The sequence below is a fragment of the Nyctibius grandis genome, chromosome 27 (assembly GCF_013368605.1).
Source record: "Nyctibius grandis isolate bNycGra1 chromosome 27, bNycGra1.pri, whole genome shotgun sequence".
Classification (NCBI taxonomy): Eukaryota; Metazoa; Chordata; class Aves; order Nyctibiiformes; family Nyctibiidae; genus Nyctibius; species Nyctibius grandis.
Window position 1 is genome coordinate 2,413,704 of NC_090684.1, and position 131,295 is coordinate 2,544,998.

Here is a 131,295-nt window from a genome sequence, read left to right on the forward strand (position 1 = left end):
GCTGGGGGGCTTCCTGAGCAGCTGTGAGCTCTTGCCGTGACCCCCAGCACGCTCTGCAGCCACCTACCACTCTGACTGCTGTCTTCTCCCCAAAATCTGCTGGGAAAGGCACCTGCCGAGGCTTTAGACACTTCCAGCACGCCTCTGCTGCACCATGCTCCCACATAACACCTACTCGGAGACCTCTGCACCTGAAGAATTGAAGCACTTTCCCTAGTAATAATGTCATTTGCTTTTTTCCAGCAGATCACAAATGGCTTTAGCAAACAGGGAGCAGGAAGGTGAGAAGAGTTGTACCCATAGTTACACGGCCAGTGGCAAAAGCTAGGATTAGAGGGTAGCTCTGATCTGTCCCAGTGGGAGCCCACCACCTCGGTACGGCCCCTCTCATTTGGCTTTTGGTGGCTGGAGTTCAGCCTGGTCCCTGCTGTGTTTGGGCTGAGCGGTGCTGGACGGGCTCCCGTTCTCCTCCCGGTGCTCTGAACAGCAGATGGCATCCCTGGGCTGGGCCCAGGCTGGCCCAGCACCGCCAGCAGGCATCCTGCTGCAGCCAGGGGCCTGCCCTGCCCAGGACCATACTGGTGGGATGGCAGGCTGGCTCCAAAATGCCACTGTGGGTCGTGCAGGGATCCTGCACAGAAATAAAGCAGATATAAAATAACTGGGTTTCAACCCAGCTTTCTTTCCAAAATAGGTAGTAAATTTGACCTGCCTTGGAGAATTGCTGTCAGTGATCTTGAGAATGGGTTGGCAATTGCCTGCAGTATTTTTATGGGTTTTTTTAACGTATGTATTAGCTCTCACAGAGACTTGCATTGAAACGGAACCACGTTTCAGTACACCGAGTGCTCTGAGCGCTGCATTGTGGCGTTCTTTCTTACTGATCTTCAGTAGATCTGTCAGCTGGTTCCTCCTGCCTCTGGGGAGCTGCAAAAAGCTCCGGGCTGCTCCTCCTGACCCAGCCAGCCCCGGGTTTCACAGGAGCCCTGTGCTCACCAGCCTCCTCGGCAGTCGCCGTCTGTTTTCTGTGCGCCTTTATCTGAAATCCCAGCTGAGCTCTTGTCGTGTTCCAGCTACCTAATGGGGCTCAACAAATCCTGGAGCTGGCTGCTGCCGTGTCCTCGCCTGAACTCCCCGTACTGGAAGTTGTGTTTATGGAAGCCAGGCTTTCCAGTACCAGCACTGGTGGCTGCTCTGACAAGGCAGCGCCGAGCGGTCCTGCTGCAGATGCCTCCTGCCAAAAAGCATCACTTCCCACTGTCCCCGCGCAGGCTTTGTCTGCGTAAACAGAAAACTTCCTCAGAACAGCCTCTGACAGACCTGGCTGCGGAGCAGAAATGACTCCTCTACCTTGCCATGGGCCTGTAACACACACAGCAATGCCCCGCTCTGCTCTGCTGGTCCTGGCCCTCGGGGGAAGATGCTCTTTGAGGTCAGTGCTCCCCGTTGGCCAGCCCAAATGGGGACCCAGCGTAGTTTTCGCTGTTGTACAGCTTCAGTGATGAATTTCTCTTCATCTACACGGCTGGGAATAGAGCTCCTGTGTGCTGCCAGAGCTGCAGCGGCACTGGGACGCACCGGAGCCCCTCTGCCACTGCCGTACCCGCTGCCCTGGCCCCGTTAGGTCCCCAGCCCTGCAGGGACACCAGCTGCCAAGTGGCAGCTAAACCATCCCCAGTCCCTCTCACTGCCAGCAGACAAACCCACGCCATCGGCATCCGCCGGCGCAGTTAACGGATATCGAGTCACTACCCTGAAATACAGACGCTTCCTGCTCTGAAAATAAAAGCTCCGGCTTTTTTTGGAGAGTTTGCTTATTTTTTTTACAAATGCCTCGGCATTTCTGCAGCCCCACGTGCTGCTGCAGGCTGGAGCCTTCCCCGCCGTGACCTTCCAGCGCCTGGGAGCGTATCGCAGGGCGTCCTGGGCCATTTGATTTGGACAATCTGTTTGATCTGTGGTAGGGGAACCCGGGATTAGATGATATAAGAATAATATAGATAAAATAATGTATTTTATTTATTATATAGATAATATTTTCTCTCCTTGGTGTGGGTAACTCGTGGTTGCTGGTGTGTGCACCAAACTCCCATTAACTGTGTGTTAGAGTGAGCCAAGGGCGTGTACGCAAGAGGGGAGCAAAGCCTGGAGAATTGCTCCAGATTCACCAGGATAGGAGAAGATTGTGTTTGGGTGCTCAGCCCTTGCCCCCGCTTGTCTGGGGTTTGCTAAGTGGGGGCTTCAGCCACAGGGGTTAACGTACATTGCAGTGGTTGAAGTACAGGGTTTAAGTTGGATGGGCGTTGCCGTTTTGGCTTTTATTCAACAGACTTTTAGATTAAAGTATAATTCAGACCGCTGCACATCTCTCTTATCTATCTGTACCGATTTCTACGGTAAATACTGCACAATAACAAAGATCACATTATCACCTGATAACATGATGATTAAAAATCCAGAGAAGTTCATAGTTTGAAGCGGCTGGTTCCTGGGTTCATCGCAGTTGGGACTAATAAGCGATTAAAGGAGGTGTGTGTCACTGCCCCGGCGGGGCTCGCTCCGTACCAGCGGCCAGGGACGAGGTCCTGAGACCTTCTGTGGCTGGTTCAGCTGCAGAGTGAACAGGATCCCAACCCGGGAGCCTGTCCTGAACCCCTGAGTGGATGGATGGATGGATGGATGGACGGACGGATGGATGGTGGCTGCAGGCTGGTGTAATCCACAGCTGCAGTGGAAGTGGGGTGCAGGGGTGGCCTCTGCTGTAATCATTAGATGTGATAGGCCATAAATTACTTTTCAGAAGGCTCCTATTGGTGCTAATGTGTTTCCCTTCTTCTGCTGATGGATGGGGCACCCAATTGGGAGGATCAGAACAAAACCAGTTCCCTTAGTGTTTACGGGAGGAATGGGTTTCACAGCAGCCTGAGTGCTACCCAGCAGCAGGTGAGGAATGCTGCCAGCTTGGAAGACCACTAACGAGAGGGGATCATTAAACTTTGTGTTGTCTTTGGCATTTTTAATGCCTAGCAGAGCTCTTCCTTTCCCTCCCGGAGGGCTCACTGCTGTAAGGATGTCTTCTGGGGAAAGTTTATTCCTTTACCAATCCACAAGCAGAGGTGAGCAGAGCCCCTGGGCACCGAGTCTGATGGCAGAGCTGTAAGTTTTGACCAGGACATGGATGTTTTTAGCACTGAGGTAATGCTGTAGCATTTATTTAAAAATAAGAAACAAATAAATATAAAGTTAGGAGGCTGCAAGTAAATAGAGCTTCCGTTATGACAAAGCAGCAAGTTGATTAGAATAGCTTTGAGCAGGTTTACCTGACATGGAGCCAAATTCCTTGTTGACTTTCATGTTGGTTTTAGCGGACATGCACCAGGGCCTGCGGTACAAAGGGCTGCCGCAGGAGAAACCCTGTTTAGGATTTCTAAGGCTGCAGCTGGGGGAGGCAGGGGGAATTTTAGTGGATTTCCCCACCAGGGAGAAAGCAGTAGCAATACTGTTGCAATAGAGGATCCTTATCAGTGGATTCCAGTGGACTTAGATCTGTGTCCCTTGACATTTCCATTAAAATAGGCTTCCTGAGCCAGTCTGGAACAAAAGCATACCTAAGCCTACGTATCAGCGACAACAGAGAAAATTGCAGAAAAGAATTTATCTGGTAGAAACAGAAAGAGAAGCTGCCCAAGGCTCCCCTTCCTTTCATCACGGGGAAAGCCTCTGGAAAGCATCCTTATAAATCAACAGGAGTATTAAACATGTGCTTAATGTTAAATGCGTGCTCAAGTGCTTTCTTGGAGCGGTGGGATAAGCCATGAGCGATCCCACGGCGGTCGATAGCGTTACTCTGTGGGCTTGCAGTGTCCAGGAGACACAGACACTTTCATCTTAGTCAAGTGAAATCGCTTTGTTTATTGCAATAAGGTAGGTTTGTACCTTCCCCCTTCAGCTCTTCTGCAATCTCTGGGCTGTGCCTGAACAGGATCCTATCTGTTTACTTTGACATTGAAATTACAGCAGTTTAGTTAATCTCATCTACGCCTTGTTTATCTTCCCGATGGGCCCTGCTGGCCGCTTGCAGATTGAAACGCAGCTCCTGTTACTGCCCGGTAAATAATTCATTATTGCAGCTCTGCTTCAGCGCAGTATCTTCTTCGGGCAATCCCCCCCGCGCTGGTGGGAGGAGATGAATTTTAAAATGAGGAGAGAGATTTGCCCATGGGTTACCGTGTGTTCAGCTCGGGGGGAGGTTTGAGGGTGGAAAGGATGCAGGACCAGTCTGAAGCTGCAAGAAGCTGTTCATCCCTGATAGCTTGTGGGGAACAGGTGCCAAGCGACCACTGGCAATAAAAATCAGGGACACTGGCAGTGCAAGATACCTGTGTGCTAACTGTGTTAAAAGGGTATCTGAGATACAGTCCTTCGTGCACCGAGGCAGGTCACAGCCGTGGATGAGCAGAAGTTTGGGGCACGGCTGTCTCCATGGCCTGGACTCTGGGGTGCCTGCTGTTACAGCCAGCCTGCAGCGTGAACATCCTCAGCAGGTCATTCTACAGTCTCAGCCCTCCCATATGCAGATCGCAAGCCCAGCCAGGGGACTGCAACACCTCCCTGGGTCTCATCCTGGCATAGAAACATGGCATGGCTGTGATACCCTGACAGCGGGTGCTGGGCCATGCACAGCCCCATCCGATGCCACCTCTGTGCTCAGGGACACAAAGCCTGCAGAGAGGGGCCGGTGCTGGATTAGATCAACCCTTGCAGACGCTCCTGAGCCCCTGCTCTGCCTCACCCTGCCCTGAGCTGCTGGAAGCGGTGGGAAAATCCAGGTCTGAGTGCGGGGATGAGTAATGCCGTAGCTATCTCTTTCTTCAATCAATATGGTGTGTCCTCACACATGCCAGAGCTGGGCAAGAGCCTTTGTTTTGGCTGCTTTGGGAAATAATTGCATTCTTTTAATATCTCAAAACAAAGATGTACCACAGGGGCAAAAAGACCACACGGGAAGGTGATGCAAATTTAACCAGAAATGTCCGTAAAAAGCCTTTCCATGGGACCGCCTGAGCAGCCTGCAGACGTTTCCCCCGTCGCTCTGGTCGTGGAGCACGCTGCTCCCTCCCAGGCTGTGGCCAGGAGGGCAAAGCATTGCCCCGTGGCCAGCGTGGACAGGCTGCGCTTGCCCAGGCCTCTCCTCTCTCTGATTTTGCCCTCAATATGTATTCTTTTTCTGAGAGTCCTGGGTGCATTGTGGCTCCTTGCAGCAAACCACGTCTGTGTGTGTGTGTCTTGCCCAGCTGTACATCTGTCTCCCCCTGTCCCTGCATCTCTCCTGGTGTGAGATGTCCAGGCGCTTTCCTCCTCATCCTCCCGGTCGCTCTGGTCCTGCGGCTCTTCTCAGCCTTCGGGTGCCAATCTCTCCCTGCATCACCTTTGGACAGCCCTTAAGTCCCCCCAGCCTGTGGGACACCCCTTTACCCCCCCTTTGTACCCTACCTCTCTGTCACAGAATCACAGAATCACAGAATCAACCAGGTTGGAAGAGACCTCAGGGATCATCGAGTCCAACCGCTGCCCCTACACCACCGTGTCAACTAGACCAGGGCACTAAGTGCCATGTCCAGTCTTTTCTTAAACCCCTCCAGAGATGGTGACTCCACCACCTCCCTGGGCAGCCCCTTCCAATGTCTAATAACCCTTACTGTAAAGAAATTCTTCCTGATGTCCAACCTGAACCTCCCCTGGCGAAGCTTGAGGCTGTGTCCTCTTGTCCTATCGCTGGTTGCCCGGGAGAAGAGGCCGACTTGTCCCTGGGTTGCCCCTGACCCTCCCTTTGCACCCACACTGTGGGTGCCCCCCTGCTCCGCGGCTCCCCCTTCGCACCCACCCGGGGGTCCCCCCCTTGCACCCCTGTCCGTGGGGTCTCCCCGCAGCCCGGCCCCCCCCGTTCCTCGCACCGGTCCCGGGCGGGGCGGCCGCTGCCGGGCGGCCAATGGGCGCGGGGGGGCGCGGCCGGCGGGGCCGCCGCATTTAGCACCCGGGCCGGGCCGGGCCGTGCTGTGCTGGGAGGTGGCGGAGCCGGGGCCGGGGCATGGAGCCGGGGGCAGCGCTGGCCGCCTCGCTGGCCGAGGGGCTCATCAAGTCGCCGCGGCCGCTGATGAAGAAGCAGGCGGTGAAGCGGCACCACCACAAGCACAACCTCAAGCACCGCTACGAGTTCCTGGAGACGCTGGGGAAGGGCACCTACGGGAAGGTGAAGAAAGCTCGGGAGCGCTCCGGCAAGCTGGTAAGGATCCCCCCGTCCCCGGTGCATCCTCACCGTCCGCCGGTGCGGGCGCTCTGAGCATCCCCCCGCTCCGAGCAGCGTGGCACCGGGGCATCCCCCGGCTCTGGGGCATCCCCCCCTCGCCCCGGTGCATCCCCGCCGGCCCCGGCTCTCCGCAGCGGGTAACCGGGAAGGTGCAGCCCGGCCCCGGCTCTCTCCCTCCCGGGGCCCGTGCCGCAGCCGAGGGCAGCCCGGAGGGTCCTCGCCCCCCCGCCCCGGGGGGTTGCAGCCCCCCTCGCCCACTTGACCGCGTCGGGCTTCCTGGGTGAAGGACCCTGCAGGTATCCGGCAGCGGAGAGCAAACATTGCACTTGAGGCTGAAGGGTTTTCCCTTCCTCTCGCCCTGGTTGGTGGCTGGTTTTGCCCGTCGGCTCTCGGCAGCGGTAGGCAAAGCCAAGCTCCCCCCTCTGAGCCCTGAGTGTCTGGTTGAAATCGTGACTCAATCGACACCTCAGCAAGTGGCTCAACCCAGAGCACAGCCACCCAGCCTGCAGGGAGAGGGGGGGGGACCCTCACCCCAGCAGCGCGGGGTGCTGCTGTCCTGGCAGCCCTCTCCTTTAGGAATCTGCAAGGGTTCAAAGGGCAAACTTGAACATGAGTTCCCTGCCCCTGCTCAGTCCTGAGCACCCTGTGGTGGTGGGACCCTGGAAAGGCACTTGCACACCGACCCGTCTTGAGACCACGGGTGAGCAATGAGGGTCCACCTGCGCGCGGTGAGACTGGCCCAGCAAGGCTCTGAGGGCTGAGCAGGGTGTGAGATCGGATCGCTAACGTGCCACTGAGGCATGTCAAGGAAAACAACTGTAAATCTGGGAGGTTTTCTTGTGTAACGTGACAGCTCTTAATTAAGTCAGATCTGCTATTTCCATTAGCCTATCTGATTCTGAACAAGCTTCTGTTTTGCTGCATGATCAGGGCCTTGAAATGCAGCTTCCACCCACAGACCTAGAAGGATCCCTCCCCTCGGGATGGGTGAGAAGACTTGGCTTTCCCTGTCTGCACCTAACAAAGCTTGTGCAGAGAATCTCTGAACTGCCAGAAAACTTACCTGTCTGCAGAAGCCTCTTAGGACAGGGACTCGTTTGTCTAGCAGCATTGGTCTATTATAATGCAAATTAAATACACAGGCCAATGACTCCTCAATAAATGCTGGAGATAGTCAAAGGCTCGACTAACTAGTACCTTGACTAACTAGTACCTCAGCGAGCTGGCCATGTAGGAACAGGAGGCTTAACCACAAATCTCTCCTCTTCCCACAAATTCTTTCTTGTAGCACTCAGCATTTCCGGACCTGTTTAATCTTCAGGCTTATCCTGAGCTGGGTTGTTATTTGCTCCTTCTCTAAGTGGCTTTCACTTCCTAAACACCGAGGTGTGAGAGCAGGTACTGCTGCTCCGCCGCTTACCCCTCGTGGGCTGCGCAGATCCCACGTTACCGGCTGAGGCTGTAAGGCTGGAGAGGGTTTTGCCTCTGGCTAATCAGAAACTGCCTCTGTCAGATGCACTGAATATTGAACATCTCGTTTTACTGCCTGGCTTTCTTTTTGCCTCTGAATTTTAACCAGCCTACCTGGGCTTAGCTCAGAGCGAGGTGTGTCTCATCAGTTGGTAGACTGCAGGGAAGAGCAGAGTCCCGCAGCTGAAGGGTTATGGGGGACTTCCATGAACATTCTTTTTAAAAAAAAAAAAACCAAAAAACCCAAAAAACCCCACAAAACTTGTTTTCTGGTTAGAAATCCTTTAGGTGAGATGATGCTCACACGTTTTGGTGAGTACTTCTGCTGAGCGCCCTTCCTAGTCCTTGGAAAATTGTTTTGTCCCTGAAATATCAGGCAGGTGGGGAGAGAGTTGCTGGTTCTTTTTTCATTTCCCCTTTTTCTTTTCTTTTCCCCTGCGTCTTTTGCTTTGAAGATTCGGTAATGTGCACTATGGTGGTGCAAACTGCCTCCTGCACCTGTTTGTATGGCAGCATCTGGCCTTTTTTTTTTCTCCCAGCCTGGTTCCCAAGCCCTGGCCTGCAGCCAAGTCAAAGAGAAGGAGGGACCTCCTCTGGGACTCACTTCCAGTGTCAGAAATGTATTTGTGGGCTTGTGTGGTGTCAAGGCAGCACCTGGAATGTTCCAAAGCAGCAAAGCCTCTTTTGATCTCCAGTAAGGGGCGAACCCTGGTCTCTTCCGTAGTGAGTTGTAATCCATATTTCATGAAATGCTGCACTTGCAATCTGGAACACCTTCTGAAGTGCTGCCTGGGGTTGTAGCTTAATGCATCTTTCAGCAGCTGCTGAAAATACCTGTTCTGCCCCCAAAAAACTTTTAATTAAAAGCCTTTTTGACTTGGAAAGTACTCTTAAGTTCTCTAGGCTCCTGCAGCGGGACTTCTTGGGGCTGTTTGCTGCAGGAGATTCTTCTCATAGCATTGGTGGAGGAGGCAGTGTGTAGGCTGTGGCAGTGTCTGTCCCTGGAGCTGCTGGTCCCCATCTCCAGGGTGGCTGGGCACGGCCCTTATGTGTCTCACAGGGAGATCCTCTGCTGTCAGCCCTCTTAGGCAGGGGATGTTTTGAAACAAAGCTGCTTCTCAGCACCCCTGGGGAAGGATGGGGTGGCCAAGGGCTTAGCCTCCCTGGCAGGGCTTGGCAGGCAGATAAATCATCCCACCCTGAGTGGCTGGTTCAGTCTCTGTGGTGTGAGATGCGGACCCTAACAGTGCCCTGCCGTGCCTGACCGTTACCCAGGCGGCTGGCCTGCCTGCGGCAGCGCTCAGCAGTGAGAGCCCCGGGGCTCTAACAGTGCCCTGAACCTGCTCCCTGCTGCAGCCCTGACTCCCGCTGCCTTGGAGGTCACTAACTGCCGGGCTCAGAGGTGAGGATGTTCTCCAGCACGCTGCTGAATGCAGCCAGTGGCATCTCCTAAGGCTTTCCCGTGCTGGCAGCCTGGAGCTGCTTTGTCTTTTCATGGACAGCGGATCTTGCCCTGAGCCCCAGCGCAGCAGTGTGTGTGCCTGAGCATCTTGGTCAGCAAGTGAATGTGCTGCATGCACCCCAAAATTGGATGTTGAGCTTTAGGGGGGAGATGGATGGAGTGAGTCAACAGGAATTTGGGAGGGCAGGAGCAGGCTGACTTGCTGCTTAAACGCTTTGCCTGCGTTCTGGCGGGGGTCAGGTAATCAGGGGCTGGAGCAAAACATTGTTAAACTTTAACCTGTTAACCTAGCACAAAGGTCAGGGAAAAGAATACCTGGCTTTCAAGAAGCTATTAAGCGCCTTCAGTATTGCTTTGTACGGGAACCTGGGCCTGGGTTATTGAACTTTCCTTGGCCAGAGTCCATTCTGCTCGATTGCTTCAACCCGTGGGGCTGGTGCAGGCACAACGCTTCTCCAGGCACAGGGGCAACCCCTGCCCTGGCCAGCGCTGGCCTGAGGTGGCCCAGGGCAGCAGAGATGTGCTCTGGGGCCAAAGGGACTGTCGGGCACCTCTTACATGCCAGTTTTAAGGGCTCAGATGGGCACGTCCTTCTCCCATGAAGACACTGATGCGGCAGCTGAGCTCTCGCCGCTTTAGCGTCTGGTGACTCGCTGGGGGTGCGCTGGGCCTTGCTTAGCAAAGGGCTGCAAACTCGCTCTGAGCCTTCTGCTGCTTGGTGGGCTGGGTCGTGAGGAGGGAGGTTTCCAACTCCCCTAAATCAGAGGGAGACGTGGCTGAGCATCCATCCCGCACCGCCAAAGGTGGAGGAGGGTCCCTGCGCAGAGTAGCCATGAGCATCTCTCCTGTGCTGGCAGCTGGGGCTGGTGGGTGTCCGTGGCCCCTCTCCCCGTTGCTGGGAGACTGGTGCAGGGGACCCTTTATGGGATTAATGCTGTTCCGCATTCTTGTCTGATACAAAAAAAGAGGTTCTGCTGGATTCAGTTGTAAATTCAGCCCTAGGAGCGCATTGTCTCTCCCCAGCCCCTTTGAAAGAGGATTAGAAGGCATCTATTCTCCAGCACTTACTCTTCTTTCTCCTCCCCTTTCAATTTCCTTGTAGAGGATAACTTGAAAACCCAAGTGAAAGCCTGGAAAGCAGCTCACGTCATCGGCGCTGGGTCTCCTCGCTGGCTGGAGCACAGTCCTGTGCCTGGGAGGGATCTGTTCTTTAATGCCAAACTTTCTCTTACCTCTACATAATCAGCTCCTTGAAACAAGTATTTGTGAGGAAAACAAAACCTGTTTTTTAAATTTTCATGACCCCAAGAAGACGTTGTTGTTGTTGTTATCTTCCAAGTCATGTGTGCAGGTCACATTCCTTTGGCTGGCCGCGGTCCAGCGGCGGCTGTAGCCTGGGACACGATTCCTGTAAGCCACGGCCCATGAATGAGGAGTGGGGCTGTGCTGCCTGCGGGAGGAGGCTTGGGGAGCTCCTCTGGTAGGAGCTGGCAGCAGGTTTCCTTTGGGGAGAGCTGGAGGGGGGGCAGCTTCTTCCTTTTGCACAGCAACAGGACTTGGAAAGAATAAAAACCTCATTGATAAAGTTCACTTTTATTGGAGTTGCTTCAGTGGAGCCGTGCAGCGTGGCTCTTGGATACAGCCTGCGTGGGTGGAGAAGCTGGGCCATTGATCTGTTGCTTGTGAGCCCCTTCCCAAAGCGGGGGGGTGGGTTTCTTGCTCCGCAGACGGCTTTGGGCAGCCACGATGCTCCTGGCCCCGACAGCGGGTGACCCTCTGTGCGTGTCCATCCGCAGGTGGCTATCAAGTCAATCCGGAAAGACAAAATCAAGGATGAGCAGGACCTTGTCCACATCCGGAGAGAGATCGAGATCATGTCCTCCCTCAACCACCCCCACATCATCGCTGTCCACGAAGGTGAGCCCTCCTCTCCCCTCCCCTTGCCAGCAGCATCCCCAAGCGGGGCAGGGTACCGGGGCAGGCTCTGCAGAAGCCGTTTGCCGTCACCTGCGCCGTGCTGGTGACTCGGTGCCAGCAGGCAGAGCAGCAGCTGCCGGGCTGTGGGTTCCCTGCGTGCGGAGCAGCGGCGAGGGGAAATACCTGCTCCAGAAATAGCCGCTTCCCTTCCCGTCCCCTCCCGCCCGGAGAGGGAAGCCAGGTCCGAAAGTTTATGTGGCTTTTTGAGGCTGGAAGCCTCGGCGCTGCTGCCGGCGAGAGGCTGTGCCATGGTGGGGAGATGGTGGCCGTGGTCCCCCACAAAGCCCAGTGCTGTGCGTGGCTTGGGTTGTGCTGGACGCTCGCCCTGGCCATGGCAAGTGCTGGAGTGGTGGGAATTTCTGTGGCTCTGCTCTCAGCCCGAGGCAGGAGCTAATCTCGGCACTGGAGTCCTTCCTATTCCCTCCCCCAGGGCATGGGAAAACCAAACCGCGGGGTGCTGGGAGACCTCCTGGTGCTGCTGGGCTTGGCTTTACAGCCAGGGCTGGGCTTTGCTCCCAGGGTGTCAGGGCAACACGGACCAAAGGGAAATTTCTTAACGACCAGACTTAGAGCAAATCTCCAGCTGGATCAGTCTCTGCTTAAACGCTGAGTCCTTTGGCTGCAAACCCGGCGTGCCCCGTGCTCTTCCTCGGGGCTGGCTCTGCCGGGGCTCGTTGCGCGGTGCCAGCACGTGGCCGGTGCCTGGGTTATCGCCGCCTCGCTGGCCTACGTGAGGTATCCAGAGTCCTTTTGTCCTCTAAACAAAAGCGAGTGGGTTGGCAGTTCGTGCGCGGTGTTTGCAAGGACTGAGTCACGCTGGGATTCAAAAATAGTGAGGGAGCTTTCTGCAAACAGGAAGAAAACGCTCCGTCTCTTGGCATGAGCTGGAGCCTTGTTGGGAGCAATGGGAATGCATGGAAAGAGCCTTGCCAAGGGCTAGCGGTGGAGCTACCAGCTGGCACGGCCGGGTGGCCTATCTAACAAAGAACCACACGTCTCGGTCACCTTCTGGCAGAGCAGAGCCCTTCCTCCTGTGCTCTGTGGCTGCAGGGCTGCCTGGCCAGCAGCCCCGGTGGCTCTGTGGGATGTGGGTGGCAGTGCTGGCTGTCCCCCCCGACCTGCAGGTACCTGCAGAAACCCCGACACCTTCGTTTTGTAAAACAGGCGACGGGGTGGGCAGCGCGTTAGGGTCAGCCAGCGCTCCACCTGCTCATTAAAAGGCACGTGCTAACGAGAAGTCCCTTAGCTCTGAGCATCCCTCCTAACGCCCTGCGGCTTCCCATCCCCGCGCAGTGTTTGAGAACAGCAGCAAGATCGTCATCGTGATGGAGTACGCCAGCAAGGGGGACCTGTACGACTACATCAGCGAGCGGCAGCGGCTGCCGGAGCAGGAGGCACGCCACTTCTTCCGGCAGGTCGTGTCGGCCGTCTACTACTGCCACAAGGTGGGTCGGCACCACGCTTCCCACCGCCTGCCCAGGGCTTGTGGCTCTGGGCCTTTCCCAGGAGAGGGGTTAATCCTGCACCTTATCTGAAGGGTGCGGCAGCCCTCAGGCTCATGCTGAGTGGCTTTTGGCAAGGCCTTGCCTTGGCTTTCTGCTGCTGCGGGGTGGGGTGACAAACCCCGCCGGGGAGTTATCGACTCCCGTCCCACCTGGCTGTGGGAGGTGCCCAGGGCTGTCTGCTGGGGCTGAAAGCCAAGCCCTGGGTCACCCGTCTTGTCACCTGAAAGGGATGTAGAGCTGTAGGGCTCTGCCTAGGGCTGTGGGATGAGCCATGCCCGCCCTTGAAGGACCCTCAAGCCCGTGGGTCTCCCTGGAGGACCGAGGCATGGTACCCGCGTGCCCTTGGCAGGAAGGGGGTTACAGGGCACCTCCTGAACCCAAAGCAAATCGGGATCTCACTTAGCTGGGCAGCAGCAGGTCCCGGCAGAGCACGGAGCTGGTCCCACCATGCCCCGGAGGGAGCTGGCACCAGCCACTCATGGGTGTGGGAGCCCAGCGTGGCGCCTGGTGCACGGTGCCACCCTGCTCGTGCTCCCAAGCAGCACGGGGAGCTGGCAGCGCCCATGCCAGGACGTGGTTTACAGCTCGCCCTTATCCAGGCACCCGGGGTTATTTACTGCTCCTCTGATTGCCGTCACCATGCCCTGTTTGCGTGCCGCAGTGCCCGTGAACGGCAGTGACCTCCCGGCGCTGACTTTCCCTTCCTCAAACACGCTGTAAACTAACCCCAGCTCTCCCTTCCCTCGTGCAGAACGGGATCGTTCACAGGGACCTCAAGCTGGAGAACATCCTTCTCGATGCAAACGGGAACATCAAGGTGAGCGGCCGGCAGAGCCTGGCCACGCTTTGGGTGTCACCCAGCAAAGGGGTCTAGGGGATGCTGCCCCGCGGGGGTGCACTGGGGGTGGCCATGACACCCCTGTCCCCCCAGGGCACGTGGTTCTCCGCAGCTCTGGGAAGCGTCTGTGGGCTCCGGGGCCACTGGCATTGCCCAGGAGATGGGGAGCCAGGAGGGTGCCCGTACCTGCCCCCCTGCCAGTACCTGCCCCCCGCTCTCTGTGCCAGGCAGCTGAGTGGGAGAGGGTGCAGGGGCAGAGCCTCGGCGCTGCCTGTGAGAGCCATAAAGTGTATCTGGCTGCTGATAAGAGGGCGAAGTCTGAACGCTGAGGTCAAGGCACGACCGGCTGGATGGGAAAGGGCTCTCCCAGTGAAAGTCCTGGTTGTGCCGGCCAGGCTGGCGGAGGGAGGTGCAGGGCAGCTCCCGGCTCCGCTGGCCCCGAGCGATGCTTTTTGCCTTGGCTGGGGCCGCAGCCGGGATCGGTGCGGTCGGTGACAAACAGGCTGCGGGGCTTTATCTCTGCAAGGGGTAATTTAGCAATTGGGAGCTGGCGGACAGGGGCTGTACCTTCTGCTGGCTGAGAGGTGATGGGTGTAATGAGGATAATGAATGGCTGTGCACGAGGTGGAGCAGATAGGGACTGGAGCAGCCGCGTGTGGCTGTGGATGAGCTGGAGGAGAGCCCGGCAGCGCTCCCTCTAACCACACCTTTGCCGCAGCCCCTGCTTCCAGCACGCGGGGATGGGGCTGGAGGGGCAGAGCTGCGGGGCAGCTGCTGTGGTGGCTGGGACGAGCTTTCTGGGAGGGGGAGAGGGGCCAGAGCAGCCTTGGGGGTGGAAAGCTGGGTGCTGCTGCTCCCCAAGGAGCCTGAGGGCACCCAGGACCAGGGTGCCAAGGGCAAGCCTGGGTTCAACCAAGCCTGCAGCTTGAGAGCGTTGGGTGGCAACGTTGCTCCACCTGCAAAGGGGGACTTTGCTGCTTGGTAACAGCTATAAATGTCCTCCAGATTGCAGACTTTGGCCTGTCCAACGTTTACCAGCAGGACAAACTCCTGCAGACTTACTGCGGCAGCCCTCTCTACGCATCCCCCGAAATCATCAACGGGAGGCCCTACAAGGGCCCCGAGGTAGGTTGTGCCTCACCCCCTGCGGTGGGGTGTCTTGCTGCCTCGTCGCTTGGACATGGGAAAGCACTGGGTGTTTTCCCAGTGGGGCATCCTGGGCAGAGCCCTGCCTGCGTGGTTTGGGGTAACAGGTCCCCTAGGACCGAGCGCTGCATGGTTGGGGTGGACATGGGGGGATGCAGGTGGCTGGAGCTGCCCCAAGCTCTGTCCCCACTGCGGCTACTGCCATCCCGGGACCTGCTGCTGTGGGGGCCCTGCCCAGGTGGGGTGGGGGTCAGGGCAGCCCCCAAGACCCCTCCAGGCTCATCTCACCCTCTCACAGGTGGACAGCTGGTCCCTGGGTGTTCTCCTCTACATCCTGGTCCACGGCACGATGCCATTTGATGGCCACGACTACAAGACTCTGGTCAAGCAGATCACGAGCGGGGACTACCGGGAGCCCACGAAGCTGTCGGGTAGGCAGACCCCCACCACCCTGCACATCCCCCTTCCCCATGTTCCCTTCGGTGCCTGACCTGCCTCTTCCCCAGATGCCTGTGGGCTAATCCGCTGGATGCTGATGGTGAACCCAGAGCGCCGTGCCACCATCGAGGACATCGCCACGCACTGGTGGGTGAACTGGGGCTACAAAGTGCCCATCGGGGAGCAAGAGCTGCTGCGGGAGAGCGAGTCCCCCCTGGCCACGGTGGCAGAGTGGCTTCGCCGCTCCTCCCGGCCCCTCCTGGAGAACGGCTCCAAGGTGCGATGCTTCTTGAAGCAGCACATCCCTGGCGTGACCCTGGAGCGGCAGCGCTCCCTCAAGAAGTCCAAGAAGGAGAACGACGTCTCCCATGCGCTGCAGGAGGTGGCTCTGGCCCCGGAGAACCCCTCCAAGTCCATCCTCAAGCGGCCCAAGGGCATCCTGAAGAAGAGAAACTCCTGTGAGCAGAAGGTGCCGGGCCCCGGCCCCCCGCCAGCGGGAGAGGCGAGGGGTGAGGATGGTGAGGTGGCCGCTGCGGGTCTCACCCGGATCCTGTCCTCCGGGACGCTGGCTTGCAGCGCGGGCGTTGGAGCGGTGCCCACGGCCGTGCCCAAGAAGGGAATACTGAAAAAGCCCTCGGCGAGGGAGTCGGGGTATTACTCGTCCCTGGAGTGCTGCGAGTCCGGGGATGTCCTGGACGCGGGGAGCTTGGACATTGATGGGAACGTGTTTGCTGACACCCCCTCCCCAGAGCAGGGCCCCCAGGGTCTCCCCACCCGTCGGAAAGGCATCCTCAAGCACAACGGCAAGTACTCCTCCAGCAGCACAGAGCCAGACAGCCCCCCCGGGCAGGGCTTCGGGGGCTTCAGCGAGGTGCCCCTGCCCCAGGTGCCCCGCGCCCGCCCGTCCAGCGCTGTGAGCGAGGACAGCATCCTCTCCACAGAGTCCTTCGATCAGCTCGACCTGCCCACCCGTGTCCCCCACGGCGGCCGGGGCATGCGGGGCTGCGTCTCTGCCGACAGCCTCCTCCGGCTGGAAGAGGAGGAGGAGGTGGAGGAAGGGCGCAGGCTGCGCCGCTGGACTGTGACCCATTGCCGGAGCCCCCTGGGAGAGAGCAGCTTGTCCCTGGCCAGCTGTGACAACGTCACCGAGCTCTACCGGCGTGCCGTGGCCATCAGCATGAAGCTGAGCTGAGGGCACCTCCCGGCAGGGCTCCCCGGGGGGTGCGTGTTGGGGAGGGGGCCGAGCCCTACCTGCCCTGGGGCTAACGGTGCTGCTGAGCCACATCCCATGTATTTATTTTGCAGCCTTGGGGAGGAGCGCGGGTGCTGGGGGGTGTTGGTGGGGGGACGTCCTGGGACCAGGACATTAAATGGACCGAAGCCCCTGGTGATCCAGCCACGGCCCCTGTGGAGGGGCTGGGGAGTCCTGCAGGCTCCTCGCTGCTGTCCTCCCCTTGCAAACAGGCTCATCTCATGGTGGGGGGGTGGGAACCAAGGGGGTGGGGGGATTTTTCTTTTCCTTTGCACTGTTTTTTTGGCTGCACAAGATAACGCATGGGGCAGGTGATATACCTCAAACAAGATGGAGATGTAGCAGGGTGCTGGTGAGGGGCTGAAAGGTGCTGCCCTGGCTGCTGCCTGTGGGCTGGGCTCTTGGGACGTGCTGGCAACGGGGTTCAAACCGCTCAGGCCCTGGCTCTTCCCTCTCCTGTGCTGAGAAACCCAACTGGATCTGGCCGAAACCCCTGTCTGAGAACATGCTCTGATGCCAACATCTATTTTTTTTTTTTTTTTGATATTGAAAGGAGGAAAAAAAAAAAGTGCCTTGTTTGAGGCACCACTTCTTTATTTATTGCCTTTGTCCGACTTGATGTGGGACTGCAGCAGCCCGGGCTGTGTCTGGCTCCACAATGGCCACCCAGATGTTTTTCAGCGGGGGGTGGAGGTGTCTGTGCCCTTGTCTCATGTGCCGCGCGTCGAAGCTCCATTGCACTATTGCCACGTGTTTGCTGGCCCTTTCCCTTCTCCAGGGTATGTGTGTTTTCTCCTCCTTCCTACAACGTGGTCTTGAGAAAACCATTAAATTAAAAGCAAACGGTGACCCTGAGTTGTTCTCTTGATTGCCTCCTCTCGCAGGTGCCTCAGCCGGAGGAAGGATGGAGCGAGGCTGAGCCTGGGCAGACGGAGCTTGGCCATGGCACGTACCACGGGGCTGTCTCCTCTCTGCCTCTTTCCCCCAGTGTCCTTTATCCTCTCCTCCTGCTGCGGCATTGAAACCAGTTTTATTGCTCTATAAAGCACTGTAACGATTTCCCGTTTCCAGTTGGGTTAAGAGGAGACGTTTCAGGTCTCCTCCGCCCCACCACGGAAAGGCTGAGCCGTAGGGCTGCGAGCCAGGAATGCCACCCCTCCAGGAATGCCACCCCTCCAGGAATGCCACCCCTTGTCCCGCTGAAGCCGTGGGGGGCCCCGCACGCTCTGCCCCCCGCTGCGCATTCCCCGCGTGCTTCCCGTGCCATTAGGAAAGGCTGGAGCGCTTAAAGCCACTCCGAGGGCATCCAGCTCAGCCAGGGCAAAGTCCTGGTGCCCTGTGGGCTGCTGAGGTGGGATGGGGCGAGTCAGGGGCTGCAGCACCCACGGGTCCAGGGCATGGAGCATCCCAAGGTGGAGGTTGGGTCGGGCTGAGGTTTGTAACAGCCACTGAGCCTCCTTTTTGGAAGGTGCCTGTGGGTTTGGTTCCTGGAGCATCCCAGGGTGCTGCGGTCCACTTTCATTAATGATTTACAAGAAAATGTTCTTTGTGGTGGTTTCAGAGCTGGGCGGAGCTGCAGCAGCTCTGGGCGGGCACAGGGCGGGTGCGAGGCACCCACTGACCACCCCATCACGCCTGTCCTGGCCGGCTGGTTTAGGAGCAGCGTCTTGGCTGGCTCAGCCCAGCCCCGGCTTGGCGCAGCCCCCGGGGGCTGTTGGGGTGAGCAGAGCCCCTGCCCACCCTGTCCTGGGCCGCAGTGATGTACAAGGATGCCATCAGAGACTGGCAGGGCTGGATGAGTGGGTGAAGAGGGGAGGCTCAGCCCGAAGGCACCTCGGAGGTGGTGGGAGGGGGCCGCAGTGACTGTCCCCCGTCCCTCCTGGTGCCCCCTCCCCGCGCTGTGCCTGTGCTCCCCGGATTCCCCCACCAGCCCTTGGAAACGGTCCTTTCATCCCAGCCCCGATTCCCGCTGCCTCTGCCCCCTATGCAGCAAATGCCCCCCGCAGCAGGGGGCTCAGTCCCCCTTTCAGGCCACGACCGTTATTAACGGCTCTCTTTCATCCAGCCCTTTCATCCCGTGGATTCACAAACCCTCTGCTTCCCTCCAGCCTCCCGAGCTCCTGGGAGCCGCTTAGTGCAGCCCCCACCCCTGTCCCCCCCCCAGTGGGTGTTTGAAGCGGGTGAGAATGACCTCAGCAGCATTTTGCTGAGAAAATGCCATTTTTTGGGGGTGACTTCAGCCGACCTGCTGCGTTTGTTGCCAGTGCAGGCAGTGCTGCCTCGACACGTGGGAGCGGAGCTGTGCTCCTGCCAGGCTGGCTGAGGGGAGAGGGAAATGGGGAGAAACACACAAAGATAAGTTGTCCCTGCTGATGTGCTTGGGGAACAGCATGTTGCCCTGTGGATTTACACTATGCCGGTGCAAATTTCCCTTGTCACTGTCCCGAGGGGTTACTGTGGCTGCTGGGGGACAGCCTGGACCCCCTCCTGCCGGCTTCCTATCTGGGCACCGGTGTGTCCCCGCAGGCTGCACCCCAGGGACCCGAGCTGCTAGAGGGCAGGTGTGGGGATTTTCAGGCATGAAAATTGGGCATTTCCAGGGAATTTTCAGGTGTGAGGGGGGTTGGGGTGGATGGCACGGCTGTGGCTTGGTGGCTCACTTGCACCCCAGGTGTGCTGCACTGTGCACCAGCCCGGACCTCCAACCCTGCTCATCTGCGGCTGTTTCAGGAGCCACGTCCCCGTGCGACGTTCACGAGCAGCCCCAGGGCCCGTGTGCCCTGAAAAAGGGGAGAAAAGGGTGTTTTGGGGCCGAGGTGGCTGGAGGAGGGGAAGCAAGAAGCTCCTGCCCCCACTCCCAGCAGGTCTGGGTTTCCCGGCAGCGGGGAGCCGTCAGCGCTCCCCTGCCCCGGGGAGCTGCCGGGGCCCTGAGTCACCCCGCGGCGCCGCGCTCCTGCCCGGGCTTGTGCCGGGGAGCCCGGATGAGCCGAGCCCATATTTGGGTCTTGGAGCAGAGCAGGCTTGGGGGGATGCGGCGTGGGAAGGGAGACATGTGCCTTCCCTTGGGGGGGTGGTTGTGACCCCCAGGGAAAGCCACCAGCACATGGTGTTGAGACCCCACCGAGCGGTGCAGGGGGCAGCTGGCAGCTCCGCTGGCGCTTGCAAGGACCATTCTTATGTTGTTGGAAAGGAGCCAGCAGCAGGGCCACAGCCTGCTCTTGTTAGCCACTGGCTCCTAACGATGCCCAGGGCACTGAGCGGCTCAGGGAAACGCGGGTAGGTGCCCCAGGTGCTTTGGGGGTTTCCTACCAGCTGCCCACCCGCTGCCATCTCCCCGACGGCCGGGACCGAGCCACGCCGCCGTTCCTTCCTGTAGAAATCTCCTGTTGGGTTTCTTTTTCCCCTCAGGTTTTCTGCTTGAGCGTTTTTGTGTCTGTCTGACGCATCGTGGGCCCAGAGCCAACGATATTTCTAAGGCATTTTGTCGTAACTTTGAGTGCCAGAACAATTAACACAACAAAGTTGGGATGTTTCTTTTGCGTGTGATGCTTTCAAAGTAGAGCTTTTCTTTTTAAGGTACCTCCACTACTACCTGTTTGATTGCTGGATTTCTTTGAAGATCTGAAGACGAGAAATCCCCACATGAAAGTCCTCCCGTCTTCAATGGCACTTTGCTGCAGCCTGGAGCGGCCGGAAAAGGGGAGAAAGCGGCACCCGGAAACTTTGATCCTGTTTCCCTGGAGCACGAGGAATGGCTGCGTCACGTCTGAGCCCCAGACTTAAAAATGTAACCCCGTACCCAGCTGGGGACCCAGATAACCGAGCGCTGCTGACCCCCCTGAAGCCCCAGTGCCCTCCTGAAGCCGCGGCCGTGCCGCTCGGGCTGCCGGGTCTCTGCCGGAGGAGGCGGCCCGCGGGATTTCTCCGAGCAGGGTGACTCTGCCCGTCTACCCAGACCCACAGCTCCGCACTCCTGGGGTGTGCAGCGCTGGGGCTGGGGTCCACCCTGCAGCAGGGGAGCGGGGAGAGGGTGCTGTGCTCTGTTATTGCACGGTTTGCAGCTCAGGGACAGTCCGGCCACCTCCTGTCCTGCCCGTCATTTCCAGGGCCACCAGCCCCATCGTGCCTGCCGTGAGCTGATGGGATGCGCAAGCCGCACTCGCATCGTGGGACCCTCAAATCACAGAATCACAGAATCAATGAGGTGGGAAAAGCCCTCTGGGATCATCGAGTCCAACCATTGCCCTGACACCACCATGGCAACTAGACCAGGGCACTAAGTGCCATGTCCAGGCTTTTCTTAAACCCCTCCAGAGATGGTGACTCCACCACCTCCCTGGGCAGCCCCTTCCAGTGTCTAATGACCCTTGCTGAGAAGAAATGCTTCCTAATGTCCAACCTGAACCTCCACAGCGAAGCTTGAGGCTGTGTCCTCTTGTCCTAGCGCTGGTTGCCTGGGAGAAGAGGCCGACTCCCACTGCGCTACAACCTCCCTTCAGGTAGTTGTAGACTGCACTAAGGTCTACACAAGGTCTAACAAATGCCCTCACTGGGTAGCCGTTCACCTGAGCATCCTGCCCAGCACAGCCCATCCCTCACCGAGCCCCCGGGGCGGCCAGGCACGGCTGCACCGACAGCTGCCCCACGGCGATAAAACCCTGTGCGCTTCTCAAGGCCTTTATATATGTGCAGAGCGGGCACGGGAGGCACAGAGCTGGCTGGGCTGGGCACACCGTCACCGGCTGCTATCGCCCGGTGGGAGCGGGGCTGCGACGGGGCTCTGCAGGGCCGTGGCACACCCAGATGCTGTCTCCTTGCCAGGCTGCCAGCTCAGCCCTCCCCGCCGGAGCCGGCTGAACCGCTTTCTCCGGGTGCAGGTTCGGCTTCTTGCAAAAGCGGGTGAGGCAAGAAAGGAGCCCATTTTTCCGGAGGCAGTGGCTGGGGGGGGTCGGGGCTCGGTGCTGCTCACACACAGGGCAGTTCCCAGCCGGGATGCAAACCCGGTCCTGCCACGGCAATGATGTCCCAACCTATGCAAACACCACGAGCGAGAAGCAGGCTCCTGGCAACTCCGCGGGAGGTCCTGTGGGTAGATGGGTATTGGCATTCCCATTTTACACCTGAAGAAGCTGGAGTCACGCAGTTACTTGGGTGTCTGAAGATGCAAAGCGTTGCCTCACTGGATCGTCAGGACTGCCTTGGTTGGCTGGGTACCAACCTCCTGAATTCGGGACCCACCAGGTCCAGCCCTTTCAAGAAACCCGTCTGGGTGCTTCTTTGCATTCAGAGGCAACCAGATATGTTGTGAAAATCACCCTCCCCTGCAGCTCCCAGCTGTCCCACACTCCTTTCCCGTGTGAGCCACAGGACAAGCTCCCTCGCAGTGCCGGGCTGGGGGATGGAGGTTCCCGGCTGATGCAGAAATGGCTCTTGGCAGAGGTGTTTGGGAGCCTCCTGCTCCCCAGTGCTGGCTAACGGCAGCCCTGCGCCAGCTGCCGTGCAGACCCAGCCGGGAGGGTCACGGTGTTGGGGTGCAGCCTTGCTTGGGGTCTGGCTTTTCCCCAGTGCACTGGCCTCAGTGGAGCCATGCCCGGCTGGAGAGGTGCTGGCCTGGGCACTACGGAGATGCCGTTGCAGTGATGTGACAGTGAGAGAAGGTGTTGCAAACCTTGGTGTCCCACGGGGTCACCTGAGTCACTGCACTGTCAGCCTCGCCCCAGACGGGCCACCCCAGGGACCCACACTGCCTCAGAGGTGACTCCAGTGGCTTGTGCAAACCCAAGGTGCTCCACAGGCAGATAAAGGGCTGGGATGAGGGTCTCTGTAGCCGGGGAGCTGCCCACAGTGCAGCCCTGCATCTCTGCGCCCTGCCTGCATCTGCCCATGACACCCTGCCCTGGGCAGCGGGGAGGGCACCAGCCCACAGGCACAGGGCATGGGGATGGCAGAGCCATCATGGACCCCCCAGGAGGCCTGGGAGGGCAGCAGGACCCCGAGCCTTTGGCCTATCCCTTTGGCCATTTGGTGCCTGGCATGGGGCACCGAATGTTTAATTTGATTTACGTCGGGACCTGCGCATCGCTCAGCCCCGCGAGGGTGGCGGGGGATCCATGGTCTCAGCTCAGGGGTGCCCAGCTGGTGCTCGGCTGGGTCGGCACCTTGAGATAAGGCAGTTCGAAAGGGAGGGATGGGACGGTGCTGCCCCGACCCTCTGTCCCTCCCCAGTGGCTCTTGTTGGGCAGGAGGCAGCTGGGGCAGCGGGGAGAGAACGCGGACCCCCCCAGCCTCCGCCGCGCTATGACTGACCTGCGAGTCCGGGCAGACGCGATCAATTATTTTTCTAATCTTATCTAGCTGTCTTTCTCCTGTGTGCCTTTCTCTCCCTCCTTCCCCTCCCTCTCCTGCACTTTGTAGCCACCCGACAGCCCCGCTTCCCCCCTCCAGCCCTTCGCTTTGATCCTAGGAAGAAGCAATTGATCCTCCTTATCTTTATTGTGGTAAAGACATTCCCAGCACTGCCCTTAATTAAATTCCTCTTCATTTTCCTCCATAAGCCTTTCATTCCCCCAACCCCAGACGAGTATTTATTTTCCAATGTACGATTAAATTATTAGATGGGCCATGAGTGTAACAGCAGCCAGATCCACGGGGGCCAGCCCCGATGGCGATGAGGGAAGCAGGACGGGCTCACGGGTGGCAGCAGCCTTCTGCGCCCTGCCGTGCTCTGGGGAGGGCCATGGTGGCATTGACACTGGTCAAGGTGGCATTGGCACTGGTCACGGTGGTATTGGCACTGGTCACGGCGGCATGGGCACTGCCCACAGTAGCACAGGCACTGGCCACGGTGGCATTGGCACCAGTGATGGTGGCACGGGCACCGGCCACCGGCCACCGCTGCTCGCATCAGGTGAGACCCGAGCGCCCCGGATCCGGCCACCAGCTGTGGCTCTGCCCCACTTCAAGCTTTTCCGCTCGGAAATTTTTCCTCCAGACACTTTGACCTCGGGGGCAGTGAGTATTTTTCATGTAGATCAGTCGAAATTCCCCGGGAGCCGGCGCAGGAATGCGAAGCATGTTATCCTCGGTACCAGCGCTTTCTTTTTACAGCCTAAGCTTGGCCACGCCGGCGGGGGGGAGGGGATGTCTGGGGTCCCGCCGTCTTTCCCATTGATGATTGCCAACATCCCTCTCCCCAAACCCCTTTCCTCCTTCTCCTCTTCCTCCTCCTCCTTGGGAAAACTCCCCCTCTGCGTTGCACCCCTGCGCTGCAGCACGCCTGGGGTGGGCGCCCCGGTGGGTGCCCGGGTGAGGGTCCCCACTCTGGGGTTTGCAGCGGGGTGAGGGGGGGTGAGGCAATGCCAGCAGCACCCCAAAAAGGAGCCCATCTCCAGCTCCCCATGTCTGTCCTCCTCAGCGGGCACCACCCTCTGCGTGCCCCCACGCCAGCCCCACGCGATGCGGCTCACAGTGGATACGAGCTGCTGCTCCCCAAGCCGGGGAAGCGGTGGCTGAGCCCCGGGGCCATGAGGGTCCCTGTGCCCGGTGACACCGGCTCAGCGTGTGCCTCGCAGCCACCGGCGCTGCCCGGGCCCCCGCCGCCCCCGTCGCTCTGTCTGATCCCGCTCTCAATAGCGGACCCGGAGCCCAGCTGCAGCTATTACATAAAATGCAATTAGCGACGCGGGTGATGGAGGCCTGAATGGCATTAAGGAATTCCTCGCAGGCTGACGTCAAAGCTTCACCTCTCCTCCTGTCACCCACACAAAGGGGGCCCTTATGAGTCCCCCCGGCCCCGTTGTGCCGGTGCTGGCTGGGAGAATGCGAGTCCTCAGGGAGCCCCGGGCTGCACATGCCACGCGGGAATTGTCCCTGCGACCAGCACAAATGTCACCAGCAGCTCCCTGGCTCCCTGCGCGGGGTTTTCTGGCTCCTGCCTCCCCCTTCCCTGGCATGGGAAGATGCCGGCAGGCCCCGTCTGCCAGCTGCTCGCCCACGGGAGCGGGGCTCGGCCGTGTGCCCAGGCCTGGGGAGCGGGAGGATGCTGGGTGCTGAGGGGCAGCGGGGATGTCACTCCTGGCTGGCATGACCCAGCCCACGGGCTCTGCTGCTCTGCGGGGCAGGATGGAAGTGGGGACCAGCCCCCGGCAGCTGGGCAGGGGGGTCAGGCAGGTCTGGGAACAGGGGGTACCAGAGGTCCCGAAATTCCCACGGGGATGGCAGCTGCCCAGAGCTCCCTGCCCCAGCACCGGGGCCTCCTCCGGTGGCCGCCAAGGAGGTGGCAGGGGCTGGCCTGTGCCAGGACATGAGCGTTTTGATGCGAATGCCCCAAAGTGTCACCGGCTGCTCCGCTGCCCTCAGCCAGCTGCAGCCCTGCCCGCTGCCGGGGGCTGCCCAGCCTGGCAGGGGTCTCCTCCGTGCTTGTACACCCCATTGCACCCACCTCCCGCTGTCACGGGAGCCCGCAGCCCTCCCGAGACAAGGTGCCTGCTGTCTCCAGCAGCACCCCCCCCCTCTCCCCAAGCTCGGGGACACCAGCCCCCCGCTCCGCGCCCCGGCCGTCCCCCCGAGCCCCTCCTCGCTGCTCCAGCCCCCCAGCGCAGGGGAGATGGGGCAGTGCCGCTCCGCAGGCAGGAAGGGGTTAAAGCGCTAATTAGGGTGGGGGACCCCACCCTGCCCCTCCCCGCCATTTAGGGAGGGTGCCCCGGGGCAGCTCCGCGGCCGCCCGTCCCCGTCGCGTTGTGGCGGAGGCCGGGGGCCCCCCTGCGGCCGCGGGTCCGCAGCGCCCCGGCACCCTCCTACCCCGGGTCCCGGACCCTCCTGCCCGGTGAGACGCCGAGACCGGCAAGAAAAGAGGCTTTTCCCGGTCCTGCCCCCGGGTCCGGGCTCTCCGGGTCCGGGCTCGGGCAGAGCCAAGCAGCGCAGGGAGCGGGGCTGGGGAGCTCAGAGTGTGACATTTAATTACTCGCTGTTTTGTTCTTGCAGCTATTTAACGGTGTCAGAGCCGAGCCGGTGCAGCCCCGTGCCGGGAGGCGGCAGGTCCCCCGGCCCCGTCCCCGACAATCAGCGCAGCTCTGGGCAAGCCCGAGTTGCTCAGATGAAGTTCATGGAGATGCGACCGTTCACCCCAGAGAGGATGTGCCCTGGGTGTCACCTGCAGCAAGGAGCCAGCCTTCGGGGAGCCTCCACACAGGTCCAGACTGTCCCTCCCTGCGTGTCCCACCCGGCTGCCGTGTCTCTGACATTAAACCCGTGTCACCTCCTAGATGCCCTTTCCAGTAAGTACAGGGGATGCCTGGGAGCAGGGTCCATCTGCGTGCCCCCGATCCATCCCCAGCCAGAGGTACTATGAGCCCCCCTCAAAGCTCCTCTGCCGTGCTTCTCCCCACCAGTGTCTGCTCCGCAGCCAGTTCAGATCCATCTCCCATCTTTCCGGGTCAAACCAGCTGACACCCATCACGCTGCTGCACTTCACGAACGGTGCAGGCTTATCTCCCCGAGCTGAGCTCGCTCCCCGCGCCGTGTTGTTTAACTTTGGTGCAAACCGACGGGCTGGGATGTATCTGGTACCTGCTGCCAGGGCTCTGCAAGGACAGCGGGACCACCTCTTGCTCTGGTCACCCTCCACAAGCCATGGCTCTTCACCAATTCTCTCCTTGCTGGTGCATCAGACCCAGCACCCTGGGATTGGGGGTCCTGCTCAGAGCTCTCGGCTGTGGCCCCAGTGCACAAGCTGGGCTCTCCAGCCCAGTGCCCCCCAGCCCTCCTCCTTGCAGCCCCCCACCCTTGTGTTCCCGGTGCCTTTGGCAGAGCGCTGGGCTCCTGCAGGCGCCCACTGCCCCGTGCAGAGCTCCTGCACCAAGCCCTGGCTGCTGGGACATGCTGGGAGATGTGCCAGCATGGGAGGTGATGCTCAAGGGCCGAGGGGATGCAGGGAGCTCAGCATGGGGCCGCAGGTGGGTTTGGCTTGGCCCGAGGAGTGTGGAGGAGGTGGGTGAGGACGCTCACCATCCCCTCTGCATGCTGGAACTGCCTCTGCCCCTTCTGCTGGACCCCTGAGCACCCCTGGCCTGCGCCAGCCCTGCGTGTCAGGCTGGGAAAGAGGGATGCTGCCACAGAAACATTAAGAGCCAAATTCCCAGCTGAGGCAAACTGATTCAGGGCCTCCAAAGTCAGTGGAGTAGCACCCATTTGCACCAGAGGAGGATCTGGCTGTGCATATACTTTTATATATATATATTTATATATATGTGTGTGTATATATTACATAAATATATATGTATGAAATAATTTAAGAAACATCTGAGACAGCATGCTGTGCTCTTGTGTAGGGCTGGGGAGGCTGGAAGGCAGCCGCTCGCCTCCCCCCGCTCTACCAGCTTTGATTCACAAATGGAAACAGAGTCTTGAATTAAATTAAAAACCGCACACACACACGCGCACACACACACACGACACGGAGCAGAGGCTGTAAAACTCAGGCGTGATGCTGGCGAGTCCAGGTGTCCCTGAAGAGATCAGATCAACTAAAGCCGAAGGAGGGGGAAATAAATAAATGAAGGGAAACCAGCGGAGGGGATCTCGCATGTGCTGGTGCTGTCCCAGCATCGGGTCCCCTGTGTCTGCCCAGGCCCCCGTGGGGACCAGGGGACAATGTCACAGCACCGCTCTGTCCTGGCTGGGCTGTGGTGGGGCTTGGGGAGGCTGGTGGGATGTGCGTGTCCTGCTGTATTTGCCTTGGACCCGCTTTCTCCTTCACCACGTGCTTTGCTTTCACTCCAACCCTGAGCTTTTTGCTGTCTTGGTCTTCGAGGATGAAAGGGAAAACCCAGCCCCAAATAAACCCTCTGCTCTCTCCACAGAAAGTTCTCCCAGAGCCAGGTTTGGTCCAGCTCAATCCTTCCCACCTACAGCAGACCTCTGCAGAAGATCTACTTCCCACGGACTTTCAGAACAGAATTACATTTAAAAAACAACCTCAAAAACCCTAGAAAAACCCAGTGCCCCATAAACTACCAATTTCTTCCAAAACTCCTCCTCATTCCCCATCCTGCCCTCCCCAAACATCCCAGAGGACCAACAGATCCTGGCTCTGACACGCCACGCTCCGAGCGATCGCCGCCGGCTGCAGCGAGGATGGAGGGCTGGGAAAGCAACCGGACCGAGCGCGTGAAGAACCAACCCAAAGGCTCTGGACCACTGTCCCCCCCGCCCTCTCTGCGGGAAATGGAAAGCCACCAGGGCTCAGATCAGCTGGGGAGCAGGACGTGCTCCAGAAAGTAGGTGATGGAGTCCCAGTGCTTCCAGAGGAAGAAGAGGAAGAGGACGAGCAGGGCGGTGCTGAGGATGCGCATGCGGGTCTTCATGAGCGGGGTGATGAAGTTGGCGATGGTGGAGACGAAGACGAGCAGCACGGCCATCAGGGCCAGGATGACGTTGATGAACTTGCCCAGCAGCGCCCGGGCGTTGGCGTTCTCCACCCCTTCCAGCTGCACGACCTGCTGCTGCTGCTGCTGAAGCTCCAGCTTGGTCACCCGTGTCAGGCAGGACTCCACCGCCTCCTGCGAGGGACAGCACATCAGGGCTTAGTGGGGACATGGCTTAGTTACCTGCTTCTTTCTGTGACAGCATCACAGCAAGGACCTCATCTGGAGGGTGCTAGAAAAAGGGATCGCCGTGCCCGCCCTCCCTCCCAGCCCAGGGTCCCTCCCGTGCCCCGTGGATGGAGGGTGCAGCAGGAGGCTGAGCCCTCACGCTTCCCTACCTGGATGTCCCGTGCCCTCTCGTAGGACTGGTAGGCCACCTTCTCCTCCATGCTGGCCAGCTCCTGCTTCAGGTTGGTCATTTCGTTCTGGTGCAGCTCAGTGAGGTCGTTCAGCTGCTCCTCCAGGCGCTCGTACCTGCGCACGGGGGGGTGGAGGGGCGCTGGGATGGGCAGGTCCCCCCAAAGACCCCCCTGCCTTCCTTCCCCTGACACTGGGGACACCGCCCAGCACCTCCGACCCACCCCGCTCCTGGCTGCCGAAGGGGAAGCCTTGTGTGATCCTCCACGGGAGCGGTGCTGCTGGGGGGGCTGGCAGTGAGGACTGCAGCTCCCCATGTCCCTGGCATGCAGGGCTTAGCCGGACAAGCCCAGGATGGTGGCCTTGTGCTCCCCAAAGAGCCACCCTGGGTGACGTGTGCCCCTCTGGCACCCGCCCGTCCCTACCTGTACCGCTCCTCTTGCAAGCACTGTGTCATGTAGGTGTAATCCCGCTGCAGCTGGGCCTTGAGGTCCTCCATGGAGTCCTCCAGGTGCGACTGGCTGTCCTTGATCTCCCGGAGCTCCTCCAGGATGGTGTCAAAGTTATTGTGGTGGCTGTCCAGCGTGTTGGACTTGGGGCTCCCCAAGCCACCGGGTCCTGCCCCTGAGTTGCTGCCACCAGCTGAGCCGGAGGTGGCACTGGAGCACTCGTCATCGCTGCCGTACTTGGGGCTGGAGACCAGGGTGGCACTGCCGCTGAGCGCCCGCGAAGCCTCTTCCGGGTGCCCGTCGTCCAGCGTGTCCTTCAGGTGAGCAATGTTGTCCGCGCTGCCGAACTTGTTCCGGATGAGGCTGGCGAACTCCCGGGGCTTGGAGACCACGGCGGTGTGGGTGGCCTGGGACAGACCCGAGAGCCCTCCCTTGACGCCCTCCACCACGCCGCCGCTGAAGCCGCTGATGCTGGAGCGAACGTTGGCACCCACGTCCTTAAGACCCTGGTGCATGTCCCGGAAGACATCCTTGGGCTGCCGGGAAGGGCCGTTCTGCTCGATCTCCTTCAGCTTCTTGTGGTAGTGCTCCAGCTTCTTGTGCAGCTGCGCGATGGTCTGCGCCGACTTCTGGTTCTTCTTCTCGAAAACCTGCTTGATGCGGGAGGCTTGCTGCTTGTCCGCGTTGTTGGCCAGCTTCAGATACTCGGCCACGTTGTCATCCCGAGCCTCCTGCTCGATCTTGATCTGCTCGGTGATCTTGAGGATCTTCTGGTGCAGGTGCTCGATGGCGGCTTTTGTCCTGTGAGGGTCAGGGGTGCCGTCGGGGACGTCCAGGCAGATGGTGCCGTCGGCATCGCCGTGCCCGGCGGTGGAGGGCAGGCTGAGCGCGGTCACGTCCCCCTTGTCCAGCTGTGAGTAAAGAGAGAGGAGGGTGATGCTCAACGGAGGGAGCGAATGCCCAGGGAGCCCCCAGGGAGGGGCAGGAGGGGAATGGGGTTGGGGGGGAAAGGAGGGAGAGGGAGGTAAGAGCTGGGCAGGAGAACAGTTAAGCAGAGCAATAGTGAGAAGTTGGGGGTTTTCTGGCTGGTTAAGCATTTCCCAGCCATACCACTACTGCTGCCATCCCAGGAATAAGCCAGTTAGAAGGTGCAGCAACAAAATAATTAGGGTTTTGGGCCTGGTTTTGGCCAATCTCTTTCAGCAAGGAGCGTCCACCGCCAGGACCTCAACTCTGACTTCCCACCTTTGCTCTGCGCAGAGACGGGCACCCAGCGCCAGCCAGGGAAAAAGGAGCGAGGAGCTAAAACTGGAACCCCTCATCAAATCTCCCATCCATTGAGCAACCTGGAGGTATTTCAGTCTCATTTTCAGTCTTTGGCTTTTAGCCTAGATGAGCTGAAAAGAAACTCTGCTGTAACCCCAGTTTGTGGGTGGCTTGGGAGCAGCTCCTGGTCCCCAGGGAGCTGCAGGTGCGGGGACCCCTCCGCTTGCTCTGCTGAGGTTTCTCACCTGGCAGTGCCAGACCCCTCTGCAAGCACAGGCTGCCACTAGAAAGTTCAGGCACGTGCTAATTTCCATTTTACAGATGGAAAAATCGGAGCTTTGGGAGAGGAAATCACTTGCCCGAGGCCACCCTTAAAATCACTGGCAGAGCCCAGGCTGCAGCGCAGGGTCCTGCCTCGCTCTCCAACACGCTGCTTCACCACTTATAAAAAAATCACTAAATCTTTCCAGTTGCTGGGTTTTATATGCAGATTCTCATGCAAATCTCAGCGGTTGTATAAATGGCTCCTGGCTTCTAATTAAGAACTGCTTGAAAGTTAAATACTGTTGGCAGACCTGAATAATTTCTAATTTCCATCACGCTTTCCCCGAATGACCCTTTAATAGGGATAATGCAGCGAGATCATTACTTAGGAGTGTGTTATCACCAGGAAATGCCTTGTGCAGGAGGGAGGAATGTTCTCAAGATGCTGCTTACGAACACTCCCATCTGCAGCAGGTCCTGCGCGGGGCTCGGAAAAGCAGGGGCAAAGGCTGCCCTCCCGTTATTTCCTCACAGCTTCTCCCTCCCCGGCGCTGCCGGCAGCCTGGGGGTGTTGGTGCTTCATGGGGGGGCTCCTTGCAGGGGTCTCAGCCTCCTTGGGAGGCAAAAGCAGACAACCACGCGCTCGATGGGAGCATCCTCCAGCCCCCTCTCCAAGGCTTTTCTTCTCTCTCCATCGCAGCAGCGCTGCTGTAATATGGGGCAGGGGCTGGAGGATGGGAGCCAAGGGGACACCCAGCAGCCCCCAGCCCGCAGGTGGACACGGGGCAGAGCTGGGAGCTGGCTTCAGCTTTTTTTTTTTTTTATTAAAAAAATAATGCCCAACAAAGCTGACGAGTTTTCAGACCCTGCTGCCAGGCTACTCTTAGTTACTCTGCCAGGCTGGGCCCTCCAGCCGCCCTGCGAAGGGTGTCACTTGGGTTTCTTATCAGGGGGCAGAAATTAGAAGCAGCAGGAAACAGACTTTTTGCCCAGATGTGCAATTCTCTGTACAGCAAGGGACAAACCGGCCGTGGCAAAGGAAAAGGCAGCCCCGGAGATGCCGAAACGGGAAATCCCAGCTGGGGCAGTGAAGGGGAGAAGTTGCTCAGACTTTGTTTCCAAAGAGGGGAAGGTTTAGGAATCAGCCAGACCTTTGGGAATCACCCAAACCTTTCCCCCTGCAAAGCCAATCTTTTGGGTTTATTCATGGGAGTGTATTTGGGAGCGCAGGGGGAAGGGAGGGCAGGATGGGGGTGAGCAGCATGGATCCGATGCTGCTGACGTGGCTGGGGTGAAATCCTTTCCCCAAGCCCCACCGAAAGCTCTGCTCTCGCTCAGACACAGGGCACATGGCAGGAAAGCCACATCAGGGTATTGCTTTGGAAACAACAACCGAAAAAAGACAATACCGATCTCTGCAGCATTAACAGACGCTGCCTGCTAAATCCCAGCCAGCCTGAATGACTGTGCAGCGGATTTAACTGGGGGATTAGTAAAAGCCACACTTTCCCTACATTCAGAAAACCTTCTGGTAGGCACATTGAAATGAAAGCACCGATTTCCAGTGCTTGTTTTCCAGGTGGGCTTGGAGGGGAGAGCAGGGACTGATGTGGGAGGAATGCAGGACGCAGGGAGAAATATTATTCTTCTCAACAGAGTTCAGCGCAGGAGAGCTGAGATATGCAAAAGGCTCAAGCTAATAAGCTGAGCAAACAGTACTTAGAGGGCCACGGCCGGGCACAATTATGCAATGCTGGTTTATTTGCTGCTGAAGCTTTGATGGAAGAAAGCCCAGGTGGTGGGTGAGGAGCCGGGGGCCCAGCAGCTCGCTCGTGGCCGTGTCCCCGGCGTGGGGCTGTGGGTCTCCCGGCACACCCTCGACTGGGAGGGGTTTAAAGCCATTCTTAAGAAATTGCCCAGTTATTGCAAAGTTCAGGACATAACTCTCAAGCACTTACTTGTGCCCTCAATACTCTCTTTTCCATACCCTATAGCCTACTAGGGAGTGCAGTGGATGAGCTACTGGCGCATCGACCCCGAGCAAGTGTGACCGTGGCTCCCAGCTGAAATACAACACAGGGACGGAACGGCTCTGGGAAGGACCACGTGCACCTTCAAGCATGGAAAAAATAAGTACCAGCGAGCTGTCGAGGGATGCTGTCAGGCAGGGCAGACCCGAGGACCTGCTGCACTGATCCGGCAGCTCTGCAGCGTGGGTGTCACCGTGCCCCGGGCCCTTGGTGGCCGTGGAAAGCCACGAGGGAGAGGCCACGGCCGGCAGAGAAGTGCAGGTGGGCAGTGGATGTGGGGAGGTTGATTTTGGGGCAGTCATTAAATGTGGGTGCTTCCACGGCCCCTCTTCCTCAGAGCACTTTATCAGTGTAATAATTTGGGACAGCATCCACCCTGTGAGCTGGTGATTGCAGTCAGCCCAGCGTTACAGGGGACGCTCTGGGTTTGTCCCCCATCCCCACGTGCGTTCACAGCCCTGTGCCTCCCCGAGCGGAGCCGCTGTTCCCACCGGACCCCGTTACCCACCCCAGGCATTGAAAATAGCAGCAGGAGCCCTGGCTCACGCTTCCCACCCCCCTTCCAAGCCTGCAGCAGAGACCGGAGCAGGCAGCCCCGTGTCCCCCTCCGTGCCCTGCCCGCTCCTGCACGGACACAACGGGCTGGCAGCTGCTGTCTCCGCTAATTTACCAGCCTGAGTATGATTTTTCTTACATAATGTAGGGAGGCACGTTCAGGGTTTCAGCTCGCAGCGGAGCTTGCGTGGATAACACCGGCGGGATTCATTCACCGAGCGCCAGAAACAGGTACGGAAAGCCCCTGCGGGTCTCTGCCCATCGCCATCCTCCCCGCAGTATAATTCTAACCCAACAGCCGCTGGCACCTACCTCCATCGCGGGCAGGGCTGGGGTCCCCCAGGGCTACTCGGCGTGGGCTGCTCGGCCGCGTCCCTGCCGCGGCGCGGAGCCCGGCAGCGATGTGCCAGCAGTGCTGGCTGCCATGGCGGGGTGCCCGGACGGGGGAAACAGCAGCTGACGGCAGCAAAGTTTCGGGGGAGCAGCAGGGAGGGAGGGAGGAGGAGGAGAGCCCTCCCGCAGACCCGTCAGGGCTGGCCCCACGTCCCCAGGCGCTCCCCGAACGCGGTGGGTGCAGCCGGATTGCCGGCTCAGGAGATCTGCCGGAGCTGTTTACAGCTCTCCGTGGACTGGAGCTTTCAGGGCTGTAACGCAAACCCCTCCTCGTCCCCGTGGCGGGATATTCATACGCCTCCAGCCCCGTACGCTGCCCTGACGCGGGGGGTCGGACGGGCTGTTGTCATCTGCTGTGTCACGTAGTCGGTCACAGAGCCCAGGCGAGGCAGGCGGAGGCATGAACAAAGCAAAACCCCGGGTGGGACCGACACACGGGGAAAAATACAGTCGCTGAGGAAGGAGCTGGGCAGCCCGGGGGAGAGAAAAGCCAGGGACCAGCCACTCGTGTCAGGACCAGGTAGCGTCTTGGCCGTGCACTGGGATGGACCCGGGTCCAGCCGGCTGGCGGGATGCTGCCGCCATGGAGAGTGATGGGGAAGGTTGGACCGACCCAATTCTGCCACAGGAGAACATGCAATGCACGGGAAACACGTCCAGCTGACTGACCAGATACAAGCGTTTGAGACTTCACGTGCAATTAAGAAGATATTAAATGGGACGTCCGGAAAGCAAGCGGGGACAAGGGCGGGTGCTGCAAGCGGGGACAAGGGCGGGTGCTGCATTTATGGTGGGGCCAGAGGAGCTGGTGAGGGGCCAAAGGGAAAGTCCTGGGTGAGGAAGGAGACCTGGAGCTTGTGCGTTTGATTCAGCCCAAACCCACGGGGTTGCACAGAGCAGGGTTGATGCAGCCAGCGCTGCAGGATCAGGCCCAGTTAAGAGCAATTGAGGGAAGCAGAATTGAAGCCCAGAGCCTTACTCCATGCCAGACCAAAGCCCTGAGTGTGCCCTGCTGGTGCCGGGGCTGTGTGAAACCTCAAACCAACTGTGGCCGTGGAGCAGAGCGTCTGTGCAGCCGCAGACAACAGGCTAAAGGAGAAAGGTTCATTTGCAGCCCTCTGGTTTAGGAAGTATTTTCAGCCACACATTGAATTGTACAGGCCGGACCGATGAGCTGATCGTGACCTAGATGCATGTTTAATGGGGAAGACCATGCTGCTCCCACAGCCGAGACAAGCCGAGCACTGCTCAGCCTCATGCTTCCCATCGTCTCTCGGGCTGTCCCTACGTCCATCCGTGCCCTGGAAGTGTAACCTGCCACGTCGGAGAGGCTCTGGGTGCACCTCTGAGCTACCCCGCAGTGCCCAGCCAGCACTGCCATGGACGCCTCCGGGCATGACACGGGGCAGATTACCGAGGGACGTTCATCTTTGGTTTAACATCTCTCATAGCATCACTTCTCGATTTAGCCCAGAGGTCACTTCCCATCACTCTTCCACTGCCTCAGCAGGGCAGGAAAAATCCCCAGCTGCACGAGACGCTCTGGAAAACACCATCCCTGCCCTGAGCTCTGCTTTCCAGCTCCCTCCTTCTGGGGCTGGCCCCGGAGCCCATCTGCTCACCGCGGGCCCCTCGCAGCCGCACTCCAGGCAGCGGAGGGAAGCACTTTTTGGGGCTGTCAGCCACAGCCCTGCTTCCGTTGGCTAATGCCCCCTCTGAGCCCCCCACACCTCCTGCCAAGCTCACAGCCCCCCGGCAAACCCTGCCTGACCTGCCAGGCTGTCCCAAGCCTTAGGGAAGGACGGAGGAGCACAGATTTCCCCAGGGGAGGCTCAAGAAGTGAGGACTTGATAAGCACCAGGATGCTCAGGATGAGACTTTGCAGGCAGCCTGCTGCAACGAGACCCGGAGAGCAATGTTTTTTATTTATTGGGGACCTCAGGCAGCTTGATTCATAGGAAACCACCCGCTCTCAGCTCCCCAGTGTGGGGGGAAGGTTAGAGTTAGTGAATAATTGCAGAAGCAGTGGTGCCTATTAATGCCCCAGCAAAGTGAGGTGGGGCAGTGGTGCAGCTCCCGAGGGCACAGCCGCCCTTCCACACGATGCAAAACCCCCCCCAGCATGGGAAAAGGGGGGAGTTTGCAAGGAAATTACCCGAGAGGTCGGTGGTGGGCTGCCCTTCATCCTTAGCACCAGCTCTGCTTTAGGACATTTAGTCTGTTTTTCAGACTAAATGTAGAGATATATAAACCCCAGCTCCCAGGCAAAGAAAGTCCCTGGATGGCCACGAAATCGCAGCATGTTCGATGTGTGACGGAGCAGAATCTGGCCCTGAAAGCCTACAACGTCCCGGTCCGAGCATCTAAACCAAGAGACAGGTCACCCAGCAATGCAACATAAACACACGGCAAATTTTGGACCTGGGCTCTGCCTTCGCTGGCCAGCACAGGCAGCAGCTGGGGCTGAGCTTAGCACAGAGAAGCCGGTCCTAAAAAAAGGAGGAAGAGCAGCCGAGCTGCACGAGAGTGTCCTCGATCGGGCTGGGAAAGCTCCTACGGATTATCGAGAGCCGGGATGCTGATACAGGTGAGGATATGCAAAGTCCCCTGCTCCTCAGCCTCACGTCCCCCAGCGCATTTGGTGTCCAAAGCAAGTGGCGTCTTGGCTAAGACCTCAACCCTGGCAAGCAGTGGCCACACAGAGCCCAGCAGCAGCCTGACCTTTGCCTGCAGGTACCGCCTTGCTCCTCACCCCTATTCCTGGCCATCCCGAGTCCTTGCCTTGCCTAGGAGCAGAAGGGAGAGCGGAGGGGGGTACTTACAAAGACACCCAGCAGAGAATTTAAGAGCAATATCCTTTTCCCAGGACAGGAGTCGGGAGGATGGGGGTCTGGCATGAGGATGCCCTGGTCGCTCCTGCCAAGCACCGGGCCGGTGCTCCGCGAGGCGGCCGGATCCTCTCCCTCCGTCATGGCTGCGGTTCAGGAGTCGAAGGGGCAGAGGATTGTAGGAGGCACCGCAAGGCTCTGAGGCAGCCAAGAACGAGCGGCACAGGCTGGCGAGCAGGGAGGGAGCCCAGGAGAACAGGCTGGGTGCCGCAGGGGCCGGTCCCGCTCCTCCAACTGTGCTGGGAGAACAAACAGCTCTGCCAAGCGCCGCCTGGTCCGGCTGCCTTCCGAGCCACCCGTCCCCAGTCTGGGCTGGGATGGTGCCACCATCCCACGGGGCTCTCGGTGGCAGCAGTGTGCTCCTGCACGGCACCTGGCGAAGAGCCCTGTGGGGAAGGCGGCTGCGTGGGTACAGACGGGCAGATCCCCGGGGTGGAGGGGATCTGTCCCCGCTGCCTGCCCTGGGCTCGGGGAGTCCCTGTGCCTCTCTGCCCGCACGTACCATTTCCTAATTCAATGCCATGTCCTCTGGGTTGGGGACTGTCCCTTGTGCCATGGGTTGCAGGTCATTGGGAGGGACACCTCCGCGGAGATGATTCAATGACCATCCCTCACGGGTGAAGCTATTCAGGGCCCTTCCTACGCTCGGAGAATCGTTGGAAAAATTCCTGCCGTTGTTTTTACTGGAGGGAATAACCCCGGGAGCTCCAGCAATGGTGCTGCTATTTCGCTTGCTGGGTGACACGGCATTAAAACCACGAGCAGCACCCCCAGCCCATGCTGCAGCTGGGTTTCCACATCTCTGACATCTCAGCCGAGGGGGATTTTTGGCAGCTTATGCAGGAAGGGTTTTAGGGTGAAGGCAGGGAGAGGCAGAGCCGCAGCGGGGCGAGGAGTCACAAGGCAGGACCCTGCTTTGCTCATCCTGACTCAGGAGCCAAATCCTGCTCTCAGCTGCACCCCGGCTGCCTGCCCGCAGTGGCAGGGGACGGGCAGGACAGACTGTGGGATGGGCATGAACCCTTGCTCCTCCAGTCCTGCCCTGGGCATCCACCCTGCACACCAGTCGCCCGCTTGCCCCAAATCCCCCGGGGAGGGGGGCAAGACGGCGTTCGCAGCGCCTGCCTGTCGGGGAGCGGGGGCTGCTGGTGGGCTGGAAACAACAGCCATATGTCAGCGAAGGCTGAGGAACACGATGTCTTTTGCTAGGGGGTGAATCAGTGCGAGAGTCTGATATTCTTCTTCTCCTGAATTAATTAAGCAGCAATCTCGGGTATCTTTGTCTTCACAGCTATTACCTGCTTTTCCCGGAGTGCTCCTTGAAGCACCACCCCGATGGGAGCGAGGGGACCAGTTCCCACCACGACCCTTCGCTCACAGACCCTCATTCCCCCGTGACACGCAAGGAAACGGAGCCAACCTGGACACGAGCACTCTCGCACCTCCAGGGTCGTGATGCCCGGTTTGCAGCGGAGGTCAGTTCCCCCCCAAAACCCTTGGCCCTTGTAGGGTCTCCGCACACCGGTGCTCCCCAGCTCACCCCCTCGGGCCCCTGCCCAGATGCCAGGGGGATGGCCGGCTGTGGGGCTGCAGGGAGGGCAGCGTTATGCCACCGTTCCATCTATTCACTTTCGCTGGCCTATTTTAGCTCCTTCCTCTGGGATTTTAACACCAGAACTCACACAGAGTTTGGGATGTGCTTTGCCTCAGTCAGCAAATCCTCCTAAAGAGATGCAAGAGGCTTTATCCAATGCATGGAAATGTTCGCCCTGGTTCCCAGCTGGGGAAACTGAGGCAGGGAGCGACGGGAAACCCCTGCCTGGGTTAGACGAGTGGGGACAGCAACCAAAGCAGTGAGACTCGAAGGTCCTTCATCCCTTTAGCTCCTTTAGTACCCTTAGGCGCTCAGTACCTCCAGAAAGCAGGCTACCTGCTCAGGAGCTCAGCTTCAAGCTCCTGGTTTTAGGATCGCTGGCCCCAGCGCCACAAAATTCCCATTAAAAGTGAGTTTTAGGGGCAACAAAGCACTCACTGAGAGTCCACCTTTGCGTGGACAAGGTGGGCAGAGCACGACAGGCAGCGGTGCCGGGGCACGGGGCGGCTGCAGGCGCAGGCAGCGCGGGGGCACACGAGGCATCTCTCTGGTTACACCGTGAGCCCCAGACTGTGCCATAGTCCCACTCGCCTCCTCCAGCCGCCCCATCTGCTCCCTGCGGCCGCAGTGCCCCAGCACCTGCCACCCGGGGGGGCTTAGGGGTGCAGGGGGGAGGCACCGTGTGTGCCCGGCCTCAGCGGGGCTCAGGGTGGTTCAGCACCGGTGGGGACAGCAGGGCAAGGAACCGGTGCAGGTAAAGGTAGGGAAGGGAAAACTGCAGGAACCTAAATAAGAAAAAAAAAAAGGGGAAAAAAAAAATCAATAGCTGTTCAGAAAGCGCTTGCTGAGGCTGAGCGATCCCACGAGGGATTAATCCAGCGTGCGCTCAGGCCCTTACGCAACAGATAGAAAATTCAGCGTGAGATTTCTAAGGGAAAAACGGCTCTTTCACAGGGGCCCTTTGCAACCCTGGGGCAGCGGCTTCCAAAGGGAGGGTGAAACTGGGCAGGAGGCAGAGGCACGGACCCGACGGGACAGGGCAGAGGCGATGTGAAGCGGTTGCTGGCCCAAGGCCCCGGTGCAAACCCGCGTGCCGGGGTCCGGCGGAGCCGTGTCGGGTGTGCTGGAGCCCAGGGCACGGCAGCACCAGCCGACCCTGCGGCAGAGGAGCCGGTGTGCTGCGGGCAGGAGGCTGGGTTTCCCGAGGGCTACGGAAAAATAATACGGCACGAGAATATCACATAGCTCTTGTTTCTCTAAATAGGTTATTTTTCCACTGCCCCACAAAGGCCCCAGTATCATCTCTCTTCTTATTGCTCTTTGTGTCATATGCAGTTAATTATTCATCCCCTTTTCATGCTCTTTGTGCTCTTCTCTCACCTCCCTCCCGGTGCTTCTGTCCCGGTGCAAACCACTTCGGCTCAAGGCTTCGGCCGTAACCCTGGAGGGCTCAGTGGGACCAGGCTCCTTGCGAGGCCAATGCCACGGGCCAGATGCAAGAGATTTTGGCTGCAGATGCTCAAACTAACAACGTGAATGGCCCGCTGGCCCTGCTCGAGCACTTGGTCCGGGAGCGGCGCGGGGACTGCCAGGGAAGGGTCGGGGTGCCCTGGTTTGCACACTGTAAAGGGGGGAGAGGAGGACCTGGGCAGCTGTTTCTTGCGAATACAACGATGTGTCTCTCCTCTGGGATCAGATCCCCACGTCCCGGCGGTGGCCCTGTCCCCGCACGGCTGTGGCAGGGGAGCAGCGCTGGCACCCGCTGCAAGCTGTGAGTGTCAGCTGCAGCTCGGCGCTGAAACTGCCAGGCGAAAACAGAAAGAAAAAGGATCTGGGTGATCCTCTTTCCATGAGCTCAGAGGGCAACAGAAGTCTCCAGGTCAGATTTCCCTCTCGGAGCCTCGGTGCCAAGGAGAGAGGAGTGGTTGGGTGGAGGGGGCAGCGTGGGAAGCATCGCCCCAGCCCCTGTGCCCGCCAGGTCCCACCGCTCTGGGAGAGTGCATGGACTTGACACCCCTGCCCCTATTGCACCCCACGTTCTGTCCAGCCACTGCCACCCTGTCACACAGCTACTCCTGCAAAAGCCACCCACCCACCCACGAGCCCCCACGGGGTGCCGGAGCCTGCCTGGCCATCTCCCCAGCCCAAGCCCTACTGCTTTGCCAATTCACTGCTGGCATTTTCAGGTAAATTAAAAAAAAAAACAAAGAGAATGCATCTAGCCCTCTGGGCTGCCGAGAATGGTTTTAGAGCATGACACCCCCTGGGCCCCAAAGGAGAGAAGCCGCCACAGAGAATCCCACCAGCACCCGGCGCACCTCCCACCACTCACACCATGCCCCCAGTGTGCCGTGCCGCCGCGCTAATCTCAGCTGTTTCATAATTAACGGCGCTAAACACTAGATGGAAATACCATCCTCTCTGTTAGCTCTGCACGGAGCAATTTAAAACTCACTTTAGATGGGATCAATTTGCAGCCGCCCGGCTGAACCCTTGTAGACGCCCGGCGCTGGGCTGCCTGGGAACCCCTCCAACCCCGCGCCGGGGGTCCCACCCCACTGGCACAGAGCTCTTGCCGAGTCCCTTTCTCTCTCCCTCAAATCCTGCTCTGGGAATCGGACCGGGGCATGTCCCTGCGAGAGGAACATCAACCCCAGCAGCCTCCAGACCCGACTCGCTCCCGGGAAGGGGCTGCCTTTCACCACCCTGCACACCCGGTGCCACCAGCGCTGGTCTCCTCCCGACAGCGTGTTGGGGTGCTCCACACCCAGTCCTGCCCTGGCCCCCCGGCGTGGGCTCGTGCCCCCCCAACCACCCAGGGATGTCCCCGTGCCGCAGCCCTACCTTATCGGCCAGGCACTCGGTGTCCTCGGTAAGCAGGTAGACGGCCCCGCTCTCGGCCAGGAGGATGGCAGTGTCGGTGGTGGAGGAGGACCTGGGGCGGCCCTGGTGCTGATGCAGGATGGCGGTGAGGCTGCTGTCCTGGGGGGCCTTGCGGACGAGGTGGGGGCTCCCTTTCTGGGGCTCCAGCGAGCCGCTCTTGGCTCGCCGGCTGCCGCTGTGCAGGCTGGTGCCGCGCTTGATGGAGGGCCGGGAGCGGATCTGCTGCAGCACCCGGTTGAAGGCGGTGGGACGCGCCGGGAGGTCATGCAGGGACATGGCGTAGGAGACGCGGTGCATCTCGGGGGACCGCTCCTTCTCGTCGGGGGAGTCGTGGTCGGATGCGCCGTAGTGCGGCGGCAGCGAGTCCTGGGAGTTCTGGTGCTCCCGCTCCCGCGACCGCCGGCGGCTGTGGAAAAGGTGCTTCAGGCCGTGGCCAAACATGGACCCTTCGGACAGCTGCTGGATTTTCTGCAGGAGAGGAGAGAAAACAACCTCTGTTACTGTCAGGAAGGGACGGCATCACCCCACTTCGGCGCACGCAGCTCTGACGGACGGTGCCCACGCTAGCACTGAACCGAAACGGGAAGCTGGAGGGCTTGGAGAGCTTCTGGAGGGCTCTGGGGACCCCACACCAGCCCAAAGGGATCTGCAAAAGGGAACAAGCCTGGTTGCCAGCACTGCACTTTATACCCGTGGAAAAGTACTAAACATTAGTGGCCATTTGACAGCACACAGGGCTCAGGTGTGCAGCTCCAACAGCACTACCCACGCCGGGGGAAGGTCTCCGATGAGCGCTGGCTACTCCTAAAAGTAGCAAGAGGAGGAGAAAGACCCTTCAGAGCAATGGAGGGAGGAGGGTGCCTGCTGCAGCCACCACCGCATGCTGTGCAGAGACCCTGACCCTGCCGGCAGCAGGGATGGAGCAGCGCTTTCCTTGGCAAGAAAAGCCATGGCTACTGCCAGCCACAGAGCCTTGGCCACCGACGTGCCGCCAGGAGCCACCAAAAGTGGAGCTCACTCCGAAACGTGCTCCAGGAAGGATCGGGGAGGGCTTTTACCCAGGGGATTTTCCACGACCTCCAAGCACAGCCCAGACCAGGCTGGCCTCGCTTACGGGGGTGAAACCGCAGCTCGTGGCCCTGTGCCACCAAATCCAGTCCCCACCGGGCAGCAGCTGGCTTCCAGCAGGAGATGGGGGCACACCAGTCCCCTGAGTACGCCTGGGTCTTCCTCTCCCAGGGGGCTGGGACTCACGTTCCCACAGAGCACACGGCTTTTCTCGTGCCCGCTCCTGGGAATCGGGGCGGACGCTGCCCGCGGCCGCAGGGAAGTCATGCGATATGGATGGTGGAACAGATCGTGCTCTTGATTACGGCCGGGTCAGCCCGGAGCGGTTTCCCCGCAGTCACTGTAATGCCCAGATTTGCATCCACGGGAGATTTTGGCTGGGTGCCCTCCGCCATCCCCTGCGCGGGGTTGACCGGAGGGCAGCGGCGTGGGCAGCAACTTCCAGCACCTGCAAAGGGCTCAGCAGATCCCAGATCCCTGGTCCTTGGTGGCTCCCAGGCAGCAAGTAAACAATCCTGGGACATCGAAAGATCCTCTCGCCTCCCACAGCAGCCTCAGCTACCAGGAGCCCAGCAGTTCACAAGGCACAAGTCTGCCCTGTCGCTCTCTGTCTCGATTTTGGAGTTAAGCCGAGCACCTTTGAGGACGCCAGTCCTGACCCTGCTGACGTTCAGGGGCATTTCCCCACTGATGTCCTGTGGCTGGGACTCTCCCCAGGGATGCTGGTTCCCGTAAATGCGGCGCTGCCACTTACTCATGCTTGAAAACCAGCGTGAAGCGGGCTCTGAACCAGGAGCTACTTATAGCCCCAGCGGACACTTGGCAAAAGCCCCGGCTTTTAGAGCAGCGGTGATGTTTGAGACACGACCTCCAGGAGCTGCAGAGGGCTGGAGGATTTCATGGCCACACAGAAAGGACGCCCATCTCCTAAAAACCCCCACAAGGTCCAAATCCATAAGGGCCTAATTCTCATCACACCTGTAACATCGACAAGGAACCAGCAATTAGATCCTGTGTCACTACACGCTATAGGCAAACCCTTTAATCCTTCTGGAATCCATTCATAATGAAAATTTCTATCATCCTTTTGTTTTTTCCTGAGAAATATATAATAAATCTACGGTGCCAAATTGCTACTTCGGGAAATTGTGATTTAAATTTTATTCTATTTATAGAATCTCTATGGAAACAGAGGCAGCATTTAGATAGGTCATAACTATAAACCCACAGATTTCTACCATCAAGGGTATGGCATACCCTCGGATGCACAGCTAGCCCTTTAGAAGGTCCAAGTGAAAAGAAATGACCAAATCCCTTCCTCGAGGGTAAAGAAAACAAAATAAAAGTGAAGCCAGCAATAAAGGAGAGGACGTTTTCCCAGCATCAGCGTGGAGGTGGAAGCCAGCCGCCCTCAGGGGCTTCTTGGCCCAACAGCTCGACCTGATAGAAATTCACCTTTTTTTAAAAAAAAAAACAACTTTCTTGGGCCCTTTCCAACTTCTGAATGAACCTTTCCTGGGCTCTGCAGGCAGGGCTCCCGGCGGGACGGTGAGGGATCTGCATGGGAAAAAGGGGAAGGGAAGCAGAGAGCAATCCCAGCCCTGCTCTCCTGGGTTTGATCCCACCACATCGATGCTTGTCAAGCTAAAGGCTCCATTAAAGAGCTCTTGGGACTGGTCACCACGAACAAGCCATTCTGCAACGGTTATGGCAGAGAAATTGCTGATGTAAAAACTGTTTTCTTACGCTACTCCGGGATATTACCGCACTTCCAAAGCAGAGGCATTTTTCTGGCACAAAACTACTCGTGGCTCAGAACAGAGTGTCTGCACGGGCTATTTTGGAACAGCCATTGCTTAATAACTGATGCAATGGATACGGAGATTAATTTCTCAGTATAGACAGCTGTAAAACACTAAGATTATGCCCTGGTTTCGGTGGGATTTTGTTTCAGTTTGTGGCCAGCCATGGTGACCAAGGCCATTAGCAGTTAAATCCAGGGCAGCTGCCCCAGGCTGGCCTCAGGTGTATTCTATAGCATTAACATCATTCACTATAAAAGGGAAAGCTTGCTGGGGAGGAGTGGGGCTTTTTTTGCTTTCCTTTCCTTCTTCTTTCTAATTCCCAACAATTCCTATTCCTGGAGCAAATTGCTGGTGTTCTGTAGATAAGTATAATTTTGTGTGGTCATTGATATTGGTTTCTTTATCTTATTAAATCTATTTAACTTCAAACCCCTGAGTCTCCCTCCTTTTCCCAATTCCCTTTCTCGGTTGGGGAAGGGACATTGAGTGAGAGAGCCACTGTTACTGTCTAGCCCCGGGTATGGGCTAAACGAAGACAGATTAATACAAAAATATCTTTATTTCTTTTGTCTTTTTCATTAATGCAGCCAGGGTCTTCTGCTCGGTGCTGGGGGCTTGTTTCTGTGGACTCCAAAGGAGCTGCTCCTGCTTCGTGACCCCGGTAAGTGGATCAGTTCTTGCCGGCTGCGGCGGGGTCAAGGCCGAGGCACACGGTTTGGCTGAGCACAGCTCTGGGCTGACCGCGCTTGCACTCTCTGCCTCCTTCTTATGTGTTTATCCACTGATGGAAGCTAATTGCTAAAATGTGAGGAGCCAGGAGGGGGCTGCACGAACCCCCCGCCCGTACCCATCCCACCGCCCTGCCTGCACCGAGAGCAGAGTCCTGGCCCCGCAGGGACAAGTCACGCCTGGCCAAGAGCTGAAAAAAACCCACTTTAACCCAAACCAACATATCTTGCAGGAAAACAGTGACTTGGATGACTGCTTTGTTTGGGATGCTGCTCTTTGGCAACGACCCTGGAGAGCCAGGTGCTGCCCTTGCCCACCGTGGCAGGGGCTGTGCATCCCTCCCTCCCTCCTGCCTGGGCTCTCCACGGCCGGTGTTCCTGCCACTGCCCAACGGCCACACACCCTGAAACCTCCCAGTTTCTTGCTAAATGGTTTTCCAGTTCTGCCCCAACATCCAAACTCAGCTTTCGGATGCACAAGGAGCGGATCTTGTTGCCATGACCTTATAGCACAGCCACATGCTGCGAAGTTCTGCTCTATTATTATTATTATTAATAATTATTTATATCCCTGGCCTGCCTAGAAGCTCCAGCCAAGACTTTGCAGCCTTTTGGAGGCATTGCACAAACACAGGGGAAGACTGTCCCATCCCATCCCACAGCACTCCGTATGTTGAGCTGTGGGGGGAGCCATTCCCCAGGGACAGGGAAGGAGCCACTGAGCAGCTCGCAGTCCCGCAAACAGCAGCAGGACCCCGGGAAGTCCTGCTTGACACCACACAGGGTTTCTAGTCCTGCTGCTGCTTTCTCCAGCTGATCCTCCTATGGGGTTCCTACCACCACCCCGCACCCCCTCCCCGGCAGCCAGGCTGCCCGTCGCAGCCCTATCTCACAGCATCCCGAGCCCCCATTGTGCCGCTCCTCCCGCTGCTATAAACGCCAAGGAAAAAGTATAGATGTTCTGAAATGGAAAATAAAGCACTCCCCCACACACGCTTCTCCGCCTGGGGACAGGATGAGAGAACAAACATGTGACAAACGTTAGTCATGTTGTTTAATGCTCTACCAGATCGCTGTAGTGACATGCAGCTCCTTCAACGCTCTCTGGAATAACATCTGTGGGGCCAGCACCAACCACCCAGGTGTGGTTCTGGCTGGGGGGGAGCTGCGGACTCCCATGAGCTCCTGAACTCGGGTGGCATTTGCAGGGTGAGATCTCTGGTGCCAGGAGGAGCCAGGTGTGCTCCTGCGGGAATAACGCAGCGAGTGGCAGCCCACGGCTGTCACCTCTGCGTCTCCTGGATTGACTGCGGGGATGCCGAGAGCTGAAATGCGGTGGGAAGCGAGGATGGGGACCCCGGGGGGTCAGATCTGGGGGGGCTGGGACTGTAGGTAGCTGGGCATGGAGCGCTTGACCTCAGCCAAGAGACCCACACTGACATGAGTGTGTGTCTGCTGGGGAGCATCACCCAGCGCCCAGGAGGGCAGTGCACCCCGGCCTCGGCTCTCGCCCCTCCGCTGCGCACACGCCCTGGGCAAACACGCTGTCCTTCTGGCAGCACCCTGCCTGGGAGGATGCCCTCCCCTCCCTGGGGGACTGGGGGGTCCCCAAGTGCAGCTCTGCAGCGGCCAGAGCGGGGACCCGCCGGGGTCCTGCCCGCAGCCCGAGAGCTTTTGATGAGCGATGCCCCGGGGAGATGATGGATGCGGCCGCTCCAGGCACCGCGCTGCTCCTGCTCGAGCTGCTTGACAACAGCTCCATCCTACAAACCACAGGGGAGCCGGCTCACCTTGGCGGTGTCCTTTCAAGACCAAAATATGCCTGGAAAACTGTTCGTGCGAGGGATTAAATATAAATGTACCTGAGGGTTTAGAACAGGGGCTGACGACCTTTACAGAGAGGAGGAGGAATCCTCTGCATCCTCCCTGCAGCGAGCAGCCTGCGCAGGCACCGCCATGGGGGAGCCTCTGAACCACATCAGGGGGTCTCCACCCCCAGACCCATCCCCTCGTAGCGAGGGACCTCTGAAAAAATTAAACTAGCTGAGGGGGTTTGACCTGCTGTGAGTAAATGGGAGTTCAATGCTTCACCCTGTCCCCTCCAGCCACCCCTGTCCCAACCCCTGTGCTGGGGACTGCACGTCCCATGGTGGGACGTCCCCTTGTCCTTCATGTCTCTCCTCCCCAGGAGAGGTTCCCCAGCTCCAGGAAGCCCAGGGGAAGCTTTCTGTCCATGGATGTGAGGTTTGGATCAGGCCCTGGGAAAAGGGAAGAGCTTTGGCCAGTGCCTCTGGACTCCTGTTGATCTTAGCTTCTGGGTTCAAAGGAGGGAAAGGCAGGAGCCATGAAGACCAAGACTGAAACCGGTCAGGCTTCAACTTTCAACCCTTGGCCAGATCAGCCCTTTTGGGAAAATAGAGAGAGAGACCCAGGGAAAACACTCAGAGATGCTCAGGGAAAGCGGGAGTGGGACCGAGCGGTGAATGCCTTGGTGGTGGGACACCCTGCACACCCCGGCAGCTGCGAGAGGCTGGATGTCTCCTCCTGCAGTGTTTTGTATGGATCCAGTCACTCTGCTGCAGAGCGCAGAAATCCCTGCCACCCAACGTATTTTTGAGCAGAACTATGTGTCATGCATCTGCTTTGCTCCTTGCCAGAACTTATTTTTTTTGTCTCTTTTCCCCTAATGGAGCCCTTGCTCGCGGCAAAGGAGCTGGAGTCGGGGCTGGGGAACAGAGAGCTGCCGCGGATCTGCCGGGCTTAGGGGATGGAGGTGACACAAGGCAGGCTGTTGTTTCCAGGTTGCCAGCTCAGATCCATCTTTGGCTGGCAGCAAACAAAAGTTTACATCTGGTGCTTGTTCACCATCCACGGGGAGATGAATCTGTGGGTCTTGGTGTGTGGCACCATGTCAGCCTGGGGACAGCAGCAGGGCTGAGGACCAGCTTGTTTGAACCCACCCCACCATGGCAACTCCAGAGGGGGTTTGGGGCAGGAAACTTTAAGATTATATTAACGATGCCACTAATTGTAGCAACAGGAGGCAAAGCGGCTGAATCAGTGGCGTCTGTGGCGGGGCCAGGCAGAGCGCCCAGCTCTGCCGCGGAAGCTGTGGGCAGCACCGAGACGCGATTTTTCATGCGTTCTGCCTGGCAGAGCGAGTCTGAGGATTCACTCTGCGCGGGCAATTAATTGCTGAGCTACAAATGCGTTAAAGGTGAGCGTGGCAAAGCGAACCTGCATTAGGGTATCATATGTGCATCGATAAAATCAATGGGCTGGACGGGGCTGCAGACCAGGCTGAGCTCCAGCTCATAGCTGGAGGCACCGACCGAGGAACGCTTGGCCTGGTGGCCATCCCCATCGTAACCCACGGCTCCTGTTGCCCCCTGCTCCCACCCCTTCCTGACTCACTGTGCAGGTGAAAAGGGTCCTGGGTGGGATGGAGAGAGGCAGGGGATGATGCGGATGAGAAGCACCACCTTGGCCAAGGCAAGTCAAGCCTCCTCGAGGTAAGGGTGTCCCACCCCACCAAGCCTTGCATGGCCCTACCACATCCCCATGGATGTGCCTTCTCCTGGCACAGGGCTCTCCTCCCCAGCTGTTTTTAGGGCAGCAGCAGCTGTACGTCACGTCAGCAAAGCCAAAATGGCCTCAGGAGCTGGAGCTGCTGCTCGGACATCGAGGAAAAGGCACCACGTGTCACAGTAAGCAGCGTCCTGCAACCACGGGGCTTGTGCTTAAAGCAGCTGAGTTCTCCTATGGGAACAGGGGGTTTATTTTATTTTTATGTATTTTCTGGAAGGGATACATGCGGGCATGGCAGCAGCCTAGCAGTCCTGGCTGTGCTTCCCAGCTCCTGCATGACCTTGACCGTGCCGGTAAGACCTTCTAGGCCAAGCGGCAGGCTGAGGTGCCCCACAACAAGTGTCTCCGTCCTGGCTGCCAGGCTGCCCCTGGGTGACCAGGGACATTTTCCACTTTTGTCCAGGTCTTTCTAAAACCAAAGAGTGGAAGAAGCACCTCTGTACTGCCCCATCGCCTCTGACAGCGCTGCCACGAGCACGCTCTGCCCGCGGCCGCAACATGCTGCAGCGCCCGAAAACACCCAAGTTACAAGCAGGGAATGAATCTCTGCAAAATAAAACCCCACTGTGCCCACGCCAGCGGGAGCCTGTTGAACAGCCGGGGGTCAGAGCCGCGCCGCTTCCAAACCCATGGGAAATTTCTGCCCGTTTTCACCGGGACCGGCTTGTCCTGCCTGCCCGCATCCCTGCCCGCATCCCTGCCTGCCCGCATCCCTGCCCGCATCCCTGCCGCCGGGGACCGGCTCCCTTCCCTCCCGCAGCGCTGCAGTGCCGCGTAACTTGTTTTCCTCACACACCGGACACAGCCCGGAGGCACGGCAGGAGCAGCCTCGGGGCCATTTATCCACCGTCGCTTCCCGGCTGCCGCAGCACCAATCCCGTCAGCACCGCTGGCACCGGCAGGCCCCTGAGCATCTCCCTCGCGCTCGGCGCTGGGGTGACTCCGGCAGTTATTTACTGGGGTCTGCTCAGCCCCTCTGCAGGGGGACAGCCCTGTTTTACCCCCAAAAAGCCTGCTTGGGTGATGGCAGCCCACCCCAGACCTGCCCCGGGGTGCGACCCTGGTGCCCGCAGCCCCCTTGCCAAGGGCGGGTGGTGTCACCAGGGTCCTCCCACCTCTCCCACCGCTGCCCTATTATTATTGCTGCTCTTGGTGGCCAGGCTGCAGCAGGGCCACGGCCTCGCCGGTGCCCAGCTCCGTGCATGCTTGTGCAAGCCTAACACGTGGCATCTTGACCCTGGGAAGTGGCCCACAATGGGGGCACCCACACCCCAGGGGCATACCCCTCCCCTGGGGGCATCTCCAGTGCAGGACCATCCCCTGTGTGGGAGCATCCCAACCTGGGAGCTCTTCATCCCAGGAGCATCCTCATTGCAGGACCATTTCCACCCCAGGACCATCCCAATCCCAAGACCATCCCCATCCCAGGAGCATCCTCATCCCAGGACCATCCTCATCCTAGTACCATCCCCATCCCAGGAGCATCCTCATCCTGGGGCCATCTTACATCCTCCAAGGTCACACCTGTAGCAGAGTGGGGATGAGGATGTGGGGATGGTGGTACCTCACCAAGGTGTACATCCCACCAAGGCAACCCCGCTGGGTGCTCACCACGCCGGTAACCCAAACGGTAATGCCACAGGGTGCTTGCCCGATTGGTAACCCCACTGTTGACCCTAAGGGGTCCTCCCTCACGCCTCCGGTGACCCCACCGGGATGCTCGCCCTGTTGCCAACCCGCCGGTACCCGCCGGCCGGTGCCACCGCGGCTCACCTTCAGGTCGGGGGGCTTGGTGCGTGGCGGTGGGACAGCGCCCGCCTCGGGGGCCGCCGCCGCCGCCTCCCCGGGCTTGGCCTCCATGGCGGCGGGGCCGGGCGGCTCCCCCGCGGCGCCGGGGTCCTCCTCGGGCTGCCGCAGCTCGTCCGACCGGCACCGCTTCATACCGGTGCGCCGTGCCCCCGGGAGGCGGGGGCGCCTACGGCCGCGGCGGCGGCGGCGGGCGGCGCCCAGGCGGCCGCTGCGGAGCCCGCGGGCTGCGCGCCCCCGCCCCGCCCGCGCCTGCCCCGCCGTGCCCGGGCCGGGCGGCGGCTCCGCGCCGCGGCGGCTCCGCGCCCGCCGGCATCGGCACCGGCATCCCCGCCTTCGCCGCCGCCGCCGGGGCCTGAGTGGCGGCGGCGCTGGCCAATGGCGGCGGGAGGTGGGCGGGGCCGGCGGCGGCGATTGGCGGCGGCGGCGCGGAGCTGTCGCGGCGCGCGGTGCTGCCGGGCCCGCCGCCCCCGGCCCAGCCGGTCCGCGCAGCGCAGAGACGGGGCGGCCCTAACCCCCGGCGCGCTGCTCTGCCTCTTGTTTCCCCTTTTTAAATATAAATTTTTAATTATAATTAATTTTTTTTTTATTTTTGCCTCGCCCCCGCGCTGGAGCCCGCCGCAGCCCCGCGGTGCTGACCGGGCAGCGGGGCCGCCCCGCCGCTTTGCCTCAGTGCGGGCGTGTCTCCCCGCCGGCCGCTGACCGGGGGAGGCCCCGGGAGGCGCTGGCAGCCGCGGGAGGGCGGCCCGGCGCTCTGGGCTCCCCGCCGGGCCTCACGGGACTACAGCTCCCGGCGGCCCCCGCGCGGCGCGCAGGCTCCGTACGCGGGAGAACTACGGCTCCCGGCATGCCGCGCGCCCGGGGTCCGCCCGGCCTCCTCCCCCTTTGCCCCGCGGCGCCCCGATAAAGGTTCCGCGGCGCACGCAGCGCGGCTTAGCTGAGGCGCTGCCCCTGGAGAGGAAGGCGGTGGCGGGGGTAGGGGAGGCGGGAGGGGGGCGGGGGGGAGACGAGGAGAGCCCGGCCGCCGCGGGCGCGCCGTTCCCTCCGGGGAGGGCGGAGAGGCCGGGAGCGGCAGCCTGGCAGGGGCCGAGTGTCCCCCGCCGTGGGGAGGGGATAGCGGAACGGACCCGGAGGACATGGAGGGTGAAGAGGCCCCTTCGTGGCGGGGACCCGGCGGGGTGATCCGCGAACTGTGCCGCTCTTTCGGCCACTACAACCGGCACCTGGCGCGGCTGCAGCAGAACCTCCGCGAGACCAAGAAGTTCTTCCGCGACGTCAAGTACTCCCAGGGGCACCTCTTCGCTTCGGCTGCGGCTGGCGAGGGCCTCCCCGCCGGGGTTGGGGACGGGGCCCTCCGGGACGGCCCCGCGCCTGGCGGTGAGAGAGGGACCGGGGAGGTCGGGCAGGGCCTGCGGTGGGCGGGGAGGCCTGTGTTCGGGGTGTGGGGGGAAATGGAGGCGGGATAAACATGGGGCTCTGGGGCCTGTGGGGTGAGCTGTGGGCGGCGAGGGGTGGGTGGGGGCTTGTGAGGGTTGGGGTGCAGGTGGGAGGCGGTGAGTGGGTTGTGGGGAGCGAAGGGTGCAGCTTCGGGGGCTGTAGGGTCTGTAATGGGGGGGTGGATGGGCTGTGGGTGCATATGGAGAGCTGGGGTGCTTTGGGGGTGTGAGAGGCTTTGTGGGGTGAAGTGAGCAGGCCTGAGTGGGTGGTGGGGGCTGTCAGGGAGATGGGCCCCTCTGCCCATCTTCCTAACCCCCACCCTGCAGCACCTTGGAGCTGCAGGGTGGGGGTTAGGAAGATGTGATACTCGAGAGTGGTTGGCTTGTGGGGTTGGTGTCCAGGCTTCATTCATCGACTTTATCCTCGTCTGTCACTGTTGACAAACACTACTGATGCTGAGAGCCCTCCTGCCACGTGTAGAACTTCGTCTTTCCATAAGACTGTCTTGTGAGATGAGTTGAGCGTGACATTAAATATATATAAAGATCTTCTTTATTTGTTTCCAAGTGATTCATGAGTCATCTCTGTTGGCTACTTGTCCAAGATACTTGTCCATGCTTGTCTTATGCTCACAATTCTGATTTAAAAATTGAAGTGTTGTTGAGCTCTTCTGTGTAAAAATGTAGTGTCCCACCTAAACTGTCAGAAGAGAAGTGAACAGCCTTGTAAAAATGTGGTGTCTGTGTTTACATCTTTCTGTGACTTCCAAGAAGTAGGAACTAGCTGGTTTCACTCATTTTCTGTGGGTCTCAACGCTGTTTGAATGGTAGCACTCCGCTGGAGCTGCTCTTCTGTTTGGTTACTTCTTGTAAAACATTGCTAGTCAAGTAGCAATTACATCTTTGAAAGTCTGCTTATAGGGCTTTGTAGATGTGGATGCATCATTAATTAAATGTTCCTGACATAGGATACAGATTATTTTTTTAAGATATGGGAAGACACGAGGCTTTGCCCAAAACCCAGAGCCTTGGTGTTGCTTATTACCTTTGTGCCTGAACAATCACCTTTGGACAGAGCTGCTTGTTTCTGTAAAATTTGAGTTGTATTGTACATTTCCAGTACTCTCTGAAACTTAGTGGCTGGTAATAAAGCTTTTTTCCCCTGTCTAACATGGGGAGATTATTTTAAGTGTCAGAGGGTTTAAGGAGCACAGTTCTCACTGATGTCAGAATCACTTTTTCTTAGAATTTGCCCTACAGATGGTGTCAAAGTGAGAGGAATTTTGACCAAACAGTTCTGCAGACTTTTTGCAGTGCTCTGCAGTGGGCTGAGGCGTGAATGCTGACGTTTTGTGAAATACAAAGGTGCTGGGAAGTGAAATGCACAGGACACTTACTGCCTGTGGTTGAAGTGGGAAAATAAACTGTGAAAGTAAATTTAGATGTCTTGGAAACAAAACAAATGCGGAGGGGTTTGGTTTTGAGACACCTGTGAAGGTAGTGTGACAACACTGAAAGGTGACTGCCCTTTGAATCAACACAACTCAAGCAGCCTAAAGCCCAGCCTGGGTTACTCTGTCTAAAACCAGACCTAAGTATCTGCTAAGCTGAGTAGTAGCCACTGACCTTTTGGGTAAGCTGGGGCAGTCAGGGTTGGGTTTGAAGGAGCAAACATGTGCTTGCTTTTACATCCCACCCTCTGCTTAGGAGGATGACGGGCAATATTCGTCAGTAAAGGATTGTCATTGACCAAATGTTCCCTCTGTGGCCTTAGTACCAGGACTTACTCCTCATAGTAAGAGAAGTAAAATAAATTCAAGGGAAAAAAATGATTGCCTTCCAGCTACTGTTTACGAGGGGAGGGAGAAAGTCTTGTTTGCACTGTCTGCATTTCTGAATCATTCAGCAAACTACTGTCTGTTCTCTAGGTCTGCTTTGTCATGAATAGGTTTTTGAGAATCATTTAGTCAAGTACTATGACAATCCTGTAGCTTTAGCCTGCACAGGTCTGACAGCTTTTTGTTCTTGGTGCTGTTAGCTAGTGTGTTTTGTACTGACTTTCTTTAAAAATAAAATCATAATTAGGGACTCAGTAGCAGATTTGACTAAAATAGATAAAGATACTATGGAAAAAAAACCCCAGCAACCCTGCTTTCTACTAATTAAGGTACGTAGAATCATAGAATAGTTTGAGTTGGAAGGGACCTTTAAAAGTCATCTAGTACAACCCCCATAGCTGTTTTCTTCATTCTGTGCTTGAAATAATTTGAGCTAGGAACCGGGGTCTTTTTGATATTTCTTTTGCCTTATTCAGAAATTTCGGTAAACTGAGCTCTTGTACAGATACCCACAGCATCTCAGAGTTTTGGTCAGCAGCTGTGGTGTTATCTTAATGAGTGTGTGCTAGGGGGAAGGCCCTAGTCTTGGGAGCCTAATGACTCCATACATAAATGTATTTTGTAGGGGGTGAATGTGTTAACCAGAGGGTTTGGAAGAGTTTTCATCCCGGTGCTGTATTGACCGAGGGTCTATATCCTGGTTAAAATGTGACTGCTCTGCCTCTATTGCTGTGATCCTCAAAAGGTTGGGATTCCTATTGTGCTGTTAGGTATGTCAACAGAAGAAGATGGGTTTTAAGACTAGATAATGTGTGGAGAGATGGTTGGGGAGGGTACTTGTGAAATAACTCCTCAAATAGAATGGGAGGAGGCGCTTGCTAACAAGCTTCAAGTTAAGCAGAAGACGAAGCTTGGTTCTGCAGACCATGGGGGCTGCTAATGCTGTAACGGCTGCTCCTGTGGGAACTGCTTATGTTGGTATATTGATTAGTCGCGTGTGTTCTCACGGAATTAACACCACTGTGCTGATAGATGTGTGGTGGGGTGGAACTCAAACTTGGTGCGTATAACTGAGCATGTTAATCATAAGTCTTGTAGTGGCCAAAGTGTGTCGCAAGTCATCGCCAGCACCACAGAGATGTGAGAATTTCTATGAAAGGTGTCAGTATTTGCAATAATAAGTATGAAGGTCTGGCCTTTGACACTGTTGTCCACATGTATTATTGAAAATAGAATAGAAAGACAAGTGAGACCAGCAGTGTAGTTGGCCTTCCTCGAGAAGGAGATGAGTAAATGCTTAGGGCTTTTATAGATTCCATAAATTCAACATAAGATTCTTCCGCCACGTGTTTGACTGAATTTTGAGATGAGTCTTGGTAAGAGATGTCCTTGTTCTTGGACAGGCTTCCTTTCATCAAAAGCAGCTTAAGAGGATGCACGCGCTTAACGACTACCCCTGCAGCCATTTCTTTTGAAGTGTTTATCACATGTCTCCAAATGATATTGTGTATGGATACAGTATGTGGCACCAGCTAAAGTCTTTGGCAAAAGTCCTGTCACAAACAGGAGCTGCTCACATAGATATGGGAATATGTCTACATCTCTTCAGTAAGCAAGTTGTAAGCCTACTTTTTGTTAGGTACCGCAGGAGGTTGTATTCCTCCCAACTTGAATTCTTCATGTTCAGATCAGTGGCATCACTTATTAAGTTCTCTATGAGTGTTTTTACTCCGTGTCTTATTCTGATGTGCAGAAAACAAGCAATAGCTCCATCGTGTGCAACTCACTTCAGGTTTGAGACCTTGAGGTCACTGGAAGATATCCAGTGATAGATACACGCAGGGTTGACACCACTGCTACGACTTGGGTGCCTTGGTGATGCACTGGGTTAGTTGTGATAGGGCTGAGTCGGGCTGAGTTGTGCTTTTGGTGCTGGTTCCAGGTTTGTGCTCCACATGCTTGGAATATCTCAGCGTGACGTAACGTTAAATGTTACGGCTTCGTTACTGATACCGCTTGTAGTAAACTTGTTGAATAAATGCTGATCACGGGGAGGTTGTGTGCATGAAAAGATGAAAGGTGTTTTAAAGGTAGAGTATTTATATACCCATTCTGCACTTCAATAATTTCAGCTAAGCTACAGTATTTCAATCATTTTGTGCTGGCATTAAGCACCCATAAATACAGAGGCCGCCCAGACTGAGGAGAGGGTGCAGTCTGCCTCTTCTTTTCTTTTCAAAAGCCTGTGCAGAGAAGGCTTCATGGCCTGTACAATGCCTTCTGAATTGCTTTTTTCATGCTTGGTAGCTGAAGAGCAAGCCTGAATTCCAGTTGAAGTTTCAATAGCTGTAACCAGATCAAAGAAATTCTTTATCTTGTAGATGAAGGCTTAAATGTGCTATTTGTGGGGTTTTGCTGATTTTTATCTTTTGTGAGTAGCTAGCCAGATTCTGCCCTTCAGTCACTTGATGTGGCCACTCTGCTATGGTTGTGGATCTTAAAAGGCTTGTTTAAGAAACAGTTATGAAGAGTTATCCTTCGAGAAGCGATGTCTCCCTTAACCTTTCCCAAGCTGTTGGTTTGTGTGGGGCAGAGGTACAGGAGAGGGGTTCCCCTTGGTGTTGTGTGGGGTGGAAGGACTCCTCTCATGGAGAGAACTCCTCCAGCAGTCCTATTTCCAGACTGCAGATTTGAAGGAAAGGAAAGGTAAATTTTTGGCAAGATGTTAAAGCAGCCTTAAACTGGGTCTAAGACACAACCAACTACATGTGGTGTGGCTCTGGATTTGAATGATTTTAATTAAAATAGAGGAATGGAATGCTATCAGAATAAGGACTAGAATAGCTGTGGTATGTTACATTTAATTTGATTAGTAGTGTTGAGGAATATCTTGGTATGTGAGAGTATCTTGTTTTCTTGGGGCTTGAGATGCTGAAACAATTTTGAATTCCAGAACATGACTCATTAAAAGCATTTTAATAGCTCTGATGAAACAGGACCTTCCCCTACAAAATCCCTGCTGGTGCTTCTCTGCTTTATTGTATTTGAGTCTTTAAACTGTTGTTCTTGTCAGTTTGCCTGATACCAGGGCAATCGTACTGGTTTATAGCTTTCAGATTTGGCAGTTCTTTTGGGGACTGGTGTCTCCATTTGCCATTTCATTCTTGGGTGCCATCTGCCTTCAGATGTGGGAACAGGGGCTGGCTCTCTGGCTGTGCTGGAACACTGGCTGCTTTGTACTCGTGGGGACTGGGCTGAAGGGCAGCAGATAAGGAATTTGTTTGTATCCATTTTTTTTGTTCTACCAGAATTATTCTGTTGCTATGCATAAGGTAACGCAAAGCTGCTTAGACTTCAGCTTAGATGACTGAGCGTGGGAAAAGCTGTGTTTAGGACTTGTAAAAGAATACAGAAGCTAAATTCAGTACTGAGACTGAATTAATGTAGTAAGGCAGATGCAAGGAGTTGCAGCATCATGCACTAAGAATTCAAAGGGCCTGGTTAGTGGGATGGTGCAACCAATGCTTCAGATGGAAGATGGGTGAGGAGGGTGATTACAGGGAGTCCTGCTACTCTGAAGAAGATACAGATGTTGAGTAATTTCCTTTTGCAGCTTAAATGTGGTTCTTAAAAAGAGTATCTGGCAAACTGTGCTTATTTAGTTCAACTCTATAGGTCAGGAAAGATGTGTACTGTTAGCGTGATCAAAGGAGTGAAGCTGTTTCTTTCTGTGTTTTAGAGTGCACTAGGAACCTTCTAGCTGCTAGTGTCTTCCTTTGGGCTCAGCTCTACCCAGGCTGGTGAAATCGTGACAGTTTCTACATGCTGTGATTGTATTTCTGTCACAGGGAATCACTGGCAGAGGCTCTTAGTTTTGCTACCATGTCTCAGCAAACTTGGCCTTGTCATCTGCTTCACGTAGAGAAGCGATTTTGTGAGAAGGCCTTTCCTTGAGGCTAGAAAGGAGGTTTTGTTGCTTCAACGTCAATGATCCTAGACTTCGGTCAGCAAGCTTGTGCAGTAATACTCTCGGGATTTGGTAGATGCGAAGTATTTGACATTTTTAAGTGTGTGGGTGGAACTGTCACCGATTCATAGTTGATAGAATTTATTTCTGGTATGTGACAGGAACGTTCTGTACAGTCAAGCCATCAAAACTTGGGAAGAGTTAGCCCGAGTGACCCACTGGGCCTCCTTGAACTCTGGAGCAAGGCAAAACACTGTTCCAACCCAAGGCAAAATTAACCCTTTGGCTGTTTCAACCTTGATAACTGTCTCCTTGTGACTTCTAGGGCCTACCATTAATCTTCCACTAACCTGCCGAAGAGAGCTCTGTGTCAACACTTTCCCGTGAGATAGGTGGGGAGAACAGTAACAAATTGTCTTAATGGCTTTGTGAGAATCAACCTACTGTGGAACTCTGTGTTGGTACAGTAGAAATGCTGAATTGCTGACCCTAGTTTTGGGATACATAAGCAAATTCTTGGTGCTGGGTGGGTTCTTTGATGGGCCGTGGGACAGTGATGTCTGAACTTTTGTGTTCAGCTGGCTTAGAGATGGGAGACTTATTGTTCAGCCAACCTGTGCTAATGCAGACTGTCCTCAATTTTAGGGCAGAACTTCATTTCCTTCCCTCGCCATGAGGAAGAGCATCTCCAACGGACTGTGAGCTGGCACCCTTGCCTTCTGATTCTTGGCCAGAACTGTAATGCCAAATGCCAGTTACTCAACATACTGCTGGGTGAGAAGCTGCTCCCTACCACCAAGATCAGCAATGAGGAGAATTGTAAGAGGCGACGGATCCGTTTCACACATGGGACGCAAACACGGATTAGCCTAGCGCTGCCTGAGCAGTATGAACTGGTCCATATGATGGCAGCCCACCGAGGGCACTGGGACACGATACCAGAGGAGGACTTAGAAATTCATGGAGACAGCGAAGATCCTGCTCACCGGATAGCAGAGCTGGAGGTCATGCTGCCGTACTCGCTACTAAAGGTAACTGGGTGTCCATGTACCATCCTCGTAGTGAACTTAAGATGTAACATTTATAGTCCCTAGTAAAGCTGATGTTGTAAACTCTCAAGCATAGGAATTTTTTTTAATTAAAGAGAAGCTGGGAGTCTGGTGTTAGGATTTTAATTGGACATCACTGTCTGTGCTTGTGTGCTTTTGTTTCGATGTTGACTCGTAGCGTTATCATTCCTCTGTAATGTTTCCATCCATCTCGGAAGCCAAGCTTACTCAGATGTAACTCCAGGTGTCTTCTAAAATTTTACTCCAGTTTCAAGGTAATTCGGAGTTAGTTTTGCTGTCTGATAGTAGCTAGAAGCTGTCGTACAAGGATACGTAGTTTCTTATCTCCGTCCTGAAAAGCTTGTTGTCAGAAAAAAAGCTTATTAATGCCAACATCTGATAAAGTGACTTGACTTTGAGAGGGTGGCTGTGTACATTTCTGTGGTGTCAGTGGAAACGGAAGGTGTTAAGAACAAGAAGGTGGGAGCCTGTTCTCGGTGCCGTTTCTAGCATTGTTGGTATCTTGCTTTGTGACTTTGGTTTTACTTCTCCATAAAACGTGTTCCTGTCCTGCGGGTGTTGCAGTTTGGTGTCTAGTAAAAGGTGAGGGTTGTATTTCATAGCTTTTTATAGCTTCCATAAGCTTTCATTGCATTTCCTATCTTGTGTCAAGCCTTTGTTATTGCAGTATAATACTTACGGAGCATTGTGTTTTGGCACTCAAATATCTGGACTGGATAATTAATTCTTAAATATAAATTGCTTAAGTACAAAGAATATGATCTGTTGTCACATGAGTAAGAGTTTGAACTTCATAGTTGAACAATAAAATAGCAAAGTATTTTTTTTCTGGGCGTATGAAGTGAGACATGATTGTAAACAGGCAGAAAATGAAGAGCCAGTCTATCTTCATCAGTTTGACATATGTTTTACAAACCCAGTCTGTAGCTAAATTTAAGCTTATCCTGATGAGATCAGCTGACTCAGTGCTGTGTTGTAGTGCGTTTGTGGCTTCCAGTATCCACTGAAAGAGAACAGAAGTGCCACGTTTGTATAAACTGTCTGTGAGGCAGCCACTACTTTCCCAACAAGCACCAGAGCAGCTGCTGGTGCTGCAGAGTAAATGCCTGTTCTGGATCTTCTGCTTGTAAAATCCTGCCTTGCTATGCATAATATTATTTAGCTTTACATTTATTTTACTTGGTTACATTTTTATATGGGCCAGTTTAGTCACACTGCAGTTTACAACCCTCTTTCAGATTTCTCATGTGAGTGACAAAGATCTCTCTGTCTGGCTTTGGTTATATTTAGGACACTTAGATGAAAACAGCTACTCAGATTAATTTGAAAGGGGTTGGTGAAATAAAAAGCTCTTCCAATAGAAGGAGAGGGAGGGTGAATCACAGCTGACTCCAGATGGAGTCGAAGGATTCCTTACATGAATTCAAGGGGCTGAAGGAAGAACAAAATTTTTTCCAGGCTGGTAGGAGAACATAATGCATTTTAGCAGGTAATTGGACTAGGGATAGCTTCCCATTACGTTACATGAGACTGGCTTCCAGCTCTGCTCAGCATACAGCAAGGCAACAAAGCTTTTGAAGTAAATATCTGCTAGTCATGGACATTACTTCTGTAACAGTGGAATATCTATCTGGAGCAGTAATGGATGAATTTTTTTGGATACTATCCAATGTTGCATGTCTGCAGAACTACTCTGAAGAACTTCTGCTTTTTTTTAACTTGTGAAATAAAACTAGGAGTCTAATAACAATTGCATACTTGATGATAACGTGATATTCAGTACAGATCTCAAGGTTAGATTTGCACGGGAACCAAATAATTTGGAGGAGCTCAGCACCTTTTGGGCAGAGGGGAAGGAAAATCAATCTGGATTTCACCCCAGCTGTTACCTAGAATCCCTGTATTTTCATCTGTTTGTTTTTCTCCCAGCAGCAGAGTGCTCATAAGTAGTATTGTGTTTCATGATAACCTGACATCCTAGATAGTCAAACACCTCAGTAGTCTTTGAAGAAACATTTGTGGGTCCTTATTGTGGAGATGAGAATTTCATTTGTGGATTTCTGTTTGAAATCCCTTTCACTCCCCATAGTGAGGACACTGATCTATTAGTAGGCTGCTCTCAAAGGAGCTGTCAGTGACTTCAGGACCTGGGGAATGCTGTGCAGCTTTTTAGGCCTAAGCATCTCTTACTGAGAGGTCTAATTGCACAGGCTGGCTTGAGCACCTAGCTTACGTGCTGCTGTTTTGTGCAGGCACATCATGCTGCTTGGTGCAGATACTTGTTTGCTAAATCCAAACTCATTAGCCATTACTCCAGTAAAGAAAGGCTAAGTTATTTATAAGTTAACAGTATCCAAATATTAACTAAACTACTTTTTTTATTTGGAGATAAATTCAATACAAGTGTAGAATATACCACTTCTTAACATTGAGCTGCCAGTGGAGCTCCCTGAGTTTTTTCTCTTTAGTCTGATATCAAGGGTGGGACCATGCTTGCTTTTCTGTGTTACTGAAGGATGTCTTAATCAAAACTTGTTTCACAAAAGAGGGGGTGAGGAGGAGGGAGCCAAAAATTTCATTTGCATGGGTCGGCTGCTGTGAGAACACTACCTTGTGCTAATAGGTATGTGAACTTTGTTATTTTTAAACGTAAAATATCATGGAAGGAAAAACATTGGCAAAGCTGCTCTGTTCCTTGGGGATCACTCTGCACAGGAGTGCATCTAGGTCTTGGGGAATAATCCATCTAGCCAGACAGGTTATTAGATTTATAGTGGGAGTAAACAGTTGGCCCTTACCCTAAATATTATCAGTTGTGCATGGAAGACGAAAAGGACTTCTCTGAAGTATTGATTTTTTGCCTGGATGGTACAGCTGAGTGGGAGGAGGGTAACAGGGCTGAACCCTTCCTTTTTCATGCCTTTGTCTTGCTTTGTGCTTCATGCGACTTTGACTCTCGCGCTGAAAAGTTTTAGCCGGGGCTTGTAGGGAAGGAGGAACTTTCAGCTGCTCTGACAAAGCTGGAAAATGAATGAAGAAATACAAGATGGATCTATGAGCTCTAACAGAAGAATTGAGTTAGTTTGGGTTTATTGTTGCATTTCCTCAGGTACTAAAGCAGTGATTCAGGACATACGAATTAGTAGCTGTTACAAGTAGCAAAGAATGTGGTTAAGTAGCTGTTGGGTGGTTATTTTAATGTACATCCTGCTTAGAACTTGGAAGAACATGCACTGATCTCCTCTTGAGAGTATTTTTAATGTGTTTGGTTGAGGTGTTAATACAGAAAACTGAAAAGCTTTCACACTGGCTGAGACACTCTTCCTTCCACATAGCATCAGTTTACTTTGGGTATATTGAGGTGCTCCTGCCATGTACCAGCATCAAATATGTGAAGTCATCTTCATCTGTCCCTTTGTGCTGGCGTAACTGACAGTAGAGGTACTGAAAATGCCAGCACCGTGAAATTATTCTTCCACCCATGTGAAACCTGTTCTCTATTTCTAGTTTTGCTCGCTTAGTGATATATCTTTTACAGGGGAAGAGTTCATGGTCAGAAAAAGAGCATTGCTTCTCAGACCGTTTCGTGAGTGTGTACACCTCACAGGCTTTCTGGGGCTGGCCCTTCCAGCAAAGGTAAAACAAAATTCCCTGCAGTGGGGTTTGGAGTCATTGCACGAAATCAGAGCAATTGTGTTCTGTGAAGGACAGCAGTGTTTCCTGGAGACCAGAGGTACAGTTCAGTTTTCTTACCTGGGATTCTCTCTATATTAGAGTTACTGAACTTCTGACTCAGGTCCTCATGGAAACAGAATAAACTGGCAAGACTTCAGAAAAATTGAGGGGGAGTGTGTGTAAAAAAAGTTCTAAGTAGAATCTAGGAGTACATATGTACCTCAGATTAATAGAGGGGCAATGAAATTAGATCACACGTAGTAAATGCAGTAACTGTCAGACTTCAGTGATTCACAGACTATTCTTGGAAGGCTGAGTATTCAAATGGGCTTAGAAAAAGACTGAGCTGGGCCTTCAATCTTAATCTGCCTGGTACGAGTTTGGATAAAAATCTGACTAAATTGGGTTAGCCTCTCAGCACCTCAGTTAACTGAGCAAACAGTGATTAAACTGCCTGAAGCCTAGCAAAATAGGACAAGGTCCTCTTGGGATGTAGCAAATAAGGTCTTTTTAACTGATTTGGAAATAAGGAATTATCTGTTGACTTTGTAAAATGGTACACTTCAGTGGTCCCTGAATGCTTGTAGTGAGACTCCACTTACCTTGCTGTAGGTCAAAACCTACTTGATCTTTGGTTTTAATTTTTGTTCTGGGATGTGGGATGCAGTGGTCATCCTGGCATTGCAAGTCTGAACCCACAGATGAGCACATAGTGTGTCTGCGTGGTGTGCTCTTTAAACTGTCTTATTTGCATTGCTGTTGACAGCACCTCTGCATCACATCTTATGTGGAAGAGCTGTAACTCTGATATTTGCATACCTGACATTCAGATTGCTAAGTGGGGGGCTTTGATGTTTTAAAAAGGGCCTTTTAGTTAAGGAAAATATGAATGAAGTTACTTGACAACAATTTCATCATTACAGCTCTGTCAGAAGTGTTCAAGTGTGTTTATCGTGGTGGGACCTTGTGAGAACCAGCTTAAGAATTTGAGGAATCCAGTGTGAGTCATAGGTATTCCCCATATAGGAAGACTTGATCCCTAATAGTATGAAGCTGCATAGACAGTGTAGGACACTTCTGTAGGACATTTAAAAAGACAAAAGACAGAGAGGGCAAGAAATGTTGCTAATGCTCTTTGGAAAAGCCTGAGAGGCCTTTATGGAAACAGAAGGACCAGTTGCTCATGCTGTATTTGGTTGTCTGTGTTGGTTTTCTCCCTGTCTCCTAGAGACAGCACTGGCTTCCTCCTTTGTTTACAGTTGCTGGCCTGAGTCATCCGTCCTGGTGAATATTGCAGCACTGCACATCCCATTCTGCTCAAGCTCCCGTGCACCAGACAGGTTTGAGTTCAGTGCCTGGGAGTCCTGTGGCAGTAATGACTTCCTCTCAGCTCTACGAGCAGTCAGGAGATGTGGTCAAGTCTCTCATTTTTGCGGTGGAGAAAAATGATTGAAGAATTCTTAATTATTGCCCCCTGTTACAAGCTGGGAAGATGGCACTTAAATTCTGTATCCACTTCAAAGCCTTTGACATTTTCTTTCCTTATTTTAGTAGAGCAATATATGCAATTCTAACACTGTTCTCTCATAGCCAAAGGTGAATCTTGTCTCCTTCCTTGGAGGGGAAGGAAGCAGGTTTCAGAACTGGCCCTTTTTACTAGGGTTAGTAAGAAGTGATGTCAGCAGGAGCCTATGACCAAAGCGGTGAAACTCTGCAGTAAGAAAACAAGTGAATAAAATAAATCTCTTAGGTTTTAGTTGGATTTGAAGAAAGCCATAACTAAGCTTGTCATAACCATCTGTCCTCCTCATCCGTCCTTTGGCTGTGAACTCTTTGGAATCTGTTGTTGTGCTGCCTTTGTTTTGGCAGTAGTGGCTAGTGTAGTATGTTCTGCTGTTGGAAGCTACGCTGAAAACTGACAGCATGAATATCTCCTCGAAGAGCTGCAGATCTGGTAAACATCAGTGGGAGAGGTGGTTGCAAAATGGGCCAGCCAGAAGCTAAAGCAGCTATTCTGTGATAGCACTTACCTGGGAAACTTGTTGTAAGTTTTGTTCTGAACTAGATTAAAACTCAAAAGCACTTGGTTAAAAAAAAAAGGGTTTTGGAGTCAGTGGGCACTAATCCATGTCTGGCTGCATCCCTGCGAGAGGGCTGTCACCAGCCTTGCAGGTAGGCTATATACCAAAGTATGATGCTGTATGTGAGACTCCATAACTGTTCTAAAGGGTTTTAATGTTTTTGGTTTTGCGCTTTGTGAATGAATTACAGTGCATTTTTTTATGTATCTGTTTTTAAATGGATCTCTACAAACCTATATTTTTTTTTTCTATTTCCTCACTTGCTAGGAAGTGGATGTTGTGGTAGCACCGTGTCGTGGATTCCAGTCTGCTGAAGCCACCTTGCGAGAATACGTGAACCAAGTCTTGCCTGTTGTCATCTTTGCCATCAGCGAGGCTGAACTTTCTTCATCAGATGAGAACGAGCTGCGCGAAATCAAAGAGAAATTCTCTTTGCCCATTTTCTTCTTCAAAGTGCCGGAGTCGGGAGTTGAGCTGATCTCTCCCAAAAAAACTGATAATGAGAAGTCCTCCCTTTACTGCCAACTGATGGACTTGGAGTACCTGAGTACCAACCACTGCAGCTGCGGGGCACCCGGTCCTGATGCTGATGCCCAAAGCATGCTGGTGGAGCAGTTTGAGAAGCTCCGTCTCCTAAGCACTTTTTCCAGGCAGGTGCTTCAGAAGCATCTTGTGGAAGCAGCTACCAGTTTAAACGAGGTGCACTGCCGCTGCCTGAACATCTTCATCAATCAGGCCTTCGACATGCAGCGAGACCTGCAGATCACCCCCAAGAGGCTGGAGTATACCCGCAAGAAGGAGAATGAGCTCTATGAGTCTCTGATGAACATTGCCAACCGCAAGCAAGAGGAGATGAAGGACATGATCATAGAGACTCTTAGCAATATGAAAGAGGAGCTCTTGGAGGATGCTGCTAATATGGAATTCAAAGGTAACTGGTTGCAGGAGAGTAATGGGAATGAAGAGGTTCGGGGCTTTAAAGGAGAGTGGTAGGGTAATACCTGCCATCTGCTAAGGCACGGTTGAATGGCAGTCAAGACAAGTGACTTTGCAAGAAAATTCAGAACTAATACACAAAGGATTTTTCTATAGTATCTCCTGGGTAAAAAGCACTGTCCTTAATGAGAGGCCTGAACATATTAAGTCTTGGTTTCTTATAAATCAGACCTTTTACCCCCCCAGAGCTTGCTGCATAGTTCTGGGTTAGGGTATTTTACTTCTCTGCTTTAATTCCATATTCTGCCAAAGAAGAAAGTAACTCTCTCAACTTTGCCTCAGTGGTTGTGTTGAGACTTGGGAATAAATCTGCCCTAAGAAAAAAAGCTGTTTGAGTTTCAACGGTGAAGGCTTGAGTTGTACTTTCTGCTTGGTTTCTTTGTCTGAGAGAGGTTTGCATAAGACACTTGGGTATAGAACCTCCTAAAATGAAATCCTTCTGGGTAGGTAAGGCTTTCCTTTAAAAAAAAAACCTCAACACAACATACTGTGCTCCTGAGCTTGGTATTTAGTGTGTGTTTTTGGAAAAAGTGAGAATTCTCACTACATCTTCTAGTACCAGAACTTCCAGGAACACACAAGCTGGAAGCATACAGAATGGTGTGTAAACGGCGAAGGGTGAGAGGCTATCCAAATTTTGTCTGCAGGAATCCGTGGTCTGTCATAAACATCAAAGTAAAGATCTGTAGGTTGATACTCCACAGCTCTCTTCTCCTCTGCTGCTAAGCAGAGGTTTACCATAACAATAATTTCTGTTCTAAGGAAATGCAGTTCACTGGGCTGATGGGAAAAGCTTTTTCCTATTTTAAATAAAATCAGAAATAACTCTAGGCTATAGGTTTAAATGAAATTATTTTTTGTGAATTGAGTGCTCTTCTGAGGCATGAGAGAGGTGAAAACTCTAGGTAATTTTGTTTGTCTTGACTTCCTCCCAATTTCAAATTGGAGCATTATCTCCTGGGACAAAGAAGAGAAATGATGGATTATGTTTAATCCTGCAGGTTAGGATCTGGATCTTTTTGCTTCTGTAGGTGGGAAATGGATAAGCTCTTTCCTGTTTCTTGAAGTGTTTGCTTTGTAGTGCCCATGCAAAATGTTGTCCTCATAAAGAGCTTGTTTTAATTGCAACATTAACCTATTTGCATGCTGCAAAAACCCCAACAAACTAGCATATGCTGAGGGTATAGTGAGTGTGTTAATTCTACCTGTTTAGGCCTGCTGTTGCTCCATTATCAGGACAGGTAATAATTCCTGTATTCTGTCTGTCCCACTCTTTACAGAGCTGGGGTGCTGTAGTGTCTGAGGTCAGGATTCTGTATGTTCAGGAATGTTTAGGGGCAGCACAAGATAAAAAACCTGCAGTAAATATATGTATATGTTTGCACAAAAAATACCACTTAGAGTGTAGCATCCTGTTGGCTACCAATATTTGAAGTAATATCCTAAAAGGAGGAAGGTGTTATTTTGAGGAGCTAATGCCATCTGCTGATCACTGGGTTTGTTTAAGTAGGCTAGACTTTGTTGGCCAAAATCCAGAGACAAGGTCTTCAGCTCCTGGTAGTGATGTAGTATTGCTCAGAGTGGTTACAGTGCATGAGCAGTGATTGCTCAGTGTTTGTTTAAAAATACCAGGTGGGAATCAAGCTCTTCAAGGTACCAGGAAAAAAATTTCATGTAACCAGTGTGGCTGTTATATCACTTTCTTCATAACTTTCAACATCCAGCAGTGCTTATGGATTGCAGCATGACCTGGAGGAATTTCCTGATCTGTGCTTCTTTAGATAGAAGGACAGCTTTGTGCTTCTGCCCTTTAATTTTTGAGATGATAGTTGACTTCTCATCGCTGTAGCACTGTAAACCTGTAGTAGCTACAGAATGCTTGGATAGAGTCTATCAGGTGTTAGTAGAATTTGAACAACAGTGCATGGAAGCAAACATCAGAATATTTTCCACCTTGGTCAGATGTGATTTGTAGCTTCCCTGAAACTGGAGTTACCAGGTGTGCATTCCTGGAGCTACTCTAATGCCTTAGTACTTTTATCACAGAATACCAAACTACTCAAGATCTGTAGGATTGGGTTTGCAGCCTTTGTAAAACTGGCGTTGTAGCATTACACATGCAGACCAGCAAAAATGTGATCCTTTGCAATAGTCAGTATAGGTGTTGTGTTGCTCATGAGTTTTTTTTGTATGACTTAGAAACGCTGTTGGCTTCAGTTTATACCATCTAGGTCTGAAGTAATGAACCTCTGAAGGAGTGAAATAGTGAAAGTGTTTGGAGCAGAAGCTGGCTGGACTGGGGCTGTGCTGGAGCTCCTCTGCAAAACACTCAAAGCAGCTCTCGGTGGCTGTTGTTGCAACAATGATATGCTGCATACAAAAGATGACTCTTTCTTTTCTTTTGGGCAGATATCATCATTCCTGAGACTGGCGAGCCTGTTAGTTCCAAGGACATAAAGTGTTGTATTAAGCAAATTCAGGAACTGATTATTTCTCGATTAAACCAAGCAGTTGCCAACAAGTTAATTAGTTCAGTGGACTATCTGCGAGAGAGCTTTGTAGGGACTCTGGAGAGATGTCTAAAGAGCCTGGAGGAGTCTTGGGAGGTTTCAGTTCATCCTGCAAGGAGTTTGGAGAAGTCAAAAGATGTTTCTGTACACATCACAAGCAATTATCTCAAACAGGTATGGTGGCTTAAATGGCTGTCTAGAATATTCTTAATAAATGTCTTTATCCTGATCCAGCAAGGGTGGGAGGAGATTGAGATGCTCAGTGAAATTAGAGGAACACAGGTCTGGAGTATATGCAGGTCTGGTGTCATTAAGGGAAGTGCTAAAACTGGGGAACAGTCACTTAAAGGCCAAGTACTCATCCTTCCTAAATCTGTGCAAAGTAACCCAATTACAGCGTAGAAACACCTATGAGCTTAATACAATAAATGAATTGAACCAAGCAAATCATGCAATATCCCATAGAGTGTCCTTTCTTTCATTTTTAGAGTCTAGCAAATTTTGTAGTGCCTATAGCTTGCAAAGTTCCCATACTTTCATCTTTCCCCTGCTTTCCAGATACTAAATGCAGCCTATCATGTTGAAGTCACCTTCCACTCTGGCTCAACAGTAACCAGGATGCTGTGGGAACAGATCAAACAGGTATGGGCATCTTTATCATTTATTTCTAGTACGTATCACTGTATAATGAAATGTTTTTGGAGCAAAGAATAATGTGAATACTCACAGCTGTTCTCTAAATTTTGAATCTGGGCACTGCATTGGAAAGTTGTTGCTTCCCCACTCAGCACTAAGGCTGTGTGTATAGTTTATTCCTGGGGATGCTAATATTTAATTTAAAGCAATTAGTGTTTTCTTTCTGTTCTGAAACAGGAAAGGGATGATGATCACCATTTTGAAACTCTTACTGTTTGTTTTGGCTAACTGGTTGTTTATTTGGGTTTGGGGTTTTCCTGTGGGTTTTTTTGTTTGTTTGTTTTGCAATGTGTCTTGATTCAGGTCAATTCAGTCTTCTCCCTCCAGAGCAGACCAGACTTCCTCAGGTCTTTGTTTTAAATTTGTCTGTTAAAGCATTCATCTTTCTGAAGTTCCTGCTCTGAGCTGTTGGTGACCTTTACTGCCTTCTCCCCCTTGATTCCATGCATGGATGGGCGAGAGGCATATGAGTTATTCCCAAATAGGTGCAGTGCAGACTGAGTGGTAACAAACCTTCAGATTCCTCCTTCAGCCAGGGAGAAGGATCCAGACTGGGTGTGCAGCAGCTGGATTTCTGTGGCTTCTAACAAAGGGTGGGGCAGGGCATCTTAATCACCCAGCAGTTTAAGGGAAGTGGTGCATACCTACACCGACCATTTCCGCACCTTGACAGTGTGTCTGTCCACCAAAAAGCTGCTTCACTGTAGCTTTCACCAGTTGAGGAGCATCTCTCTTCCTGGGTTTGTGGGTAACTGCTTATGCTGCCTCTTCTTTCAGTTTACAAGCTGCACCACAGCTGTGTGGTTTGCCAAGTGGTAGCTGTCTGGCTATACATGTTCTTGGTCAGATGTGAAAGGATGGTTGGCTTGTAGGAATGAACTGAGCAGATATTAAGAAAAATCAAATCTCTTTAGTGTGCATGTACAATATTGTGATCAATACCTCAAAATTGTTAGTAGTTACTATAATTATTTAGCCCAGTTCTGTGACTGAGCATTATTACAAGGTATCTAAGCAGTCTGAATAAATTGACTGACACTTTGCTTTTTTTTGTGCTAGTACCTTAGTTCTGTTTCCTGTTTTACTAGATAATCCAGCGGATTACGTGGGTCAGCCCACCTGCAATCACCAGTGACTGGAAGAGGAAAGTTGCTCAGGATGCTATTGAGAGCCTCAGTGCATCCAAGTTAGCCAAGAGCATTTGCAGCCAGTTCCGGACCAGGCTAAACAGCTCCCATGAGGCTTTTGCAGCTTCTCTGCGACAAGTGAGTATGTGGAGCTGTTAAGAAGGAAGTAGAAGTCTTGTTTTGTATGTTGCCACTTATGGAAAGAGGATTTTTAATTGCAGAGGTAGCTAAAAGGGCAGCTTGTGCAGTTAATGCTGCCATTCTGTAGGTAGAGGTGGCAGAGCTGATGTGAGTGCCCTAATACAAGGTCCCATTTTTAAACTAGGCATGTCTAAGTAGGATCTCTGCTCAGTGGTGCAAGGACCCTCAACCTTGTTACACTAAGGCTTCAAACCAGGCAGGATTACAGTGTATATGTGATTTCTCTTGTAGTTAGAAGATGGCCATTCTGGCAGGCTGGAGAAAACGGAGGACCTGTGGCTGAAGGTGCGGAAGGATCATGCTCCTCGGCTAGCACGCCTCTCGCTGGAGAGCAGGTCTCTCCAGGATGTGCTGTTACATGGTGAGCACTGTGCTTGATGTTCTCTGTATTATCTTCTGTTCCCTCCTGAAGCAGTCAGTGGGTGTAAAGGAGTGGGAGGGGTGTTTTGCTTTTCACTCGACTACCTCAGCGAGCCTCCATCTGACACATACCGAGTACCTTGAATTGTGCAGCTGCTGGCCCGTGAAAAGCTCTGGGCTGCCAGCCTGATGGCGTAGGGGAAGAAATAAACATGTTTTAATGTCTGACTGAATGGATGTTGTACCTTACAGGCAAACCAAAGTTGGGCCGTGAGCTGGGCCGAGGACAGTATGGCGTGGTCTACCTGTGTGACAGCTGGGGAGGGCATTTCCCATGTGCACTGAAATCTGTTGTTCCTCCAGATGAGAAGCACTGGAATGACCTTGCACTTGAGTTTCACTATATGAGGTGTGTCTCGTAAGCGCTTTTCTCATTCCACATGGATCTCCTTAACTTCACTGCTGCAAACAAATGCTATTTACATTTGCATGGGCAGAACCTCGCTTGCTATAGTTCTACTCTGCAATCTACCCTGCATGACTTGACCTCATGAAGTGCTAAGCTGCCATTTCTAGCAAAGGCCAGACAGCTTGCCAGCCCCACTGCAAAAATGTGAGGCATGGCATGGTAGGCAGACATCCTGTCTTAATCTGATTCTCTGGTGTTTATGCTGTTCAAATGCTTGCTATTTTGCAGATTAAATTAGAATTAATAGAGTATGATAGCAAACAGTTCTTCTCCCTTGGTTTTTAGTGTTGAATCATCCCTCCTTTCCCATTCTGTCTTTGTCCTCTCTGAATTCACAAAAGAAAAATGATGGGTCTACACCACAGAAAATAAGAGTTCCTTTTCAGTAAACAGCTGCAGGCAAGTGCTGCATTACAGACAGCTGAAATAATGCAGTATTTCTTTGGTACTGTAACCTTTAGAGGCTTTCTTGAGTTTAATTGGATCAGACAGCTGTGTATTGTTATGGTCCTTGGAACTGTGGCGTGCTGTGAATTTTTACTGTACAGCACATGGTATAGGTGTATCCTACTATTGTGCTAAAGCTGCAGCTATTGGGCATTTTTCCTTTACGAGGTGAGGCTTGGCCAGGGGTGGAAGGAAGGATATAAAAATGCCCAACTCTCTATGCTGAATTTTCTGTAGGTCTCTGCAGACACACGAGCGGCTCGTACATCTCCATGGTTCTGTGATAGATTATGGCTATGGAGGAGGCTCCAGCATTGCTGTCTTACTGATAATGGAACGGTTGCACAGAGACCTCTATACAGGACTAAAGGTAAAGACAATCTGTGTATGTGTATATATATTTTTTTTTTTTACATGTAAATATCTATTAGTCTGTAAAACAAAGCTAGAACTTTTTAGTTTTCAGTGTTTTTGGCAAGTAAGAGTAAGCAAAAGTAACTTCCACTTGTAGGAATTAAATCTGTGTTTGTTTCTTCTTCAGGCTGGGCTAGAATTAGAAACACGATTACAGATTGCCTTGGATGTAGTTGAAGGAATCCGTTATCTTCACAGTCAGGGACTTGTGCACCGGGATATCAAACTTAAAAATGTCTTGGTAAGGAAAACTTTTGTGTCTGGCTAATCCTGAAGTCTTATGAGGCCCTTTTAGTGGGCGGGACAAGCACAATGTAAGTGAATAGCTTTCTTCATACAGGATCTTTTAACTCGTGGTATTGTTAGCCACAACGAGCCTTGCCGTGAGGTTTCCCTAACTCATTTTCAGGCAGAAAGCCTAGGGGAAAGGGAGCAGCAGAGTGACTTCTCTGGAAGGTAGAGAGCTTGAGCTACAAGTAGGACTTCCAGTTCCCACTTCTATTAAACCCCAACCACACCCTCTATGCAGAAGACGAGTGAAGGCATGTCCTGTTCCTGAGCTTAACTAGGTAAATGTCCAAGAGCAGCCAAATAATCAGAGAAGCTTACTTAAGAGCAAATGCCCAACCCTTCAAACATAAACAGAGTTTAAAACCTTAATATTAAAATGCAATACTAAAACTGAGAAGTATGGTTATCAGCTGCCTGTGTATGAATTCTTCTACAGCTCGACAAAAAGAATCGAGCCAAAATCACTGACTTGGGGTTCTGCAAACCAGAAGCCATGATGTCTGGCAGTATTGTAGGCACACCCATTCATATGGCTCCTGAGCTCTTTACAGGTATGCTTGTTGATTGAATCCACTGCTGTGTCTGGCTTGAATTTTGAAGGCCATTACTTTGAATTAATATCTCAGCTTGCTTATGAGGGAAAAATAATTAGAATAAATAAGAAGACTGTCTGCTTACAATGCATAGTGTGTATTTTTTCCTTTATTTTAAGTCTCAGTCTTTAAATCTTTTATTAGGAAGCTGGAAATATTTGGCTTTCATAGGCAAATATTTCAGAAAAGATCCCCTGGTTTTTGTATAGATACCAAGTAAGGCATTTCCAAGCTGTTACTAACATGTGGAGTGTGTTCAAATCTCTCTAAGCTTTTTTCTGGAGCAAGCATCTTGCAGTAGCACTTAGAGGTCCGTACCACACTTATCAGAATCCTTTTGATCTAGCTGAGATGCTATCCCTGCTTTCACAAGATTGCAATCAAATTGAAGCAACCCTGTTTGTGTTTAATTTCGAAAAATTATTTGGGTGGTTCTCAGCACTAACAGTGAAATACTCATGACTAGCAGGCTAGACCTTGATCTTAGAGGTGAGCGTTGGCTGAGCCCTTACGCACTTACTGTGCTCAATCTTTTCTTACTCAGTGGGTGACCTTGCTATAAATGAGTAATTGCCAAACCTCTGGATCGAGAGGCTGATGTGAACTCCAGGCTCCTGGGCAGCAGAGCCAAACTGAACTGATAGTCTTAACAAATGTTGGTGTTTAAGTCTCTGAAGTACACCTGAGCACCTGTACCTGCAGTGGTCCGTGAGCCGCAGCTTGGGAACTGCTGGTACAGGTTAAGTGTGTAAATCCTCTGAGAATTGGAAGGTCTCACCTTTTATTCCACCACCTTTGGCAATGATTCCTGGTATGTTTGTAGGCTTCATACAAGTCTTGCCTTTTGGCAATGAAATGGTGGTGTTAATTTGAGGAAGTTGAACACCGAAATTAGTTCTCAGGCTGCTCAGTTTCCAGTGATGAAGATGTTGTTTGCCCTGCTGATCAAATGTGGTTTTGTCACAGGAAAGTACGATAACTCAGTGGATGTTTATGCATTTGGCATTCTGTTTTGGTACATTTGTTCGGGACATGTGAAGTTACCAGAAGCTTTTGAAAGATGTGCAAGCAAAGATCACCTTTGGAACAATGTGAGAAGAGGTATAAATGGCTTATTTGAACTCTATTGGTTGACACTTTATGCTTGAGTAAAATTTGAGAGGAGATGAGGAAATCTGTTCTTACCCTCTTGCAACTGAAAGGTAGAAATACAAGTTGTATTGCTTCATTGACAGTCTAAAGAGTAACATTTATGTAGTTAAACTTGAACATGTTCTACTGAAAATCTAGCTAAAATTAGCAGGGATAGAAAACGGCTTACAGTTAACCACCTCCTTGCCATGGTGGCATAGGAGCTGTGCTACATACCACTTAAACCATGCGAAGCAGTACAGCACTTACGACGTAAACCACATCCCAGAACCAGCCAGGCATGATCCCCTAAAGAATGTTTAATCCCCTGCAATTTCTGGAGGCCATGGAGATCTGTACATTCAAGTACTTAATATGCAGCGTGCTGGGGAAGCTGTCACTGATGGGCTGCATGTTGCATAAAACACCCTGATAGTTTTTCCCCTAAAATAAAACTTACTCTTATGCCTGTGTAGGTTTAGTGTAGCACTATGTTTAGTGGTAGCTTAATCCTTCATGCTGTGTCATGGTGTCAGAATGCTTTACTCTTTTGTGTCCTCGGTTCCTGTCCGTATAATCTCTCTGCTTCTCATGTGAAAAAGATTAACCCAGATGAGTGAGTCTTGTATTTGGTCAGAAGGCTGCACTCACTGCTTGGTCTCGTGTTGAACTTGCTCCCAAAGGCACCATTATGAGAGGATATGGGGTGGGGACATGTTTTCTTATAGAGGAGGGTGCTCATTTTGTTCCAAAATAGTTGTAAAGAGGAGGCTCCAGTGAAACTAAATGTGTTGGCCATCCTCTGGAAGTGTGCATGATCTCCTGAGCGACTTCAGCAGCGCTCCCAAAGATTCCTCAGCAGCACGGCTGAAATGTAAGCCTTTATCAAGAGCATTAGACTCCAGACAGCCCGCTTTGGTCACTTCAGCCTGCACCACAGTAATGAATATCAGACAAAGTTTCTCTCTGATTTGAGGTGTACTGGTGGTAACCAGGTCCCTCTCTGTTTGCCAGGAGTTCGCCCGGAGCGTCTGCCGGTGTTTGATGAGGAATGCTGGCAGCTGATGGAAGCCTGCTGGGATGGAGACTCCTCCCAGCGTCCTCTCTTGGGGATTGTTCAGCCTATGCTGCAGGGGATCATGGACAGGCTCTGCAAGTCAAGCTCCGAGCACCCAAATAAAGGGTTGGATGACTCTACTTGAAAAGGAAACACAGAAGAATTTTTAATTGTGGGAGAATTCTGAACCCCTAACTCTGCAGATGGCTTCTTCAGATGTAGCTCTTTGTGGCTAACATGAGTGGGACAGGTAATAGCAACCAGAAGATGGCTCATAGAGGTGGGACCTCGGGCATGTTCCATCTGGAATAGCAGCCAGAGAAATCTCCCCCGGTACACCCCATTGATGCTAGTTACCCCACTGCAGCTTTTATGATGGAGTTGTGCAAACAAGAGAAAATCCACACCCTTGAACTGAAAGGGATTTTTTGCCAATCCCACACAAAGACCAATCAAAGAAAAGCAACTTGCGTGTTCCAGGTGGCATCTGTGTTGCTAGGAGATGATCATGACAGTCTTTACTCAGTAAAGTAAAAACTCTTCCCATTAACTGATGGTCCTAGGTGGCCTTCGGTCCACACGTTAACTATCCCAATCACTTATCGATTGGCACTAATTACAGTGTGGTCGGAGAGGAAAGAGAAAGCAGAGGCTCAAGGCTAGAAAGTGTTTGGAAGCTAAGAGCATCTGTCTGTATTAGCTTCTTGCAACACTCAAAATGTTTACATTGACAGGAGCAAAGCTTCCATGTTTTACCTAAGGGGGTTTATCTACTGTTCCACTGCAGTGCAAACGCCCCAAGTTATAAGCTATTTATCTCTTATATATCCTTCACCTCTTACTTCTGTAAACAAGCTCTTTTTCTGCTAATTTTGCTTCGTAATAGTTGAATGTCTGAAGAAACCTGACCTTTCTTTTACAGTCTTCTGGTAAAATGGAAGACTGCTCCGAGATTACATATTGTAATACCGAAACATAAAGTCATTACAACTAATGACTGTCCATGGGGAAAATGCCAATTCATTTTAATTAAATTTGGGGTTTGAATTAGTTGTAAAGGCAATGACAGTTTTAAATTGTGCTAACTATGACACACAGTTTTTTAAAAATAAGGTTTCTTCAGCTTTTTTTTAAAGTCACATGCTTGGTGAGAGCATGCTCGAGGGAAAACAGGTCATTCATTCTTCTTCAGTAGCTGTGTATTGTGGCTGTGTCTGTTCATCTGATCGTTTCACTCGGGGATCTCTGATTTGGCTGTGCTGAAAAGAATAAAAGATGGGGGGGAGGGGAATCCTGTGCAAGGAGGTATGGGCTGGGCTGGTCCTGCTGCCCTTCCCAAGAGGGCTGCTTTTGAAAATAATACCCTTGCCCCTTGCCTTCTGCATTTCTGGGGCAAGATCGGTTGATCTTAATGTAACATACCTATGGGGTGGAGGCTGAAATAGAAAATGCACCTTGTTTACTACATGAGGAAATACTGAGTTGGCAAGTTCTCCCTGGGTTTACTGTTCCTCCCAGCCGCAGGGGATGGGCACGCAGTGGCTTTGTTTCCCAGGAAAGCTAGCATGCTGCATCCAAAGTAGTGTAGGCATGTGGAATTACTGCACCTTGTTGCTGGAATTTATTGGCTAGTATACAGCAAAATTACAACCGCTAGTCTGCCTGTTACAACAGCTTGAACAAAGGAAAGGGATACATAACCCTGCAGTATTAGTTTAGTTTAAATCTTCTTTTCTTTGTGCAATAAACAGAATTAATGCTTTTTTTATATAAAAAAGACTTTTTTTTTTTTTACTTACCTGCACGTGTGGGCATTTTTCTGGTCTGTGATGGCATTAACAATACAGTTCTGTAGAGGTGCAGCCTTGCCAGCTGCTCCAGCTGACAGTGCAGCAACCAAGAACCACGAGCACAGAACGAGTACTTGCCCAAAGTAGAATCGTTCGGCGTTCCACTGCCTTGGTGCACGCTCACGCCACCGATGACACTAACAGTATTAACTCTGTTCTACCGTGCGTGGTGGTTAGTAACCTTATTTAAAACCAGGAGAGTCAAGGTCAGTCTCTGGCAATTACTAGAGGTAGCTTTGTGTAAATAATAAATGTATGAATAAAATTTAAAACCCTGTATATGCAATTCCAGAAATGTCTTGTATAGCTTTTCCTGTGTAGCCATCTCCAGACACTTACCTGATGCCTTTTTATCATTATTTGTAGCTACCTTGATGTCTTCTTTCCATAGTAGATCAGCAGGTTTTCCCAAACTTGGTACAGCTGCTTCTCTGCATTTTGTTTTTTTTTCTCTTGGGTATAAAGTCTGCCTGACTGAACTTGTTTTGAGAGATTTCACACACCCTCTTTACCTTTAAAACTAGTGTTCCCCCCCCATTAGAGTAAGGAAAACAAGGTGTATAATTACTTCATTACAAGATTCCACAGACTATAAATTGAAAGTGGTACCAAACTCAACCACCTCTGGGGCTGGTGCAGTGAGTCTAAGCTGAGCAGGTACTCTTCTCCCAGATAAGGCTGCCTTTATTGCCTCAACCTACTGAAGATGTTCGTTACAGTATGTTTTAATCTTATGTTATAGAAGGGTACTTATAACTTGTGTGTTGTGCAATGTACCCCCTGTAACCAGGCAGTGGACTGGCTTCTGGTGTACATGGACACAAACCAGCGTGTGCTGTTCCAGCTGTGATCGTTGCCACTTAAAACAAGATAAATTCCAGAGGCTGAGGCTGACTTCTGTGAACAGGGAGGAGTAAACTTCCCCTCTGCCTTCCTGTGGAGATCAGGATCGGGCCTAAAATCATTTTGGGGAAAAAAAAAGTTTACAGAGCTCAGTGGTGTGAGGTTTACATGCTGCCCTGGCTCTGCTGGAAGAGCCGTTTGGTCATTGCGAGGTTCAAGTACAGCCTGGGAGGTGCCAGGAGCTTGCTCTGCATTTCAGGCTCCCCAGCCCGGTTTTAAGCCTTTCCTTCACACTACACTTAGTGGGACGAGGTGTGGGAAAATGCACTTACACCGTATAAGAGGAGGAAGAGGCTGGAGGGCTCTGGCACCCCAGCAGTGTGGTGCTGCTTTTGGGGTCAGAGCAGCAGTCTGCAGGACACCTCCTTGACACTAAATGCCTTGTTTTGGGACTGAAAAGTGGACATGGAGTTTACCGGGAAGGGGGCTGGCTGGGCTCTCCCCCCGTCCCTCCCGTGGGAGCCTGGACCCGCTAATTGTAGCTTAAATAAGTTACACAAGTAACTTGTATTTTTTTTTTCTCCTCCCCCCCGCCCCGAACTGCCCTTTTCAGGAGAAAGCGGCCCTTTATCTGCTTCAAACTCCCTCGGGGCTTAAAAATAAACCAGCACTAAATGTTCTTACAGCGGTTTCTCGTGCTTGGCCGGGCGGGGCGGGGGGAGCAGGGCCCCTCCGGGGCCGCGCCCGGTGTGTGTTAACGGCGTTATAGGAAAATGTACCCGGTTTACCGAGCGCGTCCGAGAAAGTGCAATAACCGGGACGACCGTTGTATTTTATTGTTATTGTTATTTTTTGTATCCCACCCGCGCGGTACTAACCCCCCCCTTCCCGCACAATAAAGCCGCTGTGAACGGCCGCTCCCGCCGGTGCTTCTTCCGCCGCGCCCCGGAACCTCGGCGCTGCGGCCGCGGGGCCCGCCCGGAACCCTCCGCGCGCAGGCGCCGGGCTGTCCGCCGCGCTGCCTGAGCACGAGCCCCGCCGCGCTGCCGAGCCCCGCCGCCGTGCGGGGAGGGGGCGGCGCTGGGCCCGGCTGCCGCGGGTCGGGTTGAACCGGGCCGTGAGGTGCCGGTGGGCCGTGGGGTTGAGGGAAGAGGGGAGCGGGGATTCGTCAGGCGAACGGCGGGGCGGCGCAGCGTAGGCCCCCAGCGGGGTCCTTCGGCGACGGGAACGGAGGGAGCGGGACGGCGGCCGCGATGAACCTGGAGCTGCTCGGTGGGTGCGGGCCGCGGGGGCCGCGCCGGGGGCGGGGGGGCGGCCGGGCCGGGCCGGGCTCGGGGCTGTCTGTAGGCGGGCTCCGAGCCGCCGCCCCGCCGGCGGGGAGCGATGCAGCGCGGTCAGCCGGGGCGGGCCGCGGGGGCGCCGGGCGCTTCTCACTCAAGCGCTGTCTTTGCGTTTCGTTGCAGAGTCGTTCGGCCAGAACTACCCCGAGGTAAACGTCCTCCCCGCCCCGCGGGGCTGCCCCCGTCCCGCCGGCTGCTGCGAGCGGCTCGGCGGCCGGGCGGGGCGGCGGCGGCGCCGGCCTGACCGCCCCCCCCCGCTGCCCTCTCCCCGCAGGAGGCCGATGGCACGCTGGACTGCATCAGCATGGCCCTGACCTGCACCTTCAACCGGTGGGGCACGCTGCTCGCCGTGGGCTGCAACGACGGGCGCATCGTCATCTGGGACTTCCTGACCAGGGGCATCGCCAAAATCATCAGCGCTCACATTCACCCCGTCTGCTCGTTATGGTGAGAACGGGCTCCTTGTTTCTCAGGAGAACAGAACTCAGTGTTCAGTCGTAGCCCTTGCGCTAGTGGGAAAGACTGTTCTTATTTCTGTTAGAAATCGTCCATGCCTCTGTTTGCTGGGCATCAGGTGCTCTAATAGACACCCTGACAGCTCTTCACCCCTGGGCGTGTTGATTGCTGAAATTCCAGCCCGTTGCGGGACGTTCAGTTACATTTTGGGATAGTTTCCTTTAAGAGAATTTGGAAATGTGTTATGGCTGTTAAATTTTTGGCTGTTAGAGCTCAGAGGTTATTTTTCAGGCTACTAGATTTATGTTTGAACCTTGGTCTGATAATTTTACACAGACTGTTGATGGGTGTGTGTTTTACATGTTTAAGGAGTAACTTTTACCTGAACCGCCTCTCGTTACTGTAGCTGGAGTCGAGATGGTCACAAACTGGTGAGTGCTTCGACCGATAACATTGTGTCGCAGTGGGATGTGCTCTCTGGAGACTGCGACCAGAGGTTTCGATTTCCTTCACCTATCTTGAAAGTTCAGTACCATCCTCGAGACCAGTAAGTCCTGTGGAAAAAAGAGTTGAATGCTCTTATTTTGGTAGAACTGCTCTCATTTTGATAGAACTAATGATTATTAAACTGTTTTTATTGCAGTTTACAAAGTGTTTTTTTCCAAATCTAGTAGATGCTGTCAGTGTATCTTCTTTTTATGATTAGAACCCCAAATGGGTTTGTTGCGTCTCTTTTATTATGAAAATATCAGGAAGGGAGGAGAGTAAACGAGAATAATTCTTAGAAATGTGTATAGAAAAGTCTTGTTGAGTTTACAATTTACTGCATAAACTTGGAGAAGCTTCCAGAAAAAGAAAGGAAATGAAAGTAGACACCAGCTTAATGTCATGTTGTGATTAAAGTAACAAAGGTAAAATAAGATAATAAAAATCCAGAGGTATTCTGTATTTCTTGATATAGGTTGAGATTTTTTTTCTTACTTCTAAATGTGGAAACTTCTTTTTCAGAGAAGAAACGGTTAATTCTTCTTTTTTCTGCTTTGCAGAAACAGAGTTTTGGTTTGTCCTATGAAGTCGGCGCCGGTGATGCTAACGCTGTCAGACTCCAAACATGTTGTCCTACCTGTGGATGATGATTCTGATCTCAATGTTGTGGCCTCCTTTGACAGGCGAGGGGAATACATTTATACGGGCAATGCCAAGGGGAAGGTGAGACTTCAGCAGGCGGCACTGATGCAAAAGCTTAGATTACTTCCTGTCTTTATCGAGATGCTTAATGTTTCTGGGTTGTGTTCTTTGTTTTAATGCACAGATAAGGCTTCCTGAATGTCTCTTGAATAATTGATATTGCACTGATACGATCTTCTGAATATCTTTGATGATCTCTAGACTTTAATACTTTGTCTGAGTTAGGTCTTTGTGTTGCTGTTGTCTTTGACCATATTTGTTGGATCCTTTTCCAGTGTAAATAAACCAATGTTCATGTCGCAGAACTGTCGCAGAAACTGTAGTAGAAACTGCAGTTGCAGAATCCCAACTATTCCTGTGTAGATTGCTGAGCTTCTGTTGTCAGGGTTAGTAGCTGATGTGAAAGGTATCAAAAGGGGAATGAGTTGTAACGAAACGACACTGATTGCCTTCTGTCTCCTTAATCTTCAGATCTTGGTCTTAAAAACAGACACTCAGGATCTTGTAGCTTCCTTCAGAGTGACAACTGGAACCAGCAACACCACAGCTATTAAATCGATTGAATTTGCTCGGAAAGGAAGGTGAGTTACTTCGTCTATCAAGCGGTATCTTTAAAGATGAATTGAAAGCTATAGGCTAGTCTTAAAAACCCCCCCAATTTTTTCATGGAACGTAATCTGATTCTTTTTGTTTTCTCTGTCTTTTAATGCAATGCATCTTCTGTGCCCTCCTTCCTGCAGCTGCTTTTTAATAAACACAGCTGACCGGATAATCAGGGTGTACGATGGCCGTGAAATTCTAACTTGTGGACGAGATGGGGAGCCTGAACCCATGCAGAAGCTGCAGGATTTAGTAAACAGGTAAGAGGCAGCAGAATGGCTGGTCAGCCTCACTTGAAAAGGTGAGGTTTGGGTGCTCAGGGCTAATGGGAGTCTCTGGATGAAGGGTAGCTCAGTATCTTATTCGGTGTAACGGGCAGATGCTTTCATTTGAAACCTGTCGGTCACAGTTTGATTTAAAGTTTAAATATTATTTGTGGATGGGAGTACGTAAGATCTCGGTCTGAAGAACAAGCCCACTCTGCAGTCCTCCATCCTCCACGTTGTGCTGCTGTTTAACCGTTTAGCTTGTGATGCTGTCTTTGCACACAGGACACCGTGGAAGAAGTGCTGTTTCTCTGGTGACGGTGAATACATAGTGGCAGGTTCAGCCCGACAGCACGCGCTGTACATTTGGGAGAAGAGTATTGGAAACCTAGTGAAGATCCTCCACGGGACCAGAGGAGAGCTGCTCTTGGATGTGGCAGTAAGAAAACTGTCTGCTATTACTATGTTTCTTGTTATTTTGAAAACCAAGCTTTCTTAATTCCATTTACTAATTAAGCTCCTCCTCTTTTTTCTTTCAAATCTAGTGGCATCCTGTCCGACCCATCATAGCTTCTATTTCGAGTGGTGTCGTGTCCATATGGGCTCAGAATCAAGTGGTAAGCATTTTAGATCTTAAGAGGATTCCCCAGTGGTCTCCATCCTAGTAGACTGAATGATGGCATGTTGAAATCCTTTGTTAAATCGATATTCAACGAGATTTTTAGGTTCATCTGCCTGACTTGATATGTTTGCCACCTTGTTTAATGGGAGGAGGGTATTCATACTTTAGGTGCTGAGCTAGTTAAGCTTTGCATTAAGTCTTAAGTATCATCACAGGGACGTTTTACGTGGGACATTTACATCCTTCTGAATGTGTTGTTTAAGTACAGGAAATCTGAGTGAGCGAGCCAAAACTGAAGTGGCTAAATGTGAACATAAAGCTTTGTTTTATGATGTATTTCACAGTATTTAAGGAATATTACAACGTTGTGTTTTCAGTAGGAGCAAACTTGTGCAGCTCCTAATTAGCCATGTGAATGTGGACGTAAATGAGGCTTGATTTTTTTTTGTGTGATCTTGTATGTGGCTTGGGGGATTTTAATACAGAGTGAGATTGTGATTGCACGAGTCCTCACTAGGGCTGTTGTTCCTTTGCGTAAGGTAAAAATTGTTTTGAATTTGTGGTTTAGGAAAACTGGAGTGCCTTTGCACCTGACTTCAAAGAGCTGGATGAAAATGTGGAATATGAAGAGAGAGAGTCAGAGTTTGACATCGAAGATGAAGATAAGAGTGAACCAGAACAGACAGGTACTGCATAAACTGTGTTTCTATGTTTGTAGTCTCAATACATGATCGTGGTAAAAATTAAAACTAGTGGTCATGATATACATGGGTGTTAAATGACAAAACAGGAGTGGATAAATGATGTATGACCTAACACAATCAATATGATTCCTGCCATTGACATGCAACATTTTTTTTAGTGATGTCTGCCCTCTCCAATATATGTTTAAGCAGAAAGCGGTAGCAAATAGACGTGTGTCAGTGTCCAGGCTTGCTCTCAGCAGCAGCAGTGCTGCATTTCAGTCGGTAGCAGGGCAGCCTGACCACTTGGTGGTGCCAAAAAATTGTGTACTGCAAAAGGCTGCGGTTAAACTGTGGGAAGAGATAGGGATTATTCCCAGCATACCACAGAGCTCAGTCAGTCCCATTCTTTCTAAGTGATTTGGTCTTTTCCTTACTGTCTTTAATTTGTCTTTTTTCTCTGGTTCTCAGGTGCTGATGCTGCAGAAGATGAAGAAGTGGATGTAACTAGTGTGGATCCCATTGCTGCCTTCTGTAGCAGGTGAAAGAATGTTTTGTTTAAAGTCTAAATACAAAATGTATCACTAATATTCCCTGTACAATATGTTATAATGACCCCTAGTTTTAAATGAAAGCAATTTTTTTTCCTTCACAGCGATGAAGAACTGGAGGACTCCAAGGCTCTGCTTTACTTACCCATTGCTCCTGAAGTTGAAGATCCAGAAGAAAACCCCTATGGACCTCCACCAGATGCGGTTCAGAGTTCTTTAGCTGATGAGGGAATAGGTTCTGAGAAGAAGAGGCAGTCCTCCTCTGATGGACCTCAGGCACCAAAGAAGAAGCCCAAAACCACCAACATTGAACTACAAGGAGTACCTAATGATGGTGTGTGGAAGCTGCCATTGTTTAGTGCCTGTTCTACATCTGAGATGGTTTTTAGCTTTGCCTTCGCTTTATCTGAAGACCAGAAGGTCATTCTTTAATTTTCTCCTTCCTTTGAAGTCACTTCTTACAACAGTTATTAATAGTCACCAACTCTGCAAATTTGCTGGCATTTTGCAAGCTGAGAATGAGTAAAGGCATCCTGAAACTGTAGTTTTTAATGCTGTTTGTGTCTAACACCAAGGGCTGTATGTGCTGATAGAAGCACTTTAAGGGATAATTCGCTTTGGTGACACATTGTCTCTCCACAGAAGTCCATCCGCTGCTGGGTGTGAAGGGAGATGGTAAATCCAAGAAGAAGCAAGCAGGCAGGCCTAAAGGATCAAAAGGTAAAGACAAAGATTCTCCATTTAAACCGAAACTCTACAAAGGGGACAGAGGTGCTTTACCTCTGGAAGGAGCAGCGAAGGGTAAAGTGCAGGCGGAGCTGGGACAGCCTTTGACAGGTAAGGAACCCAGCGTGAGCGTCGTTGCCTTGCTTGGTGCCTTGCTTTGTACGGACCCTGACTTAATGTAGTCATAGCATTTTATCCTCCCAAATGGCACTTGCTCACTAAATATTTAGCTGCTGTCAAGGATAGGCAAAATTTTATGTTTTTTTTAAGGGAAGTGCTTTCAATATTTGTAATAAAACTGATATCCATGACACTGTTATTGCATATAAAGAGCATGTAGGGTTTTTAATAGAGATTGAGCACTATTTCAAAAGCAAAAAATCTTTTGATGATGATAATCTTTTTGATAACGTCTGTCAGTTTAGATAAACAGTAGTAATGTTTAGTTTTGAGGGGGAAATATGTAAATAGTGAAGGATTCTGAAGCTGAAATTGACATTTTGTACCATCTCTACTAGGCAGAGTGAGGAAGAACAGCAAAGTTCTGTAAGCAGAACTAGGAAATGGAGCATTGATAATGAGGGGGGGTGAGAGATAAATTTCAGGAGCTGAATTTTCTATTCGTAGCTATACAGCAGCCTTAGTTAAATCCCAGAAAGTCCAGTTGCAGTAAATGAGGATAGGTTTTGTTGGACTTTTCTCCCTTTTTTTTTTTTTGTCATATTTTGTTGGTTGTGTACCAAAACAGGAATGTTGCAGTCACCTTTGTTGAGGCCCAGACTTCATTTCAGAGACACTGTTTCCCATCTGTCTCATTTGCTACTTCGGCTTCTTATTTGGGAGGAGTTCATTCAAGTATAGTAAAGAAAGCCCATGTTTGATGTAGACTCCATTTTTTTTTTAGATTGTAATGAAGAACTCAGGGTTGATACATAGTTTCAAAGTCATAGTGTAATTGATATATCAAATTTTGCATTTCCTTGAACTCAGCAGCTGCTGCGGTGGATTTTAGACTGTATAGAAGCGATTTTATTTCCCCCCCTTCCTTCCCTCACTGCTGGTCCTATGCTACCCACCTTGCTCATTGTCCTTCCTGCTCAGCTCCTGTTGTGTTGCTTGTACTAGTACTGACAATTGCTATGTGCAGAAAAAGGGAATGGGATAAAAGAAACTTAATCTGTACGTGGAAAAACGTGGTGTTTTTTTTCTGGGCTTCCATTTAATCCTTTCACACTGCAGCTTGCAATATCCAGAAGTTAAACAGATAGCCAAGAATATCCTTAGCCCTTGCTTGTAGCCTGGGAGGTACTGATTAGCTTCTGGCCAAGACCAGTTTGAAGACCAAATGAGTATAACCGTTAGTTTCGTCAGCACGCCTGTTGATTGCTTTCTTTTATCACACTGCTAATTAACATGACCATATGCAAAAGGTTGTAAATGAGAAAGGATCGTGCGCTGGAAAGTTAACAGTGTGGCTTCTAAAATGAATATCAGTCATTATTTGCTTCAAAAAAATGCTGGATATTTTGACTTTTCCATGTTTAAGTAGCTGTGTAAGCAGTCTGTGTGCAGAGAAGTGGTTTTAATAGCAAGTATTTTTGTTCAGCTTTTTCAAGGTATCTTTATGTAACTTTGTTATCAACTTGTTTTACTGATTTACTTAATCTACATTTGTAGGCAGATCTCAGTGTACTTTATTCTTGCAGCTTGTGATCACTGTTGCGTCAATCTGTTCTGAGAGGTGGAAAAATACTACTCTCATTTCCTCTAACATTTCAAATGAAGCGACATTCTAGACAGACTCTTGGTTTTTAACACATCCTTGCAAAGCCGTACTTGGAAGGATTTTTGTGTGGTTTTGCTTGTAATGCTCCCATGCAGCTGTTACAATATAGCCTGACTTGCTATAAAAGACAACAGTGGGATTTTACTGCTGCTGAGCTTGGGATGTGCATACCCATGCCGTTAGCTTTGGGTTTTGGACACTGTAAAATGGAAATTTTCTTTTCTTATGGACACATGGGTTTAGACCCAAGTTCCCTACTTACTTTACCCCATCTGTTGGAGATGGTAGAGCTTTCTAAAATTTAGTCTTTGTTGCCTGTAAGTGCTTTAAGGTGTTTTTCCATGGTGGTGTTCTTTAGCTTGATTGAGCTATAGGCAAATAATTAATATTGCTCTGATGGACTTCTGTCTCTCACTAGGACCTGTTACTGTGCTTCCTTCTACAGTGCTGTTGACTTAAGAGGATCTAACAGATCCATGCAGTAGATCTCAGTAGTCAGTGTTGGAAGTGTCTGTATGAGCCATGCTATGAGAAGAACAGGTTGTCCACAGAAAGAAACTGTCACTTGGATCTTTCTAAATTCACAGTAGTCTTTTAGTCCGTGAAATTCATGTCTGTCTTCCGTTGTTCTCTTTACGGTTTGCACTTACAATTCCTATTTGGGCAGACGTTTTTTTCTTAGTGTTGCCAGTGTTCCACCACATGCAAATACACACCTCCAAATTCAAATGCCTGCCTACCTGGGATCCTGGGGCCAGGCTGCCTTTTCTGTCTCTCGTGCATGAAGCTGTTAATTCTGCTAATTCCTTGTGCTGTTGCTTCCTGAAGTAACTAATCAATCACTAAACCAGTCACACAACGAGCATTTCTCCTCTGGAAACTGCTGATGTGCCCTAATACAGTGTCTTTCTGCAGGCTGCACGGCTGGGACGTGGAGCCTGGTGCAGGTGTGTCTGTGTCACTGTGCGGTGCAGTCCAGCAGTAAATGTCTTTATTCTTAAAGCTGCTGTGTCAAAATCAGGTTTCAGTATAAACAAACTGAGAAGCTTGATCCGTTTTATAGTTTTAGAGCAAAGTCTTATGGCAGTCTGATTTAACCCAAACTTAGGTGGAACTTGTTGTTTTCAGTTGTGCTTTTGCTCTGAGATTTTGGGATTGATGAATCAAAAAATTTTACACCAGGTAAGTTTGCCTGCAGAGTTCTTTAGCCACCTTGTCCGTGCCTGTGCACGTGATCTCACATACAAATGCAGAAATACTGGAGATCGTACTTTGTCGTAGTATCTTGTTGATTGTATCTCATTCTGAAAAGAGTGGCTTTACCTAGAAAATCTTGTTCTCTCCCATTGTTTTTTGGAAATGCTGCCGTATTTGGTGGTCTCTGGTAACATCTGTTTGAGTCTGGTTACTTATTTTTCGTCTGTCTCTGATCTCTTTAGCAGGTGGTGCAATCTCAGAATTGCTATGAAGACTCTTCTTTATCTTCCTGTATTCTTTCCTGTGTTGGCACCATAATGTGGAAAATAAATGAAATGCTCAGTCAGAGTGGACTGACTAATACAGCAGACTGATTGTTCATGGATTCAGGGAGTGACTTTTGTAAGAAATGAATATGGAAGAGGAAGCGGCCTTCATTCCTCCTTAACTGCCTCTTCATCGAACAGTGTAAGATGCTGGCTCTCAGGTCATGCCATTTGCAAAGAGACTTAATTGGACTGCCTGTGTGATGACATATTTAACTGTTTCTAAAGTGAGCTGGTACCCAACACTCTGCCACTCCAGACCTTATCGGCCATTGCTTTTAAATATTTTTTTTTGTTGTTCCTGGATTGAAGAATACCCAAAGTGTGTATTTTTATTCCTGATGCCGTATGACTGTGTATCCTGCAAATTTCCCTTTCTTTGCTGTTAATTTTCATTTCAGTGACTTGTAAGTCCTTCTCTGCCAGCTGCATTACCTTGTCAGCTTTTCTCTTAGCTCAGTGTGATGTCGTCTGTGCTGACGTGCTTAGTGAAACACTGCTGCTGACTATGGGCCAGGTTTGACTTCATCTCAAGTGGACAGAGATCTAGTGTGAAGAATCAAGACACCCTCTGAAGTCTGCAAAGAACAAATCTTCATATTGTGAATATTTTGAACGTGAAGGATGACTCTGCTTATGGGAGAAGGAACAAATGAAAGTAGCTCTAGATAAAATACTCAGTTTGTATGCTTTCTTCTAGCCTGTGATGTGAAAAGCTGTGTTGGCAGTTTCTTTCTGCCCTTGCAAGGGTTTTTATTCTGTCTCTTTCCTGTGTGGTGCCCTACCAGCAACAATCCGTTTCCTCCTTAGCTGGTGGGTACTGGCAGTTAAAGAAAAAACAGAACCAACATTTCTCTGAACTGAAACAGTATTTTTTCAGGGTTTTTTTCCCCCCTTCTGGATCAAGAATGGAGGAAAGATGAATGCTAACAGCTCGTTCCCAGCCATGCTTTATCCTTTTATTCCTTAAAGACGATTGTAATATTTTCCTTGTGGGAAAGGGAAGAGACACTTTCTCTATCCAATACCTACAGCCTGACACCTCTCTGTACTAGACCAACCGCCTGTTAAAAGAAAGTTTTCATTCCTAATGCCCCTTCTTTTATAGACTTCTATAGTTCCTATGAATTACTTTCAGTTTTTCCCCAGATGTAATTATTGGGATTATGACTATGTATTTAAATTTTCAAAGTATCCTGCAGACATTAAAAACCAAGAAGAGGAGTCATAAAGAGATTTATTAATTTGCAGTCGGAAGTATGCAGTAGTTGCATGAGATATAAGCATGGGAAGAGAGGACACATTTTTAAATCAGAAGGTTTTTTAGAACTGGTATTTTCATTTCCGGCTTTGGCACAGTGCTTGCTTCATTTAATGAAATTCATTCCCGTGCGTGCAGTATTAGTTTTCTTTGTTCTTTCTGCTTGTAGGGTGACTCGCATCTTTCCTGGAACACTGTTATATCAGATCCACCCGTATGTGGTGTGGCTGAGCCACAAGCTTTAAAAGATGCGCAGGCAATGGTTCTCTAGATTATTTTAAAGCATATAATTTGTCACAGACTCCAGCCTTCATTTCTGTTAAAACTTCTCTGTACAGTGTATATGTCCTTGGTTGATTTTCTTCCATCTTTTATTTTATTTTTTGGTATCTGTAGTTTTGTACAGTATTTGTCAGATACTGGCTTGATGGTAGTATATAGCAGTGATGTTAGTTTTTCTGTTTGTAAATAAAGAGGTAATGTTTTATTTCCTAAAGTCAATGGGTAAGTCTTGGCGTTTCCATACATCCGTGATTGTTTCTATTGTGACAATGTTTAGGAATCCCTCAATACAGCTCCGGTGCAAACACAAACGTACTGTGCCTTCACCACAGCTGGTGTGGTGGTGGTTGGGTTTTTTTAGTGTGGCATTTGGTTTACAGGAGTAAATCTGTAGTCTGATAAAATCCCTGCATGCCCGAGTGCAGCCTGGGCACTCCGAGACGTGCGAAAGGGGAGCTGAACGCAAGGTGTGCTGGGTGCAGAGTGCACCTCCAGGGAAACTGAGTGTGGAAAATACATATAGTAGATCTTCAGAAGTCTTCATTTTAATAAATCAAGGAGTCTTAGGAAGGGAAATACGGATATTCATTAGCAGAGCTGTTGAAGAACATGGCAGTCCAAATCCTTTCTGCAATCCATAAATCAGTTGCTGGTGAGGAGACGCTGATTATTGAACTGTCTTGACCACAGTTCAATTACACCATCAAAAATAAGTAACTTGATTTTTTCATGAACTTTTTTAGTAGTGCAATATTCTTTTGGGATGCTGGAGCACTAAGTGGGTTATTCTGGGTCTACGAGTGGTTTCTGTTTTACAGATGCATCAGTTGAATGTGGAGATTGTCGCTCAGATTGCTCTGTGGAGTCGGTGGCTGTACGTGTCCCTGTGTGCCCTGAGGCCAGCGCTCCTGAATCCCTTCTGAGTCTCGTAGTGGATGGCAGGAGCTTAATGCAATGTTTTTATGCTGAGTCCTCATCTCTGACTCGCTTTGGCTTCAGACTTAGGGGAGTTCTTTGTTCTCCCTCGGAAGGTTTGGGGCCGCATCCTGACCCGGGCAGCCGGACTGTGACATCGGCACTGTCCCCATGGGAACGTGGGCTCATGGGGATGTGAGTGACCTCATAGAGCCCTCCGTAGGGATCGGTATCATAGCGCTAAAACGCTGTTCGGATTGCCTTTGATTTCAGTGCCGTCAGGCTAGAGGCTGAAACGTTGTTCTCATGATCTTGGTGATTTGGGGATATGCGTATATAAGACAGAACTGGAATTCACAATTCACATTCTGACCAATACAGTAATGTGTTGCATCTTTTTTAGCAGTGTTGTACTTCAAGCCTGTCTTGTTGGAGGATTTTTCCTAATGGAAGGATTAGGCCTTGAAGATGATGCTGGTGGGATTTCAGCAATACTTAGTTTGGAGATTTACAAAGAATGATTTTGTGGTTTTTTGACTGCTGAATTTGCGTGGCTTTAGAAAGCAGCATGTCTGACAACCCTGATATGAAGACCGTGGAGAACAGCCACATCCTTGGGATATTATCTTGTGCTTTCTGTCTGCCGTTGGTAGTTTCCTCTGAAAAACTCACCATCCCAGAAGAGCTGAAGTCAGTTGTCGCGAAAATTGCGGTCAACACCACATCCTGCAGCGCGACCTGTGGGCTGGGCTTCAAACTGGAGGAGCTGTGCGTGATCACTCCCACCAAAGAGAAGAGGAATTGTACCTTGCACAGGACTGCCTGCCTCACCAACTGGCTTTGTGGCTTACTCCACTTCACTGTCCCTGTGGGCAAACCCTTCCAGTTGAGCTGCCTGACCGTGGAGGCAGATGGCTTTGGTAGGCAAGCCTTTAGCTATATGTGGAGGCTTGCCCAAGGCCTTATCACCACTAATGACTTACTATTCAAACCTTTCAAAACCCCCAATTCTGTCATCAGATTTTCCCCTACCAGGGAGTCTGATGCAGGGACTTACCGATGTGATGTGCAGATGTTGAAGACATTCAGAGTCGTCAAGAGGGTCTACTTTGGGGTCAGAGTGATCCGAAATGACTTAGTGGATCTGAACTTTCAAAAATCCTTGACTTGGGAACAGAAGTTAGCAGCAAACGGGGAAGGAGGCGCAGAAAACACCACCCATGAAGAACTGCAAGAGCAGCAGCACTTTTGGCAAGGGCAATTGTTTCATGAATGCTTGATAGGAGCTGGAAGTGGAGTGATAGGGGGGGTCTTGGCAACCGTGGCACTCTACTTCTGGCAGATTTTGAGAAAGAACTGCAGAGAAAAGAACTGAGATTTAGTGCAATGTCTTGTCTCTGTCCCTTTATTAGTATCGATGCAGTATTTCATGGCGATGTTTGTTTTTTCTGGCTGACACAGTTTATTACCAAATATTTGCCTAAGCTTCAGAGTCTGGTAAGTTAGACCGTGGCACCAGAGCTTAATGGAGTAATGCAGACAGTAGCTGCAGATGGGGCAAGGCAGTTTGCCTCGACATTGTGTGAAAGGATGGTCTGGAGTGGACACTGAGCCACAGAAACAGCCCGCTGCTCGCTGCTAACTACCTTGCCATGCTCCTCTAGCTGGCCTTTATTTTACCTCTACATGTTGGGTTTTTTTTTTATTTAGCTAATAACTTGCGATCCCGATGCCTGTCTTATTTCCTTGAATTTCTTCTGCTTTGTCCAGAACTCTGGTGATGCGAGCTGACACAGATCACTGTTTGGCAGATGGTGCTCCTCCAGGAAGAAGTGCAAAGGATGCTTCTGAGGTGGGCTTACGAACCAGGTTTCCTGGCTGGTGTCCTTTCCATCAGATCCAAGTGGTCCAGTCTCAGCAGCTGTGGGGCAGTGTGGGGACGAGGAGTGGACCACCACTGCTTGCTTCCTCTAGAGAGATTTCTCTCTCTCTGCTAGAGCCCAGAAAACTGTAAAGTATCTTTAAGCGGCAGCTCGGAGCTTGCACTGTTTCCTTTGTAGTGTAGAACAGCGAAGCAGGGAGCATTGGGTAGCACGAGCAAGTCTTCAATTTGAGCACTGCTGCTTAAGAACATAACTGGGTGTTTTTAATCATGACTCAGAGCTGAGCTCATTCTGAAAATCTTTAAAGGGGGAGGAAGGGAAGAGTTCAGTGGGCTTGTGGATCTTTCATTTTTTCTGGTGATTAATAAGTATAAAACATGCAGCAACTCGGTAGGGAGTATTGTTTCCCCCTTGGTAGCTGAATCCACAGAGGGACCTATTAAGTGCCTTCTCTTTCTACTTTCTGTCTCTTATTTTACAGTAAACAACTATATTTCCTAAGTCCATTTCCTCCTTTTTTTTTCCTCCCTGTGAACTAAAGTACAGGAATGCATAGCACACCAATTCTGGGGAGAATAATGATACGACTCTAATATTAAAGATTGATGCATACTATTATTTTTTCTTTGTACCAGAACAACAACAACAAAGCTTTAATGTAGAAAGAGATGGATATAGAAGTAAATACCTTATTTGCAGAGAATCCTGTATGAAAAAATCAGACTGAAATGTAGTGAGCCAAATCTTCATGTACAGTGAAGTCGGTAATAAGTGTATCAGGACAGTGATGAGAGGACCCTGGGCTTGTCTAGCTGTGTTTGAGTGGAGCAGCAAGCCTGTCATCAGGCTTGAACTCCCAGTTTGTAGTTCTGCCGAGTTCCCTGTTTCTGTGGGAAGACTTTAATGGGCACAATAACCAGCAGAAGTTTGGAAATGTTGGGGGTAGCCATTCTGCAGTGACAGAAGATGCTTTCAGGAAGATGCACTGTCCCTTCCCGATGCCTGGGGTGACCCTCTGGGGAGGGACAGGAGGGCTGCTACACAGCTGTGACAGACAGAGGGGACTGTATGTCCTCCTTCCGTCTGGTGACCTGGACTGTGGTGCTGAGGGACATGGGTTAGTGGTGGGCTTGGTAGTGTTAGGTTAATGGTTGGACTCGATGAACTTAAAGGTCCTTTCCAGCCAAAATGATTCTGTGATTCTGTGATTCTCACGGCCCTGTCCTTTAGCAGCCGGTTCTTGTGTTGCTTCTTCAAGGACCGCTTGCTCCTTTCGCGTGCCAGCCTCCATCTGCTCCCGTTATCCCCTGCTCTGCCCTCTGGGCTTCCATCGCATCGCCTTGGTTTTGCTGACACTCCAGCCGGGTCTCTTAGACACTCTGCAGCAGCCTTTTCCTGCCTCGAGCTCACGGAGCTCCTGTAATGACGGGTGTGGTGAGGAATCGTAAGCTCTTTTGAACCAGCAGCGATGTGTGGTGGTGGGCACCCATCTCTGGCCTGTGCTGATGGCTTGTTCTCGCTGGCTTTATTTCTGTCTTTATTTCACTTAGGGAGCTGCTGGTCGTGTTTGCATTGCTTGCAGTCTTTGGGGCTGTCCTCCCCGGCTGAGCATGAATCATCTCTCTAAGCATCTCCCAACAGTACGCAACAGCAGGATTTCTCTCTTGCCTGAAGCTCTCCCTGCTGCTGCTGTAAACAGCCTGAGACGTGGCCTTCCCAAGCTCCCAGAGACGCTGGAGAGAGCTGCAGGGATGGAGTAACAGCTGCTGAAACTCAACTCCTCTTGATGAACGAGGGCTAATGCCTGAAAGACAAGTACAATGAGAGCAGGGAACATTAAAGCTGAATTAGCAGACCTGGTGATGTAAGGCTGAGGCAACCAAAAAGGATTTTCAGAAGGTATGAAGGCAAAATGGGATGGGATACCTTATAGTTCAACTGTGCGGGGTGAAACACGTTGACTCAGGCTTTTGCCCAAATTTGACATCACAGTGAGTGAACTCTGCATCCAGTGAGCCCTGGGCTGCTGTCCTGTGAAACTCTTCTCACCCCCAGGAAGTTCTCTTTCCACAGCCCCTTTGAATAGCCCAGCAGACCTATGCTTGCTTTGGGAGCTAATGGTTAAGATCAACAAAGAGAAGCTGTCCCAACTGGAAGAGCTGCTCTGCACTTTGTAATGTTAATGCAGGGCTTTCGTCCTGTGGGCAGCTGTGTTTTAGAAATGCAGAAGGATTACATGAAAGGTCCAGGACAATCCATTTTCTCACTGCTTAGCTGAGGAGGTCAGAGTGGGAGCCAAAAGGGTCCTTCATCTTTTTTATTGTGTCCTCCTTTTTTTTTTCCCCTGAGGGGAGCCCAGATGCCTGGAGCAGGAAAGATTAATATATTTTTTTTTTAATGCTTATTTTAAGATGAAGGGCTGCGATGGACAGTGTGACTCCAGCTATCAGAAAGGATGGGACTGGGCCTCTTATTGGCGTAGCTGCTGTTTGAAATGGCACTTCCCTTGTATGCTTTTACTTTTATACCAATCCAAGTATGTTGGATGATGTTTACATTAGCAGGTCTGCAGGGGGAAGGAGGGGAAGGAAGGGAGAGCAGGCTGAGCTGGGGGAAAGGAGGGTTACAAAAGGGGAACAGGAGAGCTTGGGGGTACGGGGAGGTCAGTGAAAGCAGCTGAAGCAAGGACCCTTCGAAACAGCAGGCTCTCCCCATCCCTGTGTTTCTTCCTGTCTCTTCCTGTAATCTGCATGTTTTCTTAGTCACTGGCCCTGTTCTTCCCAACATCACTGGCAGAATTGCAGGAAAAAAAGTGTCTCTCTCTGCTGTGAATTGGTGATAACCATATCACATAAACTTCTTTTTCCCACACGTGGCCAGTTTGTCTGCCTCACCTGGAGGAGAGGATGGCAGGGACTGCATGCAAACCCTGTGTGCTACCAGTTCCCAGCTGGAGGGGTTTTTTGAGGTACAAACTTCTGCTGCCTGCTGATGGTGCTGAGTATTAGGAAGCAATTAGTATTGTACATACTAAAGCCAGACAGATTGTGTGAGGGAGGAAGTCAATTTGCTAATGGCATTAGCACTTGGAAAGGAGGAGGCAATAACAGAATGGTGAGGCATGGGCAGCTGTTTAAATTGCTGTTAGCTACTGAAGCTTATCGAAATTGAATAATTAGATTGCCTTAACTGCTGGAACTTGAATGGCAGCGAAGAGGAAAACAAACCCCATATGCTTCTTTTGCACCGAGATGGGGCTGTCTGACTCCTGCATCCTCTGCACGTTGATGGTGTTAATTCTTTCACTCGTTCCTGCAGGTGCCGGCAGCAGTGCAGCGATCTGCCGGGGTGCATGAACCAGAGCAGCTCTTGTGTTCTTGTTCCCCCCTTCCCATTCACTGCTTCTCACGTGCTGCTTCTCCTCTCCCTTTCGCTCATTTATTCTGTATCTTGTTTACTGCAGGCATTCCCTAAGCTTCACACAGGATAAGGGAAATAACTAGAAATGCGGTAATTTTCTTTAATGACCTTTGGTTTTGTAAACCATCTTTCCCAGTCAGGTATTTCAGAGCAGGTATTTCAGGCTTTTTTTTTTTTCCCAGGAAACTGCAGCTTTTCGGCAGTCATTTCTGCCATAGAATACTGCATAAATACATTCATTTGTTGCCTGTCTCTGGTGGTGCCAGCTTAGACTCATGAAACTCATGTACAAAGCAGCATATTTTGCTAAAGCATGCTGAGTGCTCTGGGTTTAGTTTGTTTTAGGCTGCATCATTTTAGGCTGAGTACAGAAAAGCAAATTCACTTTTGCAGCACTAATCCTAAGCAGGAGTGTTTTAGTTAACTCTACATTAGTGTATACTGAGTCAGGTGTAGACCATACATAGACAAAGTTTTTTGTGCTTAGTTCTGATGATAGTTAATTTAATGCCATGATTTAATTTAATGAGAACCTTTAGACCAGAATTATTTAGCAGCGTATAAAATAACACCGCCCTTTGCTTTGACTGTTCTGAGATTTCTTCTTCTTACCAAAAATTTTGTCTTTGGCCTCGATGTGAGTGAATAAATCAATGTTATTGAATATTTAGTGAGTGCCAATAAGGGACAAATTATTTTTAGGCAGTAAAATAAGGTTTTAGGAGTTTTCAAGCGTTACATGCTGAGTTCCTTTGAAAATCTGGCTTTCATGGGAGATAGTAAACCCCCAAAATCATGAGACAGAAGCAAATAATAGGAGGATGTGAATAAACCCAACTGTAACACAGATTTGTCCAAAGCTTTTCAGATGCTGTCCCTCCGTGTCACCTGCCCCTGAACACCTGAAACCTGGGTAGGAGCCTTTGCTGGAGACACACTGACAGTCCTGGATAAACTGTTTTTAGTTCTTAAACGCAGCTGAGCTCTGGGGGGGTTACAGTGCTCTGCGGGACCGATGGGCACAAGCGATGCCTCGCAGCATCCTTCATCCCCCCTCTCTCCACAGGGCTGTGCTTGCGTTTCCAGTGGGACCTGCCGGTTTGTCGGCGAAGCTGCGTTTGTCTCCTTGATTTATCTCATGTGCAGCGGCGTTTAATGATGGCTCTTGAGAAAGCAGGAGTGCCCTTGCGGGGATGAACTGGGGAGGGATTCATCTCAGTCTTGGCCGTTCCCTGCTGGTTTCTTTAATGATGCTGCCCTCACTTTTACAAAGCCCCATGGCAGCGTAAATCCCTGAGCTAATTAGGGCCCCCTTGACGAGCAGCTCTGCAGAGCATGGGGCAGAGGGGCAGGAGCCTGCCCAGGCTCTGAGCACAGCTGAGCCCAGCCTCTTGGGGCCCTTTGCGACCGGCACCCCGAGGGCAGGAGCTGGGCAGTGTTATATGGCAACCAAAGACACTTGTCCCCTCAACCTCTGCGTGGCTGTGGCTTCTGGGAGGGGAAGGAGCCGCTGCTCTGTGTGTGACTGTGGTGCAGGCTGGCTCCCTGCTCTGCCTGCTCACTGCTGCACCATCCCCGCTGCTCCCCGGTCAGTGCTTCCCTCCGTCCATCCCTCCGTCCTTCCCGCTGGTCTCAGGGGCTCAGAGAGGGTCTTGGGGGCACACCTGGCTGCAGCCAGTGCCTGAATCCCACTGTGCACCCCACGGTGAAGCACTGTGTTTCATTTAGGGGCTACGTGAAAGTGAATGCGTCCAGGATGGGCTGAGGGAAAGAGTTTGGGTGAGAGTCCCCACGACCTGGCACTGCTGAGCCCAATTTCTCATCTCTCCACCCTCCAGCGTGACTGCATCTGGCTTCAGCTTAGCTCCAGTGGAGACCCGCAGGCCTGTTCCACGTACCGTTACTCTAGCTGATCTCTTGACATCCTTCCCAAAGGTAGAAGGAAGCCAGTGGATTTTTTAAGGCCAGAAGAAATGACTGTGATGAATTAATGTGACATAACATAGATGAGGTGATTTCATGCAGCGCTTCCTGCAATGAAGGAAATTATTCTCCATATCGTAAGTGAACCTTTGCAAGCCTGCTAGCTTGTGGCTGATCTAGTGGATATCTTTCCTGGAAGACTTCCAGCCTTGGTTTAAAGGCTGTGATTGATGAGGAAGCTTTTTGGCAAGCTATTCCAACAAGCAGTTACCCTTTCTGCTAATAGGGTGCATGAAATTTTTGACTTTCAGTTTTCTAGCATTCCTTCCTACCCATTGGAACACCAGCCAGAGGGGGCATCTCTAACCAGACCCTCAACGCCCGCAGTTCCTTGCTCCATGGACAGTCTCTCCTCTTTTGGTTAGTTATCACTGTCATGGGATAGAATTCGAGTTTACTATATCTTAATTGACTTAACTTTTGCTGAGGGGTCTCACTGGGGCTCCTTGTTTGTATTAGTATGAGCAATTGGCAATCAGGAAAAATACAGTCCTGGGCCTGGGGAACTCCTGAGCAAGCAAGGTACTAATTGCAGTTAAAGCTGGACAGAACTCCAGACTCCAGTAGTTGTCTAAAGTCTCTGAAGATCTTTATTTATGAACTGCGTGCTACTGTAGCCAATAAATAACCATAATTACAGTAAGTACAGTATGCTTATAATGTTTCCCATTTGGTTTTCTTAAAAAAATAGCATACAACAAAGTTGCTGAGAAGAAAACTGCCCTGTTTGTGTGTAGTGAAGCTGGATTAAAATATTCACAGCAGAGGGTTTGTGTGGATGGGGGATGATAGTTTTGCAGGTTGAGAGCAGATGGGATTTAGACCCCCCAGGCATTAGCCAAATGTGATGCCTGCCTTATCCAACTGATGCCCTGGGCAAAGATACGAGTGTCTCCCACTCAGGGCACAACACTTCATCTGTCCTGCTGCAAATGTGAGCTGTTCCCCATTCAAACTCATATAGCTGAGTGCTGGATTTATTTAGCCCAGACAACCTAAAACCAGGAGTGCAATCTTCAGTCTGCAAGTTCAGTAGTATCAGGTAGAAGATTATTTTATGTTAGATATGAATAAATCAGAACTGTAAAGCTCCTCTCATTCGGGAGCCTCAAAACATTTCATCCTTGTTGCATACTCCTTACAGCACCCTTGTCAGGTTGGGTTTTACTACTGATGAGTAAGGTGGACCCTGTGAAATGAGATGACTTTCCTTAGCAAGCCATTACAGCGCTGAGAACAAAAACCAGGGCACTTTACTCATCCCTGTGAGTTAATCTCTAAAGCAAATGCTCAGAGCAATTAAATGTTGGGGATTCTTAATGAGACAGGAAATTGATTTGCAACTTAATGCAATAGTGGAAAGCCAGTAAACTCTGTTAAGATGTTTAAGTTTTCTCACAGCTCTGAACACCTTTTAACCCTTGTACTGCATTTTAGGAAGCTCTAACTGGCTTCACAGAAGGTTTCTGCCATATCTTTTTCTCACGTTTGTGTCTCTGGCGAGGCTTTAGATGTGGGTTTTTTATAGTTTTGATAAAGTTTAACTAGGTACGAATGCTGCCTTGGCTGCACTTGCGTATGCAAATCCTTTTCTGTGGGTCACCTAACCCCCTGATAAATAAAGTGGCAGAACAGACTGCCTATGACAAGGCAGTCTTTGTCTTAACGTGGCTTGTGTCTACGTGCAAAAGCTGGGCTGTCTTGTCTGGAGTGGGGTTTAGCCTGTCACTGTCTGGGCCTGAACGTGGCCTCTCTCATCTACCAGTGTTGCAAGTGGAAAATCTCTTCTGTCCCCCCTCCTCCCCCACGTGTCCTGTCCTTCACCTGAGGTGGTTCCCTGTGCTTACCTGTAGTGTTTCATAACGTGCCACTCTCTTTCTGCTCTGCAGCTTTGGAGTATCAACAAATTCCCTCAAATTTAAAAAAAATCTGTGGGGGAGACACTGTGTGTTTTTCAGAGTTTCTTTATGCTGATGCTCAGGAAACGTTGATGTCAGCTGAGCTGTGGCTGACCCAGTTAGGTGAGGACGAGATAGCAGAGAGTGCACGGGTACAAGGACAGGTTTGCCACCAAGGACTCGGCCAGTGACTGCTCAGCCTTGCTGAAGCCTGTGCTGCCACGGGTCCGCTGCGCTTGGTGCCCGAGCTGGGTAGTTTGGGTCAGCTCTGATACCCTCGGTGAGCTGCAGTCATGCCTTGGGCAGCAGTGTGAATGCCCAGGTACGCTCAAACTGCAAAGAACTTGCAAATACACAATGACCTGCTTGTGCCTCACTTTTCAGGAAGGGAAACTGAGGCAGCGAGTGGTGAAATAATTGCTTGGAGCCGTAGATGGAGTCAGTGTCGGAGCTGGGATTAGAGCAAGTGGTTGTAAGGCCATTGTGGTTATCACTGGGTCATACCCCTTTGCTTCTATGTTTAATCCTTAAAACATTGCAAGAGCTCAGCAGTGTTTTGATTTAAAATGCGTACTGATTAACCTGTCTGTAGTGATGATTTACCTTTTCAAAAAAGAGGCGTAGCTTGAATTCAGATTGAAGACATTTAACTTTCAAGGGGACTTACTTGTCACTTGAAGGCTTTAGAAAATACTCTCCTATCCATTTTACAAATTAGGATATATCCAGCCCGTTTGCAATGCAGAGCAGCACTAACTGGAACATGTGTAATCCAACTCATGTGGTTTTTCACTTCTTATATAAAATGTGCCTGTGATCTAGTTTAATGAAGAAATGTATGGAAAATATATTAACCTTCCCAGGGAAATGTTGGAGGTGGCTGCTATTTAAAACCCAGTGTCACAGCAGCATTTAAATACCATTTTAACCATGCGATCAAGCGTCTTGCTTTCCAACGCTCTAAAGTTCAAGAAAACAGAGAGAGCCACTAGTCTTGCCAGACCCAGTTGGAAGCATCTGTTGAGACCCAAGTTTCTGTAAGAGACGTTGCACAGCCTGCATGGTCAGAGCTAGACGGATGCCAAACCTCAGCCCTTGAATTTCACAGGCGTTCCTTGCTTTGCTGGGCTCCCTTCTGAGAGTTCATCCAACACGTGGTCCCTCGACGCACATTATTCTGCCCTGGAGGTGCCTCGTGAAGGGAATTAGCTGTGCCCATGGGCACGCAGGCGTAGGAGCCCCTTGGGAGAGCCGTCTGCGTTTAACCTCGCTGCTTTTGTGTGGTCCTCTGCTGAACGGGGCCTGCGCTTCTGCAGGGCTGCGGTGGGCATCACCCAGCAGTGCTCTGAAGCTCCGTAGGTCCACTTAGTTTATGCCTCCTAAATATTATCATTATGGCTACTGCTAGTTCTGCATATCGATGGGTAACTGTTGCCCAAGCCCTAATTTGCTTTGCTTGTGAGCTAACACTGAATTCCTAATTTTCTTTTCATCCCATCTTTTGTGGGAGAAGGTTGGAGGCCCAGCAAGGTGGAGGTAATAACAAAAATGCTGAATTAACAACATAAAATATTTTGCCAAAGCTTCCAAACATCAATAAAAATATTTTTAAATCTTCAAGAACATAAATCATACAAAAATAGAATTTATATTTAGCTGTTGTCCTTCTGAAAGAAGTGTTTCAACCTGCTAGAGGGACCAAGGGGGTAATTCCTGGAGAGCTGCAGAGGGACACGGAGGAAGCTCAGGACAGGCTCTGGGGTGACGGTTCCCTGCCTTTGCTGCCTGCCTCAGTTTGCCGTGTGTCAGTGGGAGCTGTTGGCTTCTTTTTTCCACTTTATCCCAGGTGTTATTCGTAATGGAGACAGTGAGGTACCTTTCTTTTTGCTGCAGCTGTGCTCAGATGTTTAGACTCTTTCATTAAGTTTATTTTTCTGTTTCTTAAAACGCTTCTCTTGTTTGCTAAACACGTAGGAGCCCTTCCTCCTCAGCCCGGAGCCTTGCTGTTTGCATCACACGTGTGCACCTGCTGCTGCATTGACCTTCTTGCTTCCAGGGTAGGCCAGATGCTAAAAAAAATGTGGTAGGATACTAGGGATATACACAACAGGCGTAACTGCGGGAGGCCAGGGATTTATGCATGTAATCTCTCAAATGCTCACCAAGGACTGGGACACGGTAGTTTTAAAGTGATTAGCAAGGGCAAGGAACTGGCATCTAGTGTAGAAACTGCATGTCAGTGCCTTGCCATTGCACAGTCCTGCAAGTGTCAGGTGATTCTGGAGCTGGGACTGCTCAGGCCAGCGGTGTTGTCCGCTGGGAAGAGGAAGGTACAAGCAGGTAAAGGTCCCTAAAAGCGCACGTGGGATCTAACCAGCACGGAATGTAAATCATCTTCTCATTAACTTTGGTCAGTTGCTTTACCAGGAGAGAGAGAGATTTTAACGTGCAACATCTACTCCCAACCATTTCAGTTAATGGTGCATCTCAGCATCCCTGTGCTGCTTTGGGGTATCAGCTCTCCCGTTTCCATTAGCTGTATGAGCCTTGGACCTGATGGCCAGACTGACTTTTTGGTTGGATCTCAATCTTGCAGTCCCAAGTTGAGACTGGAATTTCGGCTGAACGGAACCGTTTGTGTAGGGTGATGAATCTGATTGAGTCCAGATTTTCCTTGTTCCCCCAGTGGTGGCTTCCTTGAGTCTCCAGTTCTTGGTTAAATGATGTAATATTCCTTTTTCTTCCTCCTTTAAGACCCTCTCTCTATTGAAATTGGATGTTGACATCTCCATTATTAGGCAGAACTGTCTCTCCAAATTAGTGGATGCTAGAAAAGTATCTCCTACTTTCTTACCCCTTCTCCTCCCCAAACAAAAAGGAAAGAAGCAAACAGTGTAACAAAAACACCCCAAAAGCACGTGGGATATGGATAACATTGAACATTGCACCTCACAGCATGACAGTTGATACAAACAATAGGCTGGGGTTGCAAGTTAACACCAGTGTCGTAAAAAAGCTTTTCACAATCTGAAATCTGTGTTCACCCATCTTCAGGATGGGGCAGAGATCAATCTCTCTTGTGGCTTTATCTCCTTGGGCTGGTTGCTGCAGAATTTGGCTCATATTAATGAGGGGGGAAAAAAAAATCCTGTCCAATACTTTGTTAGAGATGGCTGTGACTGGGATTGGTATGGAACACGCTGATCACTGTGAAATCCTCAGTCCCCATCCTCCCCTTACCCCCCCCCAAAATTCACTGTACATATTTAAAACAAAAAAGAAGTCAAGTTTAGCAGTCTGGTTATTTTAGTACATGGCTTCATAAGGCAGAAAACCTACTGGTTACAGTGTGTGGGGCAGTTGGCTGTCAGAATTCATGTATAGTTCTTCTTCGTTTACTTGTTTCTTTAAAAAAATTTTAATTGGTTAAAGACCCATGTCTCGTATGAAAGCTTATATTCTTCCAAAACAACAAGAAAAGCTGTTTCTTCCTCCCTTAAAACAATGTTGTCAAATCCTTTCTCTGTAATGCTGCTGTGGTACAAACTTGAAGTTGCAGCAGCCGAGTATTACGTAGTTGCCCACTGGCTTGGGAGGAAGGGTGTCCGGGAGTCCTCTGCTGCGCTGGCCATCGTCAGAGCTCCAGGTAGCTGATCAGGGCCACCATGACTAGAGAGTTAGTTGTAATAATGACAGCATGTGGCACTGGCCTCGTCACAGAATCTTCCACCATCATACTTGTCCCTGAAAGAAAGGGAACAGGGAAGGAACAACCATCTTGTTGCACAGGCACAGCCTGGTGTCTTGTGGAAAGAGTCAGGAGGGTTGGTAAAATGTTAATTCTGGGGTTCTATGTGCTCGTATTGCATTTATCTCTGATGAATCTCCCAGGTTTGAAAGAAGAATTTGGAGGTGAGCCCTGAGTACTTACACCCTGAATCAAGGGAACCTGCTAGAGTTGGTGTCAGAGCCCCACAAACAGAGTCAGGATTTCAGTCAGTGAATGTCAGTTGGGCTTGCGTGGGGCCTCAAGAGCTTTAGCTGCAAATAAAGCTGGGTTCAGACTAGACTGAAAGGTTGCTCAGAGCCTGGGGAGAGGGCAGCTGATGGAGGGCTGGAGAGGAATATGTCAGAAGATCCTTGAGTGAATGCCACAAGACTAATTCCAGAGACTCAACCTAAAACACGGGGGTAGGATGTTCCCCAGCGTTCCTGGAAGGGAGAGTGGGCTTTTGAAACACAATAGCATTTATTGCTGTTATGCCATGCTGTGGCCAGGCGGGGAGGAGGTGTGACTGAGTCATTTACTTATCAAAGAACAGTGGTAGCAAATGACAGGCGCGTAGTCCTGCACGTTAACTCTTCTCTCTGAGCTCGTTTCCAGTGCTCTGTGAAGCACCCTGTAAATGGGCATTTGGGCATTCAGGGCGGTCAGAGGGGCGTACGTACCACTATTTCGGAGGATGTGAACTTCTGCTGGGATTCCATCTCCCCCGGGACCCGTCACCCTGATCTGTACGAAGGCGTGAGTGAAGTCTTCAGGGACAGGGATGTCGATCCGGCTCTTGCTGGCCAGGTATAGTGTGGGAGCAGAGTGGGAATCCTGCCTGTAAAGCATCTGTTGGAAGAGGCAAGTTTGAGTTTTATGTTCACCGTGATTTCCTTAGGGTCACTTGTAAGAGAAGGCCAACTGCGTGCTGCCTGTACCTTGTACCCCGTAACTGCAGACTCCTCTGCCTTCGCCACCACTGGGTCCCACTTGATGCTGACTGTAGACCCAGAAAAAGTCCAGGAGATGTTGCCAGGTGGCCTCTTTGGTGCTAAGAGATACAAAACAAGACAGAGATTCAGTAAGTCGGGGACCGATGAGAAGGTTGTGCTGGTTATGACTAGTTGACAGGGCTGATGGCACCACTATGGTTGGTTTAAAGGGAAGTGTCCCAGCAAACATTACTCTGAGCACAGATCTTCTCAGATAAATGACACACAGACCACAGGACCAATCTGAGGAAATGCAGGGAACTGTTTTATGGACTTCTTAAAACAGCCTTGGAGCACCAAGGTAAAACAGCTGATCAGTTAGCTGGTCATTGGGGATCCTCTGGAGGAAGCAGCAGCCCCAGGGAATACAATGTGCAAAACGCAGGTGGTCAGGGCTCACTCACGTGGCTTGGTCGTCGTGAGGTTGGTAGAGGCACTGGGGGGGCCGGTTCCAGCCCGGTTGTAAGCTCGGACTGACACGTGGTATTTCGTGTTGGGGTTTAGGCCTGTTACATGAGCCGATGTGACCAGCCCCGCTGTCCTCACTCTGTCAGCTGCCTCCTCTTTATCACCATCCTTCCAGTACCGGATCTGAATAGAAAAGGGGATGAGGGGTTTAGTAAGGATAGAGGCATCTACAGACACCAGACTCAGTCCATCCACAGCCGGCACTGAGACTCTTTCGTATTTGTTTCTATGCATTTTGCTTAGTATGTGCCCCAGGAATAAGGTTACAGCCTGTGTGGAAACCTGTTTCCTTGCTGGAAACCTGTTACAGCCTGTTTCCTTGCTGGAAAGGCAAGCAGAAAAAAAATGGATGTTTCTCAGAGCCTTGTGCTGACCATTAATTATCCTCCACCTTTGGAAACAAAATGCTGTTTCCTTTCACCTCCCTTAGCCTGGGGGAGTTTTCTTTCTGGGCTCTCCAGTCTCAGTTTCAGTGTCTCTCATTCCCATTGCAGGCTCGTACCTCGTAGCCCAAAAGCACTCCAGTCATGTCTCCTTGCTCAACGGGCTCCCAGGACACATCCATTTCTGAGGACAGAACTGCCTTGGCCTTAACTCTGAAAGGAGCCACTTTCGGTTCTGAAAAAGACAACAAAAGGGAATAAAATCCTTTTTCTCGCTCTGGGCAGCATAATCACTGTACTGAAATGAAGGGCTCTCCTGCAGCACCAGTACTGTGCAGCCAGACAGCTGGTACTATGTGTGCGGAGCAAAGCAAGGGGAAGGGATTTGGGGACTTAGTAGGACAAGCAGGGCCACAGCTGTGTGCCGTGAGGATCTGTGTCTGCTCTGAAGCTCTGGGTGTACGGTCACGGCTGGGCTTAGGGCAACATCTGCCTGTGTATTGGAGGTAGAAGATAAATGTTATGCTGAAATCACTGTCAGCTGCTCTGAGTAAACGAAACCTCTCCCATCGCTGAGCTCCCAGACAGACACAGCTCTGCAGGGAGCTGGTTGAGGACACATGGGCTGGACAAAGCACGGTGAATTCAGGGTCACCACAGTCCCCCTTTACCTTCTTCTGCAGAGTACACGATGGCAGTGAGGCTCTCCGGCCCCTCTCCTTTCCTGTTGTATGCCTTGATCTTCACTTCGAAGGGGGTGTAGGGACCAATGCTCTCGTTGCGGTAGACGTAGTGCAGCGATTCTGCGTGTGGCACCCTTGCTGTCAGCCACCCCTGGGTGCCTTTCTTGCGAAACGACAAGATGTAGCCAAAGCCATCTCCGTTCTGGTAGTCCCGCAGCGTTGGCTGTGATGGGGGCAGAAAGAGAGAGGAGCCTTGGTCGGTTCAAATGAGCAAGACTTTGAACTAAGCACAGCGGTTGGCTCAACTACAGATCAGAATGGTAATTGATGCACTCGTTTCCCAAAAGAAACGGCATGTGCTCCTCCCCCTGGCCCTCTCCCAGCATCCACGGCTGGTGCCGCGCCACTGACTTACCGTCCAGTTGATGATCAGCTCGTTGGGAGCCCCTCCGCCTCCGCTGAGCCCAGATGGTGCCACAGTAGGAGCTGTCGGGTCCCCCAACAAAAGCAGACAGCACAGGTTGGGTTAAGGAAACAATAGTGAGGAAGATGAGCACAGACGCCGCGCGGTCTGGGAGTAGCCAGGCTTTGACAACTCGTATGAAAGTGCTCGTCTTTATATTTTCAGCCGTGAATATTTCAGATGTTTGTGAAAATCAGGTCTAGATTACTGGCTAGTGCCTGACGAGCTTATTTGGAGGCAGCATGTCTCCGAGGGGACAAGAATCAAGCTCAAAAGCAGCGATATGGAGAAGAGCTTTTATTGGAAAGGAGTTAATAGGCATTTGGTATGTTGAGAGCAGTTCTCCTGCTGTTCTTACATCCCTTCTGCTTGCACATTCAAGCAGCAGAAGACAGAATGAACGTTCACAGCCATTTGCTGGGAAATTTACCTTGTCTTTGCAGAGTTGTGCGCTGTGATATAATAGGGCTCTTTCCCCTTTCTAAGCATTACTGCCCGGAAGGTACGGGATTTGAAGCTAGGATTTATAATGGTTTAATATATTGCATCTAGTGCTGATGAAGTTAGCTGCTAGCTCCAGTACTGCTTTGTCTTTGACGTGTAAATGGGCAAAAAGGAGCGCTCGAGGAGATGACTAATTGTTAGGGACCAAGGCATGCTGCAAGCCAGCCTTCCCTCTTCAGCACGTAGGGACAGGTACCTCTGATTCCCCTTTCTACCTCTGAGCGTATCTCCACGTACCTGCTTCTTTGGTACGGATTTTGCTGGAGGGTAAACTTGGCTCCCCAACTCCAAGAATGTTACTCGCTAAGACCCGAAACTCATAATCCATCCAAGGAATGAGGTTCACCACCTGGGCTGTCTCTGCATTGCCTTCAATATTTATGGGATCTATATAATCCAATAACACGAGAGGAGAACAAATAGAGTGAGTGGTGGCCAGTGTACAAACACAGAGCAAGAGCCTGTCAGCAAGCTGGTGCCCCACAGCCAGCACAGGCCATGCCACCACTGCTGCCATCAAGACACTTACTGGTACGCATTTGCTTCCATTTGCTGGAGAGGAGGGTCCGCGCCTCGATGATGTACCTGGCGATAGGGCTGTGGTTGTCAAAGCCGCGGCTCCAGCTCAGCTGGACGGTGGTGTCGGTGATGTCTCTCACCACCACACCCCCGGGGGGGCCTGGAGGTCCTGGGGTGATGGGAGACAGACAGACATGTTACTAAGATGAAACATTTGGAGGCTTATTGCTCTTCATCTTGTGCAAGTCAAAAATTAAAATCAGGCCTTTTCTTTTCTGGAGGCTAGGAAGCCTCACCTCCAGTTTTGGCCTCCAGAAAAGCCTACTCCATCCAGTTCAGATGTTGGAGGGTGAGGTGGTCGCAAGGCAAGAGCGAGCCGATCCCTTTCAAGGACCATGCTGTTACTTTGGGCTTGTAAGGAGCAGGGGACCCTACGGCAGAGAAATTACCTCTGACAGTCAGCGTGGCTGACTCGGAAGCACTGTCCACAACTGTCTGGGCTGTACATGTGTACCGCCCCGAGTGCTTCAGCTGCGTGTTGAAGATGCTGAGGTCCCCAATAGCTTCCTTCTGCATGGGGAAGAGGAAAGACAGTGGGGAGAACATTTGAACGCACCTGATCACAATCCAGCATTCAACATGCAAACAAAGAGGCTGTTATTAGTTTTTTATCCTTTTTGATGGTACAAGATTGCCTTTTCTACTCACCGCACTGGCTCGCCGGTAGTGCCCCTCAGACTTGTCAAAGTCAATGGGGAAATCGTCTAGTGACCAGGTGAAGGTTAGGTCCATGGTTGGATCGTGGGACGCGTGACATTGCAGAGTAAGGTTTTCACCTACGTTGATATCAGCACTTGATGGTGCCAATGTGATCTTGGTGGCATCTGCAGAGAAAGAGCAGGGAGGGCTGTTAGCTGCAAATGTCCATGTACCAGACGTATATTAATGCTGCAGGGCATCCAGACAACTAATGCTTTCAACCTTGTCATCCCTCTTTAACCGCTGTGGTTTTACAGGAGGAAGGTGAGGGATTACAGTGATTAGAAAATGGAAATGCTTTTCTCAAGAACCAGTTGTTGGTAGGTATGATATGGTGGGTCAGGCAGAAGGTTTGCTGCTCCACAGGCTGAAACGTCTCCGATTCCCTGAGTTCTGCATTGCTTTTGGGGAGTATGAGAGGAGAAATATCACATCAGGGCATTCTTAGATGTTTCTTGCTTGATTGACCCCAAATCAACGCAAACACCTCTACCTCGAACAGAGAGGATTCCAGTGCTGTTGGCTTTGCCCATGAAATTCTCAGCAAAGCAGGTATACTTTCCCTCATCAGATTTGCTGATATTCTGGAGGATCAAGGTGCCATCTGTGGTAATAGTCACTCTGGAAAGGAAGAAGAACCATACAAGAGGAAGGTTAAAATGTCTGTTCACTCTGTACGCCTGACAATTTCCAGCAGTTGCTGATTTTAGAGAAATTGGTGATAAAGACACGACTGCAAAATACTATGTAGGAGTTTTCTAAAGAAGAAACTAGAGGAGTAACAAAGTGCTTATGTTCAGGGATGTAGCAGCACACTTGGGTCATCAAGTCCAGTCTTCTGGCAAGAAAAAAAAAAGTGATTTTAGCTATGGTTTCTAGGTAGAAGCTGACTCTGTGCTGCTACCTGCTGCTGTTGATCAGAAGTTCAGTCCCTTTGGTCCAGAGCACAGTGGCTTTTGGTGCTGCCCTTGGTTGGCAGGGGATGATGACCTTCCCACTTCGGGCTGCAGGTATCAGTCGCTTCACTGGGTTTTGTCTAAAATCTGGTGCTAAGGCTACAGGGGAAAAAAAGAGGATTAAGGAGTGATTAGAAAACCTGCTATGTGAGCATTTTACCTGCCACCTAACTAGGTATTTTGTTAGATGACTTGGTAACAGAAGCATGGCAATATCTGGTGAGCAAGATGGAGCGATTCCTCTGCTGCTGCGTGGTTTCTAATGCCTGCCAAGGCAGCTGTTATGTGACACACGTGTCGTACGTAGCGATGGGATATGACCCTAACAAGTGCAAGGTCTTTGAGAGACACAAGAACAGCTGCTTTTGAAAATGTAGAGGATATTCTTTTCAGTATCCTGATCAAAGTCACCAATGCAGACATCCAGCTTGCCTGAAACTCCTCCTGGAATTGCAGAGATAGAATTGGGTTTTATCTGTTGCCCTTATGCATTGCAGTGTGTTAATGTTGAACAATTGATGCTTAGGGCATTTAATTTATCTCTGGCATCTACTGACCACAAGGAGATAAGCTTTTAGACTAATGAGGAACAAGTTTGGCATCAGTCCAGTTCCAGTCACCATCGAAGCTGGCTGAATGGATACTGAACTCTTTTCTTTGACCTCTTTCCTCCAAAAAAGAGGAAGGCTGTGTAGTGGCAGAGAGCTTGTGCTGCTGTCTGTCCTGTACACTTTCTGTAGCTAAACAGATGTCCTTGTTCTCCTTCAGCATTACTGAATTTACACAAGATTTCAATTTTAAAGGGTTGTAGAGTGTCTTGTTGAATCAGTAACTATATTTCAATGGTGAGTGAAGCAGTTTTTGTCTGCTCTTATCTTACTCGGAGATTGCAAGCATAGGATATTAGGAAGAGATCTAAAATGCTTCAGTGGCCCATTGAAACCCAGAGCACTGGGAAACGAGAAATTACCTTGCACTGTTAATTCAGCACTTGCATATACTGTGCCATGCTTGTTCTCAGCCACACACTGATACATGCCAGAGTCCTCCAGGACTAGCTTGGAAAATCTCAGCTCTCCACCGCTCACTTCGATGCGGTTCTGTGCAAACAAGAGGATGAACCCATTAGATGAGAAAAACAGAAATGGAACTCAAGCCTCGTGTGTTCAGGGTTGAGTTTCATTACAGATTTAAGTCAGTTTGAAGCCAGCCTGGTTTTCCATGGGAGAAAACACAGGCTGTTTTTTTCTGTGTGTCCAGTCACTACCCCACATCACTGTGCTCTGTTCGCTGAGACTTCTGAGTGCCTGAGCAGCAACGTGCAGGTCATACAAAGACAGATACGAGGTGCTATTTATCCGCCCTGATAACTGGCTGTGAGCTCCTGTAGTTGCATGAAGCAGTGGCTGGGATGGCAGTGACGGGAGAAGGAACTTGCTGTCGGTAAGGACTGTGGCATTGCTCTGCAGCCTCATGGGGGCACATGGAATAGGGATGCGGGGTGATAAAAGGGGGTTGAGATGCATTTGCAGCGAGGCAGTAGAGGGTCTAAGTCTGGAGTAGCAGGTTCAGTACTGCAAGTTGTGGTGTGCACTGGCTGAGCTGCTCTCGCTGTCAGACGTGCACGGTGGTACCTGGGAGGTCAGCGGCTGCCCGTCCCGAAGCCATCGGACTGTGGGCCGGGGTTTGCCAGCAGCCACGCAGCTCCAGCGCAGGTCGGACCCGATGTCGGCTTCTGTGTCTTCGATCACGTCCAGCCACTCTGGCTGAGCTGCAAAGGAGCAAGAGAGGTGGCAGAGCCAAGAAGATCAGATGAGAGGTTTGTCATGCCAGGCAGGCAGAAGGATGCTCATTGTGTCATCTCTGCTGGCAGATTTATTTACCACAGCGTGTTTCACCATAGTAACAGCCTTCGCCTTTTGTGCAGTGATGCAAGGCTGAGTCCTTGATGGGTCTGGCTGCAGCTGTGCATGTGGACTGCACAAAATTACAGCAGAACCCACATCTGAGGAAGAACGTTATGGTTTCTCTTCTTAAGAGTAAATGCAGTCATTCCTGAACTTCAGGAAAGGCTGGATTCAGACTAAGATAACCAGGTTAAGTTTTGTAACTTGACTAGATCTGGTTACTAGCTCCAAGCGTTAACCCTTGTGGAAGTATTCCAGGCTTGGAGAGGATCTTGGTTGAGAGCCAAGTGTGGTTTTTACTACTATGCTCCCTTCCCTGGCTACCTCATTTTTGCTAGAATTATTTCAAAGCAAGTTAGGAGGTGTCTCTCTACTTGCCATAGCCTAAACGTATCCACCGAGGAAAGATACCAGTAATGTCTGCAGGTCTTTATTAGGGCTTTGCAATAGGTCTAATTGGGGCTGATACAAGGTAGGATCAGAAGTGGTGGTTTCGCTCCCAAAGGCTCAGTCCATTGCCTGGGGCATCTTGCTGTGCTTGGGAAAGGCACGTGTTTAAATGTGTTACCTTGGATGATGATGCGGCCCTGGTAGGTGTCTCTCCCTTTGATGTTTTCAGCCTCGCACTCGTAAGTGCCTTCATCCTTAAAGCCAACATCCTGGATCTGCAGGAGGGGCTCGCTGCCGATCCACTTGGAGGACTGAGAGCCATCCAGCTTCCTCCACTTTATTCGAGGAACGGGGCTGTGGAAAAATAAGTGTGGTGAAGGCCAGCTCTCGGTACCCCATGCTGCGTTACAAGGCAGTGTAACTCAGTCCCCACTTAGCCACCCAGGTCCCATCCCAGCTGGGCCTTGGCCAGCAGGACAGATGGCTTTAGCCAGTTCCTCCCTCCTCCTGTTCCCCCTCCATCTCTGGTCTACAAGAGACTCGTTGAAGAGAGGGCTTGTGAAAGCTGCAGGTTCTGCGATGCCCTCCCCACCCCGAGCCTGAGCGACACGGACGCTGCACTCACTTTCCAAAGGCAAAACACTCCAAAGTCACCATCTGCCCAGCCAGAGCGTAGGTGTCTGCAGGAAACCTGGCTTTTATGCTGGGTGCATACTGCCTGGCATCTGTTAAAAGGAAAGCACTGTTGAGGAGTTCTGGATGACTTCAAAATGGCACACGGGAGGTCTTGAAGGGCAGAGGTACCCGCAAGGTTACACTATTTTGGAAAATCCTCGTGCGTTTGGATAATTTACAGGCAGCAAAGGCTAAGTTTCATTTTCCTCTTAAAACAGCTCTTGCTAAAGTAGCTAAAAACCTCTTTACAACATCTCAGGACTATTTCTCCTTAATTTCCTACCTGCTTAACTCCCTTTGCCCTGCCCAGGAAGCATCTTTAGCTGCACCTCCGCAAGGTCACCGAGGGCAGAGGGGAGTAGTTTCAGGGGTGTGTGAGCCTGCACAGGCTGCACCTTCTGCCATTTCTTTTTTACAAACAAACTCCAGGGATGGGGTTTGTAGCTGCACAATCAGTGAAGCCTGGAGAGAGGGCTGCTTCCCCCAGGTTCTGGCCAGTTAATATTTTTGTAAGCTCTTAAGCTCCCCTGCGAGGCTGGGGGGTGATTTGTGTGCTGATGGAGCCCTGTGGAGCCCGAGTGCTTTGGGGTGGGCTGTTAATTTTGCATTTTGCCCAGTCTCCTTATGACAGCCCAAGAGCACTGACCCTCTGCAGCGAGGCTGAGCCGGGAGAACTTGCTGAAAACGCTCTTGGTGATGAAGTCGATGTGGCTGGTGGCAAAGCATGAATAGTTCCCCAGGTCGGAAGCCTCTGTCTTGGCAATGTAAAGGTTTCCTGTGGTCTGAGAGACGAAACGCCTTCCATCGGCTGGGATGAAATTGGGAAACTCGTTCAGGAGCCATCGGTAGGACAAGCCTGTGGGGAAAAGAAAAAGGAACAAACTGTACAAGTTGCCTGTGACCTCCCAGGTGGGACTAAACCCCGCAGGCCCCTTTCCAGACCAGTCTAAGCTGAAGTTGGTCCTTGGATGGTACTTGTTTTCTTCACGTGCTAAGTCCTACCTCTGTTTTATTGCTTTACAGAATCTGAATTAAATTTGTTTCCTTAAAATTCCCAACGAAAAGCCAAGAGTGCTTCACATGCTGGGAGTCCCTTGCTCTGTTGCATCTCTCTGCCTGGCACCAGCAGTGCTGCCAATCCCTGCCAGCAGTGACCCTTACCTGGGTAATGGGGAGGAGGGCTGCAGGCGAACATCACTCCCCAGCCTTCTGTAATCTTCACAGGGTCTCGCTCTTCTGCAGAGAATTCCTGCAAAACTAAACATGCAAAGTGAAACCTGTCCGTGGACGAAGAAAACAGCTGGAGGAATTACTGTATTTTACCTCCCCCTCCCCAGGCTGGTCTTTTTGGTGATTGTACAGAGGGAGATCCAAAAATATTACTGACTTTCTCTGTAGTGCATCACATTTCTACCGCACCTCCATGTTAATGGAAAGTGCCAGGGGATTTCTCAAGTGGTGATGTTGGGTGCTGTGCACAGGAGAGCTTCTCTCCAACCGTTACTAATGCGAGCAGGGGAGCTCAGCTTACCCCCAGCGTAACTATGGCTGATTTTCATTTACCTTGTGAAGACAAACTTACAGCCAAAGCGGAGGGAGGCTTCCCTGCTGACCACCGTGCCCCTGGAATTCGATGCCACGCATTGGTAGGAGCCAGCATCCTTGGCTTTCACCGGGTTGCTTATCACTAGGTCGCCTGCGACCAGCCTGTAACGGGAATCTGGCTCCATCTTTATCTCTGTGCCATTCATCTTCCACCTGCCAAGAGCAAGTGTAAAGTGTGAGAGGGGTAAATACTCATTGCAACACTCATGGTGCCTCGTTGGAGGCTGTGCTTGTTTGTTTTGTGGTGTGTTGGGGTTTGAGTTAGATTTCTGTCTGGTCTGTGACCTGGGAGGGATGGCACAACACGTGTGGACGAGGAGGCTGATTCCCATGTCAGTGATTTTCTTTATATAAAAGTGGACAACAGAAAGCAAAATTCTTGATGGTTGTGTCCCAGTCCTGGTTCAGAGAGCGAGCAGGTGAGCTCACCTGTAGGTCGCAGGAGGACTGGCTCTTGCTCGGCAAGCCAGCGTGACTTTCTCTTCTGCTGAGCCTTCAGGGAAGAGGGTGTGGACAGGCTGCTCTTCAAACACTGGCCCGTAGTTCCTTGTGCTACTCTGTGCTTGGCACCAAACTGTAAGAGAGGGAAAACCTGCTCAGCTCAATTTAGCTTTTTCTAAAAATTCTCATTTTTAGTTTTGTAGGGTGTCCCTGGCAGTGTCAGAACAGCATCCAGAATAAGAGAAGGAGCAACGTGTAAATCATGGTGGTACCTCCTGTCTGTACAAACTTTGGCTGGTTGGTTCCTCCTAAGTCCTCTCCAGGATGAGTTTGGACAGAGGAGAACCTGGATCTTTGCAGTAAGTTCTCAGCTCTGCCACTGCCTCCCCGCACACGCCTGGCAGATCCCCTCCATCCCTGTGTCTGCAACATCATCAGCTCTTGACGACTCAAACCTGCTGTTTTCTGGTGTGCAAACCAATGCTGTGGGTATCAGTTCTACTTGTGAATTAACAGGATGAGCTTGAAGCTTCCTCTGTAGTGTTCAGACATGGGTTTGATTCTGATCTTGCTTTCATGAGTATGGCTCAGGCATAGGCACAAGAGGAATGTAAGTGGCGATGATGTTTCACTGGAAAGTGCCAGCTGTCCGCAGTGAGTGACTCTGTCTCAGATAAATGGCAAATGCTGGCAGCCCCCCTTCCACACAGGCTTTGTGGAAATGGCAGTGCAAGTAAGAACAAAGCAGAAGCTGCCTGGAAATCTCTTACCTGCAGAAGTGGCCAGTGAGATAATGATCACCAGCAAGTCTGTTCTCTCCCTGGCACCCTGAGAAGTGCCTGTCCCTAAGCAGGGACGGAGCCACCTCAAGGCAGCGTGCTCCCAGCACAGCCCCTCTCTGCCTCTGCAGTGATCGGCTTGGAGATGCTTCGCTGGCCCCAGGATCCTTCCATGCTTTGTAATTGAATTAATAACTGTCTTAAAACTGCCATGCCGACCAGCAATCTGTTTCCTTCCCTACGGTACACAGCATGGTCGCTAGTTAAATTGAGCGACTGCAGTAAGTGTGATGTTTTATGCAAGAGTAACTTCCAGCAGGGAATGGCCAGCTCAGCTCGCCTGGGCGCGGGGGAAGCAGCCCTTTACCTGTAGCTCCTGGGGTTCGTCTCATGTTCCGGCTGCTCTTGCGTGTGGAGATGAGGGTGAGACAGGAGAGAGGCTCCACTAATTGGCTCAGTGGGTTCAGAGCAGCTGTCGGCTGCTCCTTGTGTCCCAGCATCAGCCAATTACCCCGGCCCTCGGCTCCGGCAGCGGGGATGTGCTGCTGCGAGGGAGCCACGTGCAGGCAGGAGCCTGATGGTCCCTGGTGTCACGCAGGGGAGAGGGACTGTAGCCTGCGTCTAATACGTTGGAATAAGAAAAAAGCAGCATTTTGAGGGTTGTATCCCTTCCAAATCAGCGTTTTCCTTCTAGAATAGTTATATTCACAAAGAAAAAGCTTGTGTGAGCTGGGAATCTTCTCTCAGTTGGGTCAGTGGTGGCTGTGCTGAGCCAGTCTCAGCTGGAAGTAACTCTGCTGACCAGCAGGTAAAATAATCACGAGTTAATGGAGAATTAATAAGAAAGTAGTGTATTAGTTGTGTTCTCATAGATGGTAGTGAATGGATTAAGGTTTAACAGCTTTACATTTTGAGATTAGCAGGTAGCATATGGTAAATAATTTCTATTTATTTAGCCTATGAAGTAGATATTATTAACACTCGCATGCCTTTTCTCATGGGATGTTCTTTCCCAATCAAGCCAAATTACACTAATCATCCGTTCTGATTCCACCCAGAGTCTGCACCCCGTTGCTGTCCGCTGCTGTCCCTTTTTCTCTGCCAAGGGTATGGACTACAACTGTCAGGCATGATTTTCTCAAGTGTAATCAATGCCAGAAGTTCAGATGAGTTTTTATCTGCAGTTCCAAGGTGTCTGGTTGGTTGGGGGTGAAATGCCTGGATCTCACTCATTAAGCAAAACAATGGTTAAAGTAATAATTAAACAGTTACAAGGTCAGGATATGGTTAGAACTAAGAACTGAGAGCAAAGCAGAGTGGTAGATCTCAGTACCTCTGAGACTGATCTCCTGGGCTACTTCTGTCACCCCAGAGCTCTCATTTTTAATGTTACCGAAGCAGGTACCTTCCTTGGGCTCTGTCATTTGGATAGCGAGGAGGAGAAAACACAAAATAAAGGTTTTGTGTTTTCTCAAGATTTCTGCAAGAAGCAGAGTGACCTGCTCAGAATTGGGCATGCCTTATGCAGCCCTACTTTCTGTGTTAAAATCCAGCTAGGAGAGCAGAAGTTAGGGTAAATATGCTGCTACGCCTCTCTAGAACAACATTCATCATTAGGAAAAATAAATATTAACACCAAAATAAATAGGAATAGGTGAAAGGGGAACATCTGAAAATTGAGATTTGGAAAAACAGATGGAGAAACGCTTGAAGGTTTCCCATAGCGCTCCAAGAGTGACTTGTGCTGCTGTTTGGGAGAGAAAAAATACTGTATCATAAAGGACATAGCAGTCTCTGTGCGTATAAAAAAATCCCAAACTTCATACCAGATATTGCTGGAATAGACAAAATTCAAACCTTATCTCCCTTGCCACTGCAGTGAGCAGGGAGGTGACTGCCAGTGCCTCCCTGGCCCATTTCTGGCTTTTATATTATTCTGAGTATTTGCAATATGCTGAAAGTCAGACCTGGGAAGCCCAGGTGTCCGGGAGGCTGAACGCTTTCCCTTTGTGCTGAGCTCTGCACTAGCTTTGGAAACCAGGAAATGACAAATGTCTCAGTTGAACATTTTCCAAGATGTATTCCGGTTTACGAGGACATCAGCAGCAATCCTTTTATTGAGCACGGGCAGCACAGCCGTAGCTCCGGAGCACTGACCGCAGCCTGAAGCCTTGACACATGAGGGAGCTGGGCAATTAATTGGTTTTATAGGCAATCTGAACGCACACATGTGCACAAAATCAAAGTGGTTATTTTTAAAGAGCAGCTCTCTGAGGAACAGAGGTTTATTTTTAACGAGAAGCTTTCTGAGGAACAAAGGGACAGTGCTTTGGCTAGCCTTAGATGTCAAGATTTTCTATGGCTTTTACTGAATGAAGAAAGACCAGAGAGATTTTTAAACTTTCCCGACAGCCTTGTTCATTAGAGAGTCGTCTCTGTGCGCTCCGTAAGCTTTAAACCTTTCGGTAGGGCTGGGTACGGCAGAGGGAGGGGTGGTGTTACCAACCCAGCTGCCCAGGGCTGGAGCTGACAGCCCAGACCTGGAGGCTTTGGGTCTTCACCCGCTCCGGGGTGTTTCCTTGAGCCTCATCTGTACCCGGCATGATTTCATCCCTGGTCCCTCACTCGTGTTCCCAGTGAGGGTTTCTCTCTGTCCCAGCTGGCTCCTGAGATCCATTGCGTCAACAGCCAAAGGTCAAGAGAAAATAACCCTCCCAGGCTTTACAGGGAGTCATTTTTTGTGGGCTCAGCTGGGATGGGAAGCAAGTTGCACAAACCCAGCTGGTTAATGGGAGAGTCCAACTCCATCTTGCTGCCTCTACCAGATTTGGGTTAGAGCAATTTCCAAACAGGCTAATTGCCTCCCAATCTAGGGCAGCCACCCCTCTCTCTGCCTCCTCGGGGATCCAGAGAACATTAAAAGGTAATTAGAGATTTATAAGGACAGGCGAGCAGTCTCTGCCTGGGATGATGAATTAGCTTGAAGACATTATCTAATTCTCAGTTGTCTGAAATGAAATGTCTCCCTGCTGAAAAGGGACCTTCAGAGCACAGCCTGAGACTCCCCGAGATCCAGAAATGGTCCCTGATGAATGGGGGAATCTTTGCAGTCAGGGTAGGGCCGAAAAGGCATCCCTAGAAAAACTGGGAGGCGAAGCGGCTTCGCCATGGGCGAGTGGTGCTGGCAGGAGGGAATTCCTCCTTGCGCCGAGGCCAGGACAAGCCTGAGCATCACGGGCTGAGGAGGGGCACTGCTCCTGCCAGGGCTTTGCCTGAGGATCTGCAGCTCCTGCATTTCACCTCAATTTGGATTTAGAAAGGGGGAGGCTTGTGTGTCAACCATTCCTGTCCTCTTTTTTGAGCGTTGAGGTTGGCCATAGCACAGACACATCCCCTGGTTGCATAAACCACACGGGAGAATCGGGCTGCAGCATCGCTGCAGCTGCAAAAGCCCCGGGCAACATCCCGCTGGGCACCTCCGACAGCCCCTCTGGGCTCTCCCACAGAACCCCCTGGGCGAGGGGCTGCTCTTACCCAGAAAGGTGACGACAGCCAGGGATGTGCGGACAAGTCCAGTGCCTCCCATCCTGCGCCTCTGGCCGGGTCACAGCGTCCGCGGCGGAGCCTCTGCGGCGAGTGGGGGCAGCAGCCCTGCGGGACACAGACAGGCGTTATCTGCAGCGGTGCTGTGGCTCTGCTCGAGGGTCCGGCGTCCAGCTGCGTGTCCCCGCTGGCCACGGGCCCGGGGTGAGAGTCACTCGGGAGCAAACATCCAGCTGCCCGGTGAGGAACACGCAGGGGTTTGAAGGAGCTCTTGTTCATTCTGGCATGACAGATGTGGTGGGGAAATTGTCGTTCCTCCTCCCTTACTATCTGCTATTCTCCAAAAATAATGCTTCCTTCCTAGCATATTTTATTAAAATTGCAAAGCCAGAAGCACACAGGATATTGGTAGGGGGAGGAGGAGGAAGAAATAATTTCTTCTTGTTATTTTGTGAAAAAGGCATCTTTAATTGAAACTCTTCAGGCAGGGGGAGTGACTGCTTTTGGGTGCCGTGCCAGCCCCATGTCTCTTGTTCTGGAGAGGTTGGGGGGACCCAGCTCGTCACCCAGCGGCACGGCGTGGCTGCACAGGGCTGGGTCATCTCCTGCTTTTCCTCTAAGTTCAATGCATTTGAGTAGTTAATCAAGAGGTAACGGAGCGCCAAGGCATTTCCTGATGCCCTGAGACACAGTAGTAGGGGGAGCAGTGATTGCCAGTCCCCTCTGCAGACTCCTGTCCTCCCAAGACCTCTCAAAAAGAACAAAACCCAAAGAAAACCCCGAGCTGTTTGTGCAGACCCTGGTCCCTGCGCTCTCCTGGCTAAACCCACCGGGGGACCACCTTCAGCACACGCACCTCTGTCCTTGTCACTCCGGTGGGGATATTGAGCTGGGGTTTTTTTCCCTTTTTGTTAACAAATGCTTTAGAAATAATGCACCGAGGAGCCCCACGGCCCGGCAGAGCCTTGTGTTCCCCAGTGCCCTCCCGAACGCGCACCCCGGTGAGCTGCTGCTGAAGGCTCTGCCAAGAGCCGGGCTGCTCGTGGGCTGCGAGTGCTGCTTATCCCCCTGCTCCAGCTGGTCCCGCTTCCCCTCCTCTCCCTGCCCATCTGTCTGCCCGAGCAGGCAGTGCTGCTCCTAAGCTCCTCCGAGCAGGGATTAGCTTTCCATCCCGCGGGATGCAGCCCCCTGCGCATCGCGACGTTACAAACCCCGTGCCCTGCGCGTTACCAGCAGCCCTCGGAAGGCACCTGAGCAAACAGGGACAATCCCGTGTTTGCTTCACGTCCTGCCCCTGGGGAGCCAGCCTGGGTGGAAGAGGCACCTGGCCTCTGTGTCCTCACCCGAAAGAGGAGATTTTGCTGCCAACACTTGAAAGGGAGGAGACCCCGTCCCAAATCCTCCTCAGTTTTTACCTTGCTTGTGTTGGAGGGCTCGTTCCCAGCGCTGAGAGCAGAGCCCAGCTAGCTCATGCCCTGGTTAAATGTATTTTATATGACAAGCCCCTAAATAAGGCTGGTGCTTAATTGTGTTGGGGCAGGAGGGAGCCCTGCCGTGAAGAAGCGGCAGCGCCCGGCAGGAGAGGGCCGAGCTGCGTTACAGCCAGGCAATTCAGGGATGGAGAGGGGTGTGAGACGCATTTCCATGAGAGCTGCCCCACGCAGTTTGTTCCTGCAGCCCTGAAGTGAGTCAGTCACATGAAATCGCTTGATGTCAACGAGAATCATGCCCCAAATGGTGTCCTGAACCCACGGCCTTTCAGCTAACACTGCCTCATTGTTCCCCTCCTTCACCCTCTGCCCGCTTCTCTCTCATGTGCCCTGCGCTCACGCCGTAAGCACTCTGGGACAAGGACCAGCTTTTAGCTCGGGCTGTTTTGCAGGCAGCGCTGCAATGAGGGCTTGCAGGCAATGCCAGCGCTGCGCTAATTAATAACTTGACTTTTCCAAGTCTCTGCAGTTTGGTTTCTTCACCAGCGTGTTCCAATGCCCAGGGTTTGTGAAAGGCAGCGAGCATCGAAGCTGTTCCTACGCCCAGTGGCAGCAAATTAAAGCAAGATAAATCAATTAAATCACCACTGCCAGCCCCGTTTTCTGAGCTGAGTCCTCTGCCTGCGCCCCGGGAGCTGCCTGCGAAGGCACTGCCCGGCTGCAGCTTTGCTCTCTTTGATTCATTTTTCCTCTCACTTTAAAACAAATAGGAAAGAGTGCAGGAAAGGTGGATTTTGTTATATTTAATAAGGGGCAGGCAGCGTGAGGAGGTCGGGGAGCGCAGTGTTGGCCGCCCTCCCTCCTGGGGGGCTGGAGGCTCCTCGGGGCTGCTCCTGCCCCGCTCCTGCCTTGCTGGTTTTATCAGCACTTTACACTTCCTACTCTATGAACTAGAGATGCTGCGTTTGAGCGAGAACAAACCGCGTCCTGCCTCGCCTGGATAGTCTCGCCTAAACAAGCAGCGGCCCCGAGGGCTGAGCCGAGATCAGGAGGGAGAGGAGGGTGAGCTGCGATGCCCTTCTGCAGGAATTCCCTTCTGCGGGAATACTTCTGCCAGCGTTCCCCTTCGGCTCCCTTCCCTGCGGCCGAGCAAAGCTGATATCTTGCAAAAATTAAGCTGATTTGAATTATTTAATTAGTTAGCGATTCATTATTTATGATGTAAACTACAGGTTTGATCCCCAGTTCTGCTGCCGGCTCCGGCGCTGCAGCTTCCCTCTTTCCAGGGAGAGCTCCAGGTACGGTCTAGAGCAAACTAACACCTACGAGAGTAACGGAGTGATTTCTACAAGTGCTGATGCTCTATTTGTTCGCAATTAGAGACCGGATGAAATAATCCTCTCCGATACGGTTTTGCGTGTTCCTGATGGCCTTATCACCTAAGTGCTGTGATCAAATGGTGCCTGAGGGCCTGATGCTGTGAGATCGCACCTGGGGCTGTGCTGGCACCCTGGGGGCATCTTAAAGCCGTGACCCGGAGCCGTGGATCCTGCATCTGACTCTGAACTTCTCCAAAGCGTGGGCGTGCGCTTTGCGTCTGATATTTAGGCCTGCTCTCCATCCTTAATTAAAGACAGCCCACGGGGACCTGTTCTTTCCCCTATTCATAGGGTACTTGGCAGTCACTCCAGAGCCTTCTGTTGTACTGAAAGGGGATCTGTCGTCCCTGCTAATGGATGCTGTCATTAATACTTCCAGGGCACACTGGAAAACACGTGCATTAGCCCTTGCCTCTGGAGCCCCTGGGAGCTGGGAGCGATCCGTCATCGTGGAGGCAGAGGTAAAGAGCTACAGAGAGGTTCTGAGTCCTCCTGAGCCTCTGGGAGAGGAGGTGCTGCCTGGTCCAGCACCCTCCGCCCCAGCACTGACTGTGGAGCAGCATCGTTTGGAGGAGGCAGCTCCGGCAGGACTCCGGGCGTAGGGCGAGAGGGCCAGGAATGGCTTTTGGTAGATGGGCTTTAACAAGAGATGACCCAGCCAGCACAGGCAAAGTGCCCTCTATTACCAGGATAAATGAGGGTGATTCAATCTCCTGTGGTTAAGTGATGAGATGAGCGTTTAGGTGTAAGTGGGGCAGCTCCTGCTGCTGCAGCGTTCCCCAGGGAACGAGAGCTCCTGAGGGTGGGGGATGCGGGAATTTGTCCTGTGCTGTGAGTGTCCCTTGTATTAAGGATCATTGCTAAGGCAGGAAAAGGCACGCTTTTGATCTTTGCCGGATTTTGGCTTGCAAAACCTTTTCAAAGTTAGGTACGTTTTGTCTCCAGAACAGCACGTTTCAATGAGTTGTAAATGGTTTTATTGTAATGTATCTGTCCTCTTGTAAAGCTGGCTGTGCTCAGGAGAGGTTGATTTAGATGCAAACTCTGGGTTCAGCCTTTGAGCTGCTTTGGGTTCAGATCTGTTGCAGAAACCCAGGGACCACCCAAAAACCATCCTAAGCAGTGAAGTCTCCGAGGTCCAAATGAGGACTGGCCAAAGCACCCTTAGAGGGGTCCAGAGCCCTGCAGCGGAGTTCAGCCGTCCCTGGGCTCATCAGGCATCGCCTAACAAACACCAAACCTTGTCTGCAGTTACTGGGGGAGCCCTGCTCCCCGGTGAGGGGAGGGGAGTCCTGTGGGCACCACTTGCTCACTCTGCTACCTGTCCCCACCTGCAGCAGAGATGTGTCCCAGAAACACTACGAGCAATAGCTGGGGGGTCCTGTGTGCCCTCTCTCCTGCCCAGGGGGGTTTGGATCGCTCTTGGCATGTTAGAAAAGTCCCAAAGGCTCTGCCTCTGCGCAGGTCTTCTGCTCTGCTCTGCCAGCGTGAGCTGCTCTGCCTGGGGAGGCTCCTGGCCGTCAGCTGCACCCTGCTGTCCCCATCCCACCCTGTCCCCCTCGCCCAGGGCAGAGCTCCCAGGGCGGCTGCTGTCACTGCTGCAGGGACTGTGCAATGGGTGCATTCACCTGCCCTGGGCTCCGTGCTCCCTACCTGCACCCTGACATCACCCTGAGGAGCCAGGGGGACAGAGGGAGGGGACAGCAGGGGGACTTGGAGGAGGAGAGCTCTTCCCTGGCTGTGCTTGCCCAGCAGGGTCTGAGGCTGGCGCAGGAGGCTCAGAGCCACCAGCCCGGGGCTGCGGGAACAGATGGGGCTCACAGCCCGGCCACCAGCTCCCTGCCGGGCCATGGCGATGCCACCCGCAGCCGGGGCTGGAGCCGGGGCTCTGCTGTCCGGATGCGTTTGTTATTGCCCGATGGGCTGCGGCGTTGGCACGAAGCGGGGACACGCTCTGCACGCTGCGGTGCCCAGCACGGCGTGTCTGCTTTGCTGCGGCGGGGGACACAGGGGGCACCTGCAGACCGGAGCTCCGGCCCAGGTGTTTCCAGTCTGTGTGTCTGTGTGTCTGTCTGTCCTCCTGCATGCCTGCCCTTGCTGCTGCGTTTGCACCTGGGCCGTGCGGGCAGGGGACACGCGGTGCCACAGCTGTGATGTGCAACAGCCCGGCTCAGGGACAAGGGGGACAGTCTGTGGCAGAGGGTCTGGGCCCTGGGACGGGAGCAGAGCCCCCAGGCAGGGAGCCAGGGCCTTTCACAGGCCAGGCTGACCCAGAGCCCCCGAGCTGGTGCCTCTGCCCTGGCCCCGTGCCCCAAGTGTGAGCAATTGCAACCAGCCCTCGTTAGTATAATTGCTGAAAGGGCTGGGCTCAGCTCTCCCAGTTCAGTGTAGAGACTGGAGCGTGCGATGGAAGGAAGTAAGGGGGAAAGAAGAGAGGCAAAAGTTTAATTTGGGGGTGTTCAAGCACCCAGATGGGGAGGTTGGGGAGCTGCAGCATGGCAGGACCCTGTCTGGAGGGTGTGGGTGCAGGGTTTACCCCTTAGGGTGGCCGGGCAGGGTGGTCTGGGATCCCTCGGGGCTGGCATCGCTGGGGCTGGCACTGTGTGTGTGCCCTGGTTCCCTGTAGGGTCTGCAGCCCTGCCTGGCTTGTGCTGCTGTGTGGCATGCTGGTGGCTGCTGGCAGTTTGGGGTGCCCTGTGCTGTGGTCGTAACCCCCAGCATGGCCTTTGCATCCCCATCCCTTCCCTAGCAAGAGCCTCCAGCACCCTGCCTGCCTCTGGGAGCTGTTGGCTCAAATCTATTGTACTTTCAGAAGTGAAGTCAAGCAGCAAAATACCAACGCAGGGATAGTGCGCCGTGCAAAGCTGCTCTGCTTGCTGTTAGGAGAAAAGTTGGGTGCATTTGCTGGGGCACCTCCGAAACTCAGAGGTGGGATCTTATTTGGTTCTGTTGCTTTCCCTTGGTGCTGTGGTCCTGCCACGCCAGGCTGGGCAGGAATGCTGCAGACCTCCTCCCCAAGCCCTGCAAACCAATTTACATCTGGAGCAATTCTGAATCACCATATCCATGGAAACTAATGTGCTTTGACATCCGGAGCGATGCCATCCCCGCTCCCAGTGCGGAGCAGCCTTGTAGAGCCAGGGCCCAAGGTGTGTGTGTGGGTCCTGATTAATTTTTTTTTCAGAGTGCAGCAGGCTGGGGGATTTGGGGTGTGAAATGGGTGGAGGGGCAGAGCCTCGCGTGTGTCTGATGGTGCCTAAAGCAGTGTGGGATCGGGGGGATCAGCCACGTCTCACCGCGTGGGCTTGGCTGTGCACGGACACTTGTGTGGGGGATGACCTGGCACTGGTGAATGGTCAGGGGGGACTCCAGCGTGGTTGGGTTTATTTAACATCCCCAGTGCCTTGGTGTGCAGGGCTGAGAGACCAGCTGGGGATGGGACAGGATGGGATGGGTGCTCTTGCCCTGCACCAGCCCCTTGCCTACACTGCTGTGTCTTATCAGTCACTGATTAATTTAATTGTGACAGATTATTGGTATCCTGGCTTGATAAGGATCAATATTTGATCAGTGGCTCCTAATCTTTAACTGCTCTTCTGTTGTGTTGGGCAGTCTTAATTTTAGATCTGAGCTTTGCAGTTAGTGTTTTTGCTTTTTTTTTTTTTCCTGAACTGGCCAGATCCCATCTCTGGCTGCAGTCACCCTAGTGCCTCGGGGTGGTGGAGATCCAGCCTGAGCTGCGTGATCCTCAGCTCTGCTGCAATAAACCCTTGGTAAATCCTTGGGGTTTTGGAGCTGAAGTGCTCGGTGGGACCAGGAGGCTTCCCCGCAGCTGGACCTGGCTTGTGCCACCTCCAGGCGAGACCTCGGGGGCCACGGGCACTGCCAGGGTGACATCTCAGCCCTGAGGACATGTCGTGGGGACCAGCACAGCAGGAGGCCAACAGAAACGGCCAGGAGACCTTCTCATGCTGGCTCCGGACCCCGGGGCAGAGGGAATGGAGGAGGCTTTGCTGGGGAGGGGATTTTCCTCGCAGGCTGGGCACGAGCGTGGTGTTCGACCGAGGCTGTTGGCACGCAGCTCCTAAGCTCTCCCTGAAGACTTGTGTTTCAATCGATAGCCTGAGTCGATAGCAGCTGGAAGGATGCTCGAAGTCTTTGAAAACAAGGCCACGAGCGACTCCAGTTTAGCACACGGGTGTTTGAGAGATGATGTCTGTCTGAAATCCTCATTAGTGCCCCGATTGCTAAAGCTCCAAATATTGGGCCCTTCTTACAGACTCTCCCCTGCAAATTCACTGTGTTGCAAACCACTTGCTGAGCACAGCTGAGCACAACCTTGCCACCCCTTTGCCTGGGAAATGCAGGTTATTAATGTGGGGTTGCACAGGAGGGGATGCTGAGCCAGGCTGAGTGTCAGGCAGAAGGGGTGGGAAGGGAGTCGAGGTCTGGCTGCACTCGCTGCCTTTGTCTCACCAAAATAAAACTCCGAAATAGAGCTTCACGGCACAGGTTTTCCTTTCCACGTAGAGCACGCCCAGCTCAGCCACGGGGAGCTCTGCCTAAACCCTGGGACATCGCAGCACAACCCCACCCACTCTCTGCTATTAGTGCTACCGTGGCGTCAGCAGCAGAACCTCTTTGATGTGACACCGGTATAAATAGCTCCCTACCTGTGACGAGCCTGGCTCTGTCCCCTCCCCTCTGCTGCCTGGTAAATCCCTTGGCAGGAGCTGGTCCCGGGGAGATGCTGTAGCGAGGACAAACAAGTGCAGAACTGGCGAACGCAGCCCCGGGAAGGTGAGGTGTTATATGGGGAAGCCCCAGTATCTCCCAGCCCATTGCACCAGCTGCCCTGTTTGTGTCGCTGGGTGAGGTGGTGCCAGCAGCAACAGCCTTCCTGGCGTGGTGGGGGTATGTTCATGGCACCAGGCATCTGCCCCAGCCCTGCAGAGCCCCTCAGCCCTCGCCTTGGTCCTTCTGCACCCCTGGGGACTTGTGCTGGGGGGTGGTGGGCGCTGGGATACTGGGGGGGTGCAGTATCCCCAGGCAGAGAGGGGACGTCGGTGAAGCAGGGCTAAAATCCTCTCCCTTCTAGGAGAAGGTTAGGGTATCCCCTGCAATGGTGTCATATTTATTTTGCTCCTTGGAAGGCATCATCCCTGTGTCAGCTGTCTTTGTTAAAGTGGAGTTTTTTTTATATTCAGTCTCCAAATAGCACCAAGCTGCTCTCTTCTTTATAAAGACAAGCAAGAACCAGCACAAAACATACATCCCTCTTCCTTCCTCCAGTGTAGGCTCCCTGTTTTATGACTCTCTGGTGCAGGACTGACAGCTCTACAGGCTGTACAATAAATAATACACGTAATAATTTAGGACCTAGGCTGCTGCAGGGGGTTGGGTTCAGTTTTTCACAACCTGCTATGGGTGGGAATACTCCCCCTGCTCCCTGAGGTCTTGGGACATCTCCTTCATGGTCATGTTGAACATCTCTTGGGTAAGATCCTGGACCCTATGGCTGCGTGTGGCAATGGGGCCAGGGGTGTTTATCATAGCAAAGAAAATTTTAGGTTCAAGGAAGGAGCTTTTGTGTAGCTTGAGAGCGGACTTTGTTTCTGTGTCTGCTGAGACCTGTTCCTTCGCTACAGGTCCGCAAGCACCCGAAGACATTTAGTGTCAGGAAAAGACAGAAAGTGTCTAGGAAGAGCCTGATACAGCCTATCACTGCAGGTTTTAATAGCGTTTCCTCCCTTCCATCTGTGTGTTTTATCTCTTAAAGGACTCTCTAAGGAAGCCTCTCTTACCTCTTCCTGTGTCTGTGCTTTAACAGCTTCTCTGAAAGCCCCTGCTCAATGCTGGGGTTTCCTGCGTGATGTATTTGTTTATGTGGCAACCCTGCAAGCTGAGGCGATGTGTGCAGCGATGTGGTCCTGCTGCTGCAGAGCCCTGGCCTTACAGAGTTGCCATCAGCCCATCCCAAACTCCTCCTGGGCATCCCTGGTTCCTGGAAAGCAGGGATTTAGGAAGGAGAGAGATGTGCCTCCAGCTGTGTAGGATAACTCCAGGCAGTGCTGTGTTAAGCTAATCCACATGAGACAGAGCAAAACCCATCCCTGGTTTGAATAGAAGGGCAGTGCTGCGGGCTGGCCAGCATGGGTGAGCCTGGGGCTAGGAGCCAGCCCTGCAGCCACTGAGCCCAGGGCTCGCTGGCTCTCAGCAGCTCATGCCCAGCACCTTCAAGGAAAACTCCCAAGGACTGGGGTGGTGGCACGGTCACTGCAAACAGCCAAAGTGCTGCTGGAGACCTTGAGGCTTGCAAGCACGGCTGAAGGGAGGAGGCACTGGGAAACACAGGGGAGCGTCTGCATCTCATCAGGGTCGAGGGCTTTTTGTGGAGAATTTGGACTTTGGGCATACCCAAAGCGTGCAGGGTGGCTGAGCAGCCGGGCCGTGCTGTAACACACGTGAGCTCAGTCTCCACGTGGGCTCCCAGCTCCGCCAGCCGGACCCTCCGTACTCGGCGTTCAGGCGCATCTGGTGCGTGCGTGGGAAATACTTCCCTGATGGCATGGTTGGGTTTTCTGCTTTTTACGATTTGCTTGGGGTAAATCTGCAGAGAAAATAATAACAGAGGCCATTAAATTCTCTGCAGATATTTTGAGTGATAAAAGTCGTGGTTGCTCTGTTTGATAGTAACTGATCAGGTGATGGAGAAGAGCGTTAGCATCCCTTTGTCTCAACCTACTCATGCTCCAGGGAGGGCATGCAGCTGGGCTTGACATGACCCTCTCGTTTTAGGTTTTCTTTAGTCTTGGGTAATTCTAATCTACCCCTGGAAAGTACAGTTATTTCCAGAAGGTCTGGGACCCACCGCTTTCCTGTGTTAGCAAAGCAGGCGGCTTTTGGGTTGGCGGTGTTGCTGTCGGGTGTGCTCGGTACCAAATATACAGCCTTGAGAGGTTCATCTCTGGGTGCAAACCTGCTCCCAAGTCTCGTGCAAGAGCCTGTGCTTCAGCTTTGTACCCTCAGAGCTTGTTGCGGACATGCCTGGAGATGGCCTGGGAGGAGCAAGAGTTGTTCTCGGGGTCTGGCTAAAGCCTTGGGCTGGGGCTGCTGCTGGGGAGGGCTGGGATTGCTCCCAGCTCTCGGGTGTAGAGGCTGCTGCCTCCCATCCTCAAAGCAACTAGTGTTTCCTTGGAGAGATGACAATCTCTTATGAATACTCCCCAGTCCAGCCAGAAAAATAATACTGAGGCTCGTGGGAGCAGTGCAAGCCTGGGGGAGTCAGTGGGTCAGTGTGGGTGGGATGCAAAGGGAGGAGGGAGCTCGGGAAGTTTTAAGCCATGGGACTGGAGCCCCGTGGAGCACACCCAGCCTGCCCTGCCCCTGGCCACTTCCCCGTCTGAGCATCTGTCCTGCTGCGAGTGGGAAAGAGCAAAGCGGTGCCCCCACAGCCAGTGCCCGCCCGTGCCCCCCGGCGCAGGCCTGGGGGGGGCAGGTTCTTGTCCATGACTTTGCCCTGAGCCCCTCCGGCTCCCCGCTGCCCTGAGCTCCAACACGCTGCAAAGCCCCGACCAGCCTCAGACACAGAAACACCCCCCTGTGCCCAGAGCAGCCCCATCTCCCACCCCTCACCTGGGATCTGCCCTCACGGAGTGGGTATAAGGAGGGGACTTGGGACATCGCGGTCTTCCTCACCCTCCCTCCCTGAGAGGAAACTCGGCTCTCTCGGGCTGCTCTGGGCTCCGCCAGCCCGTGCTGGAGATGCTCAAGTAGTTTTGTGCAGCAAAAGCTGTGCGAGCCCCCCCCGCCCCTCCCAGGCACCGCGTTCGAGATGCCTGACCCCGCCAGCGGGCTCTCGGAGCGCCCCTAGCCAGAATGCACCGGGAAAAGCATAACAGTAATTAATAATAATAATAATAAAAAAAATACTCCCGGACTTATCCATAAGAGACGTCGCTGCTGCCAGCCGTGTTGCCCTCGCTCGCTCAGCCCCTGCCACAAGTGACACAGCCGTAGCCCCCGCTGCCGCCCACCGCCGCCCCCGCTCCCCACCAGCGCAGGCAGAGCCATCGCCCCCGAGAGGTGCCCAAACCCATCCCCTGCTCTCGCCTCCCCGTCCCCTCCGGCTGGGAGCGGGATGTGGCAGGTTCCCCCTCGCCGGAGCGAAGCCGAGCGTGCCTGCGGGTTGGCTCTGGTGGGGAGTGGTGCCCTGAATCCCGGAGCCACCTTCTTCCTCCTCGGGTGGAGGAAGGAGGCAGAAGGCGCTTACCTTGTGCGGGGTGGATGCGTGTGCGTGCGCCGGGGCCCGTGGGGCCGCGGCGGTGCCGGGGCTCGGCTGCGAGGCAGCGCTTGGCTGGTGCCTGCCCGAGTGTGGCTGTGTGTGCCCAAAGCCACTGCAGCATCTCTGCATTAGGATGTGCTCCTCCCTCTCCTCCCTCCTTGCGTGCGCGCTCCCTCGCTCGCTGCCAACCACCACGCCGGTCCCTGGAGAGGGTATTTTTTTCCTCTGCCTTTACCTCACTTGCCACAGTCCAAGGACCAGTCGGGGAGGCAGAGCGACTTGCAGCATCATGCATAATTCATGCCCTCCCTCAGCCTCCCTGCCTGCTGCTCCCACCAGTCCCCAGCAGAAACCCCTCACCCCATCCCTGGGGCTGGAGCAGGTGCAGAACTGGGGGGGTGCTGGGGGAACTGGGGGGGGTCTGAGCCTGTGTCTGTGGGGTGGAAGCAGGAAAGGGATTAGCTGCACCTGGGGGGTGTCTCGGCAGGGACTCCCAGCTCTGTGCGGTGTGTGCGTGTTTCTGTATATATATGCACACCCCTGTGCCTAAATATACGTATTATATCTGTATATATACACACATAAGGAGGTGTGTATGCACGCCAGGGAGATTGCTTTATAGCAGAATTTTGGGAAGCTCCATCGAGCCGAGCGCGGCTGTCGTAGGTGGTACCCGACCTGCGCCGCGCCGGGGAGGACGGGGTTTCCTCGCAGCAGGGTGAGCGGAACGTGACCAAGCTGGTGGCTCTGCACTCTGCCTGGCATGGGGGCACAGGGGGTCAGCTTTGGGTTTGGGTGTGCAGGAGCTGCCTTTGGTTGTTGCTGTGGTCCGAGGGCGCTTAGGGCTGGGCTTGCTCACGTCGGCAGGGCTCTGCAAACAGCAGCTGTGCCCCCCGCGAGGCTGGGGTGATGCTATGAGACGTGGCAGGGGTGCTCCAGGGCCTCCTCCGTGACACCCTACAGGCACTGAGGTTTGGGGGAAAGAGATGCCGCCCATCCCCTCGCTGCTGAGCGAGCTGAGGTGCAAAGGACCCCCGTGACGTGGGGTTTTGCCAGTGGGCAGGTCGCTGCCAGGCTGCGCAGCGAAGGATTTGGGAGCGTGGCAGTGACCACCCTGCACTCTCCGTCCCTCCCAGCTCCAGCCCAGACCTGTTAATGATGTAAGGAGATCAATGGGCACTGGGGCTGTCCACAGGTTAATGGCCTGCAATTACAGAGGAGTAATTAAGGCATTAGTATCTCTATCGATTGGCGAAACTCCAGCAAATGGGTGTGGGCAGGAGAGTGCCTGTGATGGAGCGGAGCATGTTGCTGGTCCCGTCTCCCTTCCCCTTGCCCAGCTTGTCCCATTCTCTGCTCCCCGCTGCCATTTTGGGGTGAGACTGGGAGAAACTGGCCGCAGCCCTTCCCACAGCCCTCACCTGGGATAGCAGGCGCTTTGCTGGACAGAAAGGAAGAGCAGGGTTGGATCCTGACCCCCAGCAGCAGGACTAATGGAGGGAAACCCAAGAGGGGTGACAAGTCCTGTCCCTGGTGGAGGGAGGGGGACCTGCCCTCTGCCCCCTCTCCTCCGTGTCTCTGCTGTCAGCAGCTCTCCGAGGGTCTCTCCGCAGACGACAAGGGCATCGGTGACCTCTGGGGTGTTCGTCCTAGTGCAGACACGTTCTGAGACCGCAGCGATAGCTGCTGGGGGAGGAGGCAGCTCCGTAAGGGCTCCCCTGGATATTCCCAGTGCCGACAGCGGATGGCTCTTAGCTCCGGTAATGGGCAATAGGCTGGAGCTGCCTCTCTGAGGAGGAGGAGGAGGGTAATTGGAGGCAGTCTGTCGGCATCGATCCAGTCCTGCTGCCCCACCAGGCGGGCAGAGGTCAGGGAAGATACGGGTGTCATTACTGTGCCATAAAAACGGACGAGTGCTAATGAGTGTGTGTCTGCCCTGTATTGATCGCGAGGATGAGGATGGGTCCGTTGTCGCTCGCTCCTGGGTGATAAGAACGTCGTGTGTCCTGTGGGGAGGCCTTGGGCCCCGCTGGTTCCCGTGGGCAGTGGGGAACTTTGAGGCATTGGGGGGGTCCCTGGGTTCCAGCTAGCTTGAATGTCTGAGTCAAGGGCCAAGTCCAGTTCCTCCTTCATCCTTCCCTGGGGCAGGGTCCGAGGGTGGCTGGTGCCTCCATCGCCCCAGTCTGCACTGGGGAGCTCTCCTACGCTGGGCAAAAGGACAAGCCCCCGCCGCGGCGCTGGAGCAGGAAGCACTAAGACTTTCATCCTATTAGCGAGGGCCGCAGCAATTACATCTTCATTAGCCAAATAGGCTCTGCTGGTTTCCCCCCTTCCTTCAGCCCATTCTCGTCAGGGCTTTGCACCAGGGAGCAACTTTAAGAGCACTTCAGAGCCTCGGGGGCAGGAAGGGCTGGGGAGTGCAGGATTGGCCCTGGGGGGAGGCATCGCCTGTCTGCCGGGATGTGCCGGCTCAGGAGGGGGGAGCTGGGTTAAACCCTGCTGCTCCCGTGTGTTTGCTGGGCCACGGGGGCTGCTTTCTCCAGGTTGTGTCGTGCTGGAGGGTCTTTGTGCTGCAGCTGGCACTGGCAAGGGTGCAGAGCTGCTGTTTGCCAGCACAGCGTGGCTCAAACATGTATCATGAGTATGTCCAGGTAACTAGGCAGCCATTGCTCTTTCGTGCCTCAGTTTCCCCACCTGGGAAGGATACCATTGCCTGCACCAAGGCCTCACTGGCCTCCGAGATGATCAGTGAGGGCTTTGCGAGGGGCGATGCGCTCCTGCCCAGGTCACTGGGAGCAGGTATTGCTGCTCTTTGAGTGGTTCCCCTAATGCCAGTCCTGGCCCAGGGCTTGTGCTGCTTTGCCCAGATAAACCAAGGACTAACAAAAGGGTCTGGCAGGGTAGCAAAGGAGCCGCTGAGGTTTTTAAACCACGTGGTCAGATTTCCTTCAGCAGCAGCACTGACCTGCTGGAAGGACCAGCCGCGTCTCCGCAGCGGTGTGCGGGCAGGGCACCGCTTCCCTGCGGGTGGTTTTGGGGGAACCTCTGTCCTTTTGAGCAGCCTGGTGCTCCTGGGGAAGGGCTGGTGAGGGAGGGTGGTGCTGGGGACGCTGGGGACCAGCCTGGTTTGGCTGGGCTGCAGGCGAGCAGCGGCGCCGGCTTTCACCTTCCGAAAGCTGATGGGAATGAACTGCGGGCTTAGCGTGAGTTTTGAACAATGTTTTATTATATGTTTAGTGTTCTCTATACAAAAAAATCCAGTCTTTTCTTTTTACAGTGATTCAAAAAAATGATATCTGAGTATTTTGGCCTTCTTTCATCTCTCATGCAGTCGGTTTATAAGTCCTTATATTAACGCTTTTTCTGTAGTCCATAAATCTCGCTGTAAACTGTTAATTTTACAGCCTCAGCTATACATTTCTCATTGGAACAAGTGGGT

At 52.1% G+C, this 131,295-nt stretch overlaps 6 protein-coding genes across 9 annotated transcripts; 4 read left to right on the forward strand and 2 right to left on the reverse strand.

The window, feature by feature from the left end:
- Window positions 1-6,073: 6,073 nt before the first annotated feature.
- NUAK2 (NUAK family kinase 2) lies at window positions 6,074-16,425 on the forward strand. Its single transcript, XM_068419356.1, has 7 exons — window positions 6,074-6,283; window positions 11,036-11,156; window positions 12,510-12,661; window positions 13,473-13,538; window positions 14,565-14,684; window positions 15,004-15,136; window positions 15,212-16,425. The coding sequence occupies exons 1-7, from the start codon at window positions 6,089-6,091 to the stop codon at window positions 16,333-16,335; spliced, it is 1,911 nt and encodes a 636-aa protein (XP_068275457.1). The 5' UTR covers window positions 6,074-6,088; the 3' UTR covers window positions 16,336-16,425.
- Window positions 16,426-26,616: 10,191 nt separating this feature from the next.
- On the reverse strand, window positions 26,617-49,641 carry TMCC2 (transmembrane and coiled-coil domain family 2). Of its 2 annotated transcripts, XM_068419178.1 has the most exons (5): window positions 49,460-49,641; window positions 40,459-40,965; window positions 28,601-29,535; window positions 28,157-28,292; window positions 26,617-27,953 (listed from the first exon to the last, which is right to left on the reverse strand). In XM_068419178.1, exons 1-5 carry the CDS (start codon window positions 49,625-49,627, stop codon window positions 27,642-27,644), a joined length of 2,058 nt encoding a protein of 685 aa, XP_068275279.1. In that variant the 5' UTR covers window positions 49,628-49,641; the 3' UTR covers window positions 26,617-27,641. The 2 variants fall into 2 exon arrangements, with proteins under 2 accessions (XP_068275279.1, XP_068275280.1); XM_068419179.1 differs by lacking the exons at window positions 40,459-40,965; window positions 49,460-49,641 and adding an exon at window positions 33,052-33,365.
- An 877-nt stretch (window positions 49,642-50,518) lies between these two features.
- On the forward strand, window positions 50,519-76,041 carry DSTYK (dual serine/threonine and tyrosine protein kinase). Its single transcript, XM_068419462.1, has 13 exons — window positions 50,519-50,869; window positions 57,379-57,764; window positions 63,827-64,490; window positions 66,965-67,239; window positions 67,624-67,707; window positions 68,850-69,026; window positions 69,321-69,450; window positions 69,702-69,858; window positions 70,603-70,735; window positions 70,907-71,020; window positions 71,507-71,621; window positions 72,630-72,764; window positions 73,809-76,041. The coding sequence occupies exons 1-13, from the start codon at window positions 50,629-50,631 to the stop codon at window positions 73,994-73,996; spliced, it is 2,799 nt and encodes a 932-aa protein (XP_068275563.1). The 5' UTR covers window positions 50,519-50,628; the 3' UTR covers window positions 73,997-76,041.
- Window positions 76,042-77,732: 1,691 nt separating this feature from the next.
- RBBP5 (RB binding protein 5, histone lysine methyltransferase complex subunit) lies at window positions 77,733-88,041 on the forward strand. 3 transcript variants are annotated; one of them, XM_068419210.1, is made up of 14 exons: window positions 77,733-77,816; window positions 78,008-78,033; window positions 78,159-78,331; window positions 78,747-78,887; window positions 79,387-79,549; window positions 80,000-80,109; window positions 80,269-80,388; window positions 80,680-80,833; window positions 80,940-81,011; window positions 81,585-81,702; window positions 82,171-82,240; window positions 82,355-82,584; window positions 82,893-83,087; window positions 86,202-88,041. In XM_068419210.1, exons 1-14 carry the CDS (start codon window positions 77,798-77,800, stop codon window positions 86,228-86,230), a joined length of 1,620 nt encoding a protein of 539 aa, XP_068275311.1. In that variant the 5' UTR covers window positions 77,733-77,797; the 3' UTR covers window positions 86,231-88,041. The 3 variants fall into 3 exon arrangements, with proteins under 3 accessions (XP_068275311.1, XP_068275312.1, XP_068275313.1); XM_068419211.1 differs by having other exon boundaries at window positions 86,205-88,041; XM_068419212.1 differs by lacking the exon at window positions 78,008-78,033 and having other exon boundaries at window positions 77,752-77,816.
- Window positions 88,042-89,329: 1,288 nt separating this feature from the next.
- On the forward strand, window positions 89,330-90,118 carry TMEM81 (transmembrane protein 81). Its single transcript, XM_068419520.1, has one exon. It carries the CDS (start codon window positions 89,330-89,332, stop codon window positions 90,116-90,118), a length of 789 nt encoding a protein of 262 aa, XP_068275621.1.
- Window positions 90,119-101,512: 11,394 nt separating this feature from the next.
- Window positions 101,513-116,837, reverse strand: CNTN2 (contactin 2). Its single transcript, XM_068419162.1, has 22 exons — window positions 116,755-116,837; window positions 112,430-112,574; window positions 111,978-112,153; window positions 111,557-111,652; window positions 111,042-111,251; window positions 110,346-110,445; window positions 109,899-110,074; window positions 109,058-109,194; window positions 108,394-108,523; window positions 107,372-107,522; window positions 106,961-107,088; window positions 106,417-106,592; window positions 106,158-106,278; window positions 105,719-105,877; window positions 105,427-105,576; window positions 104,638-104,708; window positions 104,211-104,445; window positions 103,659-103,774; window positions 103,093-103,279; window positions 102,635-102,747; window positions 102,377-102,545; window positions 101,513-101,671 (listed from the first exon to the last, which is right to left on the reverse strand). Exons 1-22 carry the CDS (start codon window positions 116,804-116,806, stop codon window positions 101,562-101,564), a joined length of 3,108 nt encoding a protein of 1,035 aa, XP_068275263.1. The 5' UTR covers window positions 116,807-116,837; the 3' UTR covers window positions 101,513-101,561.
- Window positions 116,838-131,295: the final 14,458 nt, after the last annotated feature.

Bases quoted from the DNA above. Each gene is read 5' to 3' on its own strand.
- TMEM81 (XM_068419520.1), top strand. From the start codon at position 89,330: ATGAAGACCGTGGAGAACAGCCACATCCTTGGGATATTATCTTGTGCT.
- DSTYK (XM_068419462.1), top strand. From the start codon at position 50,629: ATGGAGGGTGAAGAGGCCCCTTCGTGGCGGGGACCCGGCGGGGTGATC. The intron at 64,491-66,964 runs GTAACTGGTTGC...TCTTTTGGGCAG, and splicing joins TGCTAATATGGAATTCAAAG to ATATCATCATTCCTGAGACT. The intron at 67,708-68,849 runs GTATGGGCATCT...CTGTTTTACTAG, and splicing joins TGTGGGAACAGATCAAACAG to ATAATCCAGCGGATTACGTG.
- TMCC2 (XM_068419178.1), bottom strand. From the start codon at position 49,627: ATGAAGCGGTGCCGGTCGGACGAGCTGCGGCAGCCCGAGGAGGACCCC. The intron at 29,536-40,458 runs GTAGGGCTGCGG...CTTTACTCACAG, and splicing joins CCGAGTGCCTGGCCGATAAG to CTGGACAAGGGGGACGTGAC. The intron at 27,954-28,156 runs GTAGGGAAGCGT...TGTCCCTCGCAG, and splicing joins AGAGGGCACGGGACATCCAG to GAGGCGGTGGAGTCCTGCCT.
- RBBP5 (XM_068419210.1), top strand. The intron at 78,888-79,386 runs GTAAGTCCTGTG...TCTGCTTTGCAG, and splicing joins CAGTACCATCCTCGAGACCA to AAACAGAGTTTTGGTTTGTC. The intron at 81,703-82,170 runs GTACTGCATAAA...TCTGGTTCTCAG, and splicing joins GAGTGAACCAGAACAGACAG to GTGCTGATGCTGCAGAAGAT.
- NUAK2 (XM_068419356.1), top strand. From the start codon at position 6,089: ATGGAGCCGGGGGCAGCGCTGGCCGCCTCGCTGGCCGAGGGGCTCATC. The intron at 12,662-13,472 runs GTGGGTCGGCAC...TCCCTCGTGCAG, and splicing joins CCGTCTACTACTGCCACAAG to AACGGGATCGTTCACAGGGA. The intron at 14,685-15,003 runs GTAGGTTGTGCC...ACCCTCTCACAG, and splicing joins GGCCCTACAAGGGCCCCGAG to GTGGACAGCTGGTCCCTGGG.
- CNTN2 (XM_068419162.1), bottom strand. From the start codon at position 116,806: ATGGGAGGCACTGGACTTGTCCGCACATCCCTGGCTGTCGTCACCTTT. The intron at 112,154-112,429 runs GTGAGCTCACCT...TGCTCTTGGCAG, and splicing joins AGTCCTCCTGCGACCTACAG to GTGGAAGATGAATGGCACAG. The intron at 106,279-106,416 runs GTGAGTAGAAAA...TTCCCCATGCAG, and splicing joins ACTACCGGCGAGCCAGTGCG to AAGGAAGCTATTGGGGACCT.